This window comes from Kogia breviceps, chromosome 6 (genome assembly GCF_026419965.1).
Source record: "Kogia breviceps isolate mKogBre1 chromosome 6, mKogBre1 haplotype 1, whole genome shotgun sequence".
NCBI lineage: Eukaryota > Metazoa > Chordata > Mammalia > Artiodactyla > Physeteridae > Kogia > Kogia breviceps.
Genome location: NC_081315.1, coordinates 127,534,203 through 127,678,381, shown reverse-complemented (window position 1 = coordinate 127,678,381; position 144,179 = coordinate 127,534,203). Strand labels below are relative to the sequence as shown.

Genomic DNA, 144,179 nt, shown 5'->3' with positions numbered 1-144,179 from the left:
GATTCCTTTTATTTCTTTTTCTTCTCTGATTTCTGTAGCTAGGGCTTCCAAAACTATGTTGAATAATAGTGGTGAGAGTGGACATCCTTGTCTTGTTTCTGATCTTAGAGGAAATGCTTTCAGTTTCTCACCATTGAGAATGATGTTTGCTGTAGGTTTGTTGTATATGGCCTTTATTATGGAGGTAGGTTCCCTGTTTGCCCACTTTCTGGAAAGTTTTTGTCATAAATTGGTGTTGAATTCTGTCAAAAGCTTTTTCTGCATCTGTTGAGATGTTCATATGGTTTTTAGTTTTCAGTTTGTTAATATGGTGTATCACATTGATTTCTTTGCATATACTGAAGAATCCTTGCATCCCTGGGATAAATCCCACTTAATCATGGTGAATGAGCCTTTTAATGAGTTGTTGGATTCTGTTTGCTAGTATTTTGTTGAGGATTTTTACATCTATATTTATCAGTGATATTGGTCTGTAATTTTCTTTTACTGTAGTATCTTTGTCTGGTTTTGGTATCAGAGTGATGATGGCCTCGAAGAATGAGTTTGGGAGTGTTCCTTCCTCTGCAATATGTTGGAAGAGTTTGAGAAGAATGGCTGTTAGCTCTTCTCTAAATGTTTGATAGAATTCACCTGTGAAGCCATCTGGTCCTGGACTTTTGTTTGTTGGAAGATTTTCAATCATAGTTTCAATTTCAATACTTGTGATTGGTCTGTTCATATTTTCTATTTCTTCCTGGTTTAGACTTGGAAGGTTATACCTTTCTAAGAATCTGTCCATTTCTTCCAGGTTCTCCATTTTATTGGCATAGAGTTGCTTGTAGTAGTCTCTTATGTTGCTTTATATTTCTGTGGTGTCCATTGTAACTTCTCCTTTTTCCATTCTAATTTTAGTAATTTCAGTCCTGTCCCTCTTTTTCTTGATGAGTGTGGTCAAAGGTTTACCTTCTCAAAGAAGCAGCTTTTAGTTTTATTGATCTTTGCTATTGTTTTCTGTGTTTGTATTTCATTTATTTCTGCTCTGATCTTTATGATTTCTTTCCTTCTGCTAACTTTGGGTTTTCTTTGTTCTTCTTTCTCTAGTTCCTTTAGGTGTAAGTTTAGATTGTTTGAGATTTTTTTTGTTTCTTGAGGTAGGATTGTATTGCTATAAACTTCTCTCTTAGAACTGCTTTTGCTGTATCCCATAGGTTTTGGATCATCATGTTTTCATTGTCATTTGTCTCTAGGTATTTTTTGATTTCCTCTTTGATTTCTTCAATGATCTCTTTGTTATTTAGTAATGTATTGTTTAGCCTCCATGTGTTTGTGTTTTTTACAGTTTTTTTCCCTGTAATTGATTTCTAATCTCATAGTGTTGTGGTTGGAAAAGATGCTTGATATGATTTCAATTTTCTTAAATTTACTGAGGCTTGATTTGTGACCCAAGATGTGATCTATCCTGGAGAATGTTCTGTGTGCACTTCAGAAGAAAGTGTAACCTGCTGTTTTGGATGGAATGTCCTATAAATATCAATTAAATCTATCTGGTCTATTGTGTCAGTTAAAGCTTTTGTTTCCTTCTTAATTTTCTGTCTGGATGATATGTCCATTGATGTAAATCAGGTGTTAAAGTCCCCCACTATTACTGTGTTACTGTCCATCTCCTCTTTTATAGCTGTTAGCATTTGCCTTATGTATTGAGGTGCTCCTATGTTGGGTGCATATATATTTATAATTGTTATATCTTCTTCTTAGATTTATCCTTTGATCATTATGTAGTGTCCTTCCTTGTCTCTTGTAACATTCTTTATTTTAAAGTCTATTTTATCTGATATGAGTATTGTTATTCCAGCTTTCTTTTGATTTCCATTTGCATGGAATATCTTTTTTCCATCCCCTCACTTTTAGTCTGTATGTGTCCCTAGATCTGCAGTGGGTCTCTCATAGACAGCATATATATGGGTCTTGTTTTTCTATCCATTCAGTGGGCCTGTGTCTTTTGGTTGGAGCATTTAATCCATTCACATTTAAGGTAATTATCAATATGTATGTTCTGTTGACATTTGTTTTGGCTTTGTTTTTGTAGGTTCTTTTCCTCTCTTGTGTTTCCCACTTAGAGAAGTTCCTTTAGCATTTGCTGTAGAGCTGCTTTGGTGGTGCTGAATTCTGTTAGCTTTTGCTTGTCTGTAAAACTTTTGATTTCTCCATCAAATCTGAATGAGATCCTTGCTGGGTAGAGAAATCTTAGTTGTAGGTTCTTCCCTTTCATTGCTTTAAATATATCATGCCACTCCCTTCTGGCTTGTGTAATAGTTGTTGAGAAATCAGTTGTTAACTTTATGGGAGTTCCTTTGTATGCCATTTGATGTTTTTGTCTTGTTGCTTTTAATAATTTTTCTTTGTCTTTAATTTTTGTCAGTTTGATTACTATGTGTCTCAGCATGCTTCTCCTTGGGTTTATCCTGGGTGGGACTCTCTGTGGTTCCTGGACTTGGGTGGCTAATTCCTTTCCCATGTTGGGGAAGTTTTAGACTACAATCTCTTCAAATATTTTCTCGGGGTTCTTTCTCTTTTCTTCTGGGACCCCTATAATGTGAATATTGGTGTGTTTAATGTTTTCCCAGAAATCTCTTAGGCTATCTTCATTTCTTTTCATTCTTTTTTCTTTATTCTGTTCCGTGGCAGTGAATTCCACCATTTTGTCTTCCAGGTCACTTATCCATTCTTCTGCCTCAGTTACTCTGCTATTGGTTCCTTCTAGTGTATTTTTCATATCAGTTATTGTATTGTTTTATCTCTGTTTGTTTGTTCTTTAATTCTTCTAGGTCTTTGTTTAACATTTCTTGCATCTTCTCGATCTTTGTCTCCATTCTTTTTCCGAGGTCCTGGATCATCTTCACTATCATTATTCTGAATTCTTTTTTTGGAAGGTTGCCTATCTCCATTTCACTTAATTGTTTTTCTGGGGTTTTATCTTGTTTTTTCATGTGGTACATAGTCCTCTGCCTTTTAATTTTGTCTATCTTTCTGTGAATGTGGTTTTTATTCCACAGGATGCAAGATTGTAGTTCTTCTTAGGGAGTGTTCTAATGTCATTGATTTACAAGTAGTTGTCCAGTTTTCCTAACAACACTTGTTGAAGGGACTGTCTTTTTTCCTTTGTGTATTCTTGCCTCCTTTGTTGTAGATTACTTGACTAAAGGTGTGTAGATTTACTTCTGGGCTCTCTACTCTGTTCCATTGATCTATATGTCTGTTTTTGTGCTGATATCACTCTGTTTTGATTACTAGCTTTGTAGTATTGTCTGAAATCTGGAAGTGTTATGCTTCCAGATTTGTCCTTTTTACTCAAGATTGCTTTGGTAATTCTGGGCCCTTTTTGGTTCCTTATAAATTTTAGGATTATTTGTTCTAGTTCTGTGAGGACTGTCATGGGTATTTTGATAGCAGTTACCTTAAATCTGTATGTTTTGAGTAGTGGAGGCATTTTAACAATATTAATTCTTCCAGTCCAAGAGCCTGGGATATCTTTCCATTTCTTTGAATAATCTTCAATTTCCTTTTTCAGCACATAGGTCTTTCATCTCCTAGGTTAAGTTTATTCCTAGGTATTTTTTTAATGCAATTTTAAATGGGATTGATTTTTTTTTTTACTTTCTCTTTCTGGATATTTCATTGTTAGTGTCAAGAAATGCAAAAGATTTCTGTGTATTAATCTTGTATTCTGCTATTTTGCTTAATTTATTTACTAGTTCTAATAGTTTTTGTGTGAAGACTAAGTTTCTCTATATAGAGTCATCTGCAAATAGCGACAGTTTTACCTCTTCCCTTCCAATTTGGGTACCTTTCATTTCTTTTTCTTGTCTGACTGCTGTGGCTAGGACTTCCAACACTACATTGAATAGAAGTGGTGAAAGTGGGTATCCCTGTCTTTTTCCTGAATTTCACAGGGAGGCTTTCAGTGTTCACAATACAGTACTATGTTTGCTGTGGGTTTGTCACAAATGGCCTTTATTAGGTTCAGATATGTTCACCTTATCCAATTTGGTGAGAGCTTTTATCATGAATGGATGGTGAATTTTGTCAAATGCTTTTTTTGCACTATTGAGATGATCATGTGGTTTTTCTCTTTCTTTTTGTTAATGTGGTGTATCATATTGATTTGTGTATGTTGCACCATCCTTGTGACATAGGAAGGAGTCTAACTTGATTATGGTGTATGATACTTTTTACATTTGTTGGACTTGCTTTGCTAGTATTTTGCTGAGGATTTTTGTATCTTTATTCATAAAAGATATTTGCCTGTGATTATCTTTTTTGTAGTGTCTGTCTGGTTTTGGTATCAGAGTGATGGTATCTTCATATAATATATTTAGGAGTGTTTCCTGCTCTTCAATTTTTTGGAATAGTTTGAGAAGGATAAGTTCTTTTTTGTATGTTTGGTAGAATTCCCCAGTGAAGCCGTCCAGTCCTGGACTTTAGTTTGCAGGATTATTTTTTAATTATAGATGAGATTTCACTTCTAGTGATCAGTCTGTTCAAATTATGTTTCTTTTTTACTCTGTTTTGGCATCCTGTATGTTCCTAGAAACTTGTCCATTTCTTCTCAGGTGTCCAATTTATTGACATATAACTGTTCATCATGTTCTACTATAATTATGGGGGGTATTCCTGTGGTATCAGTTGCTTTTTCTCCTTTTTCATTTATTTTGTTTATTTGGGTCCTCTCTCGTTTCTTCTTTGTGGTCTGGTGAAATGTTTGCTAATTTTGTTTATCTTATCAAAAAACCAGCTCTTGGTTTTATTCATCTTTTCTATTTTTTTTTACCTTGATTATTTATTTCTTCTCAGATCTTTATTATTTCCTTCCTTCTGCTGACTTTGGTCTTTGATCTTCTTTTTCTAATTCTTTTAGATGGTAGGTTAGATTATTTATTTGAAAATTTTCTTGTTTCTTGAGTAAGGTCTGTATTGCTATGAACTTCTGCCTTAGGACTGCTTTTGCTGTAGCCCACAGATTTTGTAGCACTGTGTTTTCATTTTTGTTCATCTCAAGGTATTTCTGATTTCTTCTTTGTTTTTGTCACTGAACCATCGGTTTTTTAGTAGCATATTGTTTAGTCTTCATGTGATTATTTTTCTCATTTTTCTTTCTGTGGTTGATTTCTAGTTTTATACCATGTGGTCAGAAATGATGCTTGAAATAATTTCTATCTTCTTGAATTTGTTGAGGCTTATCTTGTGACATAGTATGTGTTCTATCTTAGGTAATGTTCCATGTGTGCTTGAAAAGAATGTGTATTCTGGTTTGGGGGGATGTAGTATAGATATCAATTAAGTCCAATTGGTATATTGTGTCATTTAGGACCTATGTTGCCTTATCAATTTTCTGTTTGGATGATCTATCCATTGATGTCAGTGGGGTGTTAAAGTCTCCTACTACTATTGTATTATTGTCAGTTTCTCCCGTTATGTCGGTTAGTATTTGTTTTATACATTTTGGTGTTCCTATATTGGGGGCATATATGTTAATGAGTGTAATATCTTCTTATATTGATCTCTAAATCATTATATAATGCCCTTGTCTTTCTTAATGGCCTTTGCTTTAAAATCTATTTTGTCTGATATAAGTAGTGCTATATCCCTGCTTTCTTGTCATTTCCATTTGTATGAAATATCTTTTTCCATCCCCTCACTTTCAGTTGTGTTGGTCTTTTGTCCTGAAGTGAGTCTCTTATAGGCAACATATTGCAGGTTCTTTTTTTTTTTAATCCAATCTGCCACGCTGTGTCTTTTGATTGAAGCATTTAGTCCATTAACCTTTAAAGTAATTATTGATAGATATGTACTTATTGCCATTTTAATCCTCATTTTCCAGATGTTTTTGTAGTTCTTCTTTGTTCATTTCTTATTTTTGTTTTTCCTCTTCTGGTTTGATGATTTTCTTTTGTAATTCCTGTGTGTTCTCTTCTTTTTGGTTTTTGTGAATCTGTGTATATTTTTTATTTCTGGACCATGGAGTTCAATTATATTGACACATAACTATACCTACTTGCTTTACACTGGTAGTCATTAAGTTCAAACACAGTCTAACAGACCTACATTTTTATAGTCTCCTCCCCCAAGTTTTGTGATTTTGGTGTCCTATTTTACATTTTCATTCTTACCCTTTTGCTGTTTGTTATGGTAATAATCACTTTTACAATTTTTGATTGTTTTTAAATCTATGTACTGGCTTATTTAAGTGATCTTCAATCCTCTTATATATTTGCCTTTCCTACTGTGATTTTCCCTTTCCCATAGATCCTTTTTTCTTTTCTATTTTTTTCTTCTTCTTTCCTATTTAGAGGAGATCTCTTAATAATTCTTTTAGGGTAGGTTTAGTATTGCTGAATTCTTTTAGTTTTTGCTTGTCTGAGAAATTCATTGTCTCTCCTTCTATTCTAAAGGATAACCTTGCAGGCTTTCCCCTTTCAGGACTTTGAATATGACATTCAACTCCCTTCTGGCCTGTAACATTTCTGCAGAGAAATAAGCTGATAGACTTATGGGGCTATGCTTGTAATTGACTGTTTTTCTCTTGCTACCTTTAGAACCCTCTCTTTATCTTTCACTTTTGCCATTTTAATTATGATATGTCTTGGTGTATGCCTGCTTGGGTTCATTTATTTGGGACCCTCTGTGCTTCCTGTACCTGGATATCTGCTTACTTCTTTAGGTTTGGGAAGTTTTCATCCATAATATCTTCAAATACATTTTGATCCCTTTCTTGCTCTCTCTTCTCCTTCTGGAACCCCTATTATGAATATGTTGGCACATTTTATATTATCCCATAGATCTCATATGTTGCTTTCCTTTTTAAAAATTTATCTTTCTGTCTACTGTTCTGATGGGGTGATTTCCATTATTCTATTTTTCAGATCAGTTATTCATTATGCCTTCTTGTCATTTAAGTGGCTATTCATTGCTTCTAAATTGGATTTTATCTCAGCAATTTAATTGTCTAATTTTGATCAGTTCAACTGTATAGTTTCTAGTTCCTTGTTACAGTGATCTGCATTTCTATTAATAATCTTAATAGACCTAACCCCTGAGTACTCCTCAGTGAGCTGACAATAGTCATCACCACTCCACCTGGACCACAGCCTAGGCCCTCCATGTTGTCTCTGTGTAGCTAGATGAATCTCCTCCCAGGGCCTGTCTACCAGAGATTAAGTGCTTAAACACCATGCACTCCTGTCAAGCTGTTCACGTGCATTTTGACAACATTCATGTTGCTACACCCACCACCCTTTGCAAGTACAGACAATTGTCTCTGAGACCCTGCCCAGGTCACACCCCAGGCACCCCGGTCTGTCTATGCACAGCTAAACAAAGTCTCTGCCCAGATCTTGTGCCAAGTTGCAGTGTGGAATAAGCAGAGCTGGGGTGTTTGCCCCCTTTGATTGTGAAGGGTGGCAAGGTGGAAACTCCCAGTACAAGGCTCTTTCTGCCCTGATTGTCAGCAAGCCAGTACACGTGCAATTCTCATGAGTAGATTCTAGGTTTCTCCAGCACTTTTGTCTGACTTAGTGGATTTTCCGGCAGGCAAGGGGGCCTGTCTCCTCCACACAGGACCCCAGGATTGGGATGCCCAGACTGTGGTTCAACCTACTCACTTCCCAGGGCAAGGGTACACCCATGTAAAACTTCTCTTCCTTACAGATCTCTCCCAGGGGTGCAAGTTCTGGCCCGATGCCTCCCCCCGCCCCATCATACCTGGTTATATGGAAATCTTTCTTGCAGTTTTGGTCGTGTAGGAGTTCTTCTGCCTGTTTCCAGTTAGTTCCCTGTGAGAAGCGTTACACATGTAGATGTGCTCTTGATGTGTTTATAGGGGGATATGAATTTCACATCCTCCAATTCGGCCATCTTGATCCCCCTCTCTACATTTTCTTTATCCATTCATTTTACAATTGACACTTAGGTTAATTCCATATCTTTGCTATTGTGAATAATGCTGCAATGAACATGAAAGTGCAGATATCACTTCAAGATACTGCTTTCATTCCTTTTGGACATATACTCAGAAGGGGTATATATTACTGGATCATATGGTAGTATTTTTAATTTTTTGAGGACCCTCTGTACTGCTCTCCATAATGGCTGTACCAGAAGTGCACAAGGATTCTTTTTTCTCTGCATCCTTGTCAATAATTTTTATCTTTTGTCTTTTTGATAATAACCATTCTACCAAGAGGTAATATCTCATTGTGGGTTTGATTTGCATTTCCCTTATAATTAGTGATTTGAGCATTTTTCATATACCTGTCGGCCATTTACATGTCTTCCTTTTAGAAATGTCTATTTGGGTCCTCTGCCCACTTTTAAATTATCTGTTTAGGCTATATGTTTGTTTGTTTGCTATTGAATTGTTGCTAGCATTTAAGTGTGGATGGAAGAATGTATCTGGGTATTGAGTAACCAATGGAATATAGATCCAACTCATTCTATTCTAATATGCCATCCTTACCTCAGAGGCTAGAAGGCCAAAACTACATTTTCCATACTCCTTTGCACTTAGGATTCTGGATATGACTTGGATTCTACCAGTTGGATACCCCTCTGTGAAATTTAGAAAGTAAAAGTAAAGTGAGGGTAATTCTGCTGCTGTGTATGCTGCTTCAGTTTTAGGAACCATCTGGAAGTGGCATCTTTCCCATTCTGGAGTCAGTAGATGAACCAGTGGCACCTTCACAATTCGACAAATGGCTTCCTGGCTTAAGGGACAGTCTTTTGTTTTGTGTCCTTGAAGATGTTCCTGAAAGTTCAGCCTTGAGTCTGTTTCTTAGACCTTCCCAATGACTCTGTAGATAGTTTAATACCCTGTAGCAAATCCCTTACTGCTTACACTAGCTAGAGAAAACTTTGTTTTCTGCAATGAATTCCAAGTGACAAAGTTGCTCAGGGCAAACCCTGAGAGAAAACAATTTATGACTCATGATAAGAGGAGAGAACTCCACAAAAATGAAATGGAGTAAACAGAGAAGAGAAAGTGGAAAAAAAAAAGTGTAATGTCATGGAAGGCAATAGGAAAGAAATCAGCAACAGATTTAACATAGGCCATGCCATGGATGGTAAGAAAAGTCATTTTTCTACCATTGTTGTCAGAATAGGCAAACTGAGGGCATTTTTGTTTGTTTTTACCCTCTAGTGTTTCTAGTGAATATATGACAAAACATGACACAGGCTTATCACAGAAATCAGAATAAAGCCAGCTTTGTGGAACCCTTCTTCTAGAGAAGAGAAATAGGAAGAGAGGCTTGTTCTATCAAGAGAGAATTGAGAAAAGATAGGCTCTAGGAAACTCACTGCTCCATGGCTCACTTATGCATTTAGGGTCAGGGCAGTCTGTAGCTTTGGGAAACCATGTTTCCTGATATTCTCACTGCTCAGTAGCCATCACAAGAGCAGCTCACTCAAATTTCTTTGGTATTGGGCAAGTATGCACAACTAAAGATACGCTGGCCTCTTGTTTTCACTCTATTCTGACCAATTCAAAGATTATCACTACCATATACTTTGCTTTCAACATGATAGAAACAACTCAAAGTTACATAGGTGTTAGCAATCTTGTGTATTTTTCATACTCTTCAACTATTTCACCTCTCACAGCACTCCTTATTCCTCTACATTTTTGTCTCCATCTGGTTGCCATTATATTACGTGAAACTTAGAAATTTTCCCTTCCAATCTTTAATATGAATATGCTAATGATTTCATTTACTTGCTACTTTTGTTTCATAGTAATGGCCATTTTGTCTTTGGTATCTTCTTCCAGAGAGGATCATAGATACCACAGTATTAACTCCTGTACTACCAAAAAGCCTCTATGTAACCTGCAATATCAAAAGCACACTATTATAGCTACCACTTACTAAGAAGAAATCAAGCTGGGACTATCACAGTCACTGTGAAATTTACAGATAATTATGATGGCACGTCTTCTACTGTTCCATATTTCTAGCATTTAGAATAATGCCTAAACCAAAAAGGTACTTGTTAATTATTTGACATTCATTGACTTCCTCTCATAAAGATTATTTTAGCTTCATGGTCTATCTATTTGCATTTTTTAGTTCTTTACCAGGACTTAATGTCATCCTCGAGCCTATAGAAATTATGCTTTATTGTGTTTTTCTTCTTCTAGGCTATTTATTCAAATGCTTGATGGAAATGACCCCAGATGAAACTGGCAGACTGTGCTATTAGCATTTAGAAAAGTACTCATTTGCTCCTTTTGTTTTCTATTTCTTAGACAACATTCTATTTCTTAGAGTGAGGGTTAGGGTCTTAGAATTCATTATTAAAACATCCCAATGCTAATTTTTAAAGAAGGCCTTAATTAGGGGAACTTATTAATTTTTGCTAGTCTGAATACAATACATAGTCTAGATTTCACTTGCCCACATGTTTATTCTTCAGATTTCTACTATGTTAAAATAGGCATTGTGGGAAAAATCCCATTGTCTCTCACTTATTACTTCAGATAAATGAAACTAAGATTAGTCTATTAAACATGGCGTTCACAGAAACAACTCAACAGCAGAGGGACAGCATAGCAGATGCTGTATTTTGGTGGGTGACAATAAATTCAATACCAATGTTTTTGATAATTCTTCAGGAAGAAGTATAATCCAAAGGTGTGTCATTTTACACAGATTGAGTAGAAACTACTACAGAAATTTACCAATTTGAATAGAATTACTCAAAGGCATACAGTACAAAAAAAGATTGTTAGACAAAAAAGCCAAATGATGAAATATATCCACTGTGCCATCTTGAAATAGCTATGTGTTTTGATTTTTGAAACTTCTATAAAAAGAAGCCTATAAATATAATACCACAATGTTCCTGCCTCTTGCATATATGCGCTTGACTGTTCTGATTGGTGGGTAGGGTCTATGGGTATGTGTTTGTGTGTGTATATATGTATGTTAAAAATTATATACAATTAAAAATTATACATAATTTAAATTTATTAAAATTATATATATTAGCAAATGTGAATTTATTTTTTTCTTGAAATATAGTTGATTTACAATGTTGTGTTAGTTACAGGTATACAGCAAAGTGAGTCAGTTTTTTATATATATATATATATATTCCTTTTTAGATTCTTTTCTATTATAAGTTTTTACAAGATATTGAGTATAGTTCCCTGTGCTATACAGTAGGTCCTTGTTGGTTATCTATTTTATATATAGTAGTGTGTATATTTTAATCCCAAACTCCTAATTTACCTCTCCCTCCCCACTTTCCCCTTTGGTAACCATAGTTTGTTTTCCATGTCTGTGAATCTATGTTGTGGGTATAATCTATTCTTTGTATTGAGGGAAAGACAACTTTAAGGGTAACAGGAATTTTTTTTTTTTTCTATTGTGGGTAATCAGGCCACAGGTTTGCATCAGTAAGCCTTCTGTTGTGCACACTCCCTCTTTCTCTCTCCCATGAACATGCATGCACACACACACCCCCCCCACATACACACTGTCTATCATTTGACCTCCACACGCATCCAACCAACCCTACTTGATCCTCAATGTCAGCCTTGTAAGTTGGTCATTTTTTTCTGTCAGGACATCTAACATCATCTCATTTCTAAAGCTTTCCTAGAACTGAATCACTATGTGAATTAATGCTTTGAGGCTTTGTAGGTATGTGTACTTGCAAATCATCTCATTCACCCCAAAAGGCAGATGTTCCTCAACAATTCTTTGGGAAACACCACCATATTCTCTTTACGCATGCATCTATTAACTTGTGTCTTTTTGGTGAATTTAAGCCACAGGTGTGGACTTGGAACCTTGCTCCCCACTGCCACCCCCACCAGGTTGTTTTACCACCGCACCCAATATTGTTTTCTGGCTCCTTACCTGCCCTGTTCAGGTCTTCTCGTACATTTCTATGCAAGTGCAAGCAGGGCTCTGAAAACAAATTTTGACACAGTAATGTCTAAATAGGCATTAAACAAGTACTCTTCATGAACACTGTCTAACTATTTAGTGTACTTTTCAGCTGCTAGAGGAAACCAAGAAACACGACAACATGGTTAGGCATAAACAGGATGTTTTTAAAATAATTGCTCTTCTTTTAAAAAATTGTTATTTTAGAAAATAGGTTTTATAGGAATTATCAGGTACTTTTTGTAAGGAAAAATTTAAGACTTTGGAATAAACTAAAGAAGCTACTAGATATCCTTTCAGTGGAATGCTGGAGCCTCCAGGAGATTATCTGATTCTGTAAAGGACTCTGCACCTTTCATTGCTTTTGAACTATTTTACTACTCTCTAAATTGTAAGTAGCTGATAACCATATAATAATTCTTCTAATTCTACCCGTGGAAAAAGCCACTTTGGGTCCATTTGTAAGTTCATTTCAACATTCCCTTACTTCATATAAATTAATGGGTCTGACTTCTCCTTTGAACAAGCTGCAACATTGATCTGGTTCCCTTTTTATTTAATGAATTAAATAAAATCTTTTGATATGTTCATTTTATATCTTTAAGAGAGTCATGATTTTACTATCCTCTCTTAAAATTTCTCTTTTAACTCTACAGTATGGAAATTTAAAATCAAAGTTTAATATTTTAAAAGACTTCTATTGGTGTGGGTGTTTTTCCATCTTAACTGAAATAATATGAAAACACAGTTGCTACTATCTATTTAATAGCACCATAATTACTACTGTGATTAAACACATATGCACATAAACACACAACAAAACTCTGATTTGGCCTGCTAAGAAGCAAAGAAAAAAATGCATGATTATTATAACAGCTTATTGTGTTTTTCTGAGGAATATAGTGAGTGAGGTGATTCCATACATCCATCTTTGGCTGTTGATATTTTATACATAGGAATCCTACCCAGAGCAAACCCTCATCCAAAGGTGTCACATGAGATGACTGTTAATAGTGAAGACCGCTTAAGGCAAAATCGTGAGGTTGTGAAGTTAAACTTGACATATCTTGTTTTTATGCAACACCTACTGATCACTTCCTGTCCCCAAGCATGTCACTTTTCCTTTCTATTATTGAAGACACGTTTCCAAGGCTGGTATATATTTGCCTAGGAACAGTGGAAAACAAAGAGTTTGGGCTTTTGTTTGAACCTGGCCTTGGTTCAAATTCCTGCTATGTCAATAGTGATGTGAACTGGGCAACTTAATACATGTTCTGACCTCCAGTTGACAAGGAAGTAACAACTGTCAGAAGAGCATAGTATTAGGTGCTGCATATATGATGCCTAGCTCAGTATTTATGCATTCCCTTCCTCTTCTCACCCATGATGTTCACAGTTTTATGGGGGGGCAAGCAGCAAATACACTACAGCCATGCCTCATATATATTGTGGGTTCTGTTCCAGACTACCTCAATAAAGTGAATATTGCAATAAAGCAAGTCACATGAACTTTTTGGTTTCCCAGTGCATATAAGTTATATTTATACTATATTGTAGTCTTTTAAGTGTGCAATAACATTATGTCTAAAAACATAACGTACATACCTTCGTTAAAAACAATTTTGTTGGAAAAATGGTGCCAATAGAGTTGTTCAATGAAAGGTTGCCACAAAACTTCAATTTGTAAAAAAAATCTGCAAAACATAATAAAGCAAAGCACAATCAAACAAGGTATGCCTGTAAACGTGGTTTTGCGTATGCAAACCTACATGGAAATTCTTGTGAATACTAAAGTTTGACAAACCCTGATCGATTAGAGAGAGGAACAAGAGGAAAATCTATACGTAGGGTTAGGATACATTGAGTTAAACAGGATTGTCTGGTTTATGACCACATAGGCACCCAAACCTGAATTTTTCTTTCCCTGCCTACATAGCCACTCACATGCTTGTCTTAGAGTTTTATCCCATTCTACTTTACCATTAAGCCCCTATCATCTTAATACATGTTCAAATATTTCTTTTAAGAATTAAATGAGCTAATGTATTTGAAAGCACAAGCACAGGATGTGGCATATGGAAAGTGTTCAATAAAATTTGTTGGATTTGAAACTAAGTCTTGCTTTTTTTATTAAATCCACAAAGACACTATTCTTTTTAAAAAATTTTTCATTTTATATTGGAGCATAGTTGATTAACAATGTTGTGTTAGTTTCAGGTGTACAGCAAAGTGATTCAGTCATACATATACATGTATTAATTCTTTTTCAAATTCTTTTCCCATTTATGTTATTACAGAATATTGAACGGTGTTCCCTGTGCTATACGGTAGGTCCTTGTTGGTTATCTTTTTTTCTTAATATAGCAGTGTATACATGTCAAAAGACACTATTCTTTGAAGCAAAGTGGAGTAAAACATGGCCAAATGCTTCTTGAATTTCCAGCTTTGCCATTTTCCATCACAGTCCTGAATAGCTAAAAGTCACACACATTTGGGTTTCAGTCTTTAGACCCCTGGCCAGCTCTTAGCTGATTGCTGACTAGTCCCACTATGCTGTTAGTCACTAAGGTATTAAAACAACTGTTAATATATTCTCCCTTTGGGAATCTCTGATCTAAACTGGTGAAAGAGGATCTTACCATTGCTCTAGTCTTGAGAGCCCAAGCGGTTGGCAAGAATCTCCCTCTCTCATTTTACTCCTCTCAGGCCTGCCTCTTAGGTTAGTAAATTTTGTGATGGACAACATACAAAAAGCAAAATGAAGAGATGTATAGATCCTTGACAGTAATGAGCTGCTAGTTAGATGGAAGGCGGGTTTTTTTGAGATTTTTATTTATTTATTTTTTGTGAAAGGCAAAATTACTGAAAACATTCTAAGTTTAAATTATTAACCTTAACACTTCTTACTTTTATGGAACACATTCTAAACGTCTTCTCAGATCAGATGGAGAGAGAAATAGGAGTATATAATTATTGCTATTTTTAGTATAAAAAGAAACTAAACGGAGGAATGAAAGGTTGCTTTAAAGATGTTTTTACTTTGACTTTTTTATTTATCACATCTTTAAGCAATGCATACCAATGAATCATAAATAAATAAGTTTTTCACCAATGTGTACAAAACTGTACCAGCTATTCCCTTTTGGCCTCTAGTCTCAATAGAAATTAATTATTCCAATAATAATTCAAGGAGAGGGGGGTTAAGTAGACTTCATTTTAGTACTGTCTTTGGATTCTCAAACATACTGAACTGTTAATCAGAATTTTATCAGAGCTGAGTCCCCGAGGTGAGAGAAGCAAAGATTATGTAATCACAGGAGTTAAATCCTTCCCACTGAGCAGAAGAACTGTATTTAATTTCTGATCACTCTTTTAATATTCCCACAGTTCCAAGTGCATTGGGAATACAGTGAGACCCTGATGAATAGATCTTTTAGGAAAGAAATTCATTTACCAAAAAGTTTTAAAAATAGTTCAACTCAAAAATCAATACATTATTTAATCAAAGTTGCACAATCCACGGGCCTGAAGGGTCAAATCCCTGTATAGGTTCTAGTAGCCACCCCCAGCCGAAGGTTCACAAGGTCTAGGTTCACTAGACAAAGTTGCGATTTCCAAATTTTATCTTCTATTTGCACATTTTCTTGAATCAACTTTTTAAACAATTCATTGCCTTTTTTATTATTTCCTCTACTTTTCTAAAATAGGAAAGATTCTGATATCCTTCATTCAAATACTGACCTTTATTTCCCTTTTATGCTTTTTTAAAAAATTATATACAATCTATGTTGGACATCTATAAGCAGGTAGACCTTTGGTGGGGCTGACAAGAGTCACTGAATCACATTTGTAAAACACTTAGATATCAATTCCCAGGGGGTTCAGGGAGTAAAAGTGTCTGTTTTCCTTGGGTTTTGAAATTTGGAGTCTTCTTTTCCCACCATAGCTCTATCTTCTTTTTGGATCTATTCCCAGACTCTTTCCCACTTCCTCTCTGAGCAGGGAGGCAGGGTGGTGAGATGGAAAGGGTTTGAGGAGCCACACAGACCTGGGCTTGAGCTGGGTCATGAGACTTGGTTTTTCAGCTGAAAAGAAAACAATACATACTTTCTGGCTTGAGACAGAGGGAATGTATGTAAAGCCTCTGATACATCATAGACACTGAATAAATGTCAGCTGTTACTGCACATAATACAGACACTCCTCTACACAATGTAACCCATCTCTCCACCCTATGATTGCCAACTCATATTTTGTTTCCCAAAACACTTGATATTAATTCAATTAGTATTTAATGCAAGTTTTCTGAACCCCTAGAAAGTAGTATAATCTAGTAGTAGTTTACCTCTGGTAATTAAATTTCTGACCAATAAATGTATCTTTGGAATTATCTTTTTCATTAACAGAGACATGGGTATATTCACTGTTCTAAACACTGACTGATTATCTGAATTCAATAAACAATAGATTTTGCTGTCTTCAGGCAGAAGTTGATAAAGTATCTTTGGGGAAGAGAGATGAGAAGAGGTTCTTTTGATCTCTTTCTAGATTATAGAGCCGGAGAAGATGTTTTAAAAAACACACTTTCTCTCCAGATGTAGAAATAGAAGGCTTAGGAGCTGAATTGCCTACACTTGGAAAGTTAGCAGTTCTCAGAAAAAGCCGGGTGATCTGACTCCTTTGTTTGCTCCCCGTGGGAGGGTTGACCACAGGTAAACACTGTGTCTACTGCAGCTAGTTCTTTCCCCCTGTTTAGTTGCTGGAAGAAAGTTCCAAAGTGTGACCTAGAGATCAAGATGAGGGTAGGCTTTAGGCCATCTCTGATCCCTATCTTTGTTATATGCTCCAAAATTCTGCATAGACATCCTTCACCTCTGAGAATCAGAAATTAATTTCTCTAATTTGGGAAACTAAAGAATTCATTAGTCTCCTTTTGCTCCTGCAGAGCTGTTTTTACCTTCTTTCTTCCCTGGCTGCCTTGATTATTCTTTTAGCCAAATGTCATGGCACATGTGGACACCTGTGGATGTGAGAATGTTCTTTTCTTCTGTGGCCATGAATGGTTGTATTTGCTTTATTTTGATTCTTAGTAGTGGGCTGCCAGGTCTAAACTGTGTTTACTTTTTACCTGCAAACTCCCCAGAGAAACCACAGCTATTTCTTAGGGCAAACGTAGCTGTGTATATATGTTTTCCATTTTTCTATGCACAAAAGGTTACAATGCATTATAAGTTTGACATCTAGCATAAGAAATAAGAATCTCTGTGGTCCACAAAAATATCAAGTGCAATGAAAGAAAGATTACTATGATGTGGAAGACCTAGGTTCTAGTCTTAACTTTTTTTCTGTGAACTTATTTCTAACGTATGGTTTGATATCATTTCTGACATCTTATAACATCTGGGTTTAATCATAAAACAAGTTGACTGGACTTAATAAATTGTTCTCACAGCAGTTTCTGTAAATCAGTATAATTTTGAGGAATACGGATCTATTTAATTCCATCAAACTAATGGGTTACAAATTTACAATTAGGTTATATAATAATAAATCACAACCACTAAAAGTATTTAATGCACCCATTCAATTAAGATAACAATTAATAGTAAATGAAGAAACGATGAAATGACCAAAAGTTTATGAAAAAAATGATAGGAAAAAACACTTAAAATTCCAAGTATTTTAAATACCGACTAAATATTTTCTTTATATTGGAGAAAATGCCAGAGTCCAACATTAGATTTAAACCCCTTTTCCAATGTGTTGAAGACTAGGATTCTTAAAAAGAATTGTTTAAGAATCTCTGGTTGTATCTACAGGCTCTAAGATATCTAAAATACCTCTTGATAAAAGGTTACTTCTTCTGAGTTTAATTATTTTTCAGTTGCAGATACCAGGTAGGTATTTTTTAACTTACTATAAACTCTAACTCACATGGACTAACCATTCAAAATGGAAACTTGTTTCAGGTACAAATTATACTCTAGACCAAAGCTTCTGGAACACATTGCTTTTTCCAGTGGTACTCCAATGTCTCCATGGAAACACTCCTTCCCACAGAGGAGACCAAAGGTGCACCCCAGGGTCTGGGTATTTTGAGGCCCATTGTAGGTACATGATATCTTTGAAATCTGGCTCCTGTCTTTGAGAATTATGTAAAAAAATTTCTTATAAAATTTAAAAAATTACTTATCAACAGGAAAAAAAAAAAACACCACAACCCTACAGTTGGAACTGAGTTCAGATAGCTGCACTCTCTCCCGAGACCCACTGCTCTGTGGGGGGTGGGGGGTAGGGGTGCACATCCTTCGCTTTGCCATCCTCATCTCGGCTCATGACTTCTTTTTATCTATCTGGCACAGAACCACCATCAAAATATCACTGCAAGGACAGAGAACATTTCAGCTAACCTACAATAAAAACACTGGTTGCCCTGTTACAGACTAATTGCTGTGAGCAGGGAAAATTAAAAGTAAGATTTTGTTAAATGCCAGGTTTTGTGTCCATAGTAAACACTAGGTTGCCTGCAGCCATGTGTTGACTCAGCTCCTAAGTGCACGTTACATAACCTCGGGATAGCAGCTTTTAGTGGGAATGGAAATATAATGTAAATTCTTTTAAACAAGAAGGAGACTCTCCTTTGCAATGCCTGAATCCTGGGTGAAAGGAAACTGGTAAAAGAGAGAGAGAGAGAGAGAGAGAGAGAGAGAGAGAGAGAGAGAGAGAGAGAGAGAGAGAGAGAGAGAGAGAGAGAGAGGTGAAAGAGTATGTTAATTAATACATGCTCTGCTTCAAGGTAGTATTTATGAGGCAGCTCAAGCTGCTTTTGAAATATTTTAACCCTCCTGAAAACATTCTGAATATTCAGATAGTATTTGAAATTACAAATATCCTGTATTTTGAATCAGATAATTGCCTCAAGTTTTCATTTTACTCTCATTGTTCAAATCAACACCAAATGTCTAAGATACATTGTGTTATTTCCAAATATGAGAAGCAGAAATGAGGGGAAGCATTGCCTATTTATATCTGTTTTGCAAGTTCAAGATTAAATTAATAGACACATAAAGAGAAGTATGTCCTAGATTAGTATGCCTCCATCTCTACCCCCAAATCTCTCACTTCTTTGGCCTTTTATGGGAACTATCCTCTTTCATTCCTTCAACAAATAATTTTGAAGTTTCTATGATCTTTCAGAGACTGATGTTAGGTACTGGAGAAACAGGTATACAAGACGACACCCCATCCCTTGAGAAGTAGACATACAGGAGCAGAAAGGGCACGTATAACACCAGTAGTGATTAGTGCTACATAGAAAAATAAAGCAGGGTAAGGTGATAGAGAGTGCCCAGGCAAGACTATTTAGAAAGAGTGTTCCGAGAGAGACTCGTTAAGATGTGCTGTCCTTGATATCAGTCTTGGCAATGATTTCATGGATTTGACACCAAAAGCAAAGGCAATAAAAGTAAAAATAAAGAAGCAGGACTACATCAAACTAAAAAGCTTCTGCACAGCAAAGGAAACCATTGATGAGATGAGAAGGCAACCTATGGAATGGGAAAAAATATTTGCAAATCATATATGTGACAAAGGGCTAATATCCAAAAGATATTAAGAACTCATATAGCTCAATAGCAGAAACAAACAAAAAAACCACAAACAATCTGAGTTTTAAATGGGCAGATCTGAATAGACATTTTTCCAAAGAAGACATACAGATGTCCAACAGGTACATGAAAAGTGCTTAGCATCACTAATCATGAGGAAAATGCAAACCAAAAACCATAATGAGATATCATCTCATACCTGTTAACATAGCTATCATCAAAAAGACAAGAAATAACAAGTGTTGCGCGGATGTGGAGAGAAGGGAACACTTGTACAATGTTGCTGGAAATGTATAATGGTACAGCCACTATGGAAGACAGTATGGAGGTTGCTCAAAGATTTAAAAATAGAACTACCATTTTAATCCAACAATTCTACTTCTGGGTATTTATTCAAAGGAAACAAAATCACTATTTCAAAAGGATATCTGCATACCTGTGTTCACTGCAGCGTTATTCAGAACAGGAAAAACATGGAAACAAGCTATGTGTCCATCGATGAATGAATGGATAAAGAAAATGCATAGACACACACACACACACACAAATATATACACAATCACTGGAATATATTTAGCCATAAAAAAGGAAATTCTGCCATTTATGACAACATGTATGGAACTTGAGGGCATAAATACTGTATGATCTCACTTAAATGTGGAATACAGAAAAAGAAACCGTTGATATCAGATACAGGGAACAGACTGGTGGTGACGGAGGCAGTAGGTGTGGGTAGGGGTGGGTGAAATGGGTGAAGTTGATCAAAAGGTAGAAACTTCCAGTTATAAGTCCTGAGAATGTAATGAAAAAACATAAAAATAAAGACATGCTATTTGAGCAGCAACCTGAAATAAGCAAGGGAGAGAACCTGGTGGAGATCTGGAGGAAGGATGTTCCTGATTCCAGGGGACCACACTTGGTATAGTCAAGAAAGAGCAAGAATTCTGTGGCTGAAGCGGAGTGATCAGGGAGACTGGTGGTTGGAGATGAGTTTGGAGTGGTGGGCAGGGGCCAGACCCTTCAAGGCCTTGGAGACCTTTAGTGAGGACTTTGGATTTTGTTTTAAGTATGATGGGAAAGTACTGGAGAAATTTGAAGAGGGAAAAGATATGATTCTATTTACATTTTAAAAGATAACTTTGGCTGCTGTGAAGAAAGAATACACTGTGGAGAAGCAGAAGCAGGGAGACGAGTTAAGTAGTTGTGCTGAGTCTAGACAAGAGATGATGGTGGCTTCAAGTAGACTGGAAGCTGTGAAGGTGGTAGAAAATGGTTGGATTTGGGACATATTTGAAAGTAGAGGAGTTGTGTAGGGGGTTGAATGGTGGCCCCTAAAAAAGATATGTCTATATCCTAACCCTTGGAACCTGTGAATATGACTTTATTTGGAAAAAGAGTATTTGCAGATGTAATTAAGGATCTCTAGATAAATTCATTCTGGATTATTTGGGTATGCGCTAAATCTAATGACAAGTGTCCTTGTAAGAGACAGAAGAGGAAAAGCCACAGACACAGGAAAGAAGGGGGGAAGGCCATATGAAATTGGAAGCAGAGAGTGGAGTTATGCAGCCACAAGCTAAGGAATGCCTGGAGTTTCCAGAAGCTGGAAGAGACAAGTAAGGATTTTCCCCTATGGCATTTGGAGGGTAGGCAGGCTTGCCAACACCTTGATTTCAGACTTCTGGCCTCCAGATCTATGAGACAATTAATTTCTCTTATTTTAAGCCACTAAGTTTGTGGTAATTCGATACAGTAGCCCTAGGAAATAGGCTGGTAAATTGGAGACAGTGTGTGAGATGAGTCTGTAGCTCAGGAAGAGGCCAGGGCTAGAGATGTACATTTGGTACATGTCTGTATATTATTACATTGAAGGCCATGGCTCTGAAATCAATCAGCAGGAATCAGTGTAGATAAAGGAGAGAAAGGAAGTGATGTCACTGAAGCTAAGGAAGTGTGTCAGGGAGAGAGGAACCAACTTTATCAAATGTTGCCAGAAGGTTCAGTGAGATGAGGACCAAGACTTGGCCACTGGATTTGCTGAGACTGTTCATGATCTTGTCAAGGATGGTTTCAGTGGAAAGGCAGCAAAGAATTTTAAGAAACTTCCCAAGGTCACCCTGCTAAAGGAGTTCCAGGGCTCAAGGGGACAGAAAAGTTTAAACATTGTCAAATCTTATAGGTTCCGTTCTGCTTACTTATGCTGCTTGACAAGGGGTGTATTGAGATAGAACTGGAATAAATGCTACTTATCTAGTTTATTGATATAATAGTACTCATCATCATCATGATCGTAGCTATCATTTATTGAATGTTTACTATGTGCTAGGCCCTGTGTTGAATGATATAAAAATATACATATGTAACCTTATCCTTCCATCAATGTTGAGAAGTAGACTTTATTGCCATTTCACAGATGAAAAAATGAAATCAGCTTTGGCACTTAATACTTACTGTAGTTACAACCTCTAACATCAAATGATTCCATATCTAAGGCCTAAGGCATTTTACATTACTTTTGCTTAGGGAATTGTTACAATATCTTTTGCTAGAGAGATAGTGATACATTCTTTACTTCTCTTCCACTTCCACTTGGGATTTCTATAACTCCAGAGCAAAGATATTGAAGACCAAGGTACATCTGAAATTTTTAGTTCTCTACTTGACAGGTGATATAACTGACAAGATGTCAAAACCCACAAGGAGAAAATAATGTTATGGAGTAATTATTATGTATCAGGCATTGTGCTAAACAGTTTACATGCATGAATTAATACACCCAATGCTCAATGAGGCTTGGAGTGCTCAAGTGATTTAGTCAAGGACCCATATCTAATAAGAGGTGAGGCTAAAGTTTCAATCCACTTTGGTCTAGTTTTAAAATCCATTTCCTTTACCACAAATGGCTTAAATACCCTACACGTTGGGATATTGGTTGTTACCATGAGAAGAGAGTACTAAATTGGGAAGGAACCTATAATGTATCTGGTCTTATCCTACCTTTCTAGATTTTGTTTATGTTCCCTTATATGTACCTTGTGTTTTAGATAAATGTCTTATATTTTCCTGCCTGTTAAAGTTTTGCTCACCATCATTCCCTTTGTTTTAATTCTGTTTATACTTGAAATACTGGCTCAGATCCTAACTCCTACATGTAATCTTCCTTGATTGCTCTCAGGGCTGCCCTTCCTTTTTTTTTTTTTTTTTTTAAACATCTTTATTGGAGTATAATTGCTTTACAATGGTGTGTTAGTTTCTGCTTTATAACAAAGTGAATCAGTTATACATATACATATGTTCCCATATCTCTTCCCTCTTGCTTCTCCCTCCCACCCTCCCTATCCCACCCCTCTAGGTGGTCACAAAGCACTGAGGTGATCTCCCTGTGCTATGCGGCTGCTTCCCATTAGCTATCCACCCTACGTTTGGTAGTGTATATATGTCCATGCCACTCTCTCACTATGTCACAGCTTGCCCTTCCCTCTTCCCATATCCTCAAGGCCATGCTCTAGTAGGTCTGTGTTTTATTCCCGTCCTACCCCTAGTCTCTTCATGATATTTTTTTCTTAGATTCCATATTAATCATTAGAGAAATGAAAATCAAAACCACAATGTGATATCATCTCACACCGGTCAGAATGGCCATCATCAAAAAATCTAGAAACAATAAATGCTAGAGAGGGTGTGGAGAAAAGGGAACCCTCTAGCACTGCTGGTGGGAATGTAAATGGATACTGCCACTATGGAGAACAGTATGGAGGTTCCTTAAAAAACTACAAATAGAACTACCATACAACACAGCAATCCCACTACTGGGCATATACCCTGAGAAAAACCATAATTCGAAAAGAGTCATGTACCAAAATGTTCACTGCAGCTCTATTTACAATAGCCAGGACATGGAAGCAACCTAAGTGTCCATCAACAGATGAATGGAAAAAGAAGATGTGGCATATATACAATGGAATATTACTCAGCCATAAAAAGAAATGAAATTGAGTTATTTGTAGTGAGGTGGATAGACCTGGAGTCTGTCATACAGAGTGAAGTAAGTCAGAAGGAGAAAAACAAATACCATATGCTAACACATATATATGGAATCTAAGGGCTGCCCTTCCTTAATAGTTCATAGTTCTCTTACAACAAGTATCCCTAAGTGCCTTGTACTGAGATTGTATGTCCATATTTTTTATCTCTGCTCTAGTCTGTAATGTTCTTTAGAGGCAAAAGCTGTCTTCCTGATCTTTGCATATTGTCAACAGTATCTTTTCTTTAAACAGTACTCAATTTGTGGACTTTATTATTTTGAAAAAATAGGTAAGTTATGATTAAATGCAATCATGCTTTTACAGATACCTTTCTTATGGTTTTAACCATAGGGTCAGCTCTTTCAAAAACAGATTACGCAAATGACTCAAATTTTATTGTGCTTAGGAATAAACAATGGATCTTGTTAAAAATAAAGATTCTGATTCTGTAGGACTTGAGATTCTGTATTTCTAACAAGCTCCCAGATGATGTCAATGCTGTTGACTCACAAACCGCTTTTTGAGTAATGAGAGATTTTTTTTTTTTTTTTTTTTTTTTTTTTTTTTTTTTTTTGTGGTACGCGGGCCTCTCACTGTCGTGGCCTCTCCCGTTGCGGAGCACAGGCTCCGGACGCACAGCCTCAGCAGCCATGGCTCACGGGCCCAGCCGCTCTGCGGCATGTGGGATCTTCCCGGACCGGGGCACGAACCCGTGACCCCTGCATCAGCAGGCGGATTCTCAACCACTGCGCCACCAGGGAAGCCCAGTAATGAGAGATTTTTAATCCTAATGAAATACAATAAATCATTGTCAACAATTAAGGATGTTTCATCCACCTAACTAGGTAATACCTTACATTCCAGACAGGCTAGCCAAACTCCCTTTATTCCCAAGGCCACACATTCTCCAAACCTATACCTAGACAAGGAAAAGAGAGAAGGCTATCTTTAATCAACTGAGTAGACGTTCAGTTGCAACCTGGAGGATTTTAATAAGGAAAAAAGCCTCTCCACTGACTTAGCACCACCTAATTTCTGTGTGCACTGTATTTTCTTTTTTTGAATAAGAACAATTAATTCAGTTTGGAAAATTCTTAAAATCTTGGATTTAGGTTGCTAACAAAGTTTTATGAGTAAAAAGGATTTGAAATTTTAAAATTTATATAGTGTTCAGGGATAGATACTAAGTATTATATGTTTCTCAATTTAGTCTTAGAAAAAGGATAAGTGAAGTTTTAAAATGTTTACTTGAATACTAAAATGCTTTTAAGACTGTTCTTTTTAAGATAAGCTATCCTGGCAAATAATAGACTTTCTCAGGAATCTGGCAGATTTCTTTTCCTTGGCATTACAAGGCGAGTGACTGACCAAGATTTAGAAAGCATTTTGTGCTGCTCAGTGGAATGCAATAATATATTAATACATTGAACAGAAATCTAGACAACATTCAGTGGAAATATCTCCATCTCTTGCTTTTATTTTAATTTTCTCTTATTAAAATTTTTTCCTTAGGGGACATCTAAACCAAAGATGTTCTGAGAATTCTGCATATAGTTTTTCCTAGTTCTTAAACATAAGAGTTTTAAAATATATAAGAATGTTTAAGGTAGCACTTAGATATCAATATGTGACGTGTTCTCAAAGACACAGAATGGCAATACTTCAATCTCAGATTCATAATCATGAAATTATGAGGGTCTCACTGTAAGATTAGATAGGATAATGGTAGCTGCTTAACATTGAATCTCTCTCTCTCTCCCTGTCTCTCTCTCTGAAGTTGGCCTATAGCCCCACAATTAGGTCATTTGCAGCATAACTGGGAAAAATTCTACAAACTTTATTTTTAAAGGAGAAATAATCATCCAAGAGCAGTATAGTTGGTTCTGGAAATCAGAACAGAGTGAAGTTAGTAGGGAATACAAAGAAGAGAGGTGAATACAGGTGGAATTGGGTCATGGTGGTAGTGGCACACATATAGTGTCAATTAGGGTTCAGCTCCAGAGGCAGAAGGTTCACCTCAATTCAGAAAATACTGGAAATATATCTAAGCCCTGGTAAATCTGAAAAAGAACTACTAAGGACTCAAAAGGAAGGAGCTCAGGAAGTATATGAAACTAGAAACAGCAGTCTTGAGAAGTAATTCCCAGCACTTGAGAAACATTTCCAGAGGTGGCCATAAGAACTCTTTCATCCCTTGTGCCTTTTTTTTTTTTTTTTTTTGCAATGTGACTTTGCATTTTTCCCACTAAGAGATGGAGTTTTGAATCTGGGTTCCTATTGTGACTTTCTGTGAGATATAGATTGTGGAAGAAGTGAGACTATGTAACTTCTGAGGCTAGGCCTTAAGAGTCCTTGCAGCTTGCACTTGTGACCTGTTGGAACTCTGAGCCACCATGTGAAGAAGCCAAGCTACCTCACTGAAGTTACATGAATGCAAAAGGACATGAAGTTGAAAGGTCTTGAGAGGAGATAATTCCTGGAGGATAAAGTGCCACAAGGAGGATAAAGTGTCACTAGGAAGATAAAGTGCCATAAGGAAGATAAAGTGCCACAAGGAGAAAGTCCCCAGCCCTCCAGTCACCCTAGCAGAGGTTACCAAAGCCATCTTGGATCTTCAATCCCAAATTGCATTGGCATGAGTGAGCCCAGTGGATACCATGTGAAGCATAGACAAGCTTTCCCAGCTGAGCTCTTTTCTGCTAACTCACAAAATCATAAGCAAATATTATTTTTAGCCATTAAGTTTTGGGGTGATTTATTACGCATCCATAGATAACCATTACAGGAGGGTACCACTCCTTCCCTGGAAGAAGGAGGTAGCCCTGAATGGTTGATGGTGAAGGGAAAAAAAGAAGGTGAGTAAAAATAAAATATCCTACTAAACCAACATAGAATTGAAACTAAGAAAAATACAGGATAGCAACAACAACAACAAAAATCTTTAAACTGTTCATTTAAAAAAGTTCACTCCCTGTAGCAACGAGAGCACTCATGAAGTAAGGAACTGAGTTAGTCATCCAAACTCCCCTTTTGCTATTGCTATTCCAGGAAAATGTAACACAAATAAACACGAACAGAAGACAAAAGACACTCAACATCTAATAGAAATTCCAATAATTATAAAGCAGAAAATGATTATCAAGATATTTTGGTGCATGAAAACCTAAAAGAAGAAAAATATGAGGCACATAAACACTAACATGACTTTCCAAAATGAAGTTAATGTCATTGAACAAGTAATTGCTGATATGAGAAAACAGCATAAATCAAAAGTTCAAAGTCTGAAAATAGAAATGGAGAAATAAGAGGAAAATATGAATGGATGCTAAACAAACTCAGGACAAAAACTGAAGAAAAAAACAAAGACCTTTCAGGAATGGACAATGAATTACAGGGTGTCCAAGGAAGAATAGATATGCCCAAAACAATAGCAAGGGACAGAGGAGGAGAAGAAAAAAAAAAGATTTAAAAAATTAAACTATAGGGCTTTCCTGGTGGCACAGTGGTTGAGAGTCCGCCTGCCAATGCAGGGGACTCAGGTTCGTGCCCCGGTCCGGGAAGATCCCATGTGCCGCGGAGCGGCTGGGCCCGTGAGCCATGGCCACTGAGCCTGCACGTCCAGAGCCTGTGCTCCGCAACGGGAGAGGCCACAACAGTGAGAGGCCTGCGTAAGGCAAAAAAAAAAAAAAAAAATTAAACTATAATAAAGGTATGTGATAATATATTCAAATTACTAAAAATTATGAAACAAGAACACTATGCCCAGCCAATCTGTCCTTCAGAAATAAAGAAAAAATAAAGGCTTACACAAACAAATGAAAGGTGAGGGAGTTCATCACCACTAGAACAGCCTTGAAAGAAATCATAAAGGGAGTTCTTTGAATGGAAGTAAAAGGATACTAATTAACATAATAAAAACATATGAAGGTAGTGTAAAATTTACCGGTAATGGTAAATATATAGTCAAAGTCAGATTGTCTAGTGTAGTAATGATACTGCATAATTCACTTATAACTCTAGTTTAAAAGTTAAAAAAAATTGAAAATAACCATAACTACAGTAATCCGTTATTGGATATGCAATATAAAATATATGTGAACTGCAACATCAATAACCTAAAATGTGGAGGAAAGGAGAATTGTTAAGTGTAGGAATGCTCTCAAAGTTAAGTTGTTATCAGTTTAAAATAGGGTATTATAATCTTAAGATATTTTACGTAAGCCTCATTATAACCCAACGGGGGGGCGGTAACATGTATTAACTATACAAAAAGCATATAATAAAAAGTCAAAGTACAGATAATAAAAGTCATCTAATCACGAAAGAAACCAGCAGGATAAGAACAATGAATCTACCAAAAAACCAAAAACAAAACAATTAACAAATGACAATAGTACACCCTTACCTATCAATAATTACTTTGAACATAAATGGATTAAATTCTCCAATGAAAAGACATAGAATAGCTGAATGGATAAAAAGAAAACAACAAGATCCAGTGATATACAGTCTACAAATACTCACTTTAGCTTTAAAGACACATAGATTAAAAGTGAAGGAATGGAAAAAGATATTACAAGCAAATGGTAACCCTAAAAAAGCAAGGGTAGCTGTAACCATATCAGACAAAACAGACTTTAAACTAAAAATGGTAAAAAGAGACGAGGTCATTATATAATGATAAAGGGATAAAACAAAAATATTACAAATATTTATGCACCCAACAACAGAGCACCTAAATAAATATATAAACCAAATGCAAACAAAACTAAAATGAGAAAAAAAACCCAGCAATACAATAATAGTTGGGGATTTTAATACCCCATTCTCAACAATAGATAAACTATCCAGACAGAGAAATCAGTTAGGAAACAACAGATTTGAACACTACTGACAAATGAACCCAATAGACATATGCAGAACAGTCTATCCAACAACAGCAGGACACTCATTCTTTTTAAGCATACGTGGAACATTTTCTAGAATAGACCATATATTAGGCCACAGACAAGCCTTGGCAAATTCAAGAAGACTGAACTCATACCAAGTATCTACTCTGACCACAATAGCATGAAACTAGAAATCAATAACAGGAGGAGGAGGGGGATCAAGACGGTGCAGTAGGATGACACAGAGTTCACCTCCCCCCACAAACACATTGAAAATACATCTACATGTGGAACAATTCTCACGGGAAATTAAGCAGAAGTGGAAACTGGCAGAAGAACTCCTATACAACCAAAGCTGCAAGAACAATATCCACATAACTGGATAGGACAAAAAATCAAAAAACAAAAACGCATCAGGTCAGGACCTGACCCCTAGGGGGGATCTATAAGGAAGAGAAGGTCTGCACAGGCGAATCTTTGCCTTGGGGAGAGAGAGCGAGTCAAGCGAAAATCTAGGCATCCCAGACCCAGTGTCCTGCATGGAAGACACAAGCCGCTTTTCTGTTGGGAAATACGTTGAGACAGACAGAAGGGATGGAGAAGCCTAGGCTTTACTTGCAATGAGTGCACTCATGTTGGTTTGCCAACAGTCAGGTGGGAAGGAGGCTTACACTGGTGGCTGCTGTCTTGTCACACTCCCCAATCCGAAGGCATGAACTTCCCAGCCCCACTCATTCCACATCACAGCCTGGTACAAGATATGTGCAGAGACTTGGTCTAGCTGTGCAGAGACAGACTGGGGGGCCTGGGGTGTGATCCAGGTGGGGTGAATGTGGCCATCGTCAGCATGTGCAAGGAGTGGTACAACAAGAGCATGATAGGAATAAGTGCTGAATCTCAGGCAGACAGTGCCTGGGAGAAGGCTCAATCTGGCTACACAGAGACAGCCTGGAGGGCTTAGGGTGTGGTCCAGGTTGGGTTCTGGCAACCACTGTCAGCATGCTCAAAGATATGCAGTAGTTTGTCTTCCGGTGAGAGCACCCTAGCTCTGCCCACTCTACAGTGCAGTAGACAAGTCCTGAGAGAAGTCTGCCACAGAGGCAGCATAGATATTAGACAGCAGTGCAGCCACCTCAATTCCTACAAGCACAACTCCCCAACTCAGAGCTCCAGCCTACTCAAGAGCACAGACTTGCACTATATCTGGGATGAACACAACAGAGAAAAGAACATGACCTTGCTCTGCCGCTGAGCAGAACTACAGATGACTACACAGTTAGTGAATATGTCCTCTGTTACTGCACAAGCCTCACTTCCTTCAGCAATCATCTCCTTTAAGCCAGAGCATGCATTCAAGGGCAATGGAACCAGATCAAACCCAATCTTTAGTGTTTCTACTCCAAAAACTGGGGAAAGACCCCACCCCTGACAGGGCAGCAACAGACATTAAGCAGAAGTCCCACATGGCAACTTGCACAGCTCTAGATACTCCAAAACAAACCACAGCACATCAAGGGGATAATGACCAGCACATCCTGAGCAAAGACATGGTTGACATCCATACCAAAACCAGCCCTTGCACCAGAAACACTGGACACACACAGTATACACAGGGATGTTTCCACATAAAGCACCCTTCAAAACCAGAGTAGATAACTGTTTCTCCTAAATTCACAGAGACAGAGAAAGTTATGTTAAAAAAAAAAAACAAACAAACACAAACACAGAAGAACTATTCCCAGTTTAAAAACAAAAAAAGAAAAAGAGAAACATATTAAAACAAATATTAAACAGAGTTCAACATTTACTAGACTGTGAGTTCAAAGAGGTGGCAATACAAATGCTAACTGAATTAAAGATTATTAATAGAAATGCAGATCACTGTAACAAGGAACTAGAAACTATACAGATGAAACAATCAAAAAATGACAGTTTGGGGCTTCCCTGGTGGCACAGTGGTTGAGAATCTGCCTGCTAATGTAGGGGACATGGATTCGAGCCCTGGTCTGGGAGGATACCACATTCTGCAGAGCAACTAGGCCCGTGAGCCACAACTACTGAGCCTGCGCGTCTGGAGCCTGTGCTCTGCAACAAGAGAGGCTGCAATAGTGAGAGGCCCACACACCACGATGAAGAGTGGCCTCCGCTTGCCACAACTAGAGAAAGCCCTCACACAGAGAGACCCAACACAGCAAAAATAAATAAATTAATTAATAAACTCCTGCCCCCAACCTCTTGTTTAAAAAAAATGACAATTTGACTGCCAAGATAAAAACAAATCTAGAAGCAATGAATAGCCAACTAAATGACAAAGAAGAATGAATAAGTGATTTGGAATATAGATTAGTGGGAGTCCCCCAATCAGACAGCAGACAGAAAGACAAATGAAAAAAAATGAACACAACATACGAGATCTATAGAAAAATATAAAACATGCCAACATATATATAATAGGGGATACAGAAGGGGAAGAAAAAGAGAAGGGGATCAAAATGTATTTGAAGAAATTATGGCTAAAAGTTTCCCAAACCTAAAGAAGGAAACATATATCAAAGTACAGGAAGCACAGAGGGTCCCAGACAAAATGAATGCAAACAGACCTACACAGACATATCATAATTCAAGTGGCAAAAGTGAAAGATAAAGAGAGAATACTAAAGGCAGAAAAAGAAAAACAGAGTCAGTTACAAGGGAACCCCCATAAGGCTATCAGATGACTTCTCTGCAGAAACTTTGCAGGCCAGAAGAGAGTTGCATGATCTATTCAAAGTCCTGAAATGTAAAAACCTGCAACCTAAGATACTCTACACAGCAAGACTATCCTTTAGAATAGAAGGAGAAGTAAAAAATTTCTCAGATAAGCAGAAACTAAAAGAGTTCAGCAATACTAAACCTACCCTAAAGGAAATATTGAAGGGTCTTCTCCAAGTAGTAAAGAAGCTATAGGAAAGGGGAAATCACAATAGGAAAGGCAAATATATAAAAGGATTGAAGATTACTTAAATAAAAAAGTGCATAGATTTTAAAACAATAAAAAATTGTAAAAGCAATTATAACATAACAAACAGCAAAAGGATAAGAATGAAGATGTAAAATATGACATCAAAATCATAAAGGGGGGGAGGGGAGAAAAAATGTAGATCTTTTAGAATATGTTTAAACTTAAATGACTACCAGTCTAAAGCAAGCAGATACAGTAATGGGTTCACATATTTGAACTCCATGGTCCACAAATCAAAAATACACCTTAGGTTCACAGAAACCAAAAATGAACTCAATTATTACAAAATAAAATCATCAAACCAAAAAAGGAAAACCCAAAAGAAGAAATGAAGAAAGAGGAACTACAAAACAACTAAAAAATAAGGAATAGAATGGCAATAGGTACATGCCTATCAATAATTATTTTAAATGTCAATGGACTAAATACTTCAATCAAGACAGAGAGTGGCAAATTGAATTGGAAACAAGAACCTGCAATATGCTGCCTATACCTAAGGGCAAAAGACACGCAGAGTGAAAGTGAGGGAATGGATAGAGGTATTTCATGGAAATAGAAATGACAAGGAAACAGGGGTAGCAATACTCATATCAGATAAAATAAACTTTAAAACAAATAACTATAAAGAAAGACAAAAAGAGCATTATATAATGATAAAGTGATAAATATAAGAAGAGGATATTACACACATTAACATATATGCACTCCATATAGGAGTGCCTAAATATATAAAACAAATACTAACAGACATGAAATGAGAATTTGACAATACTACAGTAATAGTAGTAGAAGTCACCACAGTGACTTCAATGGACAGATCATCCAGACAGAAAATCAATAAGGCAACAGTGGTCTTAAATGACACAATATACCAGTTGGACTTAGTTGATATCTACAGACACCACATCCCCCTAAAATCAGAACACATATACTTTCAAGCAAATATGGAATGTTTTCTAGGATAGACCACAAACTAGGTCACAAAGCAAGCCTCACAAATTCAAGAGTATAGAAATTATTTCAAGCATATTTTCTGACCAGAATGGTATAAAGCTAGACAACAACCACAGAAAGAAAAATGGGAGGAAAAGTTACATGCAGACTAAATAAGATGTTACTAAAAAACCAATGGCTCAATGATGAAATCAAAGAAGAAATCAGAAAATACCATGAGACAAATGAAAATGAAAACACAACTTTACAAAATCGATGGGATGCTGCAAAAGGAGTCCTAAGAGGGAAGTTCATAGTACTACAGACCTTACTCAAGAAACAAGAAAAATCTCAAATAAATAACATAACCTACCATCTAAAAGAATTAGAAAAACAAAAATCAAAAACCAAAATCAGCAGAAGGAAGGAAATAATAAAGATCTGAGAGGAAAAAATAATCAAGGTCAAAAGATGAATAAAACCAAGAGCTGACTTTTTGAAAAGATAAACAAAATTAACAGACCTTTCACCAGACTAGCAAGAAGAAAAGAGAGAGGACCTAAATAAACAAAATAAGAAATGAAAGAAGGGAAACAGCAACTGATACCACAGAAATACAAAAGAACTATAATAGAATACTATGAATAGTTATATGCCAACAAATTGGACAACCTGGGAGAAATGGATGAGTTGCTAGAGGTTCCCTGCCAAAACTGAGTCAGAAAGAAACAGATAGTTTGAACAGTCTGTTCACTAGAAGTGAAATATTATCTGTAATAAAAATACTCCCTGCAAACAAAATTCCAAGAAAGAATGTCTACTGAGTAATTCTATCAAGTATACAAAAAACAACATATCTATCCTTCCCAAACTATCCAAAAAATTGAAGGGGAGGGAACACGCCCAAATTCTTTTTAATCACCCTAATACCAAAATCAGTCAGACACTACAAAAAAAATTACAAGCCATATCTTTGATGAATATAGATGCCAAAATCCGCAACAAAATACTAGCAAACTGAATCCAACAATACATAAAATGTATCATACATCATTATCACTTTGGACTCATTCCAGGGTCACTAGAATGGTTCAATGTATGCAAAGCAATCAACATGATACAACACATTAACAAAAGGAGAGACAATAACCAAATGATTATCTCAATGGGTGCAGAAAAAAACATTTGACAAAATTTAAAATCCATTTATGATAAAAGCTTTCACCAAAGTGAGTATAGAGGGAACATATCTCAACATAATGAAGACCATTTATGACAAACCCATAGCTAACATCATACTCATTGGTGAAAAGCTGAAAGCCTTCCTGCTAAATTCAGCAACAGGACAAGGATGCCCACTCTCAGTGGTTTTATTCAATACAGTATTTGAAATCCTAGCCACAGCAGTCAGAAAAGAAAAAGAAATAAAAGGTATACAAATTGGAAGGAAGAGGTAAAACTGTCACTATTTGCAGATGACATGATACTCTAAATAAGACCCTAAAGGCTCCACACAAAACTATTAGGACTAATAAATCAATTCAGCAAGGTAGCAGGATACAAGATTAGTATACAAACATCTTGCATTTCTTTACACTTATAATGAAATACCCAGAAGAGAAAGTAAAAAAAAAAAAAAAAAAAAAATTAAAATTGTGTCAAAAAATGAAATATCTAGGAATAAACTTAACCAAGGAGGTGAAAGACAAACACTGCTAAGGGAAATTGAAGATGATTCAAAAAAAATAGAAAGATGTCCCAAGATCTTGAACTGGAAGAGTTAATATTGCTAAAATGGCTGTACTGCCAAACAATCTACAGATTTAATGCAATTCCTGTCAAAATACCAATGACAGTCTTCACAGAACTAGAAAAAATAATCCTAAAATTTATATGGAACAACAAAAGACCCCAAAATGCCAAAGCAATCCTGAGTCAAAAGAACAAAGCTGTAAGAATAATACTTTTAGACTTCAGACTATACTACAAAACTACAGTAATCAAAACAGTGTGGAACTGGTGCAAAAACAGATATATAGATGAATGGAAGAGAATGGAAAGCCAAGAAATAAACTATGTGCCTATGGTCAAATAGTCTATGACAAAGGAGGCAAGGATATACAATGGAGAAAAGACAGTCTCTTCAATAAGTGGTATTGGAAAAGCTGGACAGTTACATGTAAATCAATGAAATTAGAACACTCCCTCATACAATATACACAAATAAAATCAAAATGGTTTAAAGACATTAGTGTAAAAAATAACACCATAAAACTCCTAGAAGAGAGCATAGGCAAAACATTCTCTAACACAAATCGTAGCAATATTTTCCTAGGCCAGTCTCTCAAGGCAAAATAAATAAAAGCAAAAATAAACAAATGGGACCTAAACCAACTTAAAATCTTTTGCACAGCAAAGGAAGCCATTAACAAAATGAAAAGAAAACCTATGGAATGGAAGAAAATATTTGCAAACGATATGACCAACAAAGGGTTAATACCAAATATACAAACAGTTCATGGAACTCAGTATTGAAAAAATAAATAACCCAATCAAAAAAATGGGCAGAAGACCTAACTATTTTTCAAAGACACACAGATTGCCAACAGGCACATGAAAAATGCTTGACATCACTAATTATTAGAGAAATGCAAATCAAAACCACAATGAGGTATTATCTCACACTGGTAGAAATGGCTGTCATGAAAAAAGCATATAAATAATAAATTCTGGAGAGGCTGTGGATAAAAGGGCATCCTCCTATACTGTTGGTGGAAATGTAACTTTGCATAGCCACTATGGAAAACATTATGGAGAGTTCAAAAAAAAAAAAAAAAAACCTAAAAAATAGACTACCGTATGATCCAGTAGTAACATATCTCAGTATATATCTGTAAAAAAATCTTAATTGGAAAAGATACATGCACACCAATGTTCATAGCAGCACTATTTAAAATAGCCAAGACATGGAAACAACCCAAGTGCCCATCAGTTGATGACTGATGTAAGAAGATGTGGTATATATACCATAAAAAGAATGAAATATTGACATTTGCAGCAACATGGACGGAGCTAGAGGATATACTTAGTGAAGTAAGTCTGCCAGAAAAAGAACAATAGCATATGATATCACTTAAATGTGGAATCTAAAATATAATACAAATGAATTTATATACAAAACAGAAACAGACTCAGAGACATAGAAAAAAAAGTATGGTTACCAAAGGTGAGAGAGAGAGGGACAAATTGGGAGTGTAGGATTAACAGATACAAACTATTACACATAAAATTATAAACAAGTATTTACTGTACATCACTGGGAATTATGTTTATCATCTTGTAATAAACTATAATGGAATGCAATCAGAAGAAGTTGTCTGAATCACTATGCTATATACCTGAAACTGACACAATATCATAAATCAACTACATCAATTAAAAAAAAAACCACAATATATGGAAAGAAAGAATAGGAAGAAAACTGTAAAAATTACAAATACAAGGAAATTAGAAAACAGTTTCCTGAACACTGATGGATAAAGAAATAAATTAAGGGAGAAATCAAGTATCTTAAGCAAAAGGGAAACAGAAACATAACATACCAAAACTTATGGGATGCTACAAAAGGAGATCTAAGAGAAGTTTATAGCTATAAGTGTATATACAAGAAAATGGAAGGTTCTCAAATGAACAGCCTAAATGTATACTTCAAGTAAGTAGAAAATAAGAACAAATTATGCACAAAGTTAGCATAAGGAAAGAAATAATAAAGATGAGAGCAGAAATAAATAACTTTGAGAATAGAAAATGAAATACAATTTACAAACTTAAGAGTTTGTTCTTTGAAAAGATAGATATAATTGACAAAACTTTAACTAGACTAAACAAACAAAAAGACAAAGGATTCAAATAAACAAAATTATAAGGTGGCAGAGTAGAAGGAAGTGAGCTTACCCCTTCTTACAAAAACACCAAAATCACAACTAACTGCTGAACAATTATTGATAGAACAAAACAAAACAAAAACACTGGAAACTGCCCAAAAAGGGACCCTACACCCAAAGAAAAGGAAGAAGCCACAATGAGACAGTAGAAGGGGCCCAATCATGATAAAATCAAATCCCATACCCACCAGGTGGGCAACCCACAAACTGGAAAATAATTATTCCGCAGAAGTATTCCCACAGGTGTAAAAGTCCTGAGCCCCATGTCAGACTTCCTAGCTTTGGGGTCTGGCAACAGAAGGAGGTTCCCCAGAGAATCTGGTTTTGAAGGCCAGTGGGGTTTGACTGCAGGTATTCCACGGGACTGAGGAAAACAGAAACTCCACTCTTGGAGGGCACACTCATGGTCTAGTGCACACAAGGACCCAGGGAAAAAGCAGTGACTTCATAAGAGACTGGTCCAGACATACCTACTAGTACTGGAGGGTCTCCTGTAGAGGTGGGAGGTGGCTGTGGCTCAATGCAGGGACAAAGACACATGCAGTGGGAGTGCTGGCAAATACTCATTGGAGTGAACACCATGGAGGCCTGCTGCCCCCCAAGAACTAGCCTCACAGAACAGCCTGTAGGCTCCAGTGCTGGGATGCCTCAGGCCAAACAACCAAAAGGGTGGGAACACAGCCCCACCCCAAAGCAGACAGGCTGCTTAAAATCTTCCTGAGCCCACAACTGCCCAATAAACACACCCCCTGACATGGCCCTACCCACCAGAGTGACAGGACACAGCTCCACCCACCAGTGGGCAAGAGCAAGACCTTCCCAACAGTAAGCCTGCGCAAACCTCATGGACAGTTTTATCCACCAGAGGGCAGAAAGCAGAAGCAAGAACTACAACCCTGTAGCCTGCAGAATGGAAAACACAATCACAGAAAGGTAGACAAAATGAGATGGCATAGGTATAGGTCCCAGACGAAGAAACAAGATAAAAGTGCAGAAGAACTAAGTGAAGTGGAGATAGGCAATCTACTGGAAAAATAATTCAGAGTAATGATGGTGAAGATGATCCAAGATCTCAGAAAAAGAATGGAGGCACAGATTGTGGAGATACAAGAAATGTCTAAGACCTACAGAATAAAAAAACAGAAATGAAAAATTCAATAATGGAAATAAAAAATACACTAGAAGGAACCAATAGCAGAGTAACTGAGGCAGAAGAATGGATAAGTGAGATGGAAAAGAGAATAGTGTAAATCACTGCCACAGAACAGAATAAAGAAAAAAGAATGAAAAGAAATGAAGACAATTTAAGAGACCTCTGGGACAACATTAAATGCAACAATTCACATTATAGGGGTCCCAGAGGAGAAGAGAGAGAGAAAGGACATGAGAAAATATTTGAAGAGATAGTAGCTGAAAAATTCCTTAACATGGAAAGGAAACTGTCACCTAAGTCCAGGAAGTGCAGAGTCCCAGGCAGGATAAACCCAAGGAGGAACATGCCAAGACACATAATAATCAAACTGACAAAAATGAAAGACAAAGAAAAAATATTAAAAACAGCAAGGGAAAAACAACAAATAACATACAATGGAACTCCCATAAGGTTATCAGCTGATTTCTCAGCAGAAACTCTGCAGGCCGGAAGGCACGATAAACTTACCTGCAAGCATGATAAATTTAATGTGATGAAAGAGAAGAACCTTCAACTAACAATACTCTACCCAGCAAGGCTCTCATTCAGATGTGATGGAGAAATAAAAAGCTTTACAGTCAGGCAAAAACTAAGAGAATTCAGCACCACCAGACCAGATTTGCAACAAATGCTAAATGAACTTCTCTAAGCAGAAAAGAAAAGGCCATTACTAGAAACAAGAAAATTATGAATGGAAAAGCTTACCAGAAAGGCAAATATAAAGTAAAGGTAGGAAAACATCTGAACACAAATATGATATCAAAACTAGGAACTGTGAGATGAGGAGAGCACAAATGCAGGATATTGGAAATGCATTTGAAATTGAAAGACCAGCAACGTAAAATAATCTTGTTTATATAGAGACTGCTATATCAAATCCTCTTGTTAACAGACTGAAAATCTACAACAGATACACACACAAAAAAGAAAACGGAATCCAAACACAACATAAAAGTTAGTAATCAAATCACAAGAGAACAAAAGAGGAAAGGAAGAAAAAAGACCTATAAAAACAAATCTAAAACAATTAAGAAAATGGCAATAGGATCATACATATTGATAATGACCTTAAATGTAAATGGATTAAATGATCCAACCAAAAGAGATAGGCTGACTGAATGGATACCAAAACAAGACCCATATATATGCTATCTACAAGAGACTCACTTCAGATCAAGGGACACATACAGATGGAAATTAAGAGGATGAAAAAAAGGTAAACCATGCAAATGGAATCAAACAAAAATTGCAGTAGCAATACTCATATCAGACAAAATAGATTTTAAAATAAAGACTCTTATGAGACAAAGAAGGACACTACAGAATAATCAAGGGATCAATCCAAGAAGAAGATATTGTAAATATATATGCACCCAACATAGGAGCACCTCAATAAATAAGGCAAATACTAACAGTCATAAAAGGTAAAATTGACAGTAACACAATAACAGTGGGAGACTTTAACAGCCCACTTTCACCAATGGACAGATCAGCCAGAGAGAAAATCAACAAGGAAACACAGGCTTTAAATGACAGATTAGACCAGATAGACTTAATTGATATTTATAGAGCATTCCATCCAAAAGCAGCAGAATATACATTCTCCTCAAGTGCACATGCAGCATTCTCCAGGATTGATCACATGCTAGGCCACAAAGTGAGCCTCAGTAGATTTAAGAAAAATGAAATCATATCAAGCATCTTCTCTAACCACAACACTATGAAATTAGAAATCAACTACGAAAAACACAAACACCTGAAGGCTAAACAATATTCTACTAAACAATCAATGGATCACTGAAGAAATTGAGTATAAACAATATGCTACTAAAAAACCAATGAATCACCAAAGAAATCAAAGAGGAAATAAAAAAATACCTAGAGACAAAGGAAAACGAAAGCACGAAGATCCAAAATCTATGGGACGTGGCAAACACATTCTAAGAGGGAAGTTTATTGAAATATGATCTTACCTTAGAAACAAAACAAAACAAAAAATCTCAAATAACCAAGCTAGCTTTCCACCTAAAGCAACTAGAGAAAGAAGAAGAAGAACAATAAAAAAAATAAGAAAACCCCCAAAGTTAGTAGAAGGAAAGAAATCACAAACATCAGAGCAGAAATAAATGAAATAGAGACAAGGAAGACAAAGAGAAAAGATCAATGAAACCAAAAGTTGGTTCTTTGAAAAGATAATAAAATTGATAAACTTTTGGTCAGACTCATCAATAAAAAAAAGGAGAGGGCTCAAATCAATAAAATTAGACATGAAAAGGAGAAGTTACAACAGACACCACAGAAATACAGAGGATAATAAGAGACTACTACAAGTAACTGTATGCCAATAAAATGGACAACCTAGAAGTAATGACAAATTTCTTAGAAAGGTACAATCTTCCAAGACTGAACCATGAAGAAATAGAATATATGAACAGATCAATCACAAGCACTGAAATTGAATACATGATTTAAAAACTCCCAACAAACTTAAACCCAGGACCATATGGCTTCACAGGCAAATTCTATCAAACTTTTAGAGAAGAGTTAACACCTATCCATCTGAAACTCTTCCAAAAAATTGCCAAGGATGCAACACTCCCAAACTCATTCTATGAGGCCACAATCACCCTGATACCAACACCTGACAAAGATACCACAAAAAAGAAAATTACAGGTCAATGTCACTGATGAATATATACACAAAAATACTCAACAAAAATCTAGCACACCACATCCAACAGTACATTAAAAGGCTCATACACCAGGATCAAGTGGAATTTATCCCAGGGATGCAAGGATTTTTCAATCCACAAATCAATCAGTGTGATATACCACATTAACAAATTTAAGAATAAAAACTATATGCTCATCTCAATAGATGCAGAAAAAGCTTTTGACCAAATTCAACACCCATTTATGATAAAAATTCTCCAGGAAGTGGGTATAGAGGAAACTTACCTCAACATATTAAAGGCTGTATATGACAAACCCTCAGCTAACAACATACTAAACAGTGAAAAACTGAAAGCATTTCCTCTAAGATCAGGAACAAGACAAAGATGTCCGGTCTTGCCACTTTTATTCAACATAGTTTTGAAAGTCCTAGCCATGGAAATCAGAGATGAAAAAGAAATAAAAGGAATCCAAATTGGAAAAGAAGAAGTAAAACTGTCACTGTTTGCAGATGACATGATACTATACAGAGAAAATCCTAAAGATGCTACCAGAAAACTACTAGAGCTCATCAATGAATTTGGTAAAGTTGCAGGATACAAAATTAATACACAGAAATCTGTTGCATTCTATACACTAACAATGAAAGATCAGAAAGAGAAATTCAAGAAACAATGCCATTTACCATTGCATCCAAAAGAATAAAATACCTAGGAATAAACCTACTTAAGGATACTCCTAAAACTATAAGATGCTGATGAATGAAATCAAAGATGACACAAACAGATGGAAATATATACCTTGTTCTTGGATTGGAAGAATCAATATTTTCAAAATAACTATAGTACCTAAGGAAATCTACAGATTCAATGCAATCCCTATCAAATTACCAGTGGCATTTTTCACAGAAATAGAGCAAAACATCTTAAAATTTGTATGAAAAAATGTAAACAAAAGAGGAGACATTACAAGTGATACCACAGAAATGCAAAGAATTATAAGAGGTGACTGTGAATATGCCAACAAACTTGACAACCTAGAAAACACGAATAAATTCTTAGAAACATACAACCTACCAAGACTGAATCATGAAGAAATAAATAAATTTGAACAGGCCAATTTCAAGTAAGGATATTGAATCAGGGATCAAAAATCCCCCAACAAATTTAAGCACAGGACCAAATGGTTTCACTGGTGAATTCTACCAAACATTAAAGGAAATTAATACCAATTATTTTTAAACACTTCCAAAAAAATAGATGGGGAAGGAACACTTTCAAACTCATTTTATGAGGCTGGAATTACCCTGATGCCAACACCAGACAAGGACACTACAAGAAAAGAAAATTACAGACCAATCTCCATCATATGTATAGATGTAAAAATCTTCAACAAAATATTAGCGAATCCAATTTAGCATCACACTAAATGGATTTTACTCTATGGTAAAGTAGAATTTATTCCAGGTATTCAAGTTTAAGTTTAATTGAAACTCTACAAATCAATTTGATACACCACATTAAAAAAATCAAGAATGAAAACCATATGATTATCTCAATAGATGTAGAAATAAGCATTTCACAAAATTCAACATCCATTTATGATAGAGTATCTCAACAAAGTGAGTATAAAGGGAACAAACCTCCATGTAATAAAGGCCATATATGACAAGCCCACAGCTAACATCATCCTCAATAGTAAAAAGCTGAAAGCTTTTCATTTAAGTTCAGAAACAAGACAAGGTTGACCACTCTTACCACTTTTATTCAACATAGAATTGGAATTCCTGGCCAGAACAATCAGGCAAAAAAGAAAAATAAAATGTACCCAAATTGGAAAGGAAGAAGTAAAATTGTCTCTGTTTGTTAATGACATGATTTTATATATAGAAAATGCTAAAGACTCCACTGAAAACCTATTAGATCTAATGAATAAATTTAGTATAGTTGCAGGGTACAAAATTGACATACAAATATCAGTAGTTTTTCTATATACCAATGAGGGATTTTCTGAAAAAGAAATAAATGATCCCATTTATAATAGAATCAAAAACAATAAAAATATTTAGAAATAAATTTAACCATGGAGGTGAAAGATCCCTATACTAAAAACTACAGGAATTTGATGAAAGAAATTGAAGACTCAAATAAATGGAAAGATATCTTATGTTCATGAATTGAAATAATTAGCATTGTTAAAATTTCCATACTACCCAAACTATCTATAGATTTAATGCAATCCCTATTAAGATTCCAACACCATTTTTTTTAAACAGAAGTAGAACAATTCTAAAATTTGTATGCAACAACAAAAGACTCTGAATAGCCAAAAGCCATCCTGAGAAAGAAGAAAAAAGCTGGAGGCATGCATTTCCTGAATTCAAAGTATATTACAAAGCTAATCAAAACTGTATCGTACTGGTGTAAAAATGGGCACATAGACAAATGGAACAGAACTGTGAGCTGAGAAACAAACCCAAGCAAACACAGTCAACTAATACTTGACAAGGAAGCCAAGAATACACAGTGGAGAAAAGACAGTCTCTTCCATAAACAGTGCTGGGAAAATGAAATATTCCATGTAAATGAATGAAACTAGACCCCTATCTCACATCACTAGCAAAAAATAATTCAGAATAAATACTTAAATATTAGAGTAGAAACCATAAATCTCCTACAAGGAAACAGAGAAAAAGCCCCTTGACATGGGTATTGACAATGATGTTTTTGGATATGACACCTAAAGCATAAGCAACAAAACAAAAGGACTATATCAAACTAAAAAGCTTCTAGACAGCAAAAGAAAAAAAATCCAGAAAATGAAAAGGCAACCTAAAAAAATGGGAGAGAATATTGGAAAATCATATACATGATAAATGGTTAATATCCAAAATATGTAAGAAACTAATACAACTCAATAGCAGAAAAACAATTAATCCAATTTAAAAACAGGCAAAGGACTTGAATAGACATTTTCCAAAGAAGATTTTCAAATGGTCAACAGTTACATGAAAAGGTACTTAACATTAGTAATCATCAGGGGAATACAAATTAAAACCACATTAGATATCACCTTACACTTGTTATAATGGCCATCATCAAAAAGACGAGAGATAACTAATGTAGCAAGGACATAGAGAAAAGGGAACCCTTGTGCACTCTTGGTGGGAATGTAAACTGATGCAACCATTATGGAAAACAATATGGAGGTCTCTCAAGAAATTAACACTAGAACTACCATATGACCCAGCAATTCAACCTCTGGTATATATCTAAAGAAAATCACTATGTTGAAAAAATATCTATACCCCAATGTTTATTGAAGCATTATTCACAATAGCCAAGACATGAAAACAACCAAAGTTTTCCATGGACAGGTGAATGGATAAAAATGTGGTTTGTGTATATATACACAATTGAATAGTATTCAGCCCTAAAAAAGAAGGAGATCCTTCTGTTTGGGACAATGTGGGTGGACTGTGAGGGCATTATTCTAAGTGAAATAAGTCAGACAAAGACAAATACTAAATGATCTCATTTATATGTGAAATTTAAAAGAACAAAAATGAACAAACAAACAAACAAACAAACTAAAAAATAAGTAAAAATTTGTGGTTACCAGAAGTGGGGATAAGGGGTTGGGGAATTTGATTCAGGTAATCAAAAGTTACAAACTTTCAGCTAAAAGATAAATAGCTACTAAGGATGTAATGTACAACATGATAACTATAGTTAATACTGCTGCATGGTATACATGAAAGTTGCTAAGACAATATCCTAAAAATTCTCATTATAAGGGAAACTTTTTTCTATTTTTGTATCTATATTAGATGATGGATATTAACTAAATTTACAGTGGCAATCTTCTTTCAATATATGTAAGTCAAACCATTACTCTGGGGCTTCCCTGGTGGTGCAGTAATTAAGAATCTGCCTGCCAATTCAGGGGACATGGGTTCGAGCCCTGGTCCAGGAAGATCCTACATGCCACGGAGCAACTAAGCCCATGTGTCACAACTGCTGACCCTGTGCTCTAGAGCTCACGTGCCACAACTACTGAGCCTGCATGCCACAACTACTGAAACCCATGCACCTAGAGCCTGTGCTCCACAGCAAGAGAAGCCACTGCAAGGAGAAGCCCATGCACCACAATGAAAAGTAGCCCCTGCTCACTGCAACTAAAGAAAGCCCACGCACAGCAATGAGGACCCAATGCAGCCAAAAATAAATAAATAAATAAATTTGTTTTTTTAAAAAACCATTACTCTATACACCTTAAACTTATACAGTGCTCTATGTCAAATATATCCCAATAAAATTGGAATTAAAAATAAATAAATATACAGAAGTGAGAAACTATGAACAAGGTAGAAGAAAGTAAATGATAGAAATAAAAGAGAGGGACAGAAGATCTATTATATATATAATATATAATTTGAGTCTTTATATAGGGAAAAATACAGTTAAAAAGAACATTTTAAACTATGCTTAAAGAAATTTTCTAAACACACATATCCTTAAATCTGCATGTGGAAAGGGCCCATGTTTCCACTAAATACCTGACAGTATTGATCCCAGAAGTTCAATTTTATCTCACATTCTAGTAAAACTATTGGACTTTAAAGATAAGAAATAAAAGAAAGGATACACTGTGCCTCCAGGCAAATACATAAGGTCACTTACAAAGGAAAGAAATCAGGTTGGTGTAACTCTGCTTTTCAACAGCAACATACTAAGCAAAGAATAAAGTTTGTATCAAGGTCATTGAAAGAAGTTTTAAACATGCGATAACTCAAAGATGTATTTTATCTACATGTCCTTTCTAAGGAATCAATAAGAAAATGAATTTCAGAGATGATAAGAGAGACTTCTGTAAAAAACAGTGAGCATTTGACACTAAAATAAAGGTAGAAGAAAAGCACATAAATATATGTTTGACAACCAAAAAATGGAAAAAGGGAAAGAAAAGAAGATGTAATTGCCTCATGAATTGGCCCATAAATAACAGATGACAGTTGAAGAATATTTTTTAAAGATAATAAGCTTAACAGTAAATGCCCAAGTAAAGAAAAAAGGGACTAGGGAATTATATAAAAGTATTAGAATAAAGATCATTGCTAGAACAAAAATACACACCTTCCTAAAAACCAAAAGTTCAAAATAAAATAAACAAAAGAAAACATTTAATGAAAGACACATAGTAAATATAACTTGAAATATTAAAAATATGGAGATAAAAAATGTTGGTCATATTAATAAATGCAACCTTAAAAAATAAGCTTGGCTTTAAAGTGGAATTCAGCTCTATATCATATATAGGAGATGCACTTAAAAGGGAATGATTCAGAAAGGCTAAAGTAAAAAAGGCTAAAAGTAAAAGCAAAGGAATGGAAAGTATAGCAGACAAATTCAAACAAAAGTAAAGCAGAGGGAGTGTCCAATCAAGATGACAGAATAGAAGGAGGTGGAACTCAACTCCTCCCACAAATACATCAAAAACACATCTAAATGTCGAACAATTCTCAAAGAATACCTACTGAGAGTTAGCAGAAGATCTCAGACACCTAAAAGTGCAAGAAAGATCTCCATGTAACTGGGTAGGACAAAAGAAAAAAGGAAAAATAGGAAGCAGGAAGCAGGATGCAACCTGCACCCCTAAGAGGGACCTGTGAAAGAGGAAATGTTCCTTCACACTGGGAAGTCCCTTCACCAGCAGGGAGATCAGCCAGGACAGAAAGAGAGCCTCAGAGGCCCAAAGAAGAGTGCAGCAACTAGTTTGTGCCAGGCAGAACAGAAAGAGACCTGCACAGATGGTCCGTGCCGCTCTCCTGCACTCCCCAGCCTGAGACACGTGTCTGCTGGTGCAGGCGGGGGCTGGGCACTGAAACTCGGGTTTTAGATGACAGACCTTGGGAAAGGAATGGAGCTGGCTGCATGGACACAGCCTGAAGGGTCTGAAGTGTGGTATGGCCACAACTGCGGGGTGTACACGGAAGAAGCCCGGCCCACCATAGAAGCGAAGTACCATTGTTAAGAGGTGTGAGAAGGCAGGGGCAGGCCCTGCCATAGCAGCCTCTTTCTCAGCACACTCTCAGACTGCTCAGAGCCACCTCTATGAGCTCTGGGAGTGCACAAGTGCCAGTGAGTTGTCCACACGTGGAGGTGGGGCTGAAATCAGAGCTCATCCCCAGGGGCCATGCAACTCAGGAAGTAGGGCGAAATCTGAGCCTTCTCCCTGTGGCTGTGCAACCCCTGGATTTGTGCCACCACAGTGGCTTTCTAACCTAGCATCTGCAGGACATCCAAGTGGAAAATGGGTGCTCCCATGGCTGGGACGGGTCTGGCCTTAGCAGCTGTAGGTCTGGAGGGCATACATACGTGGAGGCAGGGCCAGGGTCTAGGCTGATCCCATAGCTCCCACGGTGGGTCCAGGTGCATGACTACTCCAGTCCTGGAACCTGACTTCAGTGGATCTGCTCCTATGGATCTGCACTGGTGTCTTTGTGAAAACAACACCTAAGGGACACCAGGGCCAATTTCTGGAATTGCCATGGTTGAGGCAGGGCTGAGGGTAGTGCCAACAACAGTATACTTTGTGAGCCCACACTACAGGTGACAGGTCACACCACAGAGTGCAATCCCCAGAGGACAGCTCCAGTGGAGGAATACACAGTGGCTCCTCTCCTAGTGGAAGAGCTCCAATTCCTCCTATCTCATACCACAGCTCACAAATGGATCTGGGGGCTTCTAATCCAACAACTAGGGAGCAGACCCTGCCCCTGAAAGGGCTGTGACAACCGTAGAGCAAAGAAGAGACCCTGCTCAATATCCAGTACCGGCTCTGGTCACCACAACACCAGTAACACCGCCCCCCCCCCCCCATTAAGAGGATAACATCCAGAACACAGTGAGGAAAGAAGCAGGCATCCATACTAAGAACAGCCCTTGCACCAAAGATATTAAACCCATACAGGCTACAAAGAAATGCTCCCACATAAAAATAGCCATCCAAAGCCACAGTAGGTAATTGTTTCTCCTAAACTCATAGAGTCAGGGAAATATAAGTAAAATGAAGGAGCAAAAGAACCATTTCCAATTAAAAGATCAAGAGAAATCCCCTGAAAGAACAAACAATGAAAGAGACCTCTTCAGTCTAATAGATTCCAAGTTCAAAAAGAATATAATGAAAATACTGAAGGAATTAAGAAAGGCTATTGATAGAAATGCAGATTATTGGACGGCAAAGACAAGATGGCAAAGTAGAAGGTTGTGAGCTCACCTCTTCTTATGGAAACAGCAAAATCACAACTACTGCTGAACAATCATCGACAAGTAAACTCTGGAACCTACCCAAAAGATACCCTACACCCAAAGACAAAGAAGAAGCCACAACAAGACAGTAGGAGGGGTGAAATTCCAATAAAATCAAATCCCATACATTCCAGTTGGTGTTGGGAAAATTAATAAATTAGTCTTGTTCAGGTTTCAGAGGCAAAAGCAGGCCTCTGACCAACCTGTGACCTTGCCTGGACTGCACGTCTGCTTGCACACATAGCAATTGCTGCTAGCAAGTCAAACAGCGCTTACGATCAGAAGGGGAGTGGGTCTTGGAATTTCTTGAGCCCCACAGACCAAGCCAGTCCCCCGGCAACTAGAAAATCTTGTGACTCACATGGTGAAACCAAGAACATTGTTAAAGTAAATCCAGAGCTGCATTTTTGCATGTAAACTGGTGATATCAGTTTGCAGCCTGGAATTACAAATGGAAGGCTCCAGAACTCCAAGCTGAAGTCTCATTCATGGGGTAGATGCACTGCCCAGGACTCTTCCCAATTGGGACTCCAGATTGCTGTCACTCAGGATTTCCCAGTGGCTGTTTGGATCTGAAAATAGGTGTTGGCCCAGTTCGGTGATGTACACGCTATTATGTTTTCTAATATTCTTACTCCTTTCCTTCTAATGATCGTATATTAAAATTAAGCTAAATCATCTTTCATTAGAAAATTGATTAAAGCTGTTTATTCATGTGAGACGAGTGGTTATTTTGCAAGCGAATCCAATGAACATTAAAACCGAAAGCAGACTTTCAGCAAAATAGTTGGGTGACCCACAAACTGGAAAATAATTATATCACAGAAGTTCTCCCACAGGAGTGAAAGGTCTGAGGCCAACGTCAGGTTTCCTGGCCTAGGGGTCTGCTAATGGGAGGAAGAGCCCCCAGATAATCTGGCTTTGAAGTCCAGTGGGATTGGATTACAAGAATTCCATAGGACTGGGAGAACAGAAACTCCATTCTTATAGGGCACACACAGGGTCTCATGCACAATGAACCCAGGGGAAAAAGTGGTGACCTCATGGGAGACTGGGCAGACTTACCTGCTAGTATTAGAGGGTCTCCTGCAGAGGAGGAGGGCAGCTGTGGCTCACTGCAGGGATAAGGACACTGGCAGCAGTACTTCTGGGAAGTACTAATTGGAATGAGCCCTCTCGAGGCTGACATTTTCTCAACAAGACCTAGTCCCAACCAACAGACTGTAGGCTCTAGTGCTGGGATGCCTCAGGCCAAACAACTAACAGGGTGGGAACAGAGATTCACATCATCAGCAGACAGGATGCTTAAAGTCTTCCTGAGCATACAGCTGCCTGATAAACACACCCACTGAGACGGCCTTGCCCAACAGAGGGACAAGACCCAGATCCACCCACCAGTGGGCAAGACCAGTCCATCCCACCAGGAACACTGGACAAGCCTCTTAGCATCATTCACCAGGGAGCAGGCAGCAGAAGCAAGAAGAAATACAATACTTCAGCCTGCGGAATGGAAAATGCAATCACAGAAAGTTAGACAAGATGAGATGGCAGAGGAATACATCCCAGATGAAGGAACAAGATAAAACTCCAGAATAACTAAGTGAAGTGGAGATAGGCAATATAACCAAAACAGAATTCAGAATAATAATAGTAATGATGATTCAAATCTGGGAAAAATAATGGAGGCACAGATTGAGAACATACAAGGAATATTTAACACAGACCTAGAATAACTAAAGAACAAACAAACAGAAATGAAAAATAAAACAACTGAAATGAAAAAAAATACACCAGAAGGACTCAATAGGATAATAACTGAGGCATAAAAATGAATAAGTGAGCTGGAAGACAGAATGGTTTAAATCAATGCTGTGGAGAAGAATAAAGAACAAGAATCAAAAGAAATGAAGACAGTCTGAGAGACCTGTGGGAAAATATTAAATGCACCAGCATTCACATTGTATGGGTCCCAGAAGAAGAAAGAGAAAGACCTGGAACACTATTTGAAGAGATAATAGCTGAAAACTTCCTTAAAGTGGAAAAGGAAACAATTACCCAAGTTCAGGAAATGCAGAGAGTCCCAGGCAGGATAAATCCAAGGAGGAACATGCCAAGACACATAGTAATCAAATTGACAAAAATGAAAGACAAACTATTAACAGAAATAAGGGAAAAGCAACAAATAACATACAAGGGAACTCCCATAAGGTTATCAGCTGATTCCTCAGCGGAAACTCTGCAGGTCAGAAGGGAGTAGCATGATATATTTAAAGTAATGAAAGAGAAGAACCTTCAACCAAGAATATTCTACCCAGCAAGGCTCTCATTCAGATTTGACAGATACACTAAAAGCTTTACAGACAAGTAAAAGCTAAGAGAATTCAGCACCACCAGACCAGATCTAGAACAAAGGCTAAAGGAACTTCTCTAAGCAGAAAAGAAAAGGCCACTAAGGAACAAGAAAATTATGAATGGAAAAGCTCACCAATAAAGGCAAATATAAAGTAAAGGTAGGAAAACATCTGAACACAAATATGATATCAAAACCAGCAACTGTGAGAAGAGGAGAGTACAAATTCAGGACATTGGAAGTGCATTTGAAATTAAAAGACCAGCAACTTAAAACAATCTTGTTTATATATAGACTGCTATATCAAAACCTCATGGTAAGGGCAAACTGAAAATCTACAATAGATACACACACACAAAAGAAAAAATCCAGACAAAATGCTAAAGTTACTCATCAAATCACAAGAGAAGAGAACAACAGAGGAAGGGAAGAAAAAAGACCTATAAAAACAAATCCAAAACAATTAAGAAAATGGCAATAAGAAATACATACTGATAAGCACCTTAACATAAATGTATTAAATGCTTCAACCAAAAGACCTAGACTGGTGGAATGGATACCAAAACAAGAGCCATATATGTGCTGTCTACAAGAGACCCACTTCAAATCTAGGGTCAAAGACTAAAAGTGAGGACATGGAAAATGGTATTCCATGCAAATGGAAATCAAAAGAAAGCTGAAGTAGCAATAATCATATCAGACACAACTAGAATTAAAATAAAGACTGTTATAAGAAACAAAGAAGGACACTACAGAATAATCAAAGGCTCCATCCAAGAAGAAGATATAACAGTTGTAAATATATATGCACCCAGCATAGGAGTACCCCAGTATATAAGGCAAATGCCAAGAGCCATAAAAGGAGACATTGACAATAACACAATAATTGTGGGGGAATTAAAAAATCCTTTCATCAATGGACAGATCATCCACATAAAATCAACAAGGAAAAACAGGCCATAAATGACACATTAGACCAGATAGACTTAATTGATATTTATACAGCATTCTATACAAAAGCAGAAGAATACACATGCTTCTCAAGTGCACATGGAACATTCTCCAGGATTGAACACATAATGGGCCATAAAATGAGCCCTGGTAAATTAAAGAAATATGAAATCATATCAAGAATCTTTTCTGGCCACAAGGTTATGAGATTAGAAATCAACTACAAAAAAAAAAAAACTGTAAAAATCACAAACACATGGAGGTTAAACAATATGCTACTAAACAATCAGTGGATCACTGAAGAAATCAGAGAGGAAATCAAAAAATACCTAGAGACAAATGAAAATAAAAGCACAATGATCCAAAAACTATAGGAGGTGGCAAAAGCAGACCTAAGAGGGAAGTTTATAGCAATACAATCTTACCTCAGGAAACAAAATATCTCATACATACAACCTACACCTACATTTAAGGCAACAAGAGAAAGAAGATGAAGAAGAAGAACAACAACAACAACAAAAACTCCAAAGTTAGAAACTAAGGAAAGAAACAGTAAAGAGCAGAGCAGAAATAAATGAATAGAGACTACAAAAACAATCTAAGAGATAAATGAAACTAAAAGCTGGTTCTTTGAAAAGATAAGGGAGAGGGCTCAAATCAATAAAATTAGAAATAGGAGAAGTTACAAAGGACACCACAGAAATACAAAAAATCATAAGAGACTACTACAAGCAGCTCAATGCCAATAAAATGGACAACTTAGAAAAAATGGGCAAATTCTTAGAAAGGTACAGTCTCCTAAGATTGAACCAGAAAGAAAGAGAAAATATTAACAGGCCAATCACAAGTAGTGAAATTGAACCTGTGATTAAAAAACTTGCAACAAACAAAAGTCCAGGACCAGGTGGTTTCACAGGCAAATTCTATCAAATATTTAGTGAAGGGTTAACACCTATCTTTCTGAAACTCTTCCAAAAAATTGACAAGAAAGCAATACTCCCAAACTCATTCTATGAGGCCACCATCACCCTGATACCAAAACCAGATAAAGATACCACACAAAAATAAAATTACAGGCCAACATCACTGATGAATATGTAAGCAAAAATCCTCAACAATATTGTTGAGTCCAACAATACATTAAAAGGATAACACATCATGATCAAGTGGGGTTTATCCCAGGGATGCAAGGATTTTTCAATATCCACAAATCAATCAGGTGATATACCATATTAACAAATTGAAAAATAAAAAACATATGATCATCTCAATAAATGCAGAAAAATCTTTTGGAAAAGTTCAACATCCATTTATGATAAAACCTCTCCAGGAAGTGGGCATAGAGGGAACTTACCTCAATGTAATAAAGTCTGTATAGGACAAACCCACAGCTAACATCATTCTCAATGGTGAAAAGCTTAAAGCATTCGCTCTAGGATCAGGAACAAGGCAAGGATGTCTATTGTCACCTCTTTTATTCAACACAGTTTTGGAAGCCCTAGCCAGGGCAGTCAGAGAAGAAAAAGAAATTAAGGGAAATCAAATTGGAAAAGAGGTGGTAAAACTGTCACTATTTGCAGATTATATGATACTAAACCTAGAAAATCCTAACATTTCTACCAGAAAACTACTAGAGTTCATCAATAAATTTGGTAAATTTGCAGGATACAAAATAAATGCACAGAAATCTGTTACTTTTCTATACACTAACAAGGAAAGATCAGAAAGAGAAATTAAAGAAACAACCCCATTTAACATCACATCAAAAAGAATACCTAGGAATAAATCTACATAAGGAGGCAAAGACCTGTACTCCAAAGACTTTAAAACACTGATGGGGCTTCCCTGGTGGCGCAGTGGTTGAGAATCCGCCTGCCGATGCAGGAGACACAGGTTCGTGCCCTGGTCCGGGAAGATCCCACATGCCGCGGAGCAACTAAGCCCGTGAGCCATGGCCGCTGAGCCTGTGCGTCCGGAGCCTGTGCTCCGCAACGGGAGAGGCCACAACAGTGAGAGGCCCGCATACCGCAAAAAAAAAAAAAAAAACACTGATGAAAGAAGTGGAAGATGACACAAAAAGATGGAAAGCTATAGTGTGTTCTTGGATTGGAAGAATCAATATTGTCAAAATGACTATATTCCCCAAGGCAATCTACAGAGTCAATGAAATCCCTACCAAAACACCAATGGCATTTTCCACGGAATCAGAACAAACAATCTTAAAATTTGTGTGGAGACACAAAAGACCCTGAGTATCCAAAGCAATCTTGAGAAAAAACAAAAAAAGAGTTGGAGGAATTAGGTTCCCTGACTTCCAACTATACTACAGAGCTACAGTTACCAAAACCATAGGGTACTGGCACAAAACAGAAATATAGATTAATGGAACAGGATAGAAAGCCCAAATATAAGCCAACACACCTATGGTCATTTAATGTATGACAAAGAAGGCAAGAATGTACAATGGAGAAAAGACAGTCTCTTCAATAAGTGGTGCTGGGAAAATGGGACAGCTAAATGTGAAAGAACAAAATTAGAACATACTCTAACACCATACACAAAAATAAACTCAAAATGGATTAAAGGCCTAAGTATAAGGGCTTCCCTGGTGGCACAGTGGTTGAGAGTCCGCCTGCCAATGCAGGGGACGTGGGTTTGTGCCCTGGTCTGGGAAGATCCCACATGCTACGGAGCAGCTGGGCCTGTGAGCCGTGGCCGCTGAGCCTGCGCGTCCGGAGCCTGTGCTACGCTATGCGACAGGAGAGGCCACAGCAGTGAGAGGCCCATGTACTGCAAAAAAAAAAAAAGACCTAAGTGTAAGACCAAATACTACAAAACTGTTAAAGGAAAACATATGCAGAACACTTTTTTCTTTTCTTTTTTATTTATTTTTTTTTATGGTACATGGGCCTCTCAGTGCTGTGGCCTCTCCCGTCATGGAGCACAGGCTCCAGATGCGCAGGCCCAGTGGCCACAGCTCATGAGCCCAGCCGCTCCACTGCATGTGGGATCCCCCCAGACCGGGGCACAAACCCGCATCCCCTGCATCGGCAGGTGGACTCTCAACCACTGCACCACCAAGGAAGCTCCCTAGAACACTTTTTGATGTAAATTGCAACAATATCTCTTTGGATCTGCCTCCTGGAGAAATGAAAATAAAAACAAAGATAAACAAATGGGAATTAATTAAACTTAAAAGCTTTTGCACAGCAAAGGAAAACATAAACAAACCAAAAAGACAACCCCAGAATGGGAGAAAATATTTGCAAACTGTGTGACTGACAAGGGATTAATCTCCAAAATATACAAATTGTTCATGTAGCTCAATATAAAAAAAAATTTTTTTTAAATGGGCAGAAGATCTAAATAGACGTTTCTTCAAAGAAGACATACAGATGGCCAAAAGCACATGAAAAGATGCTCTACACCACTAATTATTAGAGAAATGCAAATCAAAACTGCAATGAGGTATTATCTCACACCAGTTAGAATGACCATCATAAAAACTACAAATACTAAATGCTGGAGAGGTGGAGAAAAGGGAACCCTCCTACACTGTTGGTGGGAATGCAAACTGGTACAGCCACTATGGAGAATATCATGAAGGTTCCTTAAAAAACTAAAAACAGAGCTACCATATGATCCTACAATCTCACTCCTGGGCATACATACAGAGAAAAGCATAGTTTGAAAGGATACATGCACCCTAGTGTTCATTGCAGCTCTGTTTACAAGAGCCAAGATGTGGAAGTAATCTAAATGTCCATTGACAGATGAATGAATAAAGACGATGTGGTACATATATACAATGGAATATTACGCAGACTTTAAAAAAATGAAATAATACCATTTGCAGCGACATGGATAGACCTAGAGATTGTCATACTAAGTGAAGTAAGTCAGATGGAGAAAGACAAATATCATATCATATTGCTTATATGCAGAATCTTAAAAAAAATGATACAAATGAATTTACATAAAACAGAAACTGACTCACAGACTTTGAGTACAAACTTATGATTACTGGGGGGAAGAGTGGAGAGGGAGTGTTTGGATGAGAGTTTGGGATTGACATGTACACACTGCTATATTTGAAATATATAATCATCTAGGACCTAATGTATAGCACAGGGAACTCTGCTGTATAATGTGTAATAACCTAAATGGGAAAAGAACTTAAAAAAGAATGGATATATGTATATGTATAACTGGATCACTTTGTTGTACACCTGAAACTAACACAACATTGTTAATCAATTATACTGCAATGGGGAGGGGGAAGGGTAAGCTGTGATGAAGTGAGAGAGTGGCATGGACATATATACACTACCAAACATAGGGTGGATAGCTAGCGGGAAGCAGCCGCAAGGCACAGGGAGATCAGTTAGGTGGTTTGTGACCATCTAGAGGGGTGGGATAGGGAGGGTGGAAGGGAGGGAGACACAAGAGGGAAGAGATATGGGAACATATGTATATGTATAACTGATTCACTTTGTTGTAAAGCAGAAACTAACACACCATTGTAAAGCAATTATACCCCAATAAATATGTTAAAAACAACAACAACAAGAAAACAGTATAGAAAATATGGGCTTATGGGTTTGTTGAAATTTTTTGTAGTTTTGAAATATTTTTGAAAATTTTACACTAAACCACTTTTAATGTTTTTGGATATCTTCTAGATAACAGGACTTCTAGCTGAACTGATAAGTATTTCTTTTTCTGTAAATTTTCCACTAGAAAGTGCAGAAATTAAATTTTTAGGCCTTAAAAAATAAAAAATTTAAAATTTTTAAAAATTAAAAAAAATGCAGATTACTGTAAAAAGGAATTAGAAACTAAGAAAAATTAGGAAACTCATTTGCCAAGACAGAAGCTGAGCTAAAGGCAATAAATAGCATATTGGATAATGCAGAAGAACAAATAATCTGTAAGATAGAATAATGGTAAGCACACAATCAGAACATCAGACAGAAAGACAAATGAAAAAAAAAATAAAAGCAATATAAGAGACATATGGGGTAATATAACATGTGCCAATCTATGCATAATAGGGATTCCAGAAGGAGAAGAGAGAGAAAAGGAGATTGAAAATGTATTTGAAGAAATTATGGCTGAAAACTTCCCAAACCTACAGAAGGAAACAGAAAACATAGAGGGTCCCAATCAAGATGAACCCAAACAGATCTACACCAAGACATATTATAATTTAAATGACAGAAGTTAGAGAGGATTCTAAAGGCAGCAAGAGAAAGAACAAAAAGTTAATTTCAAGGAAACCCCCATAAAGCTATCAGCTAATTCCTCTACAGAAATATTGCAGGCAGAAGGGAGTGGCAAGATATATTCAAAGTCCTAAAAGGGAAAAATCTGCAACCTAGAATTCTCTACCCAGCACCATTATCATTTAGAATAGAAGGAGAGATAAAGGATTTCTCAGGAAGCAAGAGAAAACTAAAAGAATACAGCAATAACAAACCTATCCTAAAAGAAATATTGAAAGGTGTTTAAATGAAAAAGAAGAATCCATAGGAAAGAGAGAAAATCACAATTGGAAAGCAAATCACTTAAATAAGCCAGGATACAGATTTTTTTTTAAATCAAAAAAATATTTTGTGAAAGTGATGATAACCACAATGAATAGGAAACGGATAAACATGAAGATGTAAAAGAGGTCATCAAAATCATAAAATGTGGGGGAAAAAGTAAGAAAATGTAGATTTTTTTTTAGAATGTGTTTGAATCCATATCAGTCTAAAGCAAATAGATACAGGAAGGGGTTAACATACTTGAAAAACATGGTAACTGCAAATCAGGAACATATAAGAGATTCAGAAAAACCAAAAAGAAGAGAACAAGGGCATAATAAAAAGAAAATCATCAAACCACAAAAGGAAAAACAAAAAGAAAAAGAAAGGAACAAGAAAGAAATACAATATCAAGTGGAAAAAAGTTTTAAAATGATAATACACATATATGTATCAATAATTACCTTCCATGATAATGGGCTAAATGCTTCAATCCAAAGGCAAAGAGTGGCAGATTGGATTAAAAAAAAAAAAAAAAGAGCCTACAATATGCTTCCTACAAGAGACCCACTTTAGGGTAAAGGACACACATAGACTGAAAGTGAGTGGATGGAAAAAGGTATTTCATGCAAATGGAAATGAAAAGAAAGAGGGAGTCACAGTACTCACATCAAACAAAATAGACTTTAAAACAACGTCTGTAAAGAAACATAAAGAACGACACTATATAATGATAAAAGAATCAATACAAGAAGAGGATACTACAATTGCCAATATATATGCACCCAATATGGGAGCACCAAAATGCATAAAACAAATACTAACAGACATAAAGGGAGAAATGGATGGGAATAAAAAAATACTAGAAGACATTAACACCTCACTCATATCAATAGACAAATCTTTTAGACAGAAAATCAGTAAGGTAATAGGGATCCTAAATGATATAATAGATAGTTAGGTTTAATTGATATTTTCAGGACATTACATCCAAAAGAGCCAGAATACACATTCTTTTCAAGTGCATATGGAACATTCTCTAGTACTGATCACATACTAGGGCACAGAACAAGCCTCAACAAATTTAAGAATATAGAAATTATTTCAAGCATCTTTTCTGACCACAAAGGCATGAAACTAGAAATCAACCACAGAAAAAGAAACAAGAAAAAAAGGGATTACTGAAAAACCAATGCATCAACAAAGAAATCAGAGGAAATTTAAAAATACCTTGAGACAAATTACAATGTAAACACAACCATACAAAATATAGGGATGCAGCAAAAGAAGTTCTTAAAAGGAAGTTCATAGTAATACAGGCCTTCCTCAAAAAATAAGAAAAGTCTCAAACAACCTCACCTACCACCTAAATAATTAGAAAAAGAAGAACACACAAAACCTAAAGTCAGCAGAAGGAAGGATAATAAAGATCAGAGAGGAAATAAATAAGATAGAGATTAAAAACAGTAAAAATCAATATAATCAAGAACTGGTTCTTTGAAAGGGTAAACAAGATTGACAAACCTCTGGCCAGGTACACCAAGAAGAAAAGAGAGAGGACCCAAATAAACAAAAGAAGAAATGAAAAAGAAGAAACAATAACTGACACTGCAGAAATACCAAAATCCATAAGAGAATACTAAGAACAGCGATATGTCAACAAATTTGACAACCTGGAAAAAATGAACAAGTTTCTAGAAACATACAGCCCACCAAAACTGAATCAAAAAGAAATAGATATGAACAGACCAATGACCTGAAGTGAAATAGAATCTGTAATTTTAAAAACTCCCTACAAAGAAAAGTCCAGGACCCAATGGCTTCACAGGAAATTCTACCAAACAAAGAAGAATTTATACTGATCCTTCTCAAACTCTTCCAAATGATTGAAGAGGAGGGGAACACTCTCAAAGACATTCTTTGAAGCCACCGAGACCCTGATACCAAAACCAGACAAAGATATTACCAAAAAAGTAATTATAGGCCAATATCTTTGATGGATATAGATGTAAAAATTCTCAACAAAATATTAGCAAACTGAATCCAACAATACATAAAAAGATCATACACCACGACCAAGTTAGATTCATCCCAGGATCATAAGGATGGTTCAAAATATACAAATCAATGTGATGCACCATATCAACAAAAGAAGAGACAAAATCCACATGAGCATCTCAATAGATACAGAAAAAGCATTTGCTAAAATTCAACATCCTTTCAAGATAAAAACTATTACCAAAGTGGCTAGAGAAGGAACATAACTCAATATAATAAGAGCTATTTATGACTAGCCAATATAATACTAACAGGTGAAAAGCTGAAAGTCTTCCTGCTAAAATCTGGAATAAGACAAGGACGCCCACTCTCACCACTTCTATTCAATATGGTATTGGAAGTCCTAGTCACAGTCATCAGACAAGAAGTAAAAGGTATCCAAATTGGAAGGGAAGAAGTAAAATTGTCATTATATACAGATGACATGATACTATATATAGAAAACTCTAAAGACTCAACACAAAAACTATTAGAACTGATAAGTGAATTCAGCAAGGTAGCAGGATACAAGATTAACATACAGAAATCAGTTGCATTTCTTTACACTAACAATAAAATACCAGAAAGGGAATATTAAAAAATAAATCCCTTTAAAAACCGCATGCAAAAAAGTAAAATACTTAGGAATAATCCTGACCAAGGAGGTAAAAAACTTATATGCTGAGAACTACAAAATATCAATAAAGGAAACTAAAGATGATTCATAGAAATGGAAGGACATCTGTGCTCTCAGATTGGAAGAATTAATATTGTCAAAATGGCCATACTACTCAAAGTAATCTACAGATTTAATGCACTCCACTTTCACCAATGGACAGATCATCCAAAATGAAAATAAATAAGGAAACACAGGTTTAAATGACACATTAAACAAGATGGACTTAATTGATATTTATAGGACATTCCATCCAAAAACAACAGAATACACATTCTTCTCAAGTGCTCATTAACATTATCCAGACAAGATCATATCTCAGGTCACAAGTCAATCCTTGGTAAATTTAAGAAAACTGAAGTCGTATCAAGTACCAATTCTGACCACAACATATGAGACTAGATATCAATTACAAAAAAAAAAAAAAACTGTAAAAAAAATACAAACACATGGAGGCTAAACAATACATTACTAAATAACCAAGAGATCACTGAAGAAATCAAAGAGGAAATTAAAAAATACCTAGAAAGAAATGACAATGAAAACACGACAGCCCCAAACCTACTGGATACAGCAAAAGCAGTTCTAAGAGGGAAGTTTATAGTAATACAATCCTACCTAAAGAAATAAGAAAATCTCACATAAACAACCTAACCTTACACCTAAAACAATTAGAGAAAGAAGAACAAAAAACGACAAAGTTAACAGAAGGTAAGAAATCATAAAGATCAGATCAGAAATAAATGAAAAAGAAATGAAGAAAATGAGTGCAAAGATGAACAAAACTAAAAGCTGGTTCTTTGAGAAGATACCGAAATTGATAAACCATTAGCCAGACTCATCAAGAAAAAAAGGGAGAATACTCAAATCAACAGAATGATAAATAAAAAAGGAGAAGTAACAACTGACACTGCAGAAATACAAAGGATCAAGAGAGATTACTACAAGCCACTATATGCCAATAAAATGGACAACCTGGAAGAAATGGACACATTCTTAGAAACGCACAACCTTCTGAGACTGAACCAGGAAGAAATAGAAAATATAAACAGACCAATCACAGTCACTGAAATTGAAACTGTGATTTAAAATCTTCCAACAAACAAAAGCCCAGGACCAGATGGCTTCAGAGGTTAATTCCATCAAACATTTAGAGAAGAGCTGACAGCTATCCTTCTCAAACTCTTCCAAAATATAGCAGAGGGAGGAACACTACCAAAGTCATTCTATGAGGCTACCATTATCCTGATACCAAAACCAGACAAAGATGTCACAAAACGAAAACTACAGGCCAATATCACTAATGAAAATAGATGTGAAAACCTCAAAAAAATATAGTAGCAAACAGAATCCAGCAGCACATTAAAAGGATCATACACCATGATCAAGTGGGGTTTATCCCAGGAATTCAAGGATTCTTCAGTATATGCAAATCAACCAATGTGATACACCATATTAACAAATTGAAGGATAAAAACCATATGATAGTCTCAATAGATGCAGAAAAAGCTTTTGACAAAATTCAACACCCATTTATGATAAAAACTCTTCAGAAAGTAGTCAAAGAGGGAACTTACCTCAACATAATAATGACATGTGACAAACCCACAGGCAACATCATTCTCAATGGTGAAGAACTGAAACCATTTCCACTAAGATCAGGAACAAGACAAGGTTGCCCACTCTCACCACAATTATTCAACATAGTTCTAGAAATTTTAGCCACAGCAATCAGAAAAGAAAAAGAAGTAAAATGAATCCAAATCAGAAAAGAGGAAAACTGTCATTGTTTGCAGATGACATGATACTATACATAGAGAATCCTAAAGATGCTAACAGAAAACTACTAGAGCTAATCAATGAATTTGGTAAAGTAGCAGGATACAAAATTAATGCACAGAAATCTCTTGCATTCCTATACACGAATGATGAAAAATCTGAAAGAGAAATTAAGGAAACACCCCCTTTTACCATTGCATCCAAAAGAATAAAATACCTAGGAATAAACCTACCTAAGGAGACAAAAGACCTGTATGCAGAGAACTATAAGACACTGATGAAAGAAATTAAAGATGATACAAACAGATGAAGAAATATACTATGTTCTTGGATTGGAAGAATCAATATTGTGAAAATGACTATACTACCCAAAGCAATCTACAGATTCAGTGCAATTCCTATCAAACTATCAATGACATTTTTCACAGAACTAGAACAAAAAATTTCACAATTTGTATGGAAACACAAAAGACCCAGAATAGCCAATGCAATCTTGAGAAAGAAAAATGGAGCTGGAGGAATCAGGCTCCCTGACTTCAGACTATACTACAAGGTTACAGTAATCAAGACAGTATGGTACTGGCACAAAAACAGAAATATAGATCAATGGAACAGGATAGAAAGCCCAGAGATAAACCCAGGCACATATGGTCACCTTATTTTTGATAAAGGAGGCAAGAATATACAGTGGAGATAAGACAGCCTCTTCAGTAAGTGGTGCTGGGAAAACTGGACAGCTACATGTAAAAGAATGAAATTAGAACACTCCCTAACACCATACACAAAAATAAACTCAAAATGGATTAAAGACCTAAATGTAAGACTGGATACTATAAAACTCTTACAGGAAAACATAGAAGAACACTCTTTGACAAAAATCACAGCAAGATCTTTTTTGACCCACCTCCTAGAGAAACAGAAATAAGAACAAAAATAAACAAATGGGACCTAATGAAACTTAAAAGCTTTTGCACAGCAAAGGAAACCATAAACAAGACTAAAAGACAACCCTCAGAATGGGAGAAAATATTTGTAAACAAAGCAACTGTCAAAGGATTAATCTCCAAAATATACTAGCAGCACATGCAGCTCAATATCAACAAAACAGAAAACCCAATCCAAAAATGGGCAGAGGGCCTAAATAGACATTTGTCCAAAGAAGATATACAGATTGCCAACAAATACATGAAAGGATGCTCAACATCACTAATCACTAGAGAATTGCAAATCAAAACTGCAATGAGGTATCACCTCACACCAGTCAGAATGGCCATCATCAAAAAATCTACAAACAATAAATGCTGGAGAGGGTGTGGAGAAAAGGGAACACTCTTGCACTCTTGGTGGGAATGTAAATTGATACAGCCACTATGCAGAACAGTATGGAGTTTCCTTAAAAAGCTAAAAATAGAACTACCATATGACCCTGCAATCCCACTGCAGGGCATATACCCTGAGAAAACTGTAATTCAAATAGAGTCATGTACCAAAATGTTCATTGCAGCACTATTTACAATAGCTGGGACATGGAAGCAACTTAAGTGTCCATTGACAGATGAATGGATAAAGAAGATGTGGCACATATATACAATGGAATATTACTCAGCCATATAAAGAAATAAAATAGAGTTATTTGTAGTGAGATGGATGGACCCAGAGTCTGTCCTACAGAGTGAAGTAAGTCAGAAAGAGAAAAACAAATACCATATGCTAACACATATATACAGAATATTTTAAAAAATGTTCTGAAGAACCTAGGGGCAGGACAGGAATAAAGATGCAGCCTTAGAGAATGGACTTGAGGACACGGGGAAGGGGAAGGGGAAGCTGGGATGAAGTGAGAGAGTGGCATGGACATATATACACTACCAAATGTAAAACTGATAGCTAGTGGGAAGCAGCCACATAGCACAGGGAAATCAGCTTGGTGCTCTGTGACCACCTAGAGGGGTGGGATAGGGAGGGTGGGAGGGAGATGCAACTGGGAGGGGATATGGGGATATATGTATATGTATAGCTGATTCACTTTGTTATACAGCAGAAACTAACACAACCATGTAAAGCAATTATACTCCAATAAAGACATCAAAAAAACAAAAATAAAACTACCATATGACCCAGCAATTCTACTCCTGTGTATATATGTCCCCAAAATGAAAACACTAATTCAAAAATATACATGCATCCCAATGTTCGTAGCAGCATTATTTACGAATTGTTAAAATGTGGAAGCAGCCTGAGTGTCCATCAACAGATGAAAGGACAAAGAGGATGCGATGTGTGTGTGTATTATGCTAAGTGAAATAAGTCAAACAGAAAAGACAACTCCTGTATGATCTCGCTTATATGTGGAATCTAAAAAATACAACAAACTAGTGAATATAGCAAAAAAGAAGCAGACTCACAGACATAGAGAACAAACTAGTGGTTACCCTTGGGGAGAACGGGGTGGGCAAAATAAGAGTGGAGGAGTGGGAGGTTTAAACTATTGGGTGTAAGATAGGCTACAAGGATGTATTGTACAACATGGGGAATATAGTCAATAACTTGTAATAACTGTAAATGGAGTGAAACCTTTAAAAATTGTATAAAAATTAAAAATAAAGGGAAAAAACAAGTTCTATTGCAAATATTTTTCCGGTATATTATTTTAGTAATTGAAATGCATACCATTCTCTAAGGAAGAATGGGAATGTGTAAATTTAGGATGATGTGAGTTTGCTTGGGACTTAGAAACAGGGTCAGAAGCATAATACAAAAAAGAATGCGTTGCATGTTTCTGCTGTACTTCCAGTGGTGCAGGAGCCCAGTAATTACCACAGGCGAGAAAACATACAATGGATAATGATCTAAAAGGGAAATTTGGGGTCTAGAAAATAATATTTAATGGGATGGGTTAGGCAATCTAAGTAGCACAGCCAGATTCTTCAAACTTTCAGTCCACTCTGGGATAAACTCAGTAGACCGATTGGCATTGTTGCCTTGAAATCTACCCAAAGCTTCATTCATAGCTCAAACTCGACAATTCACTCTGTGCTTTTTTCTTTTTGAACAAAATAAGGTAAATTTTGAGCTGTATTCATATAATCTTCATTTTTCAAGTGTTTTGACACAAATCTACCTTGCAAGTCTAGCTGTAAAGAGAACAGCAGAGGAAGAGAGAGGGGGTACAGTCTGGAGCAATAGGGGTCTAGGCCAAATGCTCTTCGGGAAAGATCCCGAGAAATCCTGGGAGAGGTGTCAAAGTCGTATGACACTTGCACACATTAAAAAGGATGAAAACTTAAAATCCCACGTGGGAGGGTGTCAGCTGTGTATGTCACTCAGAATGCATGGTGCTGTCATACATTCCTTTTTCTACCGCTCTGGGCAGGTATGGCCAGAGGAGCTGCTTACAGTTATCCTTTTACCATGATGATGCCATGTAGAAACGGGCTGAAGGTCAACAGTGCTTTGCCACTAAACCAGCTGAGAGAGTCACTGGCCCATCAAAGATAAGCCTTGTAACCAGTTAGCCAGAGCACTTCGGGGCCAGAATGTCACTGGGTAGCTTCTTTGAGTCCAGGCTGCAGATACGGTGAGTTTGGGCTTCAACTCCTATGTGATATAGAAATACTAGCCCCTGCTCTTCTGGTAAGTGGCCTGAGGTGACCTCTAAAAATGGTTTGCTATTCACTTGACCCAGAAAACCCCACAAAATCATGCAAGAGGTTCAAACCTTCATGTTCACTTTAAGAACACCCGTGAAAATTCCCAGGCCATTCAGGGTATGCAGAGCAGAAAAGCCACCAAGTATCTGAAGGATGTCACTTTCAAGAGGCAATGTGTGCCATTCCTTTGTTACGGTGGTCGAGTGGGTAGGTGTGCCCAGGCCAAACAGTGGGGCTGGACGCAGGGTCGGGGACCCAAAAAGATTCCTGAATTTTTACTGCACATGCTCAAAGGTGTAGAGAGTCATGCTGAACTTAAGGGCTTAGTTGTAGATTCTCTGGTCATTGAGCGTACCCAGGTGAGCAAAATCCCCAAGATGCGGCACAGGACTTACAGAGCTCGTGGTCAGATCAACCCATACCCGAGCTCTCCCTGCTACATTGAGATGATCCCTACTGAAAAAGAACAGATTGTTCCTAAATCAGAAGAGGAGGTTGCCCAGAAGAAACCAAAGAAACAAAAAACTTATGGCCTAGGAGTAAATGCCACAAAAAAAATAAATGCAAATAAAACTAAAAAAAAAAAAAAAAGAAATACTGGCCCCTTAGGACTGGGTGGCCATTCATTTTTCCTTGTGGCCGACACTGGCCGAGACCTATAATTGAAAGAGCTGTCTCTGCCCTGAGCATTGCCAACCCCAGAAAATCTGAGAAGCACAGGCTTCCGTAATTTCACGTCTCTTCTCCAGACCGTAAAAAAGCTGAACAATAAACATAAAAACCAAACAAACAAACTAGCAAACCAACCAACCAGCCAAACAAATACAAACGCTGGGCAGAGTTTTGAGGATGAATGGTTGAATCTCATGTGCTGTTTGGTATTCTTGACATCCAAGGAAGTTTATTTACATCCTACTTCCTGATATGAGAGTAATAGACAAATGATGCCCTCAGATTCTTAAATTGCATCCTGTCTGTCATCCTGATACCCTCTAAGTGGGTATTATAACACAGTCTTCATTCAGGTAGAGATAATCCTAGCAAAACACGTTTCCAAAAGAAGTATGGCTTATCTCATTTTCTGCACGTCTGAATGCCACAGTTGAGACTTCGATTATCAGATAGACACCTGATCCAGGAACATGACTACACATAATAAAGTCAGAAAGGAATTTCCGGGCTTCCCTGGTGGCGCAGTGGTTGCGAGTCCGCCTGCCAATGCAGGGGACGTGGGTTCGCGCCCCGGTCTGGGAGGATCCCACATGCCGCGGAGTGGCTGGGCCCGTGAGCCATGGCTGCTGCGCCTGCGCGTCCGGAGCCTGTGCTCCGCAGGGGGAGAGGCCACAGCGGTGAGAGGCCCGTGTACCGCAAAAAAAAAAAAAAAAAAAAAAAGAAAGGAATTTCCAATTTGAGACTTGATGAAGCTTTACTTATTTCAGAAGCATTTCTATGGCAGTGTGAAGGCACTCTTCTAGGTGTTTTACAAATATGAATTCTTTTAACCTACATAACAGCTTTTTGAGAGAAGGTACTTTTATGGACTCTTATTTTACGGATGAAAAAACTGCCCAAGCTTCCCCAGTGAGTACATGGCAGAGCCAGGATTCAAACCTGGGAAGTCTGAATCAGTCGTGTTGTGCTGTGCTATGCTGTGTTACCTCTCACGTGGACTTGCTGAGACTGACTGTAAATTTATTCTGTGATGGGAATTATATACATTTAAGCATACATGGGCTATATAAGAAGGACATATGGTAGGTGTGGATGGTCTCTGTGTCTTTACTCAAAAACTGGCCATTGGGCTTCCCTGGTGGCGCAGTGGTTGAGAATCCGCCTGCCGATGCAGGGGACACAGGTTCGTGCCCCGGTCCGGGAGGATCCCACGTGCCGCGGAGCGGCTGGGTCCGTGAGCCATGGCCACTGGGCCTGCGCGTCCGGAACCTGTGCTCCGCAACGGGAGGGGCCGTGGCAGTGAGAGGCCCGCATACCGCAAAAAAAAAAAAAAAAAAAAAAACTGGCCATTGCCTTTGACCAGTGCAGCTAAAGGACTCTTCCCTTACATCCTATGCAGTTCAAAGTTCCTGATACAAATCATAGAGAACTTTTATGCCTTTGTTTATTGTTCCAAATTTGGTCTTTAAGCAGCATGCAATCCATTTCCTAAGAAAATGTTGTTTCCTTCCAAAACACTGTACAAAATTCTGGCTGCCTGCCTTGCTTACCAACCTCAGGAATTTTACAGCTCACAAACTCTCTAATCTGAATACCCCTGTGTCTGCAGTGATCTTGTGGCTGTGGTCTTTCTGCAATCACCGGATTCTGCCTTTCTAACAGGCGGCGCACACACTTTCATCTCCCTTCGGCCCAAAGAACTATCTGCTACTCAGACTCTAAAATAAAAACTGATTTCCCATTCTGTGATACTCTAGCATTTCCGGGAAAATGTAGCATCAGTTACTGTTTTTGTAGAAGTGCCCCAGAATTGGTCCTGGGGGAGAATCTCTGTTTAAACCAGTAGCATGTGGATTACGCTATCCTGGGAACATCAGCAATTCTGTGTTACCCTCATCATAAACAAATCCACAGGAATAATAAAAGCTTCTGAGTATAGTCTTTGCATGAGTTCATACACCATCCTGAGGACAGAGGCCTTTTCCCCCTTGTGGCTCCCTTGATAAATCATCTGCTCAAATGATCCCTTGCGGGCTTCCCTGGTGGCGCAGTGGTTGAGAATCCGCCTGCCGATGCAGGGGACACGGGTTCGTGCCCTGGTCCGGGAAGATCCCACATGCCGCGGAGCAACTAAGCCCGTGAGCCATGGCCGCTAGGCCTGCGCATCCGGAGCCTGTGCTCCGCAACGGGAGAGGCCACAACAATGAGAGGCCCGCATACCGCAAAAAAAAAAAAAAAAAAAAAAAAAAAAAAAATGATCCCTTGCTCCACTGAGTTGGCAATTATTTATTGTTTGCCTTGGTGTTTACGGTGTTTAGCATAGTACTAGAATTATGTAATACATAAAACAAGTATTATGAACTCAGTGCAAGTACCTCCCAAATTGGGTCACAAAGCTGATTCTTTTCAGTTGGTTTTATATCTGCACTTTGGTTAGCTGTCATTAGACTCATTTATTATAACATGACCTATTTAATTCAATGAAACTCATTACTTAAAGCAACAGTCATTATTTACATTAATGGTTCTCAAACTTAATTATCCATTACAATCATCTAGGGAGCTTCCATTATATAATAATTCGGGGTGGGATCCAGGTGTGTCACACATCTTAAAGTGCCCCAGGAGATTCCAACATTTAGCTAAGTTTGGGAACTACTGATTTACAGGGAGATTTAACATTTTTTTATATTATTTAATTAGACTTATAATAATTGCAAACATGTGATATTGTACCTGCTACATACCGGGCACTGCTGTAAGCATTTTATGAATATAAACTCACCTAATTTTCCCTGTGACCCTATGGTGCTATTGTTATCTCCATGTTACAGCTGATGGAAATAAGGGACAGAAATTAAGATACTTATCCAAAGTCACTCTCGTTGTAAGTGGCAAAGTCATGATTTTTGTTCCATCAGTTTGGCTCATAACCATTATTCTGCCTATTAAATGTTTATGTTTTTAAATAGAGTAGCTGTAGCAGCGGTGGCAGCAGGCACCCAGAGGCACACTTTTAAGTGCTTTGTATAAAGTAATACATTGATAATAATGCAAAACTTCCTAAATGCCAGCTCTTATTTTGTAACTGCTTAATCTAGTTCTATTTTTAATTGTTTTGCATTCAGACAAACCTCTTTTCCAATGTTACACAACTGAAATTAATCCATATACTACGTACCAGGAACTTAAGCTTAAAACCGTTTGTTAACATTGACAATGTGCATTGCTATGAAAATCTTAATGTAATTGTCTTGCCTTTCATTCTGTTAAAAAAGTGATTCTCCCCTCCCCAAACAAATGAACAAACACACCTCTTTTGCTCTCGCCTGCGGACCCATCGTTACAGAACGTGTAAAGTCCTCCCTGGTAGCCCTCTCCTGCGTTGCAGGCATTCTCACCCCACGCTAAATGCCTTCCCAACATTCCTGGTTTACCCCCTTTCAGCGTTTCTGACAGCCAAGTTCAGCACAGAAAAAAATAGCTCAGGGGCCCGCAAGATCCAGGGAGAACTCACCTTTCTCTCATGTGCAGCGGGAGGGAGAGAGGGGCTCTTCCAGCCCTAGGCCTTAGGAAGGGGGCCCTTTGCTTGCTCCCTTCTCCTTGGATCTACTTCCAGTGTGCCTCGTGATAACTGGCGAGGCTCAGCTCATAAGAGGCCCTAGAGGTCCTGCAGCTGGAGCCACTTAACTGTAGCTGCCGCCAGCTGAGCCTGGCTGGGGGCCCTGAACTCTTCCTTCATGAGGGGCTCCACGTCACTCTTAAAGTTGGCACGTACATAGCCGTTGATATAGTCTGCCTTTTAGTCCACTCTCAGATAGGCTGTTGACTTACTTCTGTGATCATATCCTTCTTTATATCTTAGTTTTAAGAATGTGTCTCTGTTTTTCTCTTGTCCACGCTCACCTTCACATTCCAGCCTCTGATGCAGGCCCCAACCTGAGATAATCACCCTTTCTTATTCCCTTTCATCCCTCTGGGGTCTGTAGTTCAAGCTGCAAATATCTGCCCCAGCCTAAGCCGGCCACCTGCTGCTATATCTTGCTGATGTCCACAGTCTGCTTTCATGGCTTTAGGACTATTGCCAGGCCTCTTGAAATCCATTTGTCAATCTCCCTGTATGTTCTTTGCTTTATTGTCAATAACTGCTGAGACTTGTCCTCGTGACCTTCTCTGCGCCTGCGGTTTTGATGTGTTTCTGATTATTGGTCTTTTCTAGCCTGACCCACCGCAAGTGCCATTTGAGCTGAGGTCTGACAGCCTTTTCTCCACTGGAGCTGGGGTTTATGATAAATTATATGCACGTGGAATTTTGTTTTTACTGAGCTATGTCACAGGCTTCTAGCAGTTTTCCCCAGCTGTCTCAGGATGGCTGGCACAGATTTTTCCTTTATTAAAGGGGCCAGGTCCTTTTTAGTAAAACATTTAAAAACCACATTTACACAGGGCATACCTGTAAGCAGGTGCACAGTAGTTTCTTAGGGTATCACTGGGCATCATTCTTTCCCATGCCTTCCGCATACCTCATCCACTTCTGCCATCAATGACCAGCCTCTACCCGGTCTCTTTCTTCTCTCTATCCCTGCAAGCCCCTCCTCGTATCCCTCAACGGTCAGTTTCAATACCCATTCTTCAGGCTGTGGCTTCATAGTAGAGTCACCTGAGTCACTTTTAAATTAAACTGGAGTCTCTTCAGGTGGGGCCTGGGCATTGGTGATGTTAAAGGCTCCTCAGATGATTTTAATGTGCCTCCAAACCTGAGAACTTCTGACTTAGGAAAATTTAGGCTTTGTTCTTTTCTAGAAAGGGCAAGAGGCTCTGCCACCCAGAATTATGCTCTATCTAACTTATCATTTTACTCCTAATATATAACACAGCATGTGGCATATCTTGGGGATAACGTGTGCTTGGTGAATAAATAAATGGACATTCTGAAATGTGTTTACAAATTTTTCCTAAGGCTGGAGGCTATGATTTCTATCCACTAAACTCAACTGGCTAGAAAATTTAAACAATACATTCCAAGCATGTTCCCATCTTATTATAAAAATTTTAGATTTTGACATTCCTGATCACTATACATCTGAAAATTCAAAATATTTCCCCCATTTTTATATATACCCATTGTAGAAAAAAATAGAAAATACTTCTAATCAAAACAAAGTAACTAAAAAGCATCTGTACTTATACCACCACTGCTAACCCTTTATCATCTCTCCATTTACTATGACCACACATTATTGCATATATTAAATTGAATCATACCTTATTCCTTCAGCAATATACTGTGGAAAATCTTAGTCTTATTAAAAAGTAACTTGTAGACAAGTCAACTAAACATTAGGGAGGTTAAAACTTAAATGTAAAAGCCCCCTAAAAGGACCCTAAGACCTTTCTAACACTCAGCTACAATATCTGTCTTGTGTTCTATTGTTAGTCAAAGCCTTTAATGACATTTGTGTTTGAAAAAAAATGAACCTTAGGAGACTGTGAAATAGAGAAAGTTACCCTACATATAGGCACAAAGAAAAGCATTTTAATAAAAATGAAAGCATCTCCTGAGGGTTTTGAGTCTTAAACTCATTATTTTAAACCTATGCTTGCTTTTTTTATTTTCACAGAAGAAAATCACGATAACTAACGTTTATCAACCACTTTTTGTCAGGCACCGTGCTAAACAATTTACATGAATTATTTTGCTTACTGCTCTCAATAGAACTGTTAAGTAGGCGTTACAATCCCCAGGTTATAATCAAGGAAATTGAGGCTTAGGCAGGTTAAAAAAAAAAGTCATCTGGAACTTCCTCGGTGCAGTGTATAAGAATCCACATGCCAATGCAGGGGACACGAGTTTGATCCCTGGTCCTGGAAGATCCCACATGCCGCGGAGAAACTAAGCCCGTGCACCACAGCTACTGAGCCTGCGCCCAAGCCCACAAGCCACAACTACTGAGCCCGCGTGCCACAACTACTGAAGCCCGCGTGCCTAGAGCCCGTGCTCCGCAACAGGAGAAGCCACCGCAATGAGAAGCCGGCGCGGCGCACCGCAACGAAGAGTAGCCCCCACTCGCCGCAACTAGAGAGAAAGCCCGCGTAGCAGTGAAGACCCAACGCAGCCAAAAAACAAAACAGAAAAGTCATCTGGGTTCTGCAGTTTGCGAGTGACAGAGCTTGGAGTCATTCCTGAACAGGGTAGCTATCCCCTGACCACGGTGTTTTACCATTAGTCTAGCAACACTTAAAATAATGTAGTACTTTGACAAAACTTGTTCTTAATAAAAACCTGTGCTTATAATCTCCCTCCCTTTATTAAGTTACTCTAGAGTTTTACTGGAGCTGGCCTCAAACTTATGGTTTAAAACTCCCGATTTTCCTTCTTGGAGAAATGGAGACTTTACCCATGTCTAGTCTACACTGTTTTTCTTGGTTTTCTGATTTTCTAAAGATTCTCAGCAGTGGTTCTTCGGGCCCATTGGTTAAGTTAGTCATCCTCTTGCTTTCCGGCTGTACAATCTGTTTCCAACCTCCGTGCAGAATCGGAGGTGTCCGCTTGAACGGCAGGCCAATGCAGCTGAGCCCCTTAACTTTCCTAGAAAATCCACTAACGGTGGATATGCTGTGTCTAGAGCAACTGGATCTCTTTTCAGTCAACAGCAGAGTTACCTCACTTATCTCAGTTTACCGCCATTTCCTATACAGCTCCTGTCCAAAGCCTGACAAATGGAATTGATATTCAGGGCTGGTAGTGTATGAGACACGAATAGTAATACATTCCCTAAGCTTTTTCCTATGGAGTCAAATCACCAGAAAAGCACCATACGTGCATTTTATTATTTTGGTTTTCCATACACATCTTTTTTTTTTTTTTTTTTTTTTTGCGGTATGCGGGCCTCTCACTGTTGTGGCCTCTCCCGCTGCGGAGCACAGGCTCCGGACGCACAGGCTCAGCGGCCATGGCTCACGGGCTCAGTTGCTCCGCGGCATGTGGGATCTTCCCGGACCAGGGCACGAACCCGTGTCTCCTGCATCGGCAGGCGGATTCTCAACCACTGCGCCACCAGGGAAGCCCCCCATACACATCATTTTATAGAGCTATGACTTGAAGTATGCCATAAGTGGCATCGTTTGCTATGGCTACATGCAGAATGTCCACCAGTACTGAAGACACCATCCATTATGTACCTCAATGTTTCTTCCATAAAGGCTGATGTGGTAAATTACTCCCCCACCCCGCCCCCAAGAGTTCAGAGCCAGAAAGAGCTTGGTCTCTCCTGACATACCAGCATGATTCCTTTCTTTTTTGAGTAATGAGGATCACAGTACTTTATATTTTTCTCCTGGTCCTAACTCCCTTTTTGTCAGGAAGCTGGTAGCTAAATATTCCACTCAGTTGCTGTAGTTCCTGTAATCTAGGTTATATTTTAACCATATATTTAAAAAATTTCGCTTAACGATCCCACAAAAAAGTTGTAACAATAAACAATTTAGCAAAGTTGCAGGATACAAATACAATCTAGGTTTACTGGTAAAAATACCTGCTTGGCTTCCTTCATTACCAACCTCATTCCTCAAGCCCCTGCCTCACCGTATTTTTGTTTTGTCCAGATAAGTTGATAGCTTTTTGCTGAGTAGTAAAGACAGCATGGGCTTAAAAGCCTGACTCACTGGAATTTTGAGAGACAGGCTAACAGTTTTTAGCTGTGTGAACTTGAGTTTCACAATATTCTCCATGCCTCCCTTTTTCATTTATAAGATGAAAATAATAAAAGCACCTGCCTCATACGGTTGTTGTGAAAATAAAATAATGCAGGTAAAGTACAGTGCAAATGGTATTATTAATGCATGTTTTCCTTTATGTGTTCAAATACACATAGCATAACATTTACTATCTTAACTATTTTGAGGTGTGCGGTTTAGTCGTGTTAAGTGCACCCACATTGCTGTGCCACCAATCTCCAGAACTGTTCATGGCTTGCAAAACTGAAATGCTGTGTATCCCAACAGCCCTCCGTCCCCTCCTACCCCTAACTCCTGGCAACCACCTTTCTACTTTCTGTCTCAATGAATTTGACTATTCTAGGTACCTCAGATAAGTGGAAGCATACAGTATCTGTCTTTTTGTGACTGGATTATATCACTTAGCATAATGTCCTCAAGGTTCATTCATGTTGTTCACATATCAGAATTTCCTTCCTTTTTAAGGCTGAATAATGTCCCATGGTATATATACATATATATGACCATGTATATACATATGACCATGTTTTGTTTATACATTTATCCATCGACAGACACTTGGGTTGTTTCCACATTTTGGCTGTTGTGAATAATGCTGCTATAAACATGGGTGTAAAAATATCTCTTCCTGACCTTGCTTTCTTTTGGATATATACCCAGAAGTGGAATTGCTGGATCATACAAAATTCTATTTTTAATTTTTTGAGGAATCACCATACTGTTTTTTATAGTAGCTGTGCAATTTTACCTTCCCACCAACAGTGCACAAGGGTTCCAATTTATTTGCATTCTCACCAACACCTGTTATCTTCTGTTTTTGATTTTTACATAGTAGACATACTCATGGCTGAGAGGGGGCATCTCACTGTGATTTTGATTTGCATTCCCCTAATGATTAGTGATGTTGAGCATCTTTTCATGTGCTTGTTGGTCGTTTGTATGTCTTCTTTGTGGAAATGTTTATTCAAGTATTTTGCCTATTTTTTCATCAGGTCTGTTTTTTTGTTGTTGTTGAGTTGTAGAAGTTTTTAATATATTGTGGATATTAACCACTTATGAGAAATATGACTTGCAAATATTTTCTCCCATTCTATAGGCTGCTTTCACTCTGTTGATTATATCCTTTGATGCTCAGTTTTAAATTTTGATGTAGCTCAGTTTATCTACTTTTACTTTTGTTGCCTGTGCTTTTCATGTCATATCCAAGAAATTATTGTCAAATCCAATGTTCTGTAGCTTTTCCTCTATGTTTTCTTCTAAAAGTTGTTTCGTTTTAGCTCTGATGTTTCAGTCTTTGATTCGTTTCGAGTTAATTTTTGTATCTAAGTAGGGTCCATTGTTTTTTGCACGTGATATCCAGTTTCCCCAACACCATTTGTTGAAAAGACAATCCTTTCCCCATTGAATGGTCTTGGCACCCATGTTGAAAATTGTTTGACCATATATGTGAGAGTTTATTTCTTGGCTTCCTATTCTATTCCATTGGTCTATGTGTCTGTCTTTATGCAAGTACCACACTGTTTTGATTAATAGCATTGTAATAAGTATTAAAATCAGTAAATGTGAGGCATCCCACTTTGTTCTTCTTCTTCAAGATTATTTTGGCTATTCCGGGTCCCTTGTGATTCCATATGAATTTTAGGATGGATTTTTCTTTTTCTGCAAAAAACACTTGGGGCTTTGATAGGGATTGCTTTAAATCTGTAGATCACCTTGGGTAGTGTTGACATATATCAGTTAACATATAACTGATTCACTTTGTCATACAGGAGAAACTAACACAATATTGTAAAGCAATTATACTCCAATAAAGATGTTAAAAAAACATAAAGTTGGTCTGTCACTTAAAAAATAAACAACAATATTAAACCTTCCAATCCATGAACATGAAATATCTTTCCATTTATTTGTATCTTTAAGTTCTTTTAGCAACATCTTGTAGTTTTCAGTGTACAAGTCTTCTGTCTCCTTGGTTAAGTATATTCCTGCATATTTTATTCTTTTTGATGCTACTGTAGATGGAACTGTTTTTCTTAATTTCCTTTTCAGACTGTTCATTGTTAGTGTATAAAAACATAACACAACTGGGTTTGTGGGTTGTGTTTGTATCCTGCAACTTTGCTAAATTGTTTATTGTTACAACTTTTTTGTGGGATCATTAAGTGAAATTTTTAAAATATAAGTTATTGCTAATCCTCTTTTATGGTCATTAATATGGGTATAAAATATCCAATACATAAAATTACATGATCTTGTACCCAAATTAGTGGAACCTAGCTCTTATTTGTTCAATTTCTTGCTCTCAAACAGAAAAAAAGCCTTTCTCTCTCCCTCTGGCTCTCTGTCTGTGTTTCTTTCTTTTTCTTTTTTACCATGATCACAAACATTAGTTTATTCTATTCTTAGAAGTTTTTGTGTCTGTTTTGTGTGTATATATATGTATGTTCTACCTCACCTCACACTCGGAGTTGACAGCAAAAATCTTGCCAAACTTTCTGTCATTCCTATCACAACATCAACTCCACATTGGTCAGAGTTAAAAACAAAACACCAGGTCTACCAGATACTTCTTCCTTTTTTTTTTTTTAACATCTTTTTTGGAGTATACTTGCTTTACAATGTTGTGTTAGTTTCTGTTGTATAACAAAGTGATTCAGCTATATGTACACTTATATCCTCATATCCCTTCCCTCTTGCATCTCCCTCCCACCCTCCCTATCCCACCCCTTTAGGCGGTCACAAAGCACGGAGCTGATCTCCCTGTGCAATGTGGCTGCTTCCCACTAGCTAGCTATTTTACATTTGGTAGTGTATATATGTAAGTGAAAGTCTCTCACTTTGTCCCAGCTTCCTCTTCCCTCTCCCTGTGTCCTCCAGTCCATTCTCTACATCAGCATCTTTTTTCCTGTCCTGGCCCTATGTATATATGGAATCTACTTCTTCCTTCTGAGTGACAAAATTCTCAGCAAAGTGAAGAAAACATTCACCTTATACTATGTTTTGAGACTACTTATACGTTCAGTCAGTGTCTAGTTAATCCCCCATCTCAGACAATTTTGTAATCTTTTCTGGGAAAGACTTGATTATTATACCCTCTGACTGGCAAGATACACTCTAGAACTTTCCCATAAAGTACCTTTGCCTTTTCTTTTTCTTTTTTAAAATTTTTATTTATTTATATTTTTTAACATCTTTATTGGAGTATAATTGTTTTTGCCTTTTCTTTTACATTTATCTAAATACTTTCTCCCATGTTTCTAACCTCAGGAGTAGAGAGTTCTTCATTGCTTCTCCTTCAGTTGGTCAGCTTGTTTCTTTTGGAAAAGGAACCCTCTTTCATTATTGTCTTCTAGTCTTTTTTTTTTTTTTTTTTTGGCCATGCCATGTGGCATTTGGGATCTTAGCTCCCCAACCAGGGATTGAACCCATGCCACCTGCATTGGAAGTGCAGAGTCTTCACCACTGGACAGCCAGAGAAGTCCTCTTCTAGTCATTTTTATTGGCAACAAGTATCAGAAGCCAATCCTACCTTCCCTGCCTCACCTCTTCCAGCTTCCCCTATCTCTAGCATAATCATTTCCACCTCAGTGCCTTTAGGCAGGCTGGTCCCTCAGTGTGAAATAGGTGGCCTTTCTTTTATCTCTACCTTTCCTTCTAGGCCTGGGTCACACTCTACTTTCTCTATGCAGCATTTGTGGATTTGCTTGCATTTTTGGAACATGTCTTTTCTGTGTGTGGATGTGGCACATATCACCTTGCTCTGGGCTATGAATATTTGTGTCCATCCTGCCTCTCCAACAAGATGAGAGGTTGGCAAACATTTTCTGCAAAGGGTCAGATAGTAAATATTTTCTGCTTTGAGGTCCAAACAGTCTCTGTTGCAAATATTCAACTCTGCCGTTGTAGTATGAAAGCAGCCATAGACAATATGTAAACCAATGAGCATGGTTGTGTTCCAAACAAATTTTTCTGTTTTTATAGTCACTGAAATTTGAATTTCATACAATGTCCATGTGTCATGAAATGTGTTCTCCTTATGATTATTTCCAATCATTTGAAAATGTAAAAACCATTCTTTGTTCATGGGCAGTACAAAAATAATTAGTGGACCATCTTTGGCCCAGGCTGTAGTCTGCAGACCCCCTAAACTAGAGTATGAACTACCTAAAGTCCAAACTGTGTTTTATGCCCTTGTGTGCATGCCATGGTGCTTTGTCCATCAGAAGTTACCTCTTAAAGGCAGGGGATGGGTCTGTTTCTTCATCACACTTAATTACGAACATAGTGCATGGTTTGCTACTGCCATCCAGAAAAGGTATTGAATAGAGAGATAAGTGTTCATTTAATTTTTCTGCTTTCTAGCAGTAAGCAGAGATCTGAAGAACTGGATCACTAAGGGTTTGCAGCGTTGGGGTGAGGAGAAGGTCAGGAGTGCCTTGTGAGATCAGACTTGGGTTGTCTTAATAGGGATATTTTCACTTTGATGGGGATTGGGAGTAGATGGGTGAGATGGAGTGGGTTGGGAGGATGGGGGAGTAATGGTCGAAGATGTGTGAATAAGTGGTGGAAATGAGGACTTGTACAGTATCAGTAGGGGAAAGAAGAACAAACAGAGAATTTGAAACTTTAAAGATGAATTTCATCTTTTTTCATATTTCTAGTCCAACCCTAACATCAATCATGTATTATTTCAATTAAAATTCTCCTACTCTAACTCCACAGGATTTTAAATATATCTCAGGGAGCCACTGAGAGCTAATCTTTCCTTCTCACACCTCCCTGATTTCTAATACTCCTTATCTGTTTGAAGACTGCTGAGTAGACCTAGGGCTGAGGCATCCAGGTCAGCACCACCGCTATCCACAGTAACATGGGTCCACATAGCACAGGCGATTGAATATGATGACACCCGACTCACTCCAGCTTCTAAGAGATCCTGAGATTTCTTCTCTGGATTGGTGTGCAGCTGTGTTACTAGCCTTCTTTGGCCCAAATACCAAGTCCCAGGGAGAGGCAGGGCATGTCTTTCATCTCTGTGACTTCTGCACTATTTGAGGGCTATCCTCTGTGACCCAAATCTACAACCCACAGTTCAGAGAATCAGGCTCACAGATGTGGGTTATCAATTCTACAAGGAGGTTTAGGCGGGCTGCAACCATTAGGACATCTTCCTTTCTTAGGCTTCCATCAATAGTTACAATGTTGAACTTCATTTATCATTGCTTTTTTGGAATGCCAGATTCTTAAAAATATAACAGCACAACACTGTTGCATTGTTTTTAAAAATTACCATAAAAACATTCCTAGATGTTTGCAGTAACATGTGGGTAGATGCCAACATTAGATTTAGATAACTGCTTCATTTCCAATGCCAGATGTAGGTCAGCAGGTGTATTTCTGAATATTTATATTCTGAGGTTTTTATGTTTCTGAGATTTTTATTATCATGAAAGTTAGTGATAGAGAACAATGGCTACAGGATTCACGTCAAATTAAGGAAAGAGTTGGGGCAAAATTAGAAAAATGTAGGTATCTTAGTCTACTTGGGCTGTCATAACAAAATACCATAAGCAGTGTGACTTACATACAGCAGTCATAGAAAATGGGTACGTAAAGAGATACAGTCACAAGCACTACAGTTAAATCTAAATGAGATGCTAAAAGATGTTTATATAACCCACAGGCAGGAAAAACAAATTAGAGAAACTAATAACAGAACAAACAAAAAACAAACAAATAAATAAATAAAATGGTTGACTTGAATCCTAACCCAGCAACAATTGCATTTAATGTAAATGGTCTAAATATACAAATTAAAAGAGATTGGAGAGTAGATTTTTTTTAATTGACCCAAAGATATATTTCTATAACAACCTCAACTTAAATGCAATGATATAGATAGGTTTAAAGTACAAGGACAGAAAAAGAAATATCATACAAACATTAATCAAAAGAAAGCAGGAGTGGTTATATTATTATAGCATAAAATCAACTTCAGAGCAAAGATAACTACCTGGTACAGAAAGGGACATTGTATAATGATAAGAGAGTTAATGCATCAAGAAGACATATCAGTCCTAAACGTGCATTCATTAAGAAATAGAGCTACAATATATGTGGGACAAACACTAATAAAACTGAAATGATAAATAGACAAATCCACAATTATAGTTGGAGATCCTCTCTCAACAATTAATAGAATAAGTAGAGAAAAAATCAGCAAGGAAATAGAACTCAACCACACCATCAACCAACAGGACCTAATTCCCTAAGACTGGTAAGACAGTGATGTTCATTCTCATGACTGCCATTTATCATACTACTGGAAGCTCTAGTCATTGCAATAAGGCAAGAAAAGGATACATAATGCATACAGATCACAAAGGAAGAAATAAAACTGCCTCTCTTCTCAAATGACATGATTGTCTACATAGAAAATCCCAAGAAATAAACAACAACAACAACAAAACTGCCCAAAACTAATAAGTGAATTCAGCAACATTGTAGGTTTCAAGATCAACATACAAAATAATCACATTTCTATGTACTAGCAATGAATATGTGGAACTGAAAATTAGAAATACTATACTATGCACAAATGCTTAAAAAAAACTTAAGTGCAAATCTAACAAAATATATAGAGGACCTATATGCTGAAAGCTGCAAAATGCTGATGAAAGAAATCAAAGAAGATCTAACTATACAGTGAGACCTACTCTATTCACAGATTGGAAGACTCAACATAGTAAAGGTCTCAATTGCTATCAAAATCCCAGCAAGGCATTTTGTAGAGATACACAAATATATTCTAAAATTTATTTGAATAGACACAGGCCCTAGAATATCTAAAATAATTTTTACAAAATTATTTTATTTTACAAAAAGTATAAAGTGGCAGAAAACACTCTACTTGGTTTCAAGACTTACATAGCTGCAGTATTCAAGCCTGTGAGGTATTGGAGGACAAAGAAACACTTAGGTCAATGGAACAAAATAGAGAGCTCTAAATGTCAAACGTAAAGCCATAGAACTTTTAGGAAAAGACATAGGAGAAAAATCTGGGGACACAGCATTTAGTGAAGAGTTCTTAGACTGGACATCAAAAGTATAACCTAGGGCTTCCCTGGTGGCGCAGTGGTTGAGAGTCCGCCTGCCGATGCAGGGGACACGGGTTCGTGCCCTGGTCTGGGAAAAGTATAACCTATTAAAAAAAAATCAAAAGTATAACCTGTAAAAAAATTAATAGAACTTCATCAAAATTAAAAACTGATCTGTGAGAAACTCTGATAAGAGGATAAATAACAAGGTACAGACAGAAGAAAATATTTACAAACCACCTATTTGACAAAGGACTGGCATCTAGCATATGAAAAGTACCCTCAAAACTGAACAGCAGTTAGACCAAACAGTTGAATTAGAAAGTGGGTAAAATATATATTTTTAAATTTCACTGAAGAAGATATTGGGATGGCAAATAAACACATGAGAAGATATTCAACATCATCTGCTATTAGGGAAATGCAAATTAAGACTCAATATCACTGTACTGCACACTTATTAAAACAGCTAAAATGAAAGTAATGAAAATACAAATGCTGGCAAGGATGTGGAGAAACTGAATCTCTAACGTATTGCTGAGGGAAATGTAAAATGGTACAACCACTCTGAAGAGTAGTTTGGCAATTTCTTAAAAACCTAAATATACAGACCATAGACTCAACAACCAAACTTCTTGGCATTTCCCAAAGAAATGAAAACATGTGCACACAAAAATCTGTACCTGGTTCTTCATAGCAGCTTTATTTGTAATAGCCCCAAACTGGAAACAACCAAAACATCTTACTATGGGTGACTGCTTAAACTGTGATATACTCTCAGCAACAAAAAGGAACTACGGATATACCTAACAACTTGGATGAATCTGCAGAGCATGATGCTGAGTAGAAAAAGAATCAGTATCGATTGATAGAGCCACTATGGAGAACAGTATGGAGGTGCCTTAAAAAACTAAAAATAGAACTACTATACGACCCAGCAATCCCATTACTGGGCATATACCCTGAGAAAACCATAATTCAAAAAGAGTCATGTACCACAGTGTTCATTGCAACACGATTTACAATAGCCAGGACATGGAAGCAACCTAAGTGTCCATTGACAGATGAATGGATAAAGATGTGGCACATATAGACAATGGAATATTACTCAGCCATAAAAAGAAATGAAATTGAGTTGTTTGTAGTGAGGTGGATGGACTTGGAGTCTGTCATACAGAGTGAAGTAAGTCAGAAAGAGAGAAGGAAATACCGTATGCTAATACATATATGTGGAATCTAAAAAAAAAAAATGGTTCTGATGAACCTAGGGGCAGGACAGGAATAAAGACGGAGACATAGAGAATGGATTTGAGGACACAGGGAGGGGGAAGGGTAAGCTAGGACGAAGTGAGAGGGTAGCATGGACATATATACACTACCAAATGTAAAATACATAGCTAGTGGGAAGCAGCAGCATAGCACAGGGAGGTCAGCTCAGTGCTTTGTGACCACCTACAGGGGTGGGATAGGGAGGGTGGGAGGGAGACGCAAGAGGGAGGGGATATGGGGATATATGTACACGTATAGCTGATTCACTTTGTTATACAGCAGAAACTAACACAACATTGTAAAGCCATTACAGTCCAATAAAGATGTTTAAAAAAAAGGTTATATACTGTAAGATTCTGTTTATACAGCCTCTCAAAATATAGAGATGGAGAATAGATGAGTGTTTGCCAGGGTTAGAGGTGGGAGGACAGGCTGGGTGTGACCATAAAGGGGTAGCTGCACTGAGGCCACTGTGGTGATAGAAGAGTTTTCTATCTTGATTTTGGTGGCGGTTACAGGAATCTACACTTGGTATAAAATGACACAGACCTACACACACACATAACAAATTCCTGGTTTTGTAGCGTACCATAGTTAAATAAGATGTAATCAACTGGAGGAACCAGACGAAGGGTGCACTGGACCTCTCTGTACTATCTGTGTAATTTCCTAGGCGCTGTAATTAATTTTTTAATACAGAAAAATAATTAAAAATAAATCTTATTTTGCCTTGGCTAGCCGTGGCCCACATTATTTCTTGAGAGGAGAAACCGTGAGGCTGTGGAAAACCCCGATACTCAATTTTACACAGAAGCATGATCGGGGGCACGAGAAAGGGGCTCGGTGGCAGAAACTGGGGAGGCCAAGAGGAGTTTCCCTTGCGCAGAGGGTGCGGAGGCGGGGGTCCCCGCTGCTGAAGCCGGGAGGGAGGGGCGCGCAGCCGAGCTCCAGACCCACCCTCCGTCGCCCCCGGAGCCGGCGCTGTGAATTCACCGCGCGGCCAGAAGCCCCCGGGGAGCGAGAAGCTCGGGCACTGTCGCTCCGGCCTTCCGGAGGGCCACAGCGCCGGGCCTCAGAGAGGAGCAGAACTTCGAACTACGCACATTTTTGGTCAACGGGATCGTCTCCCTCGCCTTGGCTTCCCGCCTGTTGATTCAGTTAAAACCCTGCACTGCTTTCCTTCTCCAGAACCTCCCGAGGTGCTGGCGGGAGCCCTCTCGTGCGCCCGAGTCCAGAGCGGAGGCTGTCCCGGCCTGCAGGGGAGGGAGGCGGCCGCCGCGCGGGAGTCCGAGCCCCGGGAGGTGGATGGCACGCGCGGGGCGCGCGCAGCATGCAGTCGCTCAACGTCACCCCGGAGCAGTTCTCCCGGCTGCTGCGGGACCACAGCCCGGCACGGGAGCAGTTCATCGCGCTGTACGGGCTGCGGCCGCTGGTCTACAGGCCCGCAGCTGCCTGGGCGCGCCAAGCTGGCCCTCGTGCTCACCGGCGTGCTCATCTTCGCCCTGGCGCGCTTTGGCAACGCGCTGGTGGTCCACGTGGTGACCCGCAGCGAGGCCGTGCGCGCCGTCACCAGCCTCTTCGCCTGCTCCTTGGCGCTCAGCGACCTGCCCATCGCCTCCTGCATCCGGGTCACTATGCTCGAGAACATCTTCAACAACTGGCTGGGCGATGAGTCCGCGCCCTTTCCTTCTCCCCTAACCCCCAGCCTTCCAGGGGACCCCCTCCCCAACACACACTCCACTCTTCTGACTTTCTTCCATTTTTCTCTCTACCAAATGAATCCGGTGCCCTTGCTTAGAACTTCCTCACCGGCGCTCACTTGGAGATAAGTTTTTGCTCCTTTTGAGTCCGTTCCAGCATTTTTCTCCGTGTCGCTTAGAGACACAAGTTAGGGAAATGCTTAGGAGAGTCTCAGTCTCACCGTAGTGGGGTGGGAAGTGGCTCCAGTTATTTCAGCTCCCTTTTCCACAATTACCAAGATTTTTTCCTATTTTTAAAATAAAAGTAAGATAAAATATTTCAAATAATAAAAACCCCAACATCCCCTCATTCCTTTAACCTCCAGCCTCACTCACCAGTTGCCCGTGGGGCTTCCAGACAGGTATTTGTACTGCAAGTATATATATATGGACTTAAAACTTTAAAACAAATATAATGCATTTTCAGAAATAAAAAAGAAAACTAGTTCTTCTTTTTAAAACAATACATGAACAGAGTCACACCTGGAGAAGGAACACAGAAAATATATGTCCTCTTGACTGATAAAGGAAGAGAGATTAATTTCTCTTCCTTAGAATGGGAGCAGAGATGGCAGAGAACCATTTGGAGCCATTGTTGGGAGCGGAGTGTGGAAAAAAAGAAGACACTGCACTTCTCCAAACGATGCAGTCTTTCCAAAGACACATGACTAGAGAGCATGTTTTGTAACCCATAAATAGTAGTGGGTTGAATTCTCACCAGTGCTTATGGAGTGCCTTGGGGACGAGGAAACATTGATTGTACCTGTGTTTTCATGGGTGGATGTACTCTTGTGACCATCTCAGAATTCTTAGAAAGTGATTGGAAATATAGGGGGAATGTGAGAGAAATGAATGATTGTGCTTGCAAACTCTGCTATTTCCACCACTTCCTTAGCTAATTCCTTTTATTCTCATGGCGGGTGTTTCTTTCATCCTACCATTACCAACTTGAGATCCTCAATTTAAGTCCCTGGCATTGCTTTTTTTCATTAATTTGCACCGGGTTTATTGTTAGTGGATCAGGTTGCTAAAATCTTTGATTCCCATCCCATCTATGATGTATATATTTCCCCCAATACACTAAACATTAGAGTACGTAGTATTAGCTTGAAAGTGACCCATAATGCAGAGTCGTAAATTGACTTATGCATTATTGACTTTTTTATGCACTCTGATGAAATCATTATACTTGGACATTTTAAAGTTGCCCAGTACAACTAACCCCACAGAATTAATGGAAAAACTTTTGACCAGTACATATGGCTTATTTTTTGAGAAAAAGGCACAAGAGCTTTCCCTTTTAATTAAAGCAACTCTATACATGCCCCCCTTTTTTTCCTCTTCTTGGCAAAAGGTATATAGCAAAAAAGAAAGAAAATTTTTTTAAAAGGAAGAACTGGGGAAAAAAGCACCCTCATTTTTCTATTTCTATTATTATTATTATATATTATATTATATATATTATTATATATTATATATTATATTATTATTACTATTATTATTATTATTATTTCTATTATTCTATTTCTATTTCTATTATTGTCAGAAACTCCCGACTTACAGATGTTACTGACAGATGGGAAGCTGACTATATGAGAATGGGATTTGATGATCTTCCGTGGAAAACCTGAAGGAAATCTAACAGAAGAACAATTGTTAAGTGAGAGGCATAAGAGCCAAAATAATATACTGAGTTATTTGGTTTCGGCAGGGCTTTTATACATCTTTTCAACATGTTTCAGTTCTAGGTAGGGCAATGTAGAATGTTGTTGACAACTGAAGTTCCTGATGTAAAGAGGTAAATAAAAAAGGGCTGCTTCACTGGTAACTAGAAGATATCTTATTCTGGGACAAATAGTACTTGTTCCTTTTAATTTGAAATTCTGTGGAGGGAAGAAAGGCTGCTGCTTGGCTAAAACAGTTCCTCCAGCACAAGTCATTAGGTCAAGTGGCCATAGGACCTGCTTGTGGCCCAGTTACCTTGGTAACAAAAATATTTGAGTTAGGAAGTAATGCTTCCTAGGAGCAAACAGAACGTCGTCAATAAATTGTGTACTTTTCTATTTAGAGTCTAGGCCATGGGCCTGCAGCACGAGCGTCACCTGGAACCTTGTTAGAAATGCAGTCTCAGCCCCCATTCCAGACCTACTGAATCAGAATCTGCATTTTAACAAAATTCCCCGTGTGGTCCAAATTCACGAGGAAGTTTGAGATCCATTGGTCTCTAATACACCATCGTTGTGTTCCACTTTGGGGACAGGTTATTTTGACCAATGGTAATAGGCCACCACTGAGCACTGTTCATTAGCAAATAGACAGGCTAAAAATTCTCTCTGATTGTCTGTTATACCATAGAGGCCGTTACTACAGAAACTAGGACTTTTGCCATGGGAGCTTATTTTTCCAAGTCATAATTATACCAAGGAGGGTGTGGAATTTAATACACAATCAACTTTACTTGTCTGCGTGATTTGTTGATGACCAAAATCCAGCTGAACCAAATTAAATGGGTACAAATTTCCTCAAAGTAAATAAGCTATTATGAAGCTGTTCACTCTGGTTTCCAGAAATTACAATTTTCCTTAATGAATCTCTAGGTTATTGGGTGCTTTTTCTCCTTTCTATAGCCTATACCTGCATTTTCAGAGTGAAATCTATGGGATGCTATTGACAAAGTACATTATTTGCATAGACTTTGATATAATTTTGTTCATTTGTTCATTTATTCATTCATTGACTGATTCAACTATTGAATGCCTAATATACGCTAGTCGTTATGCTGAACTCAAATACAAGGGTGAATAGTACACAATATATGTCATGTAAAGATTGTGAGGAAAGACAGCAGTTTTCCTGGAGAATGTGAGCAATTCTGTATGGCTGGAGTTTAGCATTCAAAGGGGAAGTGGTGAGAGTTGAAGCTGGAGAGAAAAGAAGAGAAATCATGAAGAGCCTTCTAGCGCTATGTTAAGGAGTTTGAATTTTATTCTGAAGCAGATGCATCACTAATCTGAAGCAGCGAATTTCAAACTAGGAGTTGCAACCTATTAATTAGTCATAAGTCACTGGGTGAGTCAGGATTAGCAATTTTTTTTTTTTTTTTTGGTATGCGGACCTCTCACTGTTGTGGCCTCTCCCGTTGCGGAGCACAGGTTCCAGATGCGCAGGCGCAGCGGCCATGGCTCACGGGCCCAGCCGTTCTGCGGCACGTGGGATCCTCCCGGACCGGGGCATGAACCCGTGTCCCCTGCATCGGCAGGCGGACTCCCAACCACTGCGCCACCAGGGAAGCCCAGCAATTTTTAAAAAATGATATATATTAGAATAGAGAATTTCAAAAAGCATTTACATAGTAAAAGTTTGGTTGTGTGTGTATATATATGTATATACATATATGTATCCACATATGCAATAAGAAATATCTTTAAATTACGTGTGTGTGTGTGTGTGTGTGTGTGTGTGTGTGCGTGTAATGTAAAGGTATTTCCTATTGTGGGTCATGGTTAAAACCACTAGCATAAAGGGAGTCAAGTTAGAGCAAGTATGGTTGACCATAAGCAAATCAAACCCATCAGAACTCAGCAGCCATGGTCATGTTCCATTGCTACCCTGTGGCAGTACTTTGTTACAGCCAACTCTCTGAATTCGATTACTAGAGTGGTGGAATTGATGATGCAATTTTAAGGAACACAGATAATTAAAAAATTGATTTACCTGTGGTTGGTTGCTAATAAAGCAGAAGTTTCTATTCATCTTGGAATGTGTGGGTGTGGATGAGACTGTGACAAAGGCAGACTGTTCAGACGAGATTATACCGAAAGATGCAAGTCATCTGTCAAGTCTAAATATAGATACAGGTAGAGAATAGAGTTATACTAATTTGGCAAGTAGAAACTTAATTTAAAAGAAATAGGATTGATGCTTCCAAACCATTGAATACCCTAAATACTTACTTATTTTGTAAGGCCTGTTCTCCACACTAATTATGGAAAACCTGTGGTTTGGGGACTGTTTTTCACAGTGGCTGAGAGCATAGACTCTGGAGCCATCATTTTATGGGATAGAGGAACAACCTCGGGTAGGTTGCTTTATTTCTCATCTCTTTCTACGGATGGAGGTCATAACAATACATATTTTATGGTGTTGCTGCCAAGCAGATTTTATGAGTTTATGGAGTTAATGCTGATTAGAACATGGTAAATGGTAAAAAGTGTTCTAGATTGGAAGTTAGTCTTTTAACTTTGAACATTATCATCATTGTGGCTCAGTCAGGACAAAGCACACTTCTGGCAGGTATAAGGCATAAACAGGGACAAAAGAAAAGAGAGAGCAGAGGAGAGCAGAGGTAGACTTTCATGATGTTGCAGAACCACAGAAGTCAATGAGAGCAGCGCAGGGGAAGAGATGAAAGCTAAGCGTATTTATTAGTCAGGGTTCTCCCGGGAAAGAGAACCAATAGTATGTGTGTATGTGTGTGATGTGCTGTGGAGAATTGGCTCACACAATTATGGAGGCTAAGAAGTCCCACAATCTGTTGTCTGCAAACCAGAGACCCCGGAAAGCAGGTGACAGTGGTAGTTCGAAAGCCTGAGAGTCAAAGAAACAACGTTGTAGATTCCAGTCTGAGTCTGAAGGCCTGAAAACTAGGGACCTCAAGGGCTGGAGAAGATCAGTTTCTCAGCTCAAGCAGTCAGGCAGAGAGCAAATTCCCACCTTCCTCCACCCTTTTGTTCTATCTGGGCTCTCAACAGATTAAGTGATGCCCACCCACACTGGGAAGGGCCATCTGCTTTACTCAGTTCACCAATTCAAATACTAATCTCCTCTGGAAACACGCTTACAGACACAGCCAGGAGTAATGTTTAACCAGACATCTGGGCACCCCATTATCAATACAAGTTGACACATAAAATTAGCTATCACAGAGTATTGAGTAGAGTTCCCTGTGCAACACAGTAGGTCCATGTGGGGTGATGGGATGTTAACTACATTTATTGTGGTGATCATTTTGTAATATATACTTGTATCAAGTCATATTTTACACCTTAAACTAATACAAGGTTATATGTCAATTATATCTCAATAAAACTGGAAAAAAGAAGAAAAAATTAACTATCATAAGAAGTCATCTCTAAAATAAAAACTTTCTTTTACAACTAGTCTGTTCAGGACTAGTGTTTTAGGTACACAGAGAGAAAGAACAGAGAAGAAGAAAACAAAACCAAAAAAAGAGAAGTCATAAAACATATATAGATTGGCATTCTTTTTAGTTATCATTTCTTTGAACATAATTAGGTCTCCAAAATGGTATGCTGGAGCTAATTTGTACCAACTCATGATAACCAACTGTGTATATATCTATTCTAGGCTCCACACTTATTGATATCCTTTTGGTAGTTTGGGATTGGCCATGGTGACCATATTTATACCAGGGAAATTAGCAGAAACTTTTTTTAAGCTGGGGAGCTGGTTGTTAACATTTCTTAGCACACCACTTTTTGTATCCCTTGTAATGTACATGCTAATCAATCATCAACGTTCTAGGTATTACTCACCACCATTGCTTTAATGTATATTGTCATTTTCTCAATCAACTTTAATCCAGCATTTTACTTTTGTTTTTTTTAACTTTATCCTTGTCTGTATTCAAACAGAATTTCTTGGAATACTGCTTTGTAATTATACATTTATTTGTGGGATATTGTTTAATGCCTGCTCTCCTTCCATGAAGAAGAGCTCGGAGTGTTTATGTTTTGTCTTGGTCTGTAGTCGGAGCCTTCAGTAGTATATGATCCATAGGTGAGTGAATGAACAAATGAATGAATGAGAAGACAGAATATAGAATGAAAAATTAGTGTGATAGACTAAGATACCCTCCCAAGCCCTCCCCAACCCCCCACAGCTGGAAGCAATGTTAGAAAGTAGACCCTGAAGAGAAGGCTCCCTCTCAAATCCATTCTCACCCAGTGCTTCTCAAACTTTGCGGCATATTAAAATTACCTGGGTACTTTTTAAAACCCTAAGGCCCCACTCACTCCCCACGATTCAGAATCTCTCAGGGTGAGATCTAGGTATCAATTTCTTTTAAAGATTCTCAGCTTATTACAACATGTAGCCAGGTTTGAGAACCAGTGCTTTCTAGGGCTTGGAATCTGGGGTAGGTCTTGGAATTCCCAGTGTACACATTTCTGTTGTTGGGAAGGGTGTCTGAATATCCACCTAGGAGTAACTGCTGAGAATTGTAACTGATGGTTACTGCTTCCATCTTCAGATATGACTGGTCTAAAGTTTCAGTTATAGCTTGAAACAAGCAAACAAAAATTCCCATTTCACCTTCTCCATCTTGCAAAAAACGTTTGTAGACTTCTCTCTCTTTTACCTTCCATCCTACAACTCTCTCTTATTCTTGCTCTTGTGCTCTCTTTTGGGATCTCAGGTTCATAGCGTTGAGTTAATAATATGATATTATCATCATTCTGGACAATAACCTTCTCTTGTTTTATTATGTTTATATTCTTTTTTTCCCTTAAATCCCCATTCCCTACTATAATTCATCTCCCCCTGAAACGGTGGCTATAATAATGTGTTTGATATGTATCTTTAAATTTGTTTGTATTCTTCTTACATATGTTGCATAAATATGCATTGTTACTTTGCTCAGTGCTGTTTCCAACATCTGTCCATGTTGCTGTGTTTATCTAATGCTTTTATTTTTAACAGATAATTTATGTATTTAGAGTCCACCTTTGTATGTGATACAAGATAGGCATATTGGTTTATTTTTCTCCATGTAGAGAGCTAGTCTTTTTTACACTTCCTATAAACAACTTACAATTTCTCCATTGATTTGTGGTGCCCTTTTAATTATAAATCCATTTCCCATCTTCTTTTCTGTCTATTTTGAAACATTGTTTAGTTGTCTCAGTCCACACCAGTGCTACAGTGTTTATTGCAAAGGCTTTTTAGCATGTCTAAATATTGCATTGGGAAAGTCCCCCATTTCTTTGACCTTCTCTTTCAGAGTTGATTTAGTTATGTATGGACCTTTAGTTTTCCATAAGCGTTTAAAAATAAGTTTGTCCCCCTGGAATTTTGATTGGTATTGTATTCAATTTATATGTTGTTTTGGAGATAATTGACATTCTAATGAAACATCACTGTGCAATATTGTCATGTTAATTCTATATGATAAGACAGAATAGTGGTCCTTCAAAGATGTCCATGACCTAATCCTTACAACCTCTGACTATGTATGTTGCTTAACATGGCAAAAGAGATCTTGCTGATGTGACTAAGTTAAGGATCTGGAGATGGGGAGATCATCCTGTATCATCTGGCTGGACCCTATTCATCGCAAGGGTACTTACAAAGGGAGTCAGGAGTGTCAGAAGCAGAGATGGAGATGTGGCAACTGTGCCAGAAGTCAGAGTGACGCAGGGCCTTGAGCCAAGAAAGGCAGGCAGTCTCTGGAAACTGGAAAAGGCCAGGAAACAGATTCTTCTCTAGAGCCTTCAGAAGGAATGCAGCTCTGCAGACCCATTTTAAACACCTGACTTCCAGAACTATAAGATATAAATGTGTGTTCTTTTGAACCACTAAGATTGTAGTAATTTGTTATAGCAGCAGTAGAGAACTAATACAATCACCTTTTACACATAGAATGACTCTATTTAATTAGGTCTTGTTGGATGTTATTCCTTCTGAACAGAAACCTGGTATGTTAACATATTGGGTGGACATGTTCTTCAGGGGAGGTTAGGATCCTTCTTAGCTCTAGGAGTTGGATTTCATTAATGTAGCTCAATATTTTAAATTTCATTCTCCTTGTCGATGAGTTTTAAAATGGGCATGCAGCCCATTTTGGCCATAGAGTCTGAGGTTTTCCTCACTTTCATAAAGGGACTGAGAAAAGTGTATATTTTCCTTTCCAATCCTAAGAACAAAAGCATGCTGAAGAGGATGAAGTAATCCAAAGGAGAGAATGCCAATCCATGGTGAGATCATTCAGCTGTAGAATTTACTGCCCCATTATTGCTCTACTTCTGGAATCATTTTTATATGAAATAGTACATTTCCCTTATTGTTTCAGCCAGTTGAGCTGAATTTTTGTTTATTTGCAGTCCAAAACATCCTAATTAATATATAGAACAAACAAATACAAAGAAAATAAAAATTATGTATTCCAAATCCAGAGGTAATTAGGATGAGAATTTTAGTGTGTTACTAAAATTAGTAACATTTAGTAGTTAATTTTCTCCTGAATATATTTTTAGCAAAATAGAAACCCTTTATGTTTGAGTGTATGTGTGTGTACATGTATATAGCACTTGTTTACTGCTTGTTTCAGTTAGTTTTCATTTTAAAATGTCCATTGAAAGATGATTTAATAATTTACATTATATTGACATATACTTTTTTAGCCATCCCGCTATTTTTGGCATTAGTTTATACGAATTTGAGGTTATTTTATGTTTGGTGAGCAACTGAGTACATAAATTACATGAATATTTTAAAATTTGTATTAAGCATTTCTGGGGGAGAACACTTTATAATGCATTTTGTTGCCTGATAACCTTCACATTCAAGAATTTTTTCTTAATGGCTAACCTGACCTTCTCCATTTCTTTCCTTGTATACAAAAAAAAAAAAAAAAAAAGAAAAGAAAGAAAAATGCCTCCTTTATTATTTGACAGTGAGTTATTTTAAGATGTTTAGCACAATGAAACCACCTTGTGTCTGCTTTATTACCCTAATGTTTAACCTGGGCTTATTTTACTCTATTATTTGAAAGTCTAATTATTGCCATTAGTGGAAAGTAAAAAAAAAACAATTCAGTTACTTTTCTAAAATGGTATTTGTAGCTATTAGAGTAATGAAAATAAGAAGAGAAATACCAGAAGAGACATAATTTTACTTTGGTGAACTTGTTTTCTGACATAAATATGCACCCAGAAGGTTCTTCTTGTAAAGTAGTTGAAGGAAGCACTCTGAGCAGAACTACAGAGTTAGTATCAGCTTGGCTCCACAAAGAAAAACCTCAGGGTTTCGCAATCTGTATGGCCCCTTGTGGAGGCCCATTCATCCTAAATCAAAATCTTTCTGAGGACAGCTCCAGCCCATGTACACAGAGAAGCCAGAATTCTTTCATGTTGCCCCATTCTTAAATATGTAAAGGCAATCAAGGACTGTTAGGCAGTTGAAGAAAATTTGCAGAATAAAAGGGAATAATACAAACAAACAGATAAATGAGACTAGAATAAATGGGTGACTTATAGATTTCTTTAGAAAAAATTCTAAGTGGTATTTTCATATCTACAGACATATTCTGAAGAATGTCTCCTCATTTGATATTTTCATAGTGGAATTCCTATTGTTTTTAAGTCTCAAACTTCTACAATAAATGAATTATTCAATACAACACTTTTTAAGATGCTTTTACATAAGAAAAATTTATGTCTCAAAGCTTAATAAAACATTTTAAACAAAATGATTTATCTATAAATAAAAATTATCTAGCTATATTCCAAATACATTTGGTAGAACATCAAAATCACAAATAGATATTTTGAAAAGCATGCCTAGTGTTCACAATGGGATGTGTGTACTGAATGTTGCTGACGCTAAGAGAAGCATCACATCATTTTACACATTCTTTGCGACTGAACCATTCTTTGCAATTGTTACTCTTGAAAAGAAGACTAGCTTTGCAAAGAGGTCAATGAAAAAGATGTTGAAGAATTCTTTAAATGCATGATGAGAAATTAGCAAGTACTAAAGTTGTTCAGGATATCAGTCTGAAACAGTTAATCACGGTGATAACCAGAAGGTATTCAATTAAACCACTAGACTTTGCTTTTGCTGAAAATTATTTGTGGGCTCTGCTGATACAATGATAATCATTATCTTTGAACTTCGTGGAGATATTACTGCCAGATATCTCTTATATCACCATGCAAATACTTCTATAAACATACTAGAGGAGAGTACGTAAAGCTTTATTCTGTAGTGTTTCATCCTAAAGAGTCAACTACCTCCCTTGAAGATTCATTCAGGAGTCCCTACCTGAGCACAAAAGTGATATTAAAAAAAACAAAAAAACAAAAAAACCTGACAGCTTCTGAGTTTAATAGTTTGCCTGAAATTGCACCTTTGCAACCCAATTTACTCATGATATCACTTTCCACAGCCAGTGACAATGATTACATTTCAGCCCTCCTTGCCTTTCAACTTCCTTCAAGTTTCCAGTCTGTTCCTTTCTTCATGGGTATCAGGTCATCCGAGGTAATTGTCCTGTTTGTGTTGCAAATTATATTTGAATTTTTCTAACATATTTATTAATTTCTGTGTGCTGGTTGCTATGCATTGTTGGAAAAAAATATTCATGATGCACCATGAAAATGCTGCATACAGAGCAACATGCACATAAACCATTTGATAAAAGCCATTCTAATTGTTTTAGAAATTGGGAGCAATGTTTTAAGCATTTTACATACTAAATGATGACTTAACTATATTTTAGTTACACTTCAGGAATTCTGTTGGGAGTTTGATTTGGCATTTTAAATGACGGGGAATAGGCTATTAGTGCACATTTTCTCGCAGAATGTCTCATTTTCATGAATGAGTTACTAATGGTAAGTGGGAGATGTCTTGATTTAAGAAGATATTGACTTCATAAATCAAGAGTAAGCATCTCTGAAAAGAAACATTTTGAGAATAAGAAAAAGTTCTTAAAAGTGAAAATATGATTGCTGAACCTATATATAAATTAAAAGAGCTAGAAGATAAAGAGAAGAAAATCTCTATAATGTGGACCAAAAAAGACAAAGAGAATTTATAAAGCAAAAAATATGTATAAACGAAAGATATAAACATGAGGGATACAGCAGGAATTCCAAAATCTGATTACTAAGAGATCCACCAAAAAAATGCACAAAACACAGAGATAAAACACAGAGATAAGAGAGTCAGAAGTCTCCAAATTCAAAAGGCACACAAAGAGCAAAAGAATAAAAAATGGCCTAGGCTTCAACTCATATCCCCATAACATTTCAGAATTACAATGACAAAGAGATCAATAAAAGCTTCCAAATAGTAAACCAGGATACCCATAAGAGAGAAAAAATTAGTCGGATGGTATAGATGTGTTAGCACCAAAAGTGGATGCTAGAGGTCAATAAGGCAAGATCTTCAAGATTCCAAAGGAAGATAATGTTGAATTTAAAGTCAAATTAGAGCCACTTTCAGATAAGCAAGAACTTAAGGAGCTTACTTTAAACTCATTAATTTGAAGAAGTTACTTGAAAAAGATTCATGCAAAACAAGGGTGAAATACAAGAAATAAGAAGCCATGAAGTAAAAGGAACAGTGGAGAAGGAATCCATTCTAAATGAATTTCAAGAACATGTCTATAGAACAATCTTTAAATAAATAAATAAATACAGTCATCAAACTTAGAAGTCAGTAGTCGTCTAGAAGAAAGTCTTAAAAGAACAAATACTAGAATTGATTCCAAGTTGTGTATATGTTATGTGAAGAGTTGAGACGTAATAGTAAAAATAATGATGATGATGATAATGGCAGCAATAAATGTAGCTAACATTCATGAATGCACTTTCACATAGTGCCAGGCTCTGTCCTAAACACATTGCATTTATGATTTCATTTAATCCTCCAAGAGTCCTATGAGACAAGTATTGTTTCATCATCCACATTTTATAGATAAGAAAACCCAAGACACAGTGAAGTAAGGTAATTTTCTCTAGGTCACACAATTAACTACTGGTTAACCCAAGATCCAAACCCAGGCAGTCTAATTCCAGAGCTTATACTCTAAACTGACATACTGTGTTGAAGAAGGTACATGTTTCTTCTTCAAACTGGAAAAAAAGAAATGCAAACTAAAACTCCAGGAAAAATTAAATAAATGAAAATACTCTACAAAAGGTCATGGCTCGGATACAAAGCACATTAAAATATGGCACACTTTAGAGCAATGAGTAAATTCACAAGGATCATGACTATAAATTCAGAGAAAGAGAAATGTATTTGGAACATGTATATTGGTTTTGTAGTTATAATGTTTTAATAGTCATAATAATGAAAATGCTGCTTATAGTTTTAATCTTTTATAATTAAAATGTAAGCCAAGTACAGAAGACTTAACACGGCAATGGAACAGAATGCAAAGCTATCAGTCTTGATAAAGTAAATATAAAGGTATAGCTGATAGAAGTTGGAAGGAAGAAGAGAGGAAGAAAAGGAGGAAGGGGCTGACATGAGGAGGTGAGGTATCATCACCTTAAAAAGTGAGGGACAAGATAAACTGTTGGAAGCTGATAGACCAAGGAAAAGGGTGTTACGTATATTACTTTATGAGTCAAAGACAGAGGAAACCACATTCAAGAATTTAGGAAACACACTTTCTCCAAAGCTTTTCAACGAAATAATTGAAGAAATTGTTATAACTATAAGAAAACTAAAAGGTGTGGGGAGAAACAGAGGTGGGAGGTAATAAAAGTGAACTAAAAGCCTATCTATCCTAAAAGAAAGTCAATATAGACCACCGAAAATCAGTAAATCAAGAATATAAAGCAACTTGTTTAGCGATGTGAAGGTACCTGGCAGAAGAATTAAACACAAGTAGATGTCGGGGAGTAGGACATCAGGTGAGCAGGGGTGGGCAGAGACCCATTCTTTTTATCATAGCCCTTCTGATTTTGAATGATTTGCTCATAATTCTTTGATTAAAAAGATATTTTTAAAAGGAAGAGACAAATTTAATTTGTAACTGAAAAGCTGCCCCCCCACCTCCAAAAATCTCCCAGCCAGATGGTTTCACTGGAGAATGCTGCCAAACATTTAAAGAAGAATTAACACTACTTTTACACAAACTCTTCCAGAAAATAGAAGAGGAGGGAACACTTCCTAAACCACTTCATGAGGCCTTTTTTACTCTGACAAAGTAGACAAGGACAGTACAATAAAAAGAAAACTGCAAACCAGTGTCTCTCAACTGCAAACTTAGACATAAAAATTCTCAGTATATTAGCAGACAGAATCCAACAGTGTATAAAAAGGGTTATACACATGATCAAGTGGGATTTATCCTAGGTATGTATGTAAGTCTGGCTCAACATTCAAAAATCCACCAGAGCAACAAGCTAAAGAAGAAAACTCATAGCAATTGACACACAAATAACATTTGACAAAATCCAACACCCATTCATGATAAAAGTTCTCAGCAAGTTAGTAATAGAGATTTTCTCAGCTTTATAAAGAGCATGTACAAAAACCTACAGCTAACATCATATTTAATGGTGAAAGACAGTGCTTTTCTTCTCAAATTGGGAACAGAGCATGGACGTCTGCTCTCACCACTCTTACGTAGCATAGTGCCTGAAGTTCAAGCCACTGCAAGGGGGCAAAGAAAAGAAATAGAAGATATAAAGTTTGGAAAGGAAAAATAAAACTACCTCTATTTGCAGAAGACATTATTTTCTACATAGAAAATCCCAATAATCTACAAAATCTCCTAGAATAAGTGAATTCAGCGATGTCAAAGTATATAAGATCAACACACAAAACTCAGTGGCATTTTTACATTAACAAGTAACATGCAGAAAATGCAATGAAAAATACCATACTACTTATAGTTACTCCAAAGAAAGTGAAATACGTAGGTATACAGTAGACAAAACATAGTTTTCAGTTCTATGTGCTGAAAATTACAAAATGCAGATGAAGAAAATCAAAGGATACATAAAGAAATGGTGAGACATGCTGTGTTAATGGATTGGAACTCTCAACGTATTAAAGATGTCGGTTCTCCCAAAATTGATCAATAGGTTTGATGTAATTCCTATCAAAATCCCAGCAAGGATTTTTGAAGACATAGACAAGCTTATTCAAAACTTTATAATAGGCACAGGGCCTGAAATAGCTAAAATAATCTTGACAAAGAAGAAGTGGGAGGAATTCCTCTGCCTGATATCAAAGCTTCTATGTAGATAAAGTGATCAAAACAGTGTGGTATTGACAGAGGGATAAACACAGATGAATGAAGCAGAAAAGAGGATTTAGAAATAGATCTGCACAATATGCTCAAAGGATTTTTGACAAAGGTGTGATTCAATGGAGGAAGGATTGCCTGTTCCACAGATAGTGCTGGAGCAACTGACATTTATAGGTGAAAATAAGCAAACAAACAAAAACTTAAATGTCACATTTCATACAACAATTTATTCAAACTGGATTGTAAACTTAAAAGTAAATGTAAAGCTATGAAACTTTGGGGGAAAAAACATAGAAAATTAACAGGGCTGAGCACAGAATTCTTAGAGTTCTTAACTGACACCAAAAGCTCAATGCATAAAAGGAAAAATTGATAACTTGGACCTCATCAAAATTAAACACTTGCTCTGTAAAAGCATGTGGAGAGATGAAAAGACCAGCTATGGACAGGGAGAAAATATGTACAAATTATATATCTGACAAAAAACTAATATCTGTCAATAGAATATATACACTCTCAAAACTCAGCAGCACAAAGACAAACAGTCCAATTAGAAAATGGACAAATCACATGAAGAGAAATTTCATCAAAGAGGATATACAGGGCTTCCCTGGTGGCGCAGTGGTTGAGAATCCGCCTGCCGATGCAGGAGACACGGGTTCGTGCCCCGGTCCGGGAAGATCCCACATGCCGCGGAGCGGCTGGACCCGTGAGCCATGGCCGCTGCGCCTGCGCGTCCGGAGCCTGTGCTCTGCAACGGGAGAGGCCACAGCGGTGAGAGGCCCGCAAAAAAAAAAAAAAAAAAAAAAAAAAAAAAAGAGGATATACAGATGGCAAACGAACATATGAAAAGATGTTCAGCATTGTTAGAAATCAGGGAAATGAAAATTGAAACCATGATATCAATACACATCTATCCGAATGGCTAAAAGAAAACATAGTGACAACATTGAATGTCGGCAACGATGTGGAGAAACTGGATCACTTACACATTGCCAGCAGGAATATCAAGTGACACAGCCGTTCTGGAAGATAAGTTGGCAATTTCTTATAAAACTAAATATGCAATTACCATGCGGCCAGGGAATTCCATTCTTGCATATTTATCCCAGAAAAATGAAAAGTTGTATTCACACCAGAACCTATATGTGAATATTCATAACCGCTTTTCGGTGTTTTGGTGATAGTCAGCAACTGGAATACCCCAGATGGTCTTCAGTGGATGGATGATTAACCAAACTGTGGTACATACATTCTGTGGAGTATTAGTCAGCAATACAAAGGAACAAACTGTTGATAAATGCAACAACTTGGATGCATGTGCAGGGGACTGTGCTAAAAGAAAAGAGCCAGGCTCTAGGCGCACGGGCTTCAGTAGTTGTGGCACACGGGCTCAGTAGTTGTGGTGCCTGGGCTTAGTTGCTCCACAGCATGTGGGAATCTTCCCAGATCAGGGATGGAGCCCGTGTCCCCTGCATTGGCAGGCAGATTCTTAACCACTGCGTCACGAGGGAAGCCACTGTAATGAGAAGCCTGCACGCTACGTGAAGAGTAGCCCCTGCTCGCCACAACTAGAGAGAGCCCGCGCACAGCCATGAAGACCCAATGCAGCCAAATATAAATAAATAAATAAACAATTTTTTTTTAAAAAAAGAAAGGAGCCTATCCCCAAAGGTTATTTACTATATTGCTCAGTTTATATACCATTTTTGAAGTGAGAAAATGTTAGAAATGGAAAACCGATTAGAGGTTGCCAGTGGTTAGGGACAGGCAGGGGCAGAGGCTGAAAGGGGCATGGGTGTGGTTATAAAAGGGTAACAGGAGGGACTTCTGTGGTGTTGGAAGTGTTCAGTATCTTGGCTGTGATGGCAGATACTTGAACCTATTAAGAAAATCTATAGAACACATGCACACTGAAATGAGTACAGGCGAAGTTGGAAAATCTGAATAAAATCAGTGGATTGTATTAACGTCAATATCTTGGTTGTGATAGTTTACTGTAGTTTTACAAAATGTTACCATCGGGGGAAACTGGGCAAAGTATACAAGGGATCTTTTTCTGTATTATTTCTTACAACTGCATGTGAATCTATAATTATCTCATAAAATTTTCAATTGATAAAGAGAAAGAAAAAATGAGAGGTCAGGAGGGTATAGCCCTCATGAATGGGATTTGTCTTCTTGTAAAAGAAGCCACAGAGCTTTCTCGCCCTTTCTGCCAAGTGAGAATACAGTGAGAAGTCTGCAACCCGGAAGAGGATGCAGACTTCTCAGAACCCTGAGAAATAAATCTCTGTTGTTTATAAGTCACCCCATCCATGGCACGCTGTTATAGCGGCCCAAATGGAATGCCTCCTCTCAGAGCCAGCTGGGCAGCTTCCATCTCCTTCCCTAAGTCTAACAAGAATTCTGGAGAACAATGGCTCATCTTCTTTGCTGCCAGTTTCCTCTTGCAGTCTCTCTATTGAGTCTTCTTCTTGGCACTTGGAAACTGTAAGAATCTTCTCCCTATCCCTCCACTCTGCAGGAGTTAAGGCTCCTTCTGGCTTTCCTCCTCCTAGCTTCCCCCTTTGCCTGGAGCCAGGGTTTCCTTTCCCTGGGCTAAGTTCTTCCCTCTTTTCTGCTACTCAAATGCAGCATTATTGCAAAGTTCACAAGTCATAGGATAATTACTAGATTGCTTTGTAAAGGTCTTATGCTAAATAGAAATACAGTTGACCCTTGATCAACACAGATTTGAACTGCAAGGGTCCGCTTATATGCAAATTTTCTCAATAGTAAATACTACAGTACCGTACGATCCAAGGTTGTTTGAATCCTTGGATATGGAAGGCCGACTGTGAAATTATAATCTGATTTTCGACTGTGCCCCAGTCGCTGCCCCTACCCCCCACGTTGTTCAAGGGTCAACTGTAATTATCAGGAGGGCTGAAATTCTAGGAGAGGTGGGCCACACATCTGTTTTAAAGTATTTAGCAACGATGGTTCTCCTCTTCAGTCTGTATGGTTTACACTGGCAGATTATTCCAGTCCACTTTGGGATTTTATAACTTCATCTTTAAAATTGTGGATGATTTATACGCTGGAACCCCATTAAATTAAACTATAAATAGATGCAGTTGGAGCTGCTCCAGTTGATGCAGGGCTGGAGCTTAGAGCCCCCTCTCCCTTCTTGGCAGTTCCCACAACATCCCTGCAGGAACACAGGGCTCCGTGGAACGCTGATGGAAACCCTCAGCCTGATTCATCTCTGGGAGGACCTTCCTGCTGAGGAATTCCATGTTCTGTTCCTTTGTGGTTCTCAGCCACAGTTTGTAGGACAATTCTCACTTTGACTATATTTAATTTGTTCCCCACTCTCCTACCGTAGGGTGTGGTTGAGGGAAACGAGGTAGGATTCAGGATTTGGTAAATTTCCTCATCAGCAGCTAGCTGCTTAAGAAACCTGCTAGAGGGACTTCTCTGGTGGCACAGTGGTTAAGAACCTGCCTGCCATTGCAGGGGACACGGGTTTGGTCCCCGGTCCAGGAAAATCCCACGTGCTGCGGAGCAACAAAGCCCGTGCGCCACAATGACTGAGCCTGTGCTCTAGAGCCTGCAAGCCACAGCTACTGAGCCTGTGTGCCACAATTACTGAAGCTCGCGCACCTAGAGCTTGTGCTCTGCAACGAGAAGCCACCGCAGTGAGAAGCCTGCACACCACAACGAAGAGCAGCCCCTGCTCACTGCAACTAGAGAAAGCCCACGCAGCCAAAAATAAAATTAATTAATTTTTTAAAAAAGGAAACGTGCTAGAAAAAACTAGAAACTTACAGGCCATATTGAAACAGAGTGTATCAATTGTTTGAATATGGCTTAATTTTTTTTGTACAGGAAACTAAGGAAATTGTATACTAGATTGTTTTATAATATGTTAGACCATGTTTCAATAATGGTCATATAAAGTAATCTTTCCTTTAAAACTGCAAATGTCCATTCGCTTTGTTTATTACCAACCTTGGAACAAATTATTCACAGACTAGTTATCATCATTAGATACTTTCATGCAATCATAGCTCATTATACCATTTTCTAAATTAATAAAAGAATGTTTTTCAATCTCTTCTAAGTATGAATACTTGTTCTTTTCACTCTGTCCTTTCCACTTAGATCCTTTTCAAAGTCACTATTACCCAAGAGTGAAAACAAATACTGGCCAAACTGTTTTCAATTTCCAAGCATCGTTTTTAGAAATAATGAGATCTTGTTTCTGTCTGAATCATTGAGACCTGCTCTGCATATGTTGGGAGGTGAGGACGGCTGTGGGTAGATAGGGGAGTGGACACAATTCATGGCCAGAACAAAGAGTTCATGTTCTGGAAAATAAAGTAATATAAATAAGTCATGGTGGGAAATAGAAGGCAATAAATATTTAATGAAAGCATTTGTTCCTAACCCAGTAGGCAAAGGAGAGTTATTGCAATTTCTTATACGAGGGTCTGACGTAGTAGGAATGGAAGCAGCAATGGAGGCAAACTGTAATAGTAGGATTTGGACTGTGTTATCTCAGCATTAACAATACACACGGAAAGAACATTGACCAGAGTATTCTACATGTTAGGAAATCTACCTTCCAGAGAAAAAGTGATAAAAGAGAAGTAAAGTAAGTTTACTTGGTTTATAAGCAACAGTGGATAACTAAGCAGCTTAAGAGGAGGGGATATGCTGGAAAGATGTTGGAGGTTCACAGGATCAGTGTGAAGCTGGAGGAAAGGGCCTGCAAGAGGCAGGGACCAAGGATGCAGAGAGGTCAGCAGCAGTAACTGAGCAGTGGTCTGTTCACGCTCATGATCTGGTGAGCACGGGGCCGCACTACCTCAAATCTCCCCCTTCCATCTTCATTGCACTCTGTCAACAGATTAAAAGAATTGAGGTAAATTTGGCACATCTGGAGCTGATAGAGTCTTTGAGAGAAGCCATCTTGTGTTTGCCTTGTCTCCCCTAATAGGGCCTCTTCCCTAACCTGCCCACATAGGGGAGAGTTCATGCACCAGAGGAAATTATGCTTCTAGTAGGAAATGAAGGTGGATGCTGGCAATCAAAATATGAGAAATAGGGACTTCCCTGGTGGTCCAGTGGTTAGGACTCCGCGTTTCCACTGCCAAGACCCGGGGTCGATCCCTGGTAGGAGAACTAAGATCCCACAAGCCACGTGGCTCGGCCAAAATACAAAAGAATCATAATTCACATTTTTTTAAAAAATCATGAGAAATAGCCATTCCAGGCAGGCTCTAAGAAACACATCTCTTACATTAATATCAGATAATCCCATAAGGAAAAAAGGGAGGGACATCCCAAGATAATAGTGCCCTACAAAGGAAATTCCAAGATTATTATCCCAGTTTAAAATTGTCATTTGTGGGAAGAAATGTCACAAAGGACACATCCTTGCAAAATAACTGAGACCTATTCAGTTCACATTGGGAAGTCTAACGTGTAGAGCAAGCTGACTGTAGAGTCATCAGAGAGATTCATCAGCCGAACAAGGAGCTGAAAAAGAAAGGGAAGGTCCTTCATAGAAATTTAATGAAGGGCAGAGGAAAGTCAAAGCTCTTTAATGCCTATCTTGCTTCAGTCTTCTAGACCTTGAAAAGTGACCTCCAAATTAAACTTAAAAGGGCAAAACAAAGATGGTTCGAATGAAAATAAAGATCCAGCATAAGTGAACAGATAGCAAAAGAGTGTCTACCTATTTTTTAAAGAACTGAAATCTTCAGCATAGGTAAATTACATGCCACAACACTGAAGACACTTGGAGATGTGATCAAAAAAACACTGTCAGTAATTTCTTAGAAAGTTGGTCGGAGAAATGTCCGAAGTAATGAGTTGGGCAAATGCTCTCTAGATTCATGAAAAGAGTAAGATAACAGATTATGGAACTCCTCTTGGTGCAAAATCCTCAAGTGAATTATTAAACAGATGATTTGTGGGCATTAGACAAGAAAACTGCCACGTAGCATGGATGTGTGGAGATAAGTGAGGGTGAAGCAGTGGGGAGAGGTGGAGTCGGAAAACGTGGGCTCGTTTTGTAACTAAATAGCTGTGTGGACGTGAGCAAATCACTTAACTCCTTTGAGCTGCAGTATATTTATCTGGGAAATAGGCTATGGAACTAGATGTTCTTTAATGGGCAGTTTAGCCACAAAGAATCTATCAGCTCCATATGTACGAATTTACCTCAATTCTTTTAATCAGGCTGCCATTTATTAAAGAACATTCCTGTACTGGATGCTTTTGTCATTTTATTGGTCCTATGACAGGTGGGTATTATTAATCCCTTTTTACAAATGATGAATTGGAAGTTCAGAGTGGCTAACTAATAGATTAGGTGAATCAAGATCAGAGTGTATCCTGATATCAGGGAATCAGCTGACAAATTTTCCATGCTACTGTGATGGACAAGTTGAATAGCTTTAGGATGGATAGAATTACAATGAGATAACACTACGATGAACATTACAGTAATAATTTTTGTTTGGGTAGTTATACCCCAAATTTGTTGATAATGGATCCATGTCCATTTCATGGGAAGTTTCTTCTGGTATTTCTTTAACCTTGGTCTGTCCAACTTTTGTGTTTGTATAAACAATTTGGCTGAAAGAATCAAAGAAATTCTGGTCAAATTTTCAAAAAAAAAAAAAAGAGCAGGAGAAATATCCAGATTAAAAATTTATTCATATATTCATTTATTCAAGTGTCACATTCAAAACAGGATTTGAGGTAAGTTAATTCATTCACAGTATGATCAGTATTCGAGCTGTGAACTCTACTAATACTGAAAGTAATTTCCTTCACTTAGCATCAAAACTATCTTGTTGGGAAAGAAGGGCTTTAACTTTGAACAGGCTTGGAATTTGGGGAACTGGAACAGAGGTTAGGAGTGTGTGGGATGGGCTCTTAGGTAGCCATTTGGAGCTTCCAAGAAGGATTGGAATGGACTTATCTTGAGCAATATCTAAGTCATTTTTTTTCCTAAGTCATACGATGGGAAGTAAGGGAATCTTGAGTTAACAGAAATTTTCTGTTAAATGGATCCAATTCATTTCAAGTTGATTTCAAGTTAAACAGAAACCAACCATTTGAAAATTCTAGCATAAAAGGTTGTTGTTTATTTCAGTTACACTCACAGAAGGGGATGTTTGGACCCAGGAAAGCAGTACAGCCCTACAATTTCTGCCTTGGCCAGGCCACATCCTAAGCATGGTGGGTTCCCTTCTGGGCCACATAGTCACAAACTGGAGAAAATTCAATGGAAGGTGTCCAGGGAGTTGAAACATCTGAAAAACATGTCATGAGGAATAGCTGGGGCAACTAGAAAAGACTCAGGAGTGACATGAAAGTGTCTTTTATGATGAAATGTCTATTTAGGTCTTCCACCCATTTTTTAATTGGGTTGTTTGTTTTTTGGATATGAGCTCCATGAGCTGTTTGTATATTTTGCAGATTAATCCTTTGTCCATTGCTTCATTTGCAAATATTTTCTCCCATTCTGAGGGTTGTCTTTTCATCTTGTTTATGGCTTCCTTTGCTGTGCAAAAGCTTTTAAGTTTAATTAGGTCCCATTTGTTTAGTTTTGTTTTTATTTTCATTACTCTAGGAGGTGGATCAAAAAAGATCTTGCTGTGGTTTATGTCAAAGAGTGTTTTTCCTATGTTTTCCTCTAAGAGTTTTATACTGTCTGGTCTTACATTTAGGTCTTTAATCCATTTTGAGTTTACTTTTGTGTATGGGGTTAGGTAGTGTTCTAATTTCATTCTTTTACATGTAGCTGTCCAGTTTTCCCAGCACCACTTATTGAAGGGGCTGTCTTTTTTCCATTGTATGTTCTTGCCTCCTTTGTCATAGATTAGGTGACCATATGTGTGTGGGTTTATCTCTAGGCTTTCTATCCTGTACCATAGATCTATATTTCTGTTTTTGTGCCAATACCATGCTGTCTTGATTACTGTAGCTTTGTAGTATAGTTTGAAGTTGGGTAGCCTGAGATTAGGTTTGACATAAATACAGTACCATGAATAAGATAGCTAGCTAGTGGGAGCTGGTGTATAGCACAGGGAGCTCAGCTCAGTGCTCTGTGATGACCTAGATGGGGGGGTAAGGGGGGGGGAGGGAGGGGATATAGGTATGCATATAGCTGATTCACTTCATTGTACAGCAGAAACTAACACAACATTGTAAAGCAATTTTACTCCAATAAAAAAAAAAAAGAAGTGTCTTTTAAGTATATGAAGAGTCGCTGTTTGGAAAAGACAGCTGGTTAGTTCTAAAACTCTCAGAAAGAAAAATTAGAAGAAGTGGGAGGAATTATTGAAAAGTATTTTTTCCAACGAGAGCCTCTCCAAAGTTGAATGTCAGTTTTACAGGGTTAAGAGCTTCCTAGTCACTCATCCTCTTCAATTCAGTGAATGTCAGTTGAGAGCTTCTGTGTGCCATTCTCAACACTTGGAATACATCAGTGAGAAAACAGACAAAAATCCTTACTCTTGGAACATTTACATCCTAGTAGGGGTGGGGGAAACTTTCAATAAACAAAACAAATCAGCAAATCATATAGCATGTCGGAATGTGGAAGAGTTATGGGAAAAGAATAGAATAAGAGAGAGGAGGACCGAGAGGAGGTGGCACGGGACAGGCTGCAGTGACAACAGAGTTGTTTGAGCATGTCGGCCTCATTGAGAAGGTGACAGCTGAGCAAAGACTTCAGTGCAGGGTGTGAGGGATATTCTCCTGGGGAAGAATATTCCAAGTGGAAGGAAAAGCCATGTGAAGACCTGAGGTGAGGATGTGCCAGCAAGGAGGGCTCCCCCGTAGGTATTTAAGCACAGCTGGGCAGAGCATTTGGGAGAGGAGGTGAAAAGAGGATATCTGCTTTGGGCGAGTGGACTGAAGTCTCTTCCAACATTTTATATTCCCTGAGCTTATGATTTTGTGATAGTTCAGAATAATTAATTCGGTAGGGATGAGCAGGGTGGATTCAAGAGCAGAGATGTCAGACCAGGGCTCACAAATACCAATGGTGAGGGGGCCAGACAGATAGCGTAAGACATTTTTAAATATGGGCAATGCATTCAGATATTTTTTTAAAAAATATGTAAATCAAACGAAGCATGCTTGCAGGCTTTGAGACCTTTGCATTAGAGAAAGTGAAATCAGTTAAGAGCATGATGGTGTAATCTGGATATTAAGTCTTGGACAGAAAGTCAAAGGAGAGTAAAAGATAAAACAAGAAATCTGGGAGTCTTTGATAAAAATTATTCCTTCATTATGATTTGACAGGGAACCAAAAGGGAAGAAAGAACCAAAGACCGCTCTGTGGTTTAGACCCCAAGAGACAAGTTAGCACTGACTTTGCTTTTCCTCAAGCAAAGGTCACATTGATTTTCTTCTCATTTTCAATGGTCAGATACTTACTTGTCCTCTCATCATCCTACTATACATGATTACATATAATTTAGGAACTTGGAATCCACTTAGGGAAAGAAAATATCAGCCAGTGCAAACTTTCTCAATTATTTTGTGTCTACAGTGTAATCATAGTCATAAAATTTTTGAACAGAGACTCAGCACTGTGATAATTACAAAGAGACAGGTAATACTTTTATTCTTTTTGCTGTATAACTTGTCCTGTTTCCTTGCTGCAGGTGCCTTCAGTTGCAAGATGGTGCCATTTGTCCAGTCCACTGCTGTTGTGACAGAAATCCTCACGATGACCTGCATTGCTGTGGAGCGGCACCGGGGACTTCTGCATCCTTTTAAAATCAAGTGGCAGTACACCAGCCGAAGGGCTTTCCCGATGCTGGGTGAGGATGTGCCACTGGCAGTATTAATGTTATTCTTCCTTGCAGAGCAAAGAGAATTTCTTCAACGTGAACAGTATTAATAAGCTAGAGGAGGAACACCCCCTCCCCCGTCTATCTTGTAGGCATTGGGGTGCAATTTCAGGGTTTCAGTCCTCTCCACACTTACTGCTACCCTCCCCGCTGTCTCCTTGAGGCCTAGCCCAGCTCTAAAAATCTCTCCTTTCAGATTTACTTCTTGAGTTGCTGTTCTTAAATTCTTAAGCTCTCCTTGCAGCCGATGTAAGATCGTCTATCAGTGGCATCGTCATGTTAACATTCATTAGATTAGTCAGCTGTCTTCTTGACATAAGAGGCCTCTGAGCTAAGATGGCCTTGACAGGTAGATTTTGACAGAGGCCAGGAAAGGTGTATTTAGAAAAGTGGGGAACAGGGGTGCTGCCTAGAGCGGGTGTTGATAGTGAGTACACAACAGCAGAATGCCGCAGGGCCAGTGAGGACACTGGGTGCTGAGTGCTGGAGATCCCTGACAAAGATAAATTCCATCCACATCCTAATTTTGCTTCAGGCGTTCCTAAATCCTCAGCTTGCTGTAACCGTTCCTGAGTAAGCAAATCATGATGTGCGTATACTTCATGATACATGTAAACCTAAAGCAAGGTCCTAAAGCCTAGCAGAGTAAAATGGAAGAATTTCTCTATCTGATAATTATAATTGAGTCATTTAAAACCTCAATGTGCTTCTCAGCGATCTGAATGTATTATAGCTGAATAACCAGAGGTTTAGGAACTAATGTGATAATCAGAGAGCAATTTTTACTAATTTATCACTTGAGAGGAATGAGTAAACATTTATTTCTGCTGTAAGAATTTAGCCCCCATGGGATAGTAGAATTACAGAAAGAGCTCCTGAAGGCTTTGCAAGAGCGAACTCATTTTAAATAGTTTGAACTGAATAGATAAGCCAATAGGGGGAAAAAACTGGTTAGTTTCAGTTATTTTCAAATTTATTTCACATCCTCCCTACAAAGAATTCAAAGACCTCTTGGCTTTTAATAATTGACACGCTTCCACCATCAGAGCATCTGAAAACAGCATGTGGGTGTGGAAAGAGGGTTAGGAAAGGAATACACGGAGGAGGGGAGTTACTCAAAAAGGAAAGAGAAGGGACTTCCCTGGTGGCGCAGTGGTTGAGAGTCCGCCTGCCGATGCAGGGGACACGGGTTCGTGCCCCGGTCCGGGAAGATCCCACATGCCACGGAGCGGCTGGGCCCGTGAGCCATGGCTGCTGAGCCTGTGCATCTGGAGCCTGTGCTCCGCAACGGGAGAGGCCACAACAGTGAGAGGCCCGCGTACCGCAAAAAAAAAAAAAAGGAAAGAGGAGAGAGAGTTTCAACATTTGAAGGCAAAGTTCATAACAGGCAGCCAAGGCAGTTCCTACTCAAAAAAGTCATAGGAGACAGAAAGGTGTTGAAATCAAGACGATTCACCTCCCTAGGAGGCTTTCTTGCAGTGTTGACTGGCTCCCTCTATAGCTGTTACACGGGGAACTGGCTGAGACTGCCCGGCCCCCAAGCCCCAGCCAGCAGAGAGCTGCTAGACTTTCTTGCCCAGATTATACCAGTTACAGCCCTCCAATCCCTGAGCAGGCAGTGGATTCAAGAGGATTTTTGGCAATGAGCTAAGCCAACTGGGCTCAATTCCTCCAGAATTTCTACTGAAGATTGGAAAAATGATTGGATATGCGATAACACAATAAAATACCGATTGCACTAGAAGAGAATAGATGTGTATAGCGATGAGGAGAGAGCGAGAGGGACAGAGACAGAGACATTGATTTGTGAGCCATAGTACTACCTTGAATCATTGATTCATAATGACTTTCTATAGGTGGTGTCAGTTCATGTGTATCTTTATAATAAACCCCAATTTCGGATTGAGCCTCAGTTCCTTGAAACCCATGGCAGTACAGTGTTTACTTTTCTTTTCTTTGTTTTAATTTTTATTGGAGTATAGTTGAGTTACAGTGTTGTTAGTTTCAGGTGTACAGCAAAGTGAATCAGTTATACCTATACATAGATCCACTCTTTTGTAGATTCTTTTCCCATATAGGTCATTACAGAGTATTGAGTAGAGTTCCCTGTGCTCTACAGTAGGTCCTTATTAGTTATCTATTTTATATATAGTAGCGTGTATATGTCAATCCTAATCTGCCAATTTATCCATCCCCCCACCTTTCCCTGTGGTAACCATAAGTTTGTTTTCTACATCTGTGACTCTATTTGTTAAATAAGTCCATTTGTACCATTTTTTTAGATTCTGCACATAAGCGATATCATATGTTTATCTTTCTCTGTCTGACTTACTTCACTCAGTATGACAATCTCTAGGTCCATCCATGTTGTCACAAATGGCATTATTTTGTTCCTTTATACGGCTGAGTAATATTCCATTGTGTATATCTCTCCCCCTCTTACCCCATGGTTACCATAAGTTTGTTTTCTACATCTGTAATTCTATTTCTGTTTTGTAGATAAGTTCATTTGTACCCTTTTTTTTAGATAGCACATATAAGTGATATATGATATTTGTCTTTTCTGACTTACTTCACTCAGTATGACAATCTCTAGGTCCATCCATGCTGCTGCAAATGGCATTATTTTGTTCTTTCTTAATACAGTGGTTTCTTAATGCTTCCACTCAAAACAGAAAGAACGAGCAGTGTTTGAGCTGGGAAATTTTCTTCAAAATCCATGTTGGGGCTCTTGGTTCTGGCCTTTCCCAAGTCCATTGAGATTCTCTTTTGTTCCTTGCTAAGGCATGCATCATTAAAGTAATCCTCTCAACAAACTCACGGAAGACAGGAAATTTGGAAAGAGCACCCTGGTTTCTGATGTTACAAGTGTTTGTTTTGTAAACAATAAAATAATGCTCACATAATTATGCTTAAGATAAATGTGCTTTCAATTTTAAGATGCTATAGAAGGTTCTCTATATCATGTTTAAGTTATTCATCCATTCAACAAAGAAGCAGTAGGTGCTTGATCCACAGCTACTGAGGCCCAGGAATTTCCCTGGGAGTTTTATCTGGGGAAACAAACACAAATAAATAAATGCCATTGTCCCTGCTCAGAGGAAGTTGAGAAGAAACCAGTAAGGGTGACAAAGGTGCTACTCTGGAGGGCACATGGAGACAACAGTAGTCAGTTCGATCTGAAAATGGTGGTGGCCTTCAAAGGTTTCCAAAAGAAGATGACTTCTGAGTCAAGTCCTAGAAAATGGGTCCACGGTTAGATAGTGGGGATAGGGTGCCAAACCAGGGCGACAGCGTCCAGGAGTGGAGCAGCACAATGTATTCTGGGAAATGGGAACTGAAAGCAACTGTAAATCCCTCCGTAGAGGACTCGGGCATGAAGAACACGGACAGAAACGTCAGAGAAGACAGACAGGCAAGTGAGAGTGTCGAGGACCTCGGGGACCATTTTAGGGCACTTGGGCTTTATCTTTTAGGCACGTTTTAACATTCAAAACGTAGTTCAGGAAGACTATTCCAGCAGCAATTTTGAGGGCAGTGAAGGAGTGGAGGCGAGAATGTGCGAGGAAACCATTGCACTGCTCCAGGGCACAGGTGATGGGGTGCACTGAACATAAGGAGTCTTTATGGTTAGAGAATTAAGCACGGGTGTATTTGGCTTTGCCGAATTGTATTCTGATGATTTTAACGTGTTCGCAGGTATGGCCTGGCTGGTGGCCGTCATCCCCCATGTGGCATGTGCGACGACTTGAGGTAGATTCGGGGCTGGGATTGGTAATCACACTATTGAGATGTCTCCCCTCCCCTCTTAATTATAATCATTTTCCTTCCTGCAGGAGTGTTACAGCAAATTTATATGACCTCAGTTATTTCACTGGAGGTTTTTCAGGTGGAACAAAATAATTTGCTTTAAGATTTTTTCCTCTGCTTTATCCAGATCGTATATCGTTAAGACTGTAATGCTTAAAATAAAATGTACCGGGGACACATTCTACATTTTCCTGCCGGCGGAACATGCCTTTCCTAGTGTTCTTCAGTGTCTTGTTGTGTTTTCAGAGTTCAATGCTCGCTCTAGACTTTTATTTTTAAGACACATGAAAAATTTGTAACCTCTTATCTACTTATTGGTTGATTCCCCTTCACAAGCCGTTTCTCACCTGCCTGCCCATTCATCGACAAATTGAAATCTGAACTGGAACATGTAAAAAGGATGTTCCAACCTCTCTGCTTCCCCAGCATCTTTGTCAGAGGGACCCAGGCTTCTGGTGATTCACAGTGAAGGAAGCACCCCACCATTTTTGGTGACCCGGTCTCTCCATTGGGGTGTACTTGAATGCGTCCTGCCTGGAAGATCTAGCGTGGACAGTAGTCTTCAAGGACACTAGGGGGTTGCTCACTTACCCTCTAAGATAATTGTTTTAACTACGTGTCTTTTGTACCTTTTAAATTGACATAAGCAAATGTGAAACTTTACTGGGCATTCAGTGTCCACTGGCAAGGGTATGCAATGAGCCCTCAGGCAAGGGTACATTTAAAAAGTGGCTTGACGTTTGATGCAACTGGTATATTGAATGAGCTGGACTCCACAGGTAAGGACAGAAGGCAGTTTTATTCTATCCCTCGCCACCTACAAAAATGCAGTCTTCCCGTCCTCTGATGAAATGTGGTGGATGAAGCCTTGAGCGGGCCCTGTAACTCTTGCGGTCATTCAGAGAATAAATTTCCTCTGGTCCCTTTCAGTCATAAGAACAGTGACTGGTCACTGAATAGAGTTAGTTCCCTTATCAAAATGTCTAGTCCAGTGTCACAATCACATAAGTCCATACCCTCAATCAATTTAAAACGTCTCCCTTCCCCCAGTTTGAGCCATTTTTAGGCCTAGAATCCTACAGTATGCAGAGGGGATACGATCCCCTTATTCTGCATATGACCGTTCCCCACGACTGATTCTTCACTTCATGGGTTTCTCACAAATAACAGCCCTGAGGCTTCCAACGGCTACTCCCTTTAGCCAGCTGCTAGTGAAGACCTTTCAGCTTCCACACGCAACTGGACGGACCAGCTCCTTCCTCTGAGGCTGCCCTTATCTCCAGCAGGAAACCCACACCAACGAAGCCCTTTTATAAATGACCCAACCCGGTTCCCATGTGGGGTCCACTTCTGACCCATAGAACACATGGAGATGTGTCCATTTTTTAAATAAAATTATGTTATCATAGGCTCTAAATATATTTTAAATATATAAATATTTTTATATATATATATATTTTTAAATATATATTTTATATATATTATATATATTATATACATATATATTATATATATAAATATATAATATATATAAATATAATATTTATATTATATATAAATATTATATATATAAATATATATATAAATATATATATATTTATATATATATAAAATATATAATATATATAAATAATATATATAAATAATATATATAAATATATATATTATATATATTATATATATTTATATATATATAAATATATATAAAATATATATATATAAATATATATAAATATTATATATATAAATATATATTATATATTTATATTATATATTATTATATAATATATAATATATAATATTTATATATATATAAATATAATATATATTATATATATATAAATATATATTATATATAATATATATTATTATATATAATATATATTTATATATATTATATATATTTAATATATATTTAATATATATTTTAAAATATATAAATATTTCATTTGTAGAAAATGCATAAAATCTAGTTGGCAAAGCCAGTCCTCTCTGTCAGACAGATCAGCCAAATCAGATTTGCTTTCTGTCAAGAAAAAGTACGATTTCATTTTGCAAATCAAATAAATGTATTAACCTGCTTTCCCACGGCCACCTCCTCACTCCTAAGTTCTATCAGCTAGAGTGCAAGCGTGCAGAAAGCCCTGCCTCCTCACTTGGATGAAATGAAGCACCACTAACCTCACCATTTCCACGGATGTTGTCTTTGCTTTGCTCTCACTGGCTCTCTCTCCGGAGTGTTGTATTTGACAACTTTCAGGGAATGGAAGCCATGAGGTGGTTAGGTTAAAGCTGCCCCATTACTTCCGCCCCTTCCCTGGACAGAAAATGGGAATTCACAACATGTCATCACCTGTCAAAACGCCTTTTTTCTAATGCCAAGTTTTCCCCTGAAGAGGAATACAGAAAGAAGCACGAAGCCCCGTCATGGATTTATGGTGTCTCGACCAAGGTGGCTACACGGACATCAAATGGCGCGAACCGCGTGTTGCTTTGGTGCGTCCACAGTGAGACTGGAGTTGGGTGAGAGATATGACTTGTGAAAACTGAAAGAAGGGCGATTATGAAAGAGGACCTGAGAATGTAGGCTCAGCATGACACTTCAACCCCAGGCATTCTCTTAGGCGGTGGAGTTTTAGAGAAGTATGTGTTTGGAAATAGAAGATCTGAGATTGGTTCTCAGGAAACCAGCTGAGCGTGCCCTCAGAAGGTCTTTGCTTGTCCCCAGGGGAACGTGCGCCTGTTCAGAGACTGTCGGTGTCGCCTTGGGCTTTAGGATGTGTCAATACGTGGCCCCCATGCGTCGCTGGCCCGGTGGGCTCTGCCTGCATGGAGTCAGAATGAGTTTCACCATAATATCCGCTTCTCAGAGAGTGTGGACCTTGAAATTATTGTTCAATAAGTGTTTTCATTCTTAGTTGTATTTGAAAAATAACACCTAGATCAGACCTTGAATTTTCATACTTTTGATAACTATACCAGAAAGCTTGTTTCCCCCATTCAATTGACTTTGAAGATTGCTGAAAATCCTCTGGGAATGGAGGCAGAAATCTGTCTTAGGACCTAAGTATTCTTCATCTGGAAAGCTCCAGAGTGACTCAAACTACAACCGTTTCCATAAATTCTCTAACTTTAATTCCTATTATCCAGATATGGGACTTTTGAGTATGCTTTAAGTGTTTGGTTTGTCCCTTATTAGCATTTTCTGTTACTATTCATATTTTTTAAACATCTTTATTGGAGTATAATTGCTTTACAATGGTGTGTTAGTTTCTGTATTAATATTGTTATTATTAATTTTTTGAACTCATGAGATCAGTCTGTTAGAAATAGTATTAATGAATAGAAATTGCCTTTCTGTAAAATATATAGCTCAAAGGCTTATAACTGGGTCTGAATATTCATACATTGGCAATAGTTTGAATTCCAGTTTCTCATTCATCTCAGAATCTACAAGCTACCACTTGCCTCTCTAAAATCTTCGCAAGCAACCTGATCATTGCAGTCTGAAATAGCAGTAACAAAATACAGACTTGCAGTATGTATTCAATTGGAAGAAGTCTGATGCCGGGTCAGAATTGGTCTCTTCAACAACTGAGGGAGCAAAACAATGTAACAGTAAATTAGCCGGCATGCTAGTACAAAGTATTCTTTTCATACATACTTTGGTCATTGTAGAGTTATTTCTTTTACCCAACTAAAAACTTAACGACTATCATGTAAAATGATGAGAAAGATTAAAAAAAAAACAAAAACTGAACAGGCTATGGACCTCAATTCCATCTAAAATAAAAAAGAAAATATGAAACTCTTAAGAATTTAAGCAGTGGAGTGGAAAAAAAACCCACACCTCCCAACAAAAGAACAATCAAAATTGTATCTCATTTGAAATATGTACCCACGGTAAATATGTAAGGATCTGAAAAATGCTGCATTACAGTAGTACTTGGCTGCTTTGTGTTCTTTGGATGCTGCCTCTGGCTCTTCTAACTGAATTATGTTTATTTTAAAGATTAAGTCTAACTTCTTATAGGAAAAAGAACACCTCTGCTGCCTGGAAGAGCGGACCAGCCCTGGCCACCAGAAAATCTATACTACTTTCCTCCTTGTCACCCTCTTTCTCCTGCCTCTTATGGTGATGCTTATCCTGTACAGTAAGATCGGCTATGAACTTTGGATAAAGAAAAGAGTGGAGGATGGCTCAGTGCTTCAAACTATTCATGGAAAAGAAATGTCAAAAATTGCCAGGTCTGTTTAATGGAATATTCACCTCTGTTTAAAATATTTTTAGTTTGACATATATACACAAATATGTATAAAATAGATAACTAATAATATAAGAATAAGAGCCTGCTGTATTAAAACATATATATTTTTTAATTAGTTGTGCTGGAAGAGACCATTGCCAGAGATCTCAGAATTCCTGGGTAATTTAGTCAAAGGGTCATTTGTAATTCACGTTTAGCACATGGACTGACTTTAAACTTTTGAGATTTTACGTGTGGCAGGAAGAAAGAGTCAGATTACCAGCTCCCAAATCAAAGGGGAAGCCACTGTTGTAATTAGTTACTCGGAATTTTAAAAATCGTCCTATTTTCTTCTGCGTGTCAGTATGGCGCAGTAGGCATCGCTGTGGCACTCTCCTCTCTCAGCAGCTCCTCCCCAGCCTCATGATGTGATTGAGTCTCCTTACTCCCAAGGCCCCTGCTTGCCCCATGGGTACCAGGAAGCGTGATAATATCCATCCTTACTTCCTCCCACCCAAGGATGATGCTAAAAACTGTGAGATGATACGTATGAAAATCCTTCGGAAATGAGAGTATGTTATTTATTTAAAATTATTATTATTGATATATTTTATTTTGACCTAAGAGCTTTACTTTCTGATCATATTGATTAATAGAAATTTAAAAACACAATTTACTGCTATGATACTCATGGGCCATATGGTTTATTTTATAATCTACACTGAATGGCGATTAAAAACAAAATCTTAGGGGCTTCCCTGGTGGCGCAGTGGCTAAGAATCCGCCTGCCAGTGCAGGGAACGCGGGTTCGAGCCCTGGTCCGGGAAGGTCCCACATGCCGCGGAGCAGCTAGGCCTGTGCGCCACAACTACTGAGCCTGCGCGCCACAACTCCTGAAGTCCGTGCGCCTAGAGCCCGTGCTCCACAACAAGAGAAGCCACTGCAATGAAAAGCCGGAGCACCTCAAGGAAGAGTAGCCCGGCTCACAGCATCTAGAGAAAGCCCGCGCGCAGCAACAAAGAGCCAACACAGCCAAAAATAAATAAATAAAATAAGCAAATTAAAAAAAAAAAAAAAATCTTAGAAGTCTAGTGGTTTGATGAAATTGATCATTATTTCTACAAGTGTACAGCGACCTCTAGTGTCCAGTTTATATAAAGAACTCCTCCCTCTCGACGTGCAGGGTGCTGGACTGTTCAGCACCTTGGGACATACTGCTGATTTAGCTCTCTCCCTTCCTCAGAGGAAAGGACTACTATGCTGAGATAATAAATAATGAATATGACTCGTTGTAAACTTGAAAATGTGTAAATCTCTTGCAGACATTAATCTCCTTTACAGGACTAATGGAGAAAGCTCCGTTTGAATCCCTGATTAATCATATTACTTACTTATGTAACGGAGGATTACCGTTTAATTCTGTCCTGAGGGCTTCCCATATTTTTCTATCACAGGCACAAGTGATCTTCAACATAAAACGAATAAGAGCTTTGACACTGAAGTTAGACTGCTTATGTTTAAATCCAAACTAGCCTTTATAGTTTAAATCTTCTGCTAGCCATCTGACTTTGCAAGTTACTTAACCTTCTCTGTGCCTCAGTTTCTGCACCCGTCAAATGACTTTTGGGGAAGATTGAGGACATAATCCATGCCAAGCATCTAGCACGGGGCTAGACCCACGATGAGCACATATCTTTAGAGTGTTCGCATTATGAGAAATATAGGGATGTGGGTAATAGAAACGGGAAGAGATGAAGAACAGTTCCTAATCTGTCATGAGCTTCATTAATATTTGAAAAATATCATTGAGAGGTCTAGACTTTAATCTTAATAGCTTTGCTGTCAGCTTGACACATCTGCCAAGGAGAAGTTAACTCATGCAATATATCCCTGTGGGTCCAGGAAGAAGAAAGTGAGCTGTTGTTGGGATGGTGGCAGTGGGGGCTCTCTTTGCTGTGTGCTGGGCACCTTTCCACGTTGTTCACATGATGACTGAATACAGTGAGTGTCTGTCATTCTCATTTGATGGAAGTTCTAGTTCATTTCCTGCTAGAATGGAAAATGAATCATTGAAATATGTTGCCGTTCACTTGGGTAATCAAATATCAAACATTTAATAGGTTTCTTTCATGTTTTCAAGATCACTAGATCGTTGTGTGGCAGGTAATTATGTAGGAGTATCATGAAAGCTTTAATAATTTTCATAATTACAAAAGGTAAAGAACAGCTTTTGAGAGTCATCTGCCCTGCTATTCGTTGTGTTCTCCCGAAGCCGTTTAAACATTGGGAGAGGTGTGACATCCTGTAAGTGTTCTCCATTTAGAACCCTCACTTGAACCACATGAATTTAATAACACCTAGGATTTCAGCCAGATCCTTAATGTATTCTCTCTGATAATCTGAGCCTTAACATGTTTCTCAGATGATTGTGTTTCTATAACACAAGTGGGCATTTGATGAGTAACTGAGGCTTCCAGTTTACAAGAAGCTTGAAATCAGACTGAAATGCAATACACCCTCTAATCCGTGCTGGGCACTGGGCTGCGCTTGTAAGCCTAGACCCTCTAAGAAGGAGGGCCCTTCACAAAGGTGGTTTTTCTTCAGACATCAGATGGCTCTCCGCAAAATGGTCTTGAGAATTTTTCACACCTTTAACACCTTGTACAATGTAAGTATTTGATAAAGACAGAAGATAAACAGAAATGTTATTTTATAGCCATTTAAAAAATATCCATTCTCGGGCTTCCCTGGTGGCGCAATGGTTGAGAGTCCGCCTGCCGATGCAGGGGGTGCGGGTTCGTGCCCCGGTCCGGGAGGATCCCACATGCCGCGAAGCGGCTGGGCCCGTGAGCCATGGCCGCTGAGCCTGCGTGTCCGGAGCCTGGGCTCCGCAACGGGGGAGGCCACAGCAGTGAGAGTCCCGTGTACCGCAAAAAAAAAAAAAAAAAAATATATATATATATATATATATATATATATATATATATATATATATATATATATACATTCTAAAGCATTACTTTTTATTTCAGGCAATTTTGAAAAGGAATATGATAAGGTTACAGTCAAGATGATTTTTGCTGTAGTTCAAATACTTGGATTTTCCAATTCCATCTGTAATCCAATTGTTTATGCACTTATGAATGAAAACTTCAGAAAGACTTTTTTATCTGCGGTTTATTATTGCATAGTAAAAGAAACCTCTTCCCCAGCACAAAGGCACGGAAATTCAGCAATTACGATGATGCAGAAGAAAGCAAAGTTTTCCCAGAAAGAGAACCCAGTAGAGGAGACCAAAGGAGAAGCATTCAGAGATGGCAACATTGAAGTCAATTGTGTGAACAACCCGAGCAGAAAAAACATCTCAAACGACATCTTGCCCTCTTTGATTCTGAACTTTCTGAGATTTCTGCTTTAGGCAGTGGGCATTAATTATAACAATGTCTTCACAATTAATGCCATTCATGGCTTAATCTGAAGAGAAACTTATTTTGAGCAAAGGTCAAAGACTTGTTATTTATCTAGCAGTTTTTCCGCCATGCAGTCAGTGTAATGTGGCTTTCTATTTATTGCTAAGATGGATGAGAAAATAGCTTAACAATTATATCGTTTTTCTGGAGTAAGTTTAATAGTTGAACACTATAGTGTCATTTTTAGTGTACCGTTGAAGCTTGGTGATATGTGTCTTGCAAAAGAGGTCTCTCCAATAAAGTCACAGGCATTGGAGAAGGAGCAAAATGACAGATGGCTGAGATTTAGAGGCAGATGCCTGGGTTTCAGCTTCTTACCCATCACCGTGGCTGTGTTGATTGACAAGTCACTTAACCTCCTTATGCCTCGTTTCCTTCCTGTGTGAACTGGGGTGGTATCTCCTACTTCACGAAGCTGCTGCCAGAGCAAAATGAGACAGGAGTGGGAAAGCACTCTGTACGCCAAAGCACCCCAAGTTCGGGAGCATTTTTGTAGTTCTTCATGTCTCAGCACCCACCCTCTTTCTGTTCCCTTTTCCTTTCTGAGACTTGTCCTCAGCCCTGTTCAACTTTCCCCTTGTGCCTATTTTGTAACTGCTTTCTCTAATCAAAAGAGGAACGTTTCTGGGATCCTCATTTATAAGCTGACTAGAATATATTTAGGCCAATCTAACTATATCAAATATTTATATTTTTAAGCCTTTTATTTTCACTGGTGGGATGAAAGACTTTTACTTTGTTATGTAAAAGGGCTTTTAGGTGTGGTCAGTGAGAGAGAATCAACTCCAAGCCCGTGAAATTTTATCATGCCCCAAACTGACCCCCCAAGAGCTCTGGGTCAGGAAGAACCATAACGTTGCTTACCTAATTCTCCCTTAAACTCAACCCCTCTCCTTTTAGTATTTTCCTCTTACTCCCAAATGTCATCGTTCCAGTGGTCACCGCCACCGCGCCCTGTTGCTTCCCCTTCAATATCTGAGCTTCTCGAAGTCCCGTCGTCACAGCCTCATGGCCAAAGTGTTTCTTCTGCTTCCGCTTTTCCAACACTTGCTCTTCCAGCCAGGTATTAGAAAGGAAGAGAAGCTCAAGAATTCTCAGGGTATTTCACTCGTACAGCTTTCAGGTTTGTGTACCAGAGAACTCAGGCCATTGGGATCTTTCAAGATATAGACATTTAATTTTATATGTGTGTTAATGTGAGCATGGATGAGGGGAAAAAAAAAAAAAAGAAACAGTGTGTGGTACTAGGGGAAAATGTCAATATGACACAGGAAAATTAACAAAATCAAGAGAGGAAAACGGATTATTTGGTTTATGTTGAAATGGACTCATCGTGGGTTATTTATGTGTGCTGTTCCTTCTGTTATACCTGTAGCAGAACAGTGGTTGTCATTAAATCATTAAACCATTAAAAATGAATCATATTCACTGATTTTTGGTGATCCTTATTTGTCAAATATTCATATGACTCTTCCTAAATTTGGTGTACACATGCTCCAAATATGACAATGAATAATGGATACATCAACACTATTCCTGACTGTTTAATTATTAAGATTAGAGTTTTAAAATAATCTTAAATGTTGCAGAGCTAGATCTAAAGCATTTAGATATTAGATAGTAATTTAAATATTTACTGTAAAATTTCCAGACATCCTGTGAAGGCTTTTCTTTTCTTTCTTTTCTTCCCCTCACATTGCATTAATGTTGCTTCAGAAACAAAAATAGTTATAGCTCACTTTTTTTGTCTTTTAAACCTATAATCCTTTTGCTCTGCTATAAAAGTTTGGAAGCGAAATATGGTCCGGTCCATTACTGAGAAATGCCCTACCGTTAGCCAGAGAAGCTCTGAGTCCAGTCTGACGTGAGTCCTGATGATGGTGTAACATAATTTATGACTCCATCCAGAGTTTGCCTTGGATTTGCAAAAGGAGGCCTGGTTATGGCTTTTCTTTCTAATTTCCCTGACTTCACAGTCCCCTGAGTCTCTTAAACCCCTCTGTCCTCCATCCAAGGACCTGCTCTTTTCCCCTTTTTGCCCTGCCCTAAGAGGTCACTCATTTTACTCCATCTGGTTTCCCCTTATCTGGTGCCTGGAGTGAGAACTGAAAAGGTCTCTTTGGATCCAGGAGATACAGTTGAAGAAAGGTATAGAAAACTATCCTTCCATGTATCAGCATTTGGGTAAAATGTCTATGAAATCAGTGAAAAGATATGTATCACTGTTCAAACCCATAAGTCCTTTGTTTCATTTTGGAACATTATGCCAAAAAGAGCTCTATGTATTGGCCAGTGTGGCAACATAATTCAAAAGGGAGAGGAAAAACTTTCAAACGGTTCCAAAACAATTGAATATCCAAGTACCAAAACAGGACCTTGATCTTTACACTATACATAAAAATTAACTCATAATGCATCATAGACTTAAATATAAAAGCTAAATCTGTAAAACTTCTAGAATAAAACATAGAAGAAAATCTTTGTACCCCAGATTAGGGGAGGTAAAGATTTCATAAACAGGGCACTAAAAAAGAAGAAGCCTAAAAGAAAGAAGTGATAAAATGAACTCCATCAAAAATAGAAACCTGGGCTTCCCTGGTGGTGCAGTGGTTGAGAATCCGCCTGCCGATGCAGGGGACACGGGTTCGTGCCCTGGTCCGGGAAGATCCCACATGCCGCGGAGCAACTAAGCCCGTGAGCCATGGCCGCTAGGCCTGCGCGTCCGGAGCCTGTGCTCCGCAACGGGAGAGGCCACAACAGTGAGAGGCCCGCATACCGCAAAAAAAAAAAAAAAAAAAAAAAAAAAAAAAAAAAAAAAAAAAATAGAAACCTGTGCGTGAATGTTCATAGCAGCTTAATTCAAAATAACCAAAGACTGGAAACAACCCAAATGTTTATCAACTAGTGAATGAATAAACAAATTTTGGTAAAGCTATCCAATGAATATAACTCATCAATAAAAAGGAATTACCTACTAGTACGTGTAATAACAAGAATCAATTTCAAAAGTATTATGCTAAGTGAAAGAAGCCAGGAAGGAAAGAATGTATATTCTACGACTCCATTTATATGAAATTCCAGAAAAGACAAACTATAGGGATAGAAAACAAGCAAGTGGTTGCTAGGGGCTAGCTAAACTTAGACAATTGACTGCAAAGGACCTGAGTGACTTTTTTGGATGATAGAAATATTCTATATCTTGATTCTGATTGGTTACTTGACTTTGTACATTTGTCAAAATGTATTGAATTGTGTACTTTAGAAGGATCAATTTATTGTATGAAAATTATACTTCAATTTTTTAAAATACATAAGGGAATTTCATTTTGCAATGCAAAAATGCCAGATCCTTATATTGGTTCCTTGACTGGGAGCACAAGATCTGCTAGCGTAGGAAAAGCCTGGTGGGAGCTTTTGAAACTGCCTCCCCTCTCCCCACCCGCAGCAGCCAAGAGAGTAAATCAAAAACTATATTGTTTCCCAGGATGAACATCAAAGATTAGTCCCACTCTCAAAGATTTAAATGATGCAGCATAGGTACCCATCATATCCCTATTTAAGTTACCAATCAGACCCCTGCAAAAACTGGTCAGATCTTAATGAATGACAGTGGACTAACACAAATTAGGTCATAACTCCAAGGGCTGTTACTGTGCTGGGTGTAGTATCTTTACTAGAGCAGATGATCACAGCCTCTGGTCCACTTCATGCAACTATGGATCAGGCAAACGCATTGTTTTCAATGCCCACTTAAAAGGAGAATCAGCAGCAGTTTACATTCACACGAGATAGACGACAGTATACATTCCACTGCTTTATCCAAGATTATGTTAATTTGCCTATTACTTCACAGTATAGTCCACAGGGACATGAACAGTCTGGCTATTCCACGGAAGATCATTTTAGTCCATTATATTTATCACATTATATTAGATCTGAAAAGCAGAAAAAATTGGCAAGGACTCTGCTTTCATAATCACATATGCTCCGGAGGGTGGGAAGTAATAGCGATAAAACGTAAAATGATTTGGAGGCTGCCACATTGGTGAAGTCTTTAGGGGTTCTTATGTTCTGGGAAATTTTAGGACAAAGCTTTCCAAGTAATTTATGCGGTTTCGTACCTTGAACATCCTACCACTAACAAAGAAGTACAGTACCTGGTAGACCTCTTTGGGTTTCAGAGGCGTATATTCTCCTCTAGCAAATATTGTTTTGACCCATTTATTGGCAAAATGGTAGGCTGCTAGTTTTGAGTGGGTCCCAGAACAAGAAGGGGCTCTGCAACTGGTCTAGGCTACATACAAGCAGGTTACATACCTGGCCCCTTGGACCATATGACCTAAAAGATCCAACAGTCTAGGTTGCAGTATGAGAACTTCGGTCACCTGGATCATATGCCCCTTAAAATCCCACAGTATTAGAAGTATGTGTGTTAGATAGAGATGTCATGTGGCCCTCTGGCGTATTGCAATTAAGAGTTGCTGTGCATACCCCTGGATTTCTGGAGCAAGCCCGTGTCATCTCTATTCACTGTCAAAACGTAGCCCCAGACCAAGTGTCATACCATCCAGTCACCATGTGACCAAAACTGCCTATCCTGAGCTGGGCACTGTCACATCCACCAAGTCATAGATCGGGCAATCGCATAAACAGTTCTAATACAATGGAAGTAGTATATCCAAGATCAGTTAGAGCAGGGCCAGGGGGCACAGATAAGCTACCCAAATAGGTGGTACACTCCTGCATATCACTCACCAATGTTGCACCAATGTCTCTTCCTTAGCTCACATCTATGGGCTCTTGTTTGGATTATCAGTTACTGAGAGAGGTGTGTTAACTTCTTCCGCTACAGTTTTATATTTGTCTATTTCCTCTTTAACATCAACCATCGTTTTTGCTAATCTGTTAAGGTTATGTTATCAGGTACATGCATATTTAGGATTCTTATGTCTTTATGACTGGCTATGTTATCATTATGAAATAGTCCTTTTTATCTCCAGTAGCAACAAGGAAGTTTTCAAAGCAAAAAAAAAACTTTTTTAAAGCATTATCAAAAGACCTTCTTTTAATATATTTAATAAAATGTTAAAAATGATGTGTACTGGTGTTTATCAATAGAAACAACTCAGAGATAGAAAAAAACCTGAGTGCCTACCAATATAGGAATGGCCAAAAAAATGGTTACATCCATATGACCTACATTTTCAAAGAACGTCTATTGCCATGTGTGGCAGGTGAAGTAATGCTAATAAAATGTGAAAACTACACATTCAGGAATTTCCTCCCAATACTCAACCTGACCCTCTCTACTCCCCACATAGTCTGTAAAAATAAAACTCCTTTCTTTATCACTCCATAAAGAGTTCTTTTTACATTCTCAGCTCACCAAAGTAGCCTTAGCATGTTTTTCTGCTTTATTGCTCTAAAATTCAACCTGGATCCATTTAATTTCATTATCTGTAAGGCTAGCAGGCTCTTTAAATACAATGTTGAGAAGTTATTACTATGAGTAGAGGTAAAAAAGAAGTTCAGCTACTTTGCAAATGTAGTATTTATAGGTCTTATGGGGAGTAAAAGAGTCCTTGAAATGTTGAAACAAAAGCAGACCCACCTATTAAAAGGTGTAGACTGGCAATGTGTTATTCACCGCCAGTGAACTGATTCAACAGGTATTTTTGGAGCTCCTACTGTGTGTGAGACGTAGACACCTTTTTTCCATTTCATGGTCAGGAAGACACTTTCTATTCTGAACCAGATGAGGCTGAGAGTTGGCTGGCAAATTAGAGAAGAGGGGAAAGAGTCATAAAAATCAATTGAATCTATAAGTTTTAAAAACATACAGAGGGCTTCCCTGGTGGCACAGTGGTTGGGAGTCTGCCTGCCGATGCAGGGGACGCGGGTTCGTGCCCCGGTCTGGGAAGATCCCACATGCTGCGGAGCAGCTGGGCCCGTGAGCCATGGCCGCTGAGTCTGCGCGTCCAGAGACTGTGCTCCGCAACGGGAGAGGCCACAACACTGAGAGGCCCGCGTGCCACAAAAAAAAAAAAAAAAAAAAAAAAGACTCTGCATGCCAATGCAGGGGACACAGTTGCGTGCCCTAGTCCGGGAAGATCCCACATACCACAGAGCAACTAAGCCTGTGCGCCACAACTACTGAGCCTGTGCTCTAGAGCCTGCGAGCCACAACTACTAAACCCATCTGCCACGACTACTGAAGCCCTTGCGCCACAATTACTGAAGCCTGCGTGCCTAGAGCCCGTGCTCTGCAACAAGAGAAGCCACTGCAGTGAGAAGCCCACGCACAGCAACAGAGAGTAGCCCCCGCTCGCCGCAACTAGAGAAAGCCCACATGCAGCAATGAAGACCCAACACAGCCAAAAATAATAAATAAATTAAATAAATAAATTTATATTTTTTAAAAGGGAGACGGCAAGGAAAAAGAGCATCCAAGAAACCTGCAAGGAAAAAGAGCATCCAAGAAACCTACAAGTATATCTCTTCTCTGTAGAAAGTAGGCATTCCAGTATGACAGTATTTCTCTACATTCCACCAACCTGAGTGGTTTAAAAAATAATTAAGGAATGATTTCTTGTTTAAGATAGCAGACTATCTAAACGTATTTTTTTTTTTCTCCCGAGATCCTATCAGAATGACAGTGAAAGAAAACAAAGTATATAAACTCACAACAATAAAGAAAAAGAGAGGGTAGTCACAGTGGATGAGAATTTTCAATAAATTTCTGGAAAACAAAAACTGGCTGTAGATTATGAACATCATATTGAAACCGAGAGTAGTCATCAGTTAGATCCTAACTTGCTTAATCAATAATGAACTGTAACCCCCCTTCCCTGATCAAGCTCATTTCGACTGTTTTTACAAAAACTTGCATATCCTCCAAGCGTCGCCTAACCTAAACAGTAAGATGTTTGCCTGAGTTGTTTTCCCAGAACTTGGAGTCAGCTGTGTCTAGTTTGAGCTCCAACCAGTTAAGACTGGTTAGAACACCAACCCTCCAACTGGGCATGCATAAGTGTCCTCGGTCACCTTTTGACATCAGAGGGCCCAAAACTCCACCTTCAGGACATGCTAACCCCAACATTTTCTGAACATGCGCCCCATGGAGAAGCATCTAACTTAGTTGTTCCTGCACAGGACAATTACTTCACCTTTTTCTTGTTTGCAATCACGTTTCCCCACACTCCCCATGCCTCAGCTTTATCCAGTGACTATCCCGAGCCCCTCACCTTCGGGGAGGCAGATTTGAGATTTGTTCTCCTGTCTCCTTGCTTGGCTGCCTCGTGAATAAACCCTTTCTCTGCTGCAAACCTCAGCATCTCAGAATTTGGCTTGCTGCACATCAGGCAAATGAGCCCGGTTCAATAACATAATCATGAAAAAAAAAAAAAAAACTGTGGAAGTCAGAGGTTAGAATATACACGGAGAAGACCATAAGACCAAGAGAGAATTATTCTCTTCAGCAGAATCCTAGAGAGACTCAGGATCTTTTAGATAGTATCTGCATGGGAGAATGAGAGAAGGGGATGCATGCAAATGGCAGACTTCACTGACGGTTTGTCTACGGAACAGTTAGCCACCCCAGTCCAATTCCATCACTCACCACAAACAGAATGGCCATCAGGAAGGTATTTGCCCCTCAGTCCTCAACACTTCCTCCAAACACACACACACACAGGTTTCCTCTCAAGAGACATTGGAGGAGAACCACAGCATTTAGTGTGAATACTGACAGAAGCTGCAGTGTTCTGGAACGTTCGAGTGCCCAAGTGTGATGACCGAGTCCATACCCAACCTCCTTACATCAGAGCCAGTGACTTGCCACCATCAGCCCATGTGCACAGAGCTCTTAGTTCACATTTCTGCATTCTTAAAGGATTGTTAGACATTTTCGAAAAACCTGAAAAGTGAAGGAACAAGATTGAGATAAAGAGATAGAAAACTAACTCTAGAATAATCAAATAAACCCAAGGTAACAAAAGAGAACTTAGAGATAAATTTAATTACTATTCTCATAGAGATTTAAGAAGCTACTGCTTTTATAAAACCCAAAATAAGCATGCTACAGAAAAGAACAATTGAATTAATAAAACCTTGGTAAATTAAAAAATAGATTGCTGAAAGTAAAAATAGATAATTTACTCATCCTTATTCCCCATATATTTAATAAGAGCCTCTGCAAAACTTTCTTCAAAAATGTTTTCTAAAGTATGTTTGTACGGCAAACCTCTTGAGGCTATGTTTATCATCCAGAGTGCTGTTGGAGACAGATGGCACTTTCACACCGAGTACTTTGAGGCGAGATTAACGGCCACTAGTCATGTGTTCATATTTAAATGATGGTTTAGCTGGATATAAAAGTCATAAGCTCTAAGTTCATTTCCTTCAATGCACCTAAATCTATAATGTTTTGTCTCTTTGATACTAGCATGGCTGTTTAGAATCCCGATGTCAGTCTGAGATACCCTCTTTCTCTTTGGTATCTTTTAAGACTTGTTCTTTGTCCTTCAAGCCTATAAAAATTTTACTATCATGTGTTTAGATGTGTATTTTTTTCTTTGGTATTCTGAGTACTTTCAGTCTGAGCTTTCAAATTTTTATTTTTGAAAAGTTCTAGTTATTATTTCTTCAGATATTTCCTTCCCTGTATTTATCTTTATTTTTCCATCTGGGATTTCTATTCTATGGACTTGACACTTCTACTTTCATCTTCCATTTCATTCAAGTTTTAATTAATGATTTTTTTCATCCTTTAAAACGTCCTTGATGTCCTTCTGGGAGAGTTTCTTAATCTGATATTCGTGCTCAATAATTTGTTCTTGTTCTAAATCCACTCTGCCTTACAATATTTTTATTTCAAATTTTATATTTTTCATATGCAGTGTATCCACTTGATTTATCATTGTAACTGTTAGTTTCTTTTTCATGTCACCAGAATCCTCCTTAACATTTCTTGAAGGATATTTATGATGTTTTATTTTAAATTCTTGATCTCTTCATTCATTTCGCATGACTACATAGACTGTTTAGTCTATTATCTTCCTTTAATAGCAGCTGTGATTTTCAGATGTTTCCTTAATTTACTCTGTGAGTTTATTTCCCTCTTAAAGTTTTAGAGATCTTGGCTAGTAATATGCAGGGTGCCTGAATATTGTCCTCTTGGTAAGTTTACAGAAAGGATATGTTCAAGGGGCAGAGCTGCCAGTGCCCCAGTTTAGACTATACCTTCCTGGTTTGTTCCTTTCCCCCTCAGGCAAACCTGGCCATCTTACTATGATGTCAGCTGAATTCCTTTTTCCAGTGAGGATGAAGCCATGCACAATTTTTACCCTAACCATTTATGTATCCATCCAATATATATATATTTGTTAAATCACTTCTATATGCCAAATTTGCATTTGCAAAATAGTTAGCTCTTGTTACTGTTGACTCTGTTCATAGAATAGGCAATATCTTTGAAAAAAACTAACTGATCATCTTGAATACAAGTATCAATACATGCACATAACTTTACTAATAGCCATTTTCTAAACTTTCAAGAACATGATAAAGCAAGAATTTATAAAATGTGCAAAAACTAGAATATTTCTGCTGTAAAATAATAATTTATACTTTACAATGCAGCCTGATTAAGTGCAAACTCTAAGACACTGCAGTAGGAGTTATCTCATGATTCTTGTCTTGATGTTTATCATTACTCGAGAAGGCAGAATATGTATATAAAAAGACAATTAACAAGAGACAGCAAAGGATGTGTCAGATGAGAGATATAATATCAATACAGAAATTTAGAGAAAGTCCGGGAGTAGTCAAGGAGACAGTAAAGAAACAATAGATGAAATTTGAAGTATTTAGACCAGATGTGGGGTTGGAATGACCTGGAGGTGGGGAGGGAGAATTTTGTAGAAATTCTAATAAGATGGTTTTAATGGAAAGATCTCTACTATGAGTAGGGAATAGTGCTTGGACAGTTAGATTGTGTAGAAATTGTCCAGAATAGTCATCAATGGGAAATGTGTCAATAAGAGATGATTGAAAGGGTTTCTGAGTGACAAAGTGGGCCAGATTTAAGCAAGATCTCCCAAGCTTTAGTGGTCAACAGAGGCAGCACGGTCTTATAACTTTTTCTAACCATGCCAAAGAGTAAATCCGGTTGTCTGGGAAATTCAGATCAGCAGAGAAGGTGAACACAAAAAGACCAATAAATTAAGAGGGGTTTTCCTGAAAATGCAACAGCTGTTCTATTTTTAATAATGGAAAAAAATGATGAGAAAGCAGAAGAAAATAGGTAGTAAGGAGGAGGAGAACTGATATGGATTTGTAAAGGAATGAGTAGATATGAAAGGTTAACCCTCTGTCATTAGGCACAGATAATAGGAGTGGATACAGGAGGAGGTTAGAGGTTAGGAAGTGTTAGATGTGGCCCAGAAAACATCGGTAGGACAGATTTTTGTGAATAGGTGAGATTGTGGGTTGTCTGATAGCATTGTTCCAGTTGAAAGTTGGATGTGGCTGAGCTTCTAGACATCCTCTTTCTCTCACCACCTCCCTTGAGGGAGGAGGATGTTTCTCTCCTTTGGGCTCTGGCCTTGCTGGTAATAAGGTCTTCTGAGATGAAATCTCACTGAGGCTTTCAAAATTGGATAGAAGAAATGTTATCTCTTAAGATTGCCAAAGAATTGATTAATGCTTTTTGTTTCCATGGTTAGAGATAACATACTTATCCTTTCATCAATACATGCCTATGTCACGAGAGAGACAGAGTAAAAATATATGGTTGAATCACTTCCAAGATGTAACTATTTACTGGGGGAAGGAAGTAAGTATAATCACATATTTTTATCTTTCTTATGTCATCTTTCTATGGGAAGGACAAACTATTGTCTGCATTTCTTCCTGAAGAGCTCAGCCTGAACTGATTTCTCTCCCAACTCTTAAAGCATTTTTGCCCATAGCGCATGTCTCTGTCATTCGTCCTGCTTTGCCTTCTGTTGTTGACTTAGATCTTGTTAGTTGTTGCATCCTCATGTAACACATATACATACAGACAGATTTCTGTAAAAGTGAGGGACGGGTGGGTTGCTTACCTGGTTTTGCCCACTCTAGATACCAGAATCTGAATATATAAATAAATGTGGCAATACTTTTCAGCAAGCCATTAAATTTTCCGTCAGTCAATAGTAAACCTACCCATGGGGGATAAAGAAACACATTCTATGCTGTGCCATGTTGCTCTATTCTCATGGTCGCATCTGCTGAGGCTTTCCAGTCTTGTTCTGAGGCCCGTATTTGTAGGCTAGGGGCTTTGTTTTATTTCATTTGTTCTAAATATCGAGTTCCGTATTTTAATACCCCTGCCCTAACCTTGCCACCTGTACCATTGAAGGGCTGTGGTGTGTGCTGTAGTTCTTTCTTATCTGAGCACACTATTTCTATAAGCTTTCTGTAGATATCAGTATTTTTCTTTCCTGGTGACAGCAGTAATTGAAGGGTGTAAAAACCCTGTAGTGGGCATTTGTTATTTGTGGTTTTTGCCATATTAAAAACATTCATCCTTTTTTTATGGTAAAAGTTTTCTTTGGGAAATCACTCTTTCCCCAACTTAGACTATGGCCTTGGACTGGAATTGTCCCTGCTCACAATTCCAGGAATGTTCCATGTCTAGTGTAATCCACAGTGATGGGTTTAGGGCTGGGCATATGGCCCAGTTCTGGCCAATAAGAGGCAGGCCCGGGACAGGAAGTTTTGTTGACTTTGAAATAGAAAAGTTCTTACTTTCTTATGGGACTCAGGACAAGTGCTGGTGCAGCCATTTTGTGAATAAGCCAAACGGTGACTTAAGAATAAGGTCTCCACTGAGGAAGTAAAGGCACAAAACAGAAAAAGAGAAACCAGGCCTGGATCAAGAGTCACTAAAGGAAATCAGCTCCTGGAATACTCAGATACATGTGTCAATAAATTCAATTTTACTTAAGCTACTTGCATATTTTTGGGTCACTTGCAACTGAAAAAGTAAAAGCCATTGAATGGATAAAGCTGCTTTAAACATCTGTGTGGAGGTCTTTGTGTAGATACACGTTTTCAAAAACCACTGAATGAATATACTGACTGCTTGGAGTTCATATGAAAATGAATCCCTGACTTACTAACGCCTTGATATTTTCCATGTGTTTAGTCATTCATTTATTCAACACATTTAGTGAGGGCATATTCTGTATCAGAAATTTTGTTAGATTCTGAGAATAAACTGGTGAGCAAAAGGAGATATCGTTCCTGACCGAGGAGCTTAATGTCTACTGGAGAGGCTAGACATTATTAAAGAGAGACACACATCAAAATCAAGATGCGAAGAATTAAAGAGACTGAAGAGAGACTTAGCACGTTGAGTGGGCAGGATTTTCTGGTGCATTGGCTATGGGGAGTGTGTATAGAGGGATGGGTCCCAGGTTCCCATGTAATATAAGGGTAGATGGTGGTATCGTTTGATGAGATGGAAGACCCTGGAGAAGAGCATGGAAATCTTCTCTAAGACATGTTGAGTTGTTTTGTTTTTGAAACCTCCAAGAGATTCTAAAAAGCCAGTTGAATATATTGGTAAAATTATTAAATATTTTCTTTGCCAAATGGCTTAGGCATTTCATTATTTCATGCTCAATATTGTATGAGTTGCATTTATGCCTTATCTTGTAGGCTCCTTCAAGGGAATATATATATATATATATATATATATATATACACACACACACATATATGTATATACATTTTATACATATATAAAAGATATATATGTATGTAGGTATATATATTATATATATACACATACATGCACAGACATATATATGATGTACAAAGCACAGTGCTTTGTACTTCCTAGTGGTGAAATATTTATTTGTTGACTTGAATTGATATATATCCTTTTCTTCCCCAAGGGTCACATGAGTTTATTCTCATTCTATATTTATAAACAACTTAAGTCATATAGCATAGAGGAAATACAGCAGTTCTATTATAAAATGCATGTGATACTTATTAAAGCCCTACTAAAGATAGGAAAGCTGTGCAGAAGAACAAAATTGAAAATACATGAACTTTGATAGTGAACCACTGTTTCTGAGAACTTCATAATAAGCTCTCTTATCTAACATTTTATGTCTCTCAATTATGAAATTCTTGAAAATTTTGATGGGATGTCTCAGATCTTCCATTAATGAAACATTTGTGCTAGTCAGAGTAGGATGCTGGGGTAGAGGATGAACAAAAGGTCTGAGTCTGAGTGTAGATACTATTATCCAAGGTGGTGTGTGGGAAGAACTGAAGGATGGAGAAGTCCTGGTTAATTCACTGGTCATCACCAAGACTTTAACGCAGGGATATAATACCTGGGCTCTTCTGCTTATTCCAAGAAGAGGAAAGAACTTTTTAATCTGAGAGAAGGGACATTTATCATGGCCTGAAATACCTTCCCTATGCCCCATCCCCACTCCTTTTCTAGTTAATCCACCTGTGGAACAGTGAAAGAACACGGGTTAAGGTCATATTCTTGGGTTTAAATCCCACTTTTGCCACTTATTTGCTGAATTGGTATGGGTCAGTCACCTGATGTCTTTGACGCTCACATTTCTTATTTATAGAATGAAGTTAGCGTATAATGATTCAATGAGATTGTATGGCTAAAAGTTTAAAATCTAAAACTTAGAAATGTAAAGTATACCACATTAATTTACTTTAAATAAAATTAAATAAATGTAAAATTTAATAAAATTAAATCTCACTACAGTCTCCATTTTACTAGGTTGGTGAGAAATTTAAACACTGAGTCACTGGTAACCCCTTCTGCAAATATTAATTTATTTATATTTTGCTGTCATGGAAAGTTGTACCTACTAGGTTTAATTTAAATGCCTACTCAGTTTGAACTAAGTTTTTCCAGGAACATGATTTTCTAAAAAAAGGACAGAGTATACACATAATTAAACAAAGATAAAGGAGGCAAACTATAAACTTTCTTTTAGTAAAAATAATAGAGATATGAGGAATCACCAATAGCTGTTTGGAGTCATTTATCTGATGATTGTCTTACTTTTACAGATCATTGAGAATACAAAAGTCAAGACCTAAAAATAAAGCAGACGTTCTTTTTTTTTTTTTTGGCCATGCTGCATGGCTTGTGGGATTTTAGTTCCCTGACCAGGGATTGAAGTTAGGTCCTCGGCAGTGAGAGGGCGAAGTCCTAACCACTGGAATTCCCAGATATTCTTATTTTGGCCACTCAAATGGAAGTGCTACTTTTCTCAGATTATAAATCTTTATTTATTCACATTTGGAAAGATATGGTAGAAAGGACAGTAAATAGATAAACCCATTTATATTTGGTGTTAGAATGCAAGTATATTTAAATTACAATTGTACTTGATGTTGTGATTGTGTTTAATATTGGGATTGTTATTAGTTTACCAAAACAGTGAAGTTGTCCTTGATGTAGCCATTAATTTAATATGTGTTTGTTAAGTGCCTACAGGGATTAATACACTGGGCATGCAATACAAAATAAACACTCACCCTGAGAACTTATAGTCTGTATTGGTATAAGGAAGGGAGAAAAACCTCAGGTAAAATGGGCAAGTTAAGATAACAATACAGAGCTACAAAAAATCAGCTGGTTTGGAATCAGAGGAGGAGGCTATGCTGGAGATGGTGGTGAAAAGCAATCAGGAATAAGGCAGTGATAGAAATGACCATAAATGGAAAGAAAAAGGCCTTAAATGACTAGATGTATTTTTTTAAAGTACTTAATACTTTTAGTTAGAAGCTGATTTATGGTTTATTGAGTGTCTATGCCCTAAAAATTTCTGTAGATGTGTTTTTTTCTGTCTTCTAGCAATTTCTATTATTTTCCTATTTTTCTGTTTCATGATTTTTCTGAAGTATTTTTTCTTTATGTTTTATGCATAAGAATGATTATTCAGTCTTCAAATTAAGACTGAGACTTTCCCAATTGGGACTTCTTGGTTACACTCTCCTGCTTGCATCTTACTATGTAGACTTTTTTATATTTTCTGTGAATATAATAAATATAAATAATTATAATATATAATTATGGTAATATAATATGTAAATAAATAAGTGCAAGTAATAAAACTTATATCATGCTGTTGTGAGGATTAAGAAAACATTTATGTAAATACACAAAAGCCATGATTCACATGAAAGCACTTAGTTATTCCATCGATAGTAGTTTCTTCCCTTCAGAATTCTACCTCTGGATTTTTCTGAGAACTCAGTTATTCCAAAAGATTATTTCTGGGAACTGAAAAATTTGAAATACTTAACTCCATTTGGCTGAGAAAGAGGAAAATCTCTAAGGGACATGTAAAGAGTTAGATTTTGTCCATTTTTATAACAGCAAGGAAAAACTATTTTTCTTAATGCTTAGAAAAAAGTTTTGCCTTTGCTTTTAAAGGAGACCTGTATTTTTTTTTTTTGCAATGTATTTCACATACCATAAAATGTACCACTTAAAAGTATGAAATTTAGTAGTTTCCAATATATTCACAAAGTTATGCAATTATTGCCACAAACTAATTTCAGAATATTTTCATGGCCCTGAGTTAAAAATACTGTACTTATTAGCAGTCATTCTCCACTGTGACCTTCTTCCAGCCTCTGGAAAACCCTAATCTACATTCTGTCTCTATAGGTTTGCCTTTTCTGGACATTTCAAAAAAATGAAGCCATACAATATGTGGCCTTTATGTCTGGCTTCTTTCACATAGTATAATGTTTATAAGTATCATCATGTTGTCACATGTTAGTTCATCCCTTTTTACAGATAAGCAATATTCCATTGACTGGATATACCACATCTTGTTTTTCAATTCATCTGTTGATGGACATTCGGGTTTTCTTCTATTATGAATGATGCTGCTATGAACATTCATATATAAGTTTTTGTTTGAACATATATTTTCAATTCTCTTGGATGTATATACATAGGATGGAATTGCTGGGTCATAAGGTAACTTTACGTTTAACTTTTTGAAGAACTGCCAAACTATTGATATTTTCTACAGTAACTACACAATTTTACACTCCCATCAGCAATGTTCAAGAGTTTTAATTTCTCTATAATTTCACCAGTACATGTTACTTTTTACTTTTTTTTTTATCATAAACGCCCTAGTGAGTATAAAGTGGTATTTCCTTGTACTTTTGATTTGCATTTCAATGATGACTAATGATATTGTGCATCTTTTCATATGCTTTTTGTCAACTTGTATATCTTCTTTAGAGAAATGTCTATTCAAATCTTTTGTCCATTTTTTACTTAGATTATTTATCTTCTTATTTTTGAGTTGAAGTAATTCATTATATATTCTGGATATAGCTCCTTAACAGATTTATGATTTACAAATCTTCAACTCATTTTGAGGTTATCTTTTCTCTTTCTTGATAGAGTCCATTGATAGACAAAAGTTTTTTTTCATTTGATGAAGTCAAATTTATCTGTATTTTCTTTGGTTACTTTGTGTTTTATGTGATAATATTTAAAAAAATCACCTAATCCAATGTAACAGAATTACATCTAAGTTTTCTTCCAAGAGTTTTAGAGTTTTAGCTCCTACATTTAGATCTTCAATCCATTTTGAGATATGAGTCCAAATTCTTTCATTTGCATATGGTTTGCACATTAATAAATTCTGCAAGGAATTGTGCAAGGAATTGCACAGTTGTCCCAGTGCCTTTTATTGAAAAGACAATTCTTCCCCCCATTGAATGGATTAAGCACATTGACCAATAATCAACTGATAAGGATGTTTAGATTTATTTCTTGACCCACAATTTTCTTCCATTGATGTATGTGTTAATTTTTATGCCCATACTACACTGTCTTGATTAATGTAGCTTTGTAATATGTTTTGATATCTGAAAGCATGAACACTCCTACTTTGTTCTTTCTTTTTGAGATTATTTTGGCTATTCTGGGTCCCTTACATTTCCATATAAATTTTAGATTGTTAATGTCTGTAAAAAATATAATTGGAATTTTGATGAAGATTGCATTGAATATGTACATCAACTTGGGTAGTATTGCCATCTTAATAATAGTCTTTCAGGTTCATGAGTGCAGGATGCCTTTCTATTTATTTAATATCTTCCTTAATTTATTTAAACAATGTTTTACAGTTTTCAGTGTACTAGTCTTGCACATTTTTTACAAAATTTATTCCTAAATATTTTATCCTTTTTGATGTGACTATAAATGGAATTTTTTAAAAATTTCTTTTCTGATTGATCATTAATGTTGTACAGAAATTCAACTGATTTTTGTATATTGATCTTGCACCCTGCTATCTTGTTGAATTATTAGCTAAAAATGTTTTCTGTGGATTCCTAGGACGTTTTATATATAAGATTGTGTTTTCTGTAAATAGAAGTAGTTTTACTTTTTCATTTCCAATCTAGATGACTCTTCATTTTCTTGTCTAATTGTCTTGGCTAGAACCTCTAGAACAATGTTGAATAGAAGTAATAAGAATGGACATCTGGGGCTTCCCTGGTGGCTCAGTGGTTGAGAGTCCGCCTATCGATGCAGGGGACATGGGTTCATGCCCCGGTCTGGAAGGATCCCACATGCCACAGAGCAGCTGGGCCTGTGAGTCATGGCCGCTAAGCCTGCGCGTCCAGAGCCTGTGCTCCACAACAGGAGAGGCCACAACAGTGAGAGGCCCGTGTACCACAAAAAAAAAAAAAAAAAAAAGAATAGACCTCTTGTCTTGTTCCTGATTTGGGGGGAAAGCTTTCAGTATTTCACCATAAAGTATGATATTGTAGGTTTGACATTAATGTCCTTTATCAGCTTAGATAAGTCCCCTTCTATTCCTATAACATCTATTGAGATATTCATGTGGTTTTTGTCCTTTATTCAAATAATATGAGGTTTTACATTGAATGATTTTCATATGTTGAATTAATCTTGCATTCCTGGAATACATCTAATTTACCATAATTAAATAATCCTTATATGCTGCTGAATTTAGTTTGCTAGTGTTTTGTTGAAGATTTTTGCATATGCATTCATAAGAGATATTGGTCTGTAATTTTCTTTTCTTGTGATGTCTTTATCTGGTTTTGGAATCAGGGTAATACTGGCCTCATGAATGCATTGGAAAGTTGTGCCTCCTCTTATGTTTTTGTTTTGTTTTGTTTTGAGGAGCATTTGCAAATACATTAATTTCTCTTTAAACGTTTAGTAGAACTCACCAATGAAGCCATCTGGGTCTGGACTTTTCTTTGATTATTAATTCAATCTGTTCACTCATATTAGGTCTATCCAGTTTTTCTATTTCTTCTTAAATCAGTTTCAGTAGTTTGTGTCTTTCTAGGAATTTGTTAATTCTGACCAAGTTAGCTAATGTTGGGGCATACCCTTTTTATGGTATTCTCTTATGATTCTTTTTATTTCTGTAAATTCACAGTAATATTCCACTGTCTATTCTACTACATAGACCTCTAGAACTAAATACAGTAATATTTTCTTCAGTTTCCCAGTGCTAGGCAGGAATCCACTAAAACACTAAAAGCACATCGTTGTTGATTTTATTCTAAATTTTCTGGAAATGAACAACAATTCTTCCTCAAGAAAAGTTTTTTTACAATTACTCACATTTTCTATTATTAATCTGATTTATTGCACCGTCATCCTGTATCAGTTGGGATTCAGTTACCAGATACAGAACACATAGACTCTAGCCTAGTATGTTTAAGCAAAGTAAGTCTTTTCTTTTTAAAGCCAGATATTTGGCACCTAATATTGATGGGTAGGGAATTGGGAAGCCACCCCCCACTGCTGGCTCCAGGACCATGCCACTTCCACCATGATCCATTTGATGAAAATGGATGTCCTGTGTTTAACACTGGAGAATGAGGAGCTCAGCTGTGGGACCCCTGTAAGAGCTGCCACAGAAAAGCCAAATGCCTCTGTGACTATCTTTACCAGCAGGATCCAGGTTTTTGCCCACCCTACCTTTATTCATTCTCAAGGCGATACTGCTGGGACACACTCAGGTTTCTTACTGTTTTTATTATAATTTATTTAGTCACCACTTTGAGCCACTTAGAAATGTAAACAAACTTTAAGAGTAAGTTTCTCTTTAGATGGAAAGATCTGTCTCCAGTGGTACCTTTTAAAATGTGTCCTTTGTTTCTTTCAGCTTTTATATATTTTTAGAGACTTTCTATTGTTCTCCTTTTCACATAACTCTTGTTTACATAACTGCTAATGTTTGCATATTCTCTTCCTTGAGTTAAAGTTTACTTCAATTCCTTCTCTACATCATCATTACACATTTCTGAGATGAAAAGTACTTATATTTTCCAAGTATTTGAAAGAAAAATGTCTACATTTAAAATGTCTGTGTAGGGCTTCCCTGGTGGCGCAGTGGTTGAGAATCCGCCTGCCGATGCAGGGGACACGGGTTCGTGCCCTGGTCCGGGAAGATCCCACATGCCGCGGAGCAACTAAGCCCGTGAGCCATGGCTGCTAGGCCTGCGCGTCCGGAGCCTGTGCTCCGCAACGGGAGAGGCCACAGCAGTGAGAGGCCCGCATACCGCAAAAAAAAAAAAAAAAAAAAATGTCTGTGTCTACGATGATATAATGCTAGAGAAGCAAATATTTACATGAAGCCAAAGAAAAGGGAAAAAAATCATGTGACAAGGGGAAAAATCTATAATAAAAAACTATAATCTTTACTTAAATCAGTGGGGAAAACTGCCAACTGAGAACCTTGAATGAAGGGTAATTTTCCATTTGTGTTATGGTACAAAATAAGACTCTTGAATTTGGAAGATAATATTCTATAAGGAGATTCACAGAACACAGTATTGTATAAATCTTTTTCTTGCTCTCTTCATTCTACCTTGATATCTACTCTGCATTTGTTGTGCATTCTTTCAATAAAAAATGTCATTTCTCTAGCTTAATCTACCTATGTCCAAGTATGAAATGTCTTGTCAGTTCTCTCCTTTTATTATAAACTCTTTTCGGTGTCCAAGGTACATAGAGAAATGTACACAGCTGTAAGCATGAAGCCAGATGAATGAAAGTGATTTTAGCATGTTTTTTGTTTGTTTGTTTTTAATTTATTTATTTTTGTCTGCGTTGGGTCTTCGTTGCTGCATGGGCTTTATCTAGTTGAGGCGAGCGGGGGCTACTCTTAACTGTGGTGCACGAATTTCTCATTGCAGTGGCTTCTCTTGTTGCAGAGCATGGGCTCCAGTAGCTGTAGTGCATGGGCTTCAGTAGTTGTGGCTCGCAGGCCCTAGAGCGCAGGCTCAGTAGTTGTGGCGCACGGACCTACTTGCTCCGCAGCATGTGGGATCTTCCCGGACCAGGGCTTGAACCTGTGTCCCCTACATTGGCAGGTGGATTCTTAACCACTTCACCACAAGAGAAGCCCTTAGCATGTTTTATCCTGACGCCATGATGGCTTTATTTTAAACTACGCCCCATGTTTCCTTACTGAGTGAAATCCTACCATATCATACAGAAAGTAACTGTCAAATAGCATATATTTAAATACCTCAAAACTTGATTATTTTTTGCATTTCCAGAGAGATCAACTACTATATTAGAGCCTTTGAAAAAGTAGAAAATACCTAACAGTATCGTTTTCAGCGCCACTGGCTGACTGATCTGGCAAGCATTTACAAGTGTTCTGACTCGATCCTACTGGGAAGGTGGAGGCCAAAGCTTAGAGAGGTTAACAGAGGTAGAACAGGATAAGCCCTAACTCCAAAGCCTGCACTCTTTCCATGCACCAGGGTGCTCAGCAGTAGCACACAAGATGAACTTGGGGTGGTTTATCTTAATGGGTCCTAGAAAACAATATAATGGTTACGTCAAGCTCGTGATTTCTCAGTTATACTTGCATAGGAAAATGCTTAAGTTAAAATATTCAGAGACTTTTAAAAATATTAAACAAGTATTAGGCTTGACTGTGGTGCAAGAATGAGTGAAGCTTGGAAAACATGGTACATCACCAGCTCCCCTTGCTAAACAAAACTGCCTCTGAAATGGGAACAGAGAGGAGTTTGGTGAAGCCTAAAGAGAAGTTTTAGGCTGAAACCACATGAGGCCAGTACTGAAGACTTCCTCACTACCTGCCTTCCCACGGGCAGGGAATAGACCTTACTGCACACTGTAGTCTGGAAGCTAAAGACTACATGTCCCACACACCTCTGAGGTCAGGCCCCATCATGATCTCGCATCAGCCTGGGATGTGGGAGACACGTCTATCACACCTATTTATCGACCTTCCTAACTGTCACTTTATAATCGTCTAAGAGCATAAACGAAACCCACGAGGAGGCCCTACTTTTGCTGCTTGTGCTGCCTTTGCAGGAAAGTGCAGCTGCCTCTTCAGGGATTCTGGGCCATGGGAGCATTTGGTTTTCTGTGGTAGCTGCAGCAGAGGTCCCCTTGACCTGGGCCTCACTCCATCAGTAACCTATTTCACCTCTGTGTGTCGTCACACAGAGTCAGGGTAAGGTTGAAGGCAACAAAACGTCTCTAGTCAGTTTATGTAAAAAAAAAGAAGTCAATTAGCAGTTCTGGGGTGACTCCCAACGATTTTGGAAGGGCTGGAGGAAGAGGCTGTAGCCTGAATTTGCAGGGATTGCTCTCATAAGATATAAATGGCCTGACTAGAAGCTGCTTCCTCTGCTACAGTCTGGAAGATGAGGAATCAGGAGACCAACACCACCACTGTTGGCTTCAGGACCCCATTTCATTTATCATGATCCGTGTGCTACATGGATTGTGATGTGTTCATTCCAACCTCATTATCTTTTCTATTTTATTTTTGTACACCTCTTTTTCACATTTTAAAATACACTATCAATGATGAAAAATACACAGCTGCCCTTTAAATGTAATGGTAATATTAGCTTACCAAATGCACATATAAAATATATTGTAAAGTGTTACACTTAAAAAAAATTACCTTATACCTTTCCCTCTCCCCCAAATCAGACTTCCAGCTCTGTGGGGGTTTTTTCACACATTTCTCTGTAGATGGCGCCATTGCTTCACGGCGCCAGGTCAGTTGTATAAGAATTGGCCTTTAAGAGGACTGGGAACAGGTTAATTTTAAGGATCCCTCCGGAACTCTGGCTTATGGTTGGGTCAGAGCTAAGTATTTTCAAGTTTGGTCTGTGCTTAGATGTTGGCAAGTTGCCTCTACTGTCTGGGAAGTAAAGGTTAAAACAAGCTTGCAGGTCACAATCCACAAGTGGATTTGTTAGCAAGAGAGATAGACGGTGCCGTTCAGTGCGATGCTCTTGGCAGCCCAGTTCCTGTCTTGTTTTGCTCCTTTCAGGGCTCACCTGGGCTGGTATAAAAACATGCCACCTTACTCAAGAATCTATCCTCACCTGTGGGAAGGTGGGCGAGGACAGCTGCCTGAGAAAGGAAGACTTGACAGTGAAGATGTTTTTCATTTTCATAAAAACTCACCATCTTTCCTCCTCTTGTCTAGATGACCTTTCTTACCTTAATAACAAAACATTGTGTCTCTTTCTGCCTTTCGCTTCATGGAATAAAATATTCCCTCCAAACTTTATTTTTGGAAGAAAAATTAGATTATGAATGTGAGCAATAAAGCCCAAATAAAGATAAATTCTGAGACTCGTTGATCTATTCAGAAAGCCAGACAATGTAACTGCATTCCTTTCAACTCTTGAAATCCTCCAGCAAATTTGAAAATAGGTGCAAGAATAGTAATTCCTAGAAAACCCCAGTAACTTAGAAATCAGTTTGAGTCACATATTTGTGGAAGTATGCAGTCACATTAATAACATACTCAGATGGATAACTAGGCCTATCAAACAGACACGCTTAGTGGAGATTCACCCAATGAGGACTCTATGGGCCAACTCTTTTGAGGGAAGTCTATTGTCTTTCCAACAGTATGATCTGCTATGTGCTTCAGAGAAAATTGTTTGTACAGCACAAGTACATTTTCAGTAGGTAGAAACATTTGTTTTTCTGTGTTTTTTTTTTAAATAACATAGCCTGAAAGAGTGATTTCTGTATCTCAGAACAAAAATTACTCAACACACCCACAAAGATTATGATGCAGTTAGCTCTGAGACAAGACTTGAAAATCTATATTCATAAATGCTCTATAAATCCTTCCAAGAATTTGGTAAGTCTTGGCCTTTACAAAAGGAATAAGAAAATTGATGCTAGAAACCAGAAAGAGCATGGTTACACTCCCAGTATTTATGACACAATTTAAAAGCCTCTGCATTTACAAAATTGGAATAAAAGGAAGAGCTGAGGGTGAGAAGTGGAGATTTGGATTGCAAAGCTCTGGAATTTAAATCCTTTTACTGCCTTCCAATGGCCCCTTGATCAACATTACTTTCTCTCTCAAGTTCTTTTTAGTGTATTAAGAGAGGAATAATACTCACCTGATGATATCTAGCAGAGGAATAGGATATAATTTTGGTAAAACAAATAGTAAATTTTGTGCTGGCCAGATTCTTTATAAGATTGTCTCTTTGGCTATTGGAGGTGCTGCATACTTATCTTATGCATCTTGGTGTTGTAAACTAGGTAATACATAGTGTCAAGTGAATTGAGAAGGTGGTGGAAGCGAAATGCACAAGAGTGTATAATTTAAACTGACTGAAAGAGAACAATAGTCCCAGGTTGTGTGCATACTGATATGGAGTGGGACAGAAAATAAACACTACAATAAGTAAGTGTTGCTTCTAACAGCGTATTAAAATAACATAAAAACGTCCAAAGAGGAAGCTCTTAGTTCAAATAGTTCAATCTTGTATTTTTAAAAAAGTCAGAGTCATATGATTCTTTTATTCTCTACTGACTAAGCATACTACTTCTTTCTGCATTAATAAATTACACTTTATTACTGAATTTGATCTTCATTATTAGCTTTTTTGTTATACATTTTTGTAACACTATTTTAGAGATTACTCTGCAATTACAAAATGTAACCATGACTGCAGGCTACTTTTACTATTTCTTAAATACTGCAAGGAGATTATAATAGTTTAACTCCTTTTATCCCCTTACTATCATTTTTTGCTATTGCTGTCACATTTTTTTTCTTCTACCTAAGTCATAAACACTTGAACATCTATTCCATTATCTGGGACTGTTCTTCAGTATTCCTTCTATTGTAGATCTACTAGCAACAATTCTCTCAGTTTTGGTTATTTGAAGAAGTTTCTTCTTCATTTTTTTGAAGGATGTTTTCACTCTGTGTAGAATCCTGGGTTAGAAGGCATTATTTTGTTTAGGTTCTTTAATAAAGAACTTTTTTTTTCAGTTCTTTAATAAAATCTTCTAGTATTTAGATTTCATCAGTGGTATTTCTTACTGTTACTTTTCTGATGGTGGTGTGTTTTTTTCTATGTTTTAAAGATTTTCTCATTATTTTTTTTAAAATAATAAGAGCTGAAGTTTTCTTTGTATTTATCTTGCTTGGAGTCCACTGAATTTCTTGAATCTGTGGGTAATTTTTCATCAGATTTGAAAAGCTTTTGGCCAAAATTTCTTCAAGTAGTTCTTTTGTCCCAATCTCTCTCCTCTCCTTTTGAGACTCCAGTTATATCTCGGTTAGGCATTTTAGTCATGTCTCATATCTCCTATATGTTTTATTTTGTTCCTTCCTTCTTTCTTCTCTGTGCTTCTTGTATATTTTCTATTGACCCATTTTGACAGTATAAATACTGTCTTCTATGTTCAGCCTGCTCTGTATTTTGCATTTCTAGAATTTTTTTATTGTTTTTCATGGATTCTAATTCTCTATTGTAACCCTCCATCTTTTCATCCATTTCGTTCATATTTCCCTCTACATTCTGTTTTTTAACTTATTAGTCATATTTACTTAAAGTTTTACCTGCTAACTACAACCTCTGGATTATTTTAAAGCTTGTGTCTACTGGCTACTTTATCTCATGTGTCTTTTGTATCCACCACTTTATTTTGTGTTTTTATAGTATTTTGGGTTCTCTTTTGCTTCCTATACCATTTGTTTCTTATGAGGTCTGTGTTGGAAGAAAACTTTTTTTGTAACATAGCTTTCAATACCAATTGCAGAGAATTCTAAGTTCTTTGTATTAGAAAGTTGATGAAAAGTCACACCTTAAGAATAGTGTTTTAAGACACTATATTTCTGTGTCTGGCTGCTGCATGGAAGATGAAATACTGGAATCTAAGGATTGTTCTCGCTTAATTTATCCTGCAAATGCTGTCTGCAGCTTATTAGTCAGGAGTAGCTTCATTTATCCATGCCTACATTTCTCTCTGTGACATTATTATTACTAGTGGCAAGAAGAGTATTTATTTTACTGTGTACTTTCAAAAAAGGGAAGAAAAGCTTCTAGATTTGTTCCAACATGAAAAATATTCTAATTTTCTCTCAAAAATTATAGCTCACATAGAATACTTTTCCTTCCCAAATCTATCAACTCCACTTCTTCTGTTGCAAGTATAACTTTTTATTATTTAACTACTTCATAGCCATATGAGATACACCAATATTATTTATTTATAGACTGATGCCAGAATGGTTATTTAGCTATGAGCTGAATTTCCTTCGGAAACATGAAAATGCTACATGTGCTTTGTACTTGAAGAGTCTCAATCAAACATTGAGGCGATCTTAATTCTAGGGCAGAAAGGGAGATAAATCTAAAGTATTCAAGGGCTTCCCTGGTGGCGCAGTGGTTGAGAGTCCAC

The 144,179-nt window shown here is 37.8% G+C and overlaps 2 protein-coding genes across 2 annotated transcripts; both read left to right on the top strand.

Moving 5' to 3' along the window:
• The first annotated feature begins 64,479 nt into the window (after positions 1–64,479).
• LOC131758216 (large ribosomal subunit protein uL22-like) lies at positions 64,480–82,397 on the top strand. The gene is given in 4 exon segments (XM_067036254.1): positions 64,480–64,523; positions 64,525–64,988; positions 67,373–67,463; positions 81,983–82,397. Coding segments are annotated over 4 exon segments (1,014 nt in total).
• Positions 82,398–82,574: 177 nt separating this feature from the next.
• QRFPR (pyroglutamylated RFamide peptide receptor) lies at positions 82,575–118,355 on the top strand. The gene is given in 9 exon segments (XM_059066720.2): positions 82,575–82,685; positions 82,687–82,910; positions 106,676–106,836; positions 110,566–110,587; positions 110,589–110,619; positions 114,689–114,924; positions 116,830–116,924; positions 117,956–118,252; positions 118,255–118,355. Coding segments are annotated over 9 exon segments (1,278 nt in total).
• The last annotated feature ends 25,824 nt before the right edge of the window (positions 118,356–144,179 follow it).